The 142,985-nt window shown below is 45.3% G+C and overlaps 1 protein-coding gene across 2 annotated transcripts; it reads right to left on the bottom strand.

Moving 5' to 3' along the window:
• Positions 1 to 56,536: 56,536 nt before the first annotated feature.
• On the bottom strand, positions 56,537 to 140,804 carry PTPN5 (protein tyrosine phosphatase non-receptor type 5). Of its 2 annotated transcripts, none has more exons than XM_066582527.1 (13): positions 140,720 to 140,804; positions 96,050 to 96,092; positions 79,294 to 79,482; positions 73,807 to 73,902; positions 71,729 to 71,955; positions 69,723 to 69,909; positions 68,066 to 68,150; positions 67,028 to 67,110; positions 63,174 to 63,311; positions 62,800 to 62,910; positions 61,698 to 61,858; positions 59,800 to 59,913; positions 56,537 to 57,169 (listed from the first exon to the last, which is right to left on the bottom strand). In XM_066582527.1, the coding sequence occupies exons 3-13, from the start codon at positions 79,450 to 79,452 to the stop codon at positions 57,076 to 57,078; spliced, it is 1,455 nt and encodes a 484-aa protein (XP_066438624.1). In that variant the 5' UTR covers positions 79,453 to 79,482; positions 96,050 to 96,092; positions 140,720 to 140,804; the 3' UTR covers positions 56,537 to 57,075. The 2 variants fall into 2 exon arrangements, with proteins under 2 accessions (XP_066438624.1, XP_066438625.1); XM_066582528.1 differs by lacking the exon at positions 140,720 to 140,804 and adding an exon at positions 96,375 to 96,399.
• Between the last annotated feature and the right edge of the window lie 2,181 nt (positions 140,805 to 142,985).

Below are 142,985 nucleotides of genomic sequence, written 5' to 3'. Positions count from 1 at the left end.
TTTTATTTCTTTTCAACCTCATTATTTTTTTCTATCCATACCTTTCATAAAAAACATAAAACCCTCTCCAGGCTCCTCCCCCTTCTGGTATGTGATTGGTTTTATATCTCTGCACACAATATATACTACTGTTTATTATGGTGCAATCCTCTTTTTTTTGGTTCTTCTGTGTTCGGAGAATTATTTTTTCCTGTTTTAAGCATTTTTTAGTTGTGCTTCTGTAGATCTGTGAGTTGTATATGAAAAGACAAAAAACGCTTTAAATTGCGCGCGGCCTACGGGATTGGACGCTTATAACGTGGTTGGACTTCTGCACTAACCCGTATAGAGCTCTTATTTTATTCCTTGTGTTCGGTGCATTTTACTAATTAGAGGCACGATTCCCCTTTAAGGCCCCGACGCACGTAAACGCTGCCGAACCGCTGCGGGAAATCCGAAAATATTACAGTAAAAGTTATATGGAAGAGACTTCAGAAATCTCCGTGAGGGATCTGCGTGTCTGTTTATGCTGCAGGAATACAAGGGTTAAACTCCGCAGCATTTCCGCAATTTACAACACGGACACATCTGCGCCACTTAGAATTCCCGCGGGATTTTTGTGGGTATTCCGTCGCAGAACGCCCGCAGTAAAGTGTGAAGGGGCCAAAAAAAACTTTTGAGGTATAAGTCTACAAAAAAGTTGAATACTTTTGCAAATAATCCGTTTTATTTTTTTTAAAGAGTTTCGTCACGCGGCGAAAGTTTCCGCGTAAATTCCAAAGTCTGAGGCTTTCTACCGCGGTTTTTGTCACGGATCAACAAGCAAATTTAGCGCCGTCAGCGGGCAAAATCCATGGGCAGAATTCTTGACACAGAAACGCATTGGCATCCCGCCTACTAATTGTTCCCATTGACAAGGCTAAATTCACACCAAACATGGCGGCAGGACGCGGGGGTTTTGATGCATTTTTTTAGAGGCGGAATTTATGCGGAAAATTCTACAGTGAATTGCGCTGTCTGAACGCGCCCCGAGGGCCTTGAGTTATTTCAAGTAGTCTTCAAAATTCTGCCGGTTGCTCCAAAAAACAGACAACCGCTCAGCTCCACCCTGTTGTCAGACATGTGACCTAATTAAGGGCTGGTCCAGGATTAGAAAATAATGGCTGCTTTCTTCCGAGGAAAACCCCACCCGTCTCCGGGTTGTCTAGTAGTATGGGTCCACACAACTGAAGTGAGTAGGGCTGAGCTGCAATACCGCACACAACCTGCAGACAGGGTGGCGCTGTTTTTGAAAGAAAGCAGCCATGTATAATTCTCTTGAACACAATGCACTGCTGACTGGTCACGGGAAACCACAAAATTGGAAATGTGCTTTTGGAGTGACTGGAGAATTCAGAGTTCGGCTTTAGTATTAAGTAGAAGAGGAAAAAACGTAAGAATTTGTAGAAGACGAGCCGCGTCCACCGCGTCCGCGCGCATTTTATGTAGCTTTTACCCATGAGAAGTTTCCCATATGTCTTAACGGGATTGGCCCATAAAGCATGGAGTGAAATGGGCGGGGTTATGTAAATATGTCTGAATGTGGGCGGCCCCTGGTGGATCGGGGTGGGACTTAAAATACCCCACAGCAGGAGGTGCAGATGTTTGTAGGTGTGGAGCTTCCCCTTAATGCAATTGTCCTTTTTTTTTGTAAATAAAGTTTATTGAAACCAGCCCCCCCCCCACCCCCGGGACCGCGCACTTCACTTGGATGGCTGGATTACTCTATGCTACTTTCAATAAACTTTATTCACAAGGAAATGGACAGCACTGTTAATTAAATTCCCTGCGGGAGGGCAGGGTGCTGAGCCAAAATGATGTACGTGTTTTCTCCGACTTCCTGCGCCGTCCCACCGCTCCGTTATAAGTCATGTGTTCCATCTGGTGCTGCGATTAGTTTGTGATACGAACCTGCAAAAAATCTGATGGAATTACATATTAATCACACGGGACTGTGAAAACGCTAATTCCGTTCACGCCCTCTGACGACTTTGTAATTCATCTACTGCGCCCATGCAGAATGCTGCCGCGACCATTAGCCACGCTGATAGGATAGCGCCACACCTGTCTAATGGTTAGATGTGGTATTGCAGCTCAGCCCCATTTACTTCAGTGGAGCTGAGCAGCATTACCAGAAAATCTGCGCCAAATCTGCCCCGTGTGAACATGGCCTAACGACGGGAGGAATAATAGCATAGTGGCTGGGGATGGGAGGCTGGTGAGCGCGGTGATGTCATACTGCACATTTGTGTGATGTCACTTTATGGCGTGAGGACAAGTTATCCTTATAGCGGTAGACAGTGCGCTCCCCGGTATACACATCACACGGCGTCCCCCTGCGCTCTGGTTCGCGCCTCGGGTGGGAGATGTTCCGTAAACTGGATACTAAGGTTTCAGCGAGGTGCAGAAATAAGCTATAAAAAGCCGCTAGTAAATCCCCTGACTTAGCGAAGGAGCGCCGAGCGAAGAGACGCCGCAGCGCCGCTCTGATTAGATTTCCCCGAAGTTCTTGGATTCACTAACAGCTGAGCGACTTTACTGCAGCAGATGCGAAATTCCGCATCATCGTCCCATCACAGAGTACAACTGCCCTCATCATCCCCCATCACAGAGTACAACTGCCCTCATCATCCCCCATCACAGAGTACAACTGCCCTCATCATCCTCACATCACAGAGTACAACTGCCCTCATCATCCCCCATCACAGAGTACAACTGCCCTCATCATCCTCCCATCACCTGAGTACAACTGCCCTCATCATCCCCCATCACTGCGTACAACTGCCCTCATCATCCTCCTATCACTGCGTACAACTACCCTCATCATCCTCCTATCACTGCGTACAACTACCCTCATCATCCTCCCATCACTTAGTACAACTGCCCTCATCATCCTCCCATCACCTGAGTACAAATGCCCTCATCATCCTCCCATCACCTGCGTACAACTGCCCTCATCATCCTATCACTGCGTACAACTGCCCTCATCATCCTCCCATCACTTAGTACAACTACCCTCATCATCCTCCCATCGCAGAGTACAACTACCCTCATCATCCTCCCATCGCAGAGTACAACTGCCCTCATCATCTTCCCATCGCAGAGTACAACTGCCCTCATCATCCTCCCATCACTTAGTACAACTACCCTCATCATCCTCCCATCGCAGAGTACAACTGCCCTCATCATCCTCCCATCACTTATTACAACTGCCCTCATCATCCTCTCTGCAGACTCCACTAATCTGCTGCGGTGTGATTTGGAGCTTCGGGGCCCCAAGTACATGGCCTATAACAGGGCCCGACTGTCCGCTGCACCGTGTAGCGCTGGACTCCTCACACACGATACATTTCGGCCCCCCGAATACGACGACCGCCGCTGCGCCCCTCTAGTCGCTGCTTTATTAGGTGACAACCAACCTAGAGCGCGAATGAGAGGTTGTCAGAGCGCCGCCTCTCCCATCGCCATATAGTATTCTGCAGCGTGTTCTGACGTCGCCCCCCGCCGCCGCTCATGGACAGAAGCTTCTTTACGCTTAACAAAGTTTTTCACGTTCATTTATTTTTACGAAAAATCTAATTAATATTGAATCCGATATAGAAAAAAGTGTGAGCAGCCGCTGCCAGCAGAACAGAGAGCCGCTGCCAGCAGCACGGAGACAAAGCGGCCCTGAGAGGAACGGCTGTCACATCTGGTTGCAATGGAGATGCTGCACAACAACTGCAGTCTCTGTTTAGAGGTTGTCAGGCATCTCGCGTCTCGCAACCAGTCTGGCGCTGCCGGCCGCTGGCGCTGCCGGCCGCTGGCGCTCTCGTTGGTCTCCATTTACTTTGTTAATCAGATTATTTTAAAATAATCTGCTGCAGAACCTCTTTAGTGGGTGTGGCGTACGATGGCGCGGTGCCCCCTGTGTCCTCAGCCGTGCATGTCTCTCATTCATAACCTTCTCAGGGTCACTAATTTTTTACTCTTTATAGGGGTTTTCCCATTAAAGACATGTTTGATCTCTGAGGGTCTGACGGCTGGGACCCCCGTCATCCTGAGATTGGCGCACCCCGTATGTAACTGCCATAAAGTGACAGGAGGTTTTATCCGCTGCACAGACTTCGTCCGTATACCTAGAGGACGTCTTGAGGTGGGCAGGACAAACAGAATGAAAGGGGCGGTGTTTTTGCAAAATGAGTGATCTGGAAGTGTCATGGGGGCGGGGCTTCAATAAATATCCTGAATTTGGGGATTCAAATGTTGGTAAGAATGAGATCATGAGAGCTAAAGGTGCCCAATGTACCCGGTAAGTGGCCCCTCACACTGCCCATCGGTGTGCTGCGTTGGGCTCCACCGCCGATTCCTCCGAAATGAGGCTATTTTAATGTTACAGAGTCAGGGATGCAAGAACGTGTCATGTGACCCTATTTGGCGGTCCAGAGGGGAGGGGCTTGTGTGGCGAGTGTTTAAATATCATTTATTTTCCTATAGTGTTTGAAATAATAAAAATCCTATTCAGAGACCAGAGATGGCACCGAAAGCACGTTATACCTCACCGATGTCCCCACACTGCACCATGATTATTGGCACCACCCACAAAATGGCCGCCTCTACTGTTTCCAAACAACTAGCAAAATATGGCTGCTCTCATCCTGAAACAGCGCCACACCTGGCTGTAGGCCTTATGGGGTACTGCAGTATTTATGTGAATGAGGCTAACTGCAATCATATGTGCCAACTATAGAAAAGTGTCAGCAGGGAAATCCTGAAGTGTTGTATTACATGCTGTGCCGTATACAGACCCCAGACCAGACCCCCTACACTAAGTCAGAACCCCAGACCAAACCCTCTAAACTAAGACAGACCCCAGACCAAACCCCCTAAACTAAGACAGACCCCAGACCAGACCCCTAAACTAGGACAAAACCCCAGACCAGACCCCCTACACTAAGTCAGAACCCCAGACCAAACCCCCTAAACTAAGACAGACCCCAGACCAGACCCCCTACACTAAGTCAGAACCCCAGACCAAACCCTCTAAACTAAGTCAGAACCCAGACCAGACCCCCTACACTAAGTCAGAACCCCAGACCAAACCCCCTAAACTAAGACAGACCCCAAACCAGACCCCCTACACTAAGTCAGAACCCCAGACCAAACCCCCTAAACTAAGACAGACCCCAGACCAGACCCTTCTACACTAAGTCAGAACCCCAGACCAAACCCCCTAAACTAAGACAGACCCCAGACCAGACCACCTACACTAAGTCAGAACCCCAGACCAAACCCCCTAAACTAAGTCAGAACCCAGACCAGACCCCCTACACTAAGTCAGAACCCCAGACCAAACCCCCTAAACTAAGACCGACCCCAGACCAGACCCCCTAAACTAAGACAGAACCCAGACCAGACCCCCTAAACTAAGACAGACCCTAGACCAGACCAGCCCCCCTAAACTAGGACAGAACCCCAGACCAGACCCCCTAAACTAAGACAGACCCCAGACCAGACCCCCTAAACTAAGACAGACCCTAGACCAGACCAGCCTCCCTAAACTAAGACAGAACCCCAGACCAGACCAGACCTCCTAAACTAAGACAGACCCCAGACCTGATAGAGACCCCTGACCCTCTTTATACAGCCCCCCTAGAGGCACAGGGAGAGAGCAGCCATGTTCTTGTCATCTCGTCCCCGGTAATGACTGAGTGGTGACATTCCAGGCTATATGATACTGGTACAGACTACACCATCATTTGGGGGTACCCGTTCTATAATAGGGATTGTTTGGGGGGCATTAACCCACGCAGGGACATCCAGGGCAATACTGTATATATGGAGATAATGCAATGACAATGCAATGTTCCTGACGTGTCGCTGCGGACGAGAACCTACGAATGTGATATATAATGCAAAATAAAGATCCCTGCTTTCTCATCCGTGGAGCGCGTGCTTTATGATAACCTCACTGTCCTGGAAGCCAGAACGGCACACCTACCTGTTGGTTGTCACCCAGCTTTTCCATGGTCAGATAATGCCGGCCCCCCAACTGTCCCGGATTCGGGGGGACAGTTGTGGATGAGAGGGCTGTCCCGTAGCCCATCGCCAGACCCCACTATAGCAATGCTGTTCATAAGCCACTGCAGTGACCGCTGTCTACCGTACACCCTGGCGCCGGACACTGACCGCACACCGCGTTAAACACGGGCTGCCCCGGCTTGTGTCTATGTTCAGAGATGGGAAAGAGTCAACCTGCGTATAGAGTGACGTACTGTCAGTGTCCAGCGCAGGGTGCAAGGTAGATAGTGGTCACTGCGGCGGCTGGGGGTCAGCATCTCTGGAACGATGTCTGGAAGTGGAGAGGTGTATTTAGGGCCACAGAGGGGAGAGCACTATGGAGGCACAGAGGGGAGCACTATGGAGGCACAGAGGGGAGCACTATGGAGGCACAGAGGGGAGCACTATGGAGGCACAGAGGGGAGCACTATGGAGGCACAGAGGGGAGCACTATGGAGGCACAGGGGAGCACTATGGAGGCACAGAGGGGAGCACTATGGAGGCACAGGGGGAGCACTATGCAGGCACAGAGGGGAACACTATGGAGGCACAGAGGGGAGCACTATGCAGGCACAGAGGGGAGCACTATGGAGGCACAGGGGGAGCACTATGGAGGCACAGAGGGGAGCACTATGGAGGCACAGGGGGGAGCACTATGGAGGCACAGAGGGGAGCACTATGGAGGCACAGAGGGGAGCAGTAGGCAGGCACAGAGGGGAGTACTATGGAGGCACAGAGGGGAGCACTATGGAGGCACAGAGGGGAGCACTATGCAGGCACAGAGGGGAGCACTGGAGGCACAGGGGGGAGCACTATGGAGGCACAGAGGGGAACACTATGGAGGCACAGAGGGGAGTATTATGGAGGCACAGAGGGGAGCACTATGGAGGCACAGGGGGGAGCACTATGGAGGCACAGGGGGGGAGCACTATGGAGGCACAGAGGGGAGCACTATGCAGGCACAGAGGGGAGCACTATGGAGGCACAGGGGGAGCACTATGGAGGCACAGAGGGGAGCACTATGGAGGCACAGGGGGGAGCACTATGGAGGCACAGAGGGGAGCACTATGGAGGCACAGAGGGGAGCAGTAGGCAGGCACAGAGGGGAGTACTATGGAGGCACAGAGGGGAGCACTATGGAGGCACAGAGGGGAGCACTATGCAGGCACAGAGGGGAGCACTGGAGGCACAGGGGGGAGCACTATGGAGGCACAGAGGGGAACACTATGGAGGCACAGAGGGGAGTATTATGGAGGCACAGAGGGGAGCACTATGGAGGCACAGAGGGGAGCACTGTGGAGGCATAGAGGGGAGCACTATGGAGGCATGGGGGGAGCATTATGGAGGCACAGAGGGGAACACTATGGAGGCACAGGGGGGAGCACTATGGAGGCACAGAGGGGAGCACTATGCAGGCACAGAGGGGAACACTATGCAGGCACAGAGGGGAGCACTATGCAGGCACAGAGGGGAACACTATGGAGGCACAGAGGGGAACACTATGGAGGCACAGAGGGGAGCACTATGCAGGCACAGAGGGGAACACTATGGAGGCACAGAGGGGAACACTATGGAGGCACAGAGGGGAACACTATGCAGGCACAGAGGGGAGCACTATGGAGGCACAGAGGGGAGCACTATGCAGGCACAGAGGGAAACACTATGGAGGCACAGAGGGGAGCACTATGGAGGCACAGGGGGGAGCACTATGGAGGCACAGAGGGGAGCACTATGGAGGCACAGAGGGGAGCACTATGGAGGCACAGGGGGGGAGCACTATGGAGGCACAGAGGGGAACACTATGGAGGCACAGAGGGGAGCACTATGCAGGCACAGAGGGGAGTACTATGGAGGCACAGAGGGGAGCACTATGGAGGCACAGGGGTGAGCACTATGGAGGCACAGGGGGGAGCACTATGGAGGCACAGAGGGGAGTACTATGGAGGCACAGAGGGGAACACTGTGGAGGCACAGAGGGGAGCACTGTGGAGGCACGGGGGGAGCACTATGGAGGCACAGAGGGGAACACTATGGAGGCACAGGGGGGAGCACTATGGAGGCACAGAGGGGAGCACTATGCAGGCACAGAGGGGAACACTATGGAGGCCCAGAGGGGAGCACTATGCAGGCACAGAGGGGAACACTATGGAGGCACAGAGGGGAACACTATGGAGGCACAGAGGGGAGCACTATGCAGGCACAGAGGGGAGCACTATGGAGGCACAGAGGGGAGCACTATGGAGGCACAGAGGGGAGCACTATGCAGGCACAGAGGGGAGCACTATGGAGGCACAAAGGGGAGCACTATGCAGGCACAGAGGGGAGCACTTTTACTTAGTGGGATCTTGATGGGCACTACTGGTAAGTCGGAGCCACAAAGGCGACATTATAACCTTGTGGGGCTACAGACGGGGCACTAGTACTTGTACTATGGGGGGTACTCAGAGGTTGATTGGGGTTAGCAGCAGGATGAGGAGAGTGTGCAGAGATGAGTTGTGGCTGAAAACATCTTCTTATCAGTCTGGGCCCGGATAAAGAAGAAAAGTGGATGACATCAATCAAAGAAGATGTCACCAATGATTACTGGAGGTAACTGCACTGTAAACACTATCACTGCGTCCAGCTGATATCAGACTGCTCTTTAGAGATATATTAGTACTCTAATGGGGTTACTGTGGAGCACAGTTGCTGTGAGGAGACACAAAGGGCATTTCTTAACATAAAAGGGGCGTGGCCTATCATAACATTTTGATACTTTTCGTGCCGGTCGAGTTGTCCCTCTTTCATTGTTCACAAATTGGAAAGGTTTTGGTAACGTCTGCAAGATCACCTAGACTGCCACTCATGACATGATATTTGGCAGGCACATATGGCTACCCATCTCGCCATTCAGCTTTCCCAGGGCTCTGAATGACAAATCTGTCTAACTGAGCAGTGACCCTTCTGCTGCTCTTGCATGATTGGGTTGATCTGCCATTCAGGGGTGCAGGAAGGTTGCCTGACAGCCTCTTAGGGTTAAGGGGGGGGGGGGGGGGCACTCAGCTTTTCTAAAAACAGAAACCAGCTGCAGGATCCTCCTCACTATACCGACCGGCACACATTCACACTGTCTATGCATTCCATCACATTCCAGCTGGTGCCACTCAGCTTTCCCAGGATCCTGGTTCGCTCCCTGTATGCCTGCAGAACTGGGAAGACCTGGTGCTGGAGACGTTCAGAAAGCTGGGTGACAATGTAGAGGCCTGAAGTATATAAATATCTGGCCCCTCCATAAATGTCCATATATGTGTCCCTAAATGTCTGTCATGTCTTTAATGTGGATGCACAATTGTCTTGTCAGTGATTTGTGTGTATTGCAGAGCTGCGGCGCACAAGAGGTTAACGTCTGGGTCTGTCTGAAAATGTAAGTTTGTGTGTAGTCTATGTTGTCATGTGAGCATGAATGATATATGTCTCTGCAAGGTGTGCAAATGGGTAAGGAGAAAGTGGTGGAGTCTGAGTGGGTGAGGAGTCAAGCCTTCCAAGTCCTCCCGTGAGCAGGAGATCCCCCCACCTAGGCCGATCCAATGTGGGGGAAGCCGAGCAATATATCCATATGGTGTGAATGGAGAATGCCCAGTTTACCCCCAGTTGGCATAGAGTTTAGAAGCTGCCATGGAAGGATTGAGAAAGTGCCTTGTCAGACAACTAAACGGTGAGTGTCGTCCGGGAGAGTGATCCTACAGATAACCAGGACTGTATGCATCAAGATGCCCCAAGTTGCCTCCCTACCTCCTCGCAATTAGCAGTTGTCTCAGAACCAATCCTCCATGTCAAGGACTGTTGCATGTTAACTCTGTTGGATGTTCCAGTAAAGAAAGGCTTTACTGCCCGTTCCCGATTTAGTCTAATTAAAGTACAGCCGTGTGTGTGGACTAGTAATTGCACCATCGTCGGAGTTCACCGCAGTGGATGGAGTGCTGGCGTCACCCGTGACAAATGCAGATGTTTCACTACAGAGGTTTATACAGGTAACTGCATCACTAGCGTTGCCTGGAGAGGCCTGCCAGGGCCTTGGTAACGGGTTGTACATGTCCCTCAGGGGAGGAGATGGTAGTGCCACCATGACATCCCTATCCCGCCATCTCCTCAGCTGTGGGCCATGCACCTCGGTCACTGTAACAACACCTATAGAAACATTGGTGTCGGCCATATTGTTTGTCACCCATCTTTCCCTGAAACAACTGAACGTGAAACTAGTCCATACTGGAATTCAGCAGCGATGACACGTTGGGACATTGGGAATTGCACAATTTTGGCATCTGCCAAGACTGCATAACCCACCAGCCGCCCGGACACGGGGCTCCCGCAGCGACCCTGAGACACATTCACAATAGTTGGCAGCGGACAGTGCGTCCTTGAATCGTGGTGATAAGAATAGAATTGCGCAGTCTAGTATGGCTTCTGTTATCAGCGGGTCTTAAAGCAACACACACAAAGCACCTATTTACATATCGCAATGTTTAAAGGGTTCACCTCAGCACATAGTCGTTATTAACCCCTTAGTGACGTGGCCTATTTCGGCCCAGGGACACAACAATTTTTTTGGCACGTTTTCATCTCAACCTTTCAAAATCCATAACTTTTTTATTTTTCGCCCACATGGCGGTATGCGGCCTGGTCCCTACACTGTGAGCTGTGGTTGTTATGGGTGCCATTTTCCGGGTCCATATAATGTATTGTAGAACCTTTATTACAGAGAAAACAGCAATTCTGCATCGTTTTTTAAAACGTTAATCATAGATGATACATTTTTTCTGCGAGTCGTTCTGATTACATCAATACCAAAGCTGTATATTTTGTAGGGTTTTCCACAAAATTATGATTGTAGTGATAATTAGCGATCATGGGTCTTGGCAGATCCAGACACGATTGTATAGTGGAGGACTGCATCACAGAGGGAGCACCCTCCCTCTGTGAACCCTTTACATGCTGCGATAAACACTGATGGTGGCATGTGAGGGGTTAACAACTTATGTCCTGAGGAGGGAAGGAATTAAACATTTACTGTTTTGTGTCTGCAGCTCCTATGCTGATCTATGTGTCTCCATGGTAACAGACTACAATAAACCCTGTGTAGTCTGATCCTGCACTTTTGTTACTCTTTCATCTCCTCAGGAAGAGGACCAAGGAGGAGTAACAGGTGAGTGCAGATCAGAAGGGGGCACACCATCAGAATCTCTCAGTAGTGCCACCTTCTGCATGCCACAAGCTGCGGCCTTGAGATGTCTGTTGTTTCCCTTAAAATCCTCGACCAACGCGGGTCATCCGGCTCTCGTGTTCCAGCAACCCGTAAAGTGCCATCACATGCCAGAACCGACTCCTCATGTCCACAATACTGCCCTCATCACCCGCCCCCCATCACCTGCTTTGCATCGCCTGCCCTGCATCGCCTGCCCTGCATCGCCTGCCCTGCATCGCCCGCCCCGCATCGCCCGCCCCGCATTGCCCACCCCGCATCACCCGCCCCCCATCACCCGCCCCTCATCACCCGCCCCTCATCGCCTGCCCCTCATCGCCTGCCCCTCATCGCCTGCCCCTCATCACCTGCCCCGCATCACCCGCCCCGCATCACCCGCCCCGCATCACCCGCCCCGCATCACCTGCCCCATATCACCTGCCCCCATCACCCGCTCCGCGCTTGTGTCATTTTTTTCACATCTGATTTTGACATTGCATCAATAATTAAATCTCTATAAATTCAGGCGGCGTCTGCGGAGGGAGTCGTCGTGTTCTGTGCAGCTGTCACATGTCGGTACAAGTGGGAGTCGTGCAGATGGCGTGTGAATTGTGACTCGTTATTTTCGGGATCTGTTTTGCGCTGTCTGTTTGGAAGCAGAGTCTAATCCCTGCACCATGAAGCCCGCCCCGTCTGTACATGAATGCTGTCTAATTAAAGGGATCTGTCACCCCCCAGATAGTGGGGTACATCAGTTAATTGGAGTCTGAGGTGGTCTGACATACACCCCAACCTTGTAACAATGAAAAGGGGGTGAGGCTCTGTGCAGGAGGTAGTGTGCTAAGTTGTTAGGCTCCGCCTCTTTTACATTAAGTCACGCCCTTTGTGTTCCATCACAGTAATAGAGCCTGTTAGCCACATACCAGTTCTACACAATGCTAGTGATTACAGTGCGGTTAGCTCCAGTGACCACTGCTTATGTAACTTCTGATTGGTCATGTCCATTTTTGTTTTTGCTTTATGTTCTCTGTCTGGGCCCAGACCACCATGAAAACTTCTTCCAGCCATGATTCATCTCTGCACACTCTTTCCATCCTGCCTCTACCCCCAATGCTTTTCTTGGTAACACCCTGTAGTGCAGGTACTTCTCCCCAAGCTTCACTTGCTCATAATGCCCTCTCTCTTGTTGCAATTAGTTATAGTGCCTCGCTTGTGGTCCCCACTTGGCTATAATACTTCCTGTGTGGTTTCACTTGTAATGTCTCCTATGTGCCACCCACTTAGTTATAGTGCCCTCTCTGCAGCTCCCACTTAGTTATAGTACCCCCTCTTTAGACTCACTTAGTTATATGAGCACCCAGCTTGGTGGGTGGTAATAAATAAAATAATTACCTGAAAGCGGTCCGTAATAAGTTGGCGCTATACAAATAACAAGATTTATTTTTTTATAGTGCCCTTGCTACAGCCCCAGTTATTTATTGTGGCCCCCACTTAGTTATAGAGCCCCCTCTGTGTCCCTACTTAGTCATAGTGCCCCCTGTGGCCCCAATTAGTTATAAAGCCCCGTCTGTGGTCCCATTTAGGTATAATGTCCCTTTGTGGCTCCCACTTAGTTACAATAGCCCTTTTGTGATGCCCTTACTTAACCATAGTAACTCCTCTGTGCCCCACTAAGGCCGCTGCACACGACTGGGTGGGATTCCATATGCGAGAGCCTGTAGCAGAATCCGACCCTGTGCCCAGCTGGTGACCCTGCGTACTTGGATTTTCTTGAATTCTTCTGTACTGCGGATGGTCTGGCCGGCGAGCTGTCTGATATGCGCAGTGCAGATTTTCCTGCACCATCGCTAGGCGATGACGCGGGTCCTGTGACTTTTCCACAATGTCAATTGCAGAGGGGCCGTGACTCAAACGGCTTCCATTGACTTCAATGCGGACACCGTACAAAAATAGAGCATGCTGAGATTTTTTCCTCCGCAAGCAGAAAATCGCAATTAATTTCCGCTCGTGTGCAGAAAAAAAAGCGCTTTTCCATTGCATGCATTGGACAGTTTTTGCTGTGGAATCCGGGTGTGGACGCCAGTCTGGATACCGCAATGCAAATATGCCCATGAGCAGCCGGCCTCAGTTATAGTGCCCTCTCTGTGGCCCCAGTTAGTTATAATACCCCCTCTGTCACCCCCACTTAGGTAAAATGCTTCCTCTGTAGCCTCCCCCCACTTAGATTTAGTGCCCATTATATGGCCCTACTTGGTCATAGCGCCCCCTCTGTGGACCCCCTTAATGTCCCATGTGGTCCCACATAGTTTTAGTTCCTCTGATCCAGTGATTACATCCAGCAGCAGTAAAACCATCATCTTCGTCACACACTATTGCGGGATGCTGAGCTCTGCAAAGAGCACCACCTGAGGAGTCGGGGAGGGCAGCATCCAGCACTGGTATGTGGAGTGGAAATGCTGGGACTTTACTGCTGCTGGACTGCTGGAGTTACTGGAGCGGGTGGTGGTGGTGGTGGGGGGTGGATGGGGGGTTGAGGGAATTGGGACACTCTGCATTTACCCTGGGACAGCGAAACAGACTCCAAAATCCAAGACTGCCCTATTTGAATCTTGGATGGTTGAAAGGGCGGATATCCACTTCTTGTTCTAGAAGTGGATAGGGTTGCAGCTCTGTCCACCATTCTTTACACTGCTGCTCTGCTTGTCCTTATTAACTTCTGTACTGGAAAGGAGTGCACAGCCTGCTGATCCCACTGTAAAGTGCAGGAAACTAAACCATCAGTGTGGATGGCAGTGTGGATGACCAGGAGCTGCCACACTGAGAGGCGGGGCCTCAATAAGGGGAGGGGCTTACACTCTGGTTTCAATAAATAGTTAGGAGCCTCATGTGTTACAAGTTTAAAACTGTCCATAAGAGGCTCCTGGAAACTGCGGGAGGGGCTTACATCGTATTTATGAAAACGCCCAAGATGCTACCAGATATTGTAATATGAAAGCTATGCGGCGAGGGCGGGGCTTAGCAACATTATTCACACATCACCCCCAAGTGTCCTGCAGTGTTTATTTGGCTGATAACAGAGAATTTAGTATGGTGTGAATACAGCTCAGTACTCTGCCTCCCTCTAGTGGTCACTTTACTTATTGCAGAAAGTTTGACAAATCAACAAATAAAGATAAAGGTCACAAGATTCTACAAAGCAGATGACAAGATGAGGCGGATCAGGGCACACGCCCGGGCACTGCCATCTGTGGATCACTGACCTCATGGCTTCTCAGGGATACCGGGGCCTAGAGGTCTAGATCAATCCAACAGACTTGACTTTAGTGATAAGGTGGTTACCGCTCGATGCGGACCGTGCGAATCGTCCGGCCTTAAAAGAACAACGTGTGCCAAAAGCCTTCTGCGCTCGTAAGAGGAATACAGAACGGGCGAAACTCCACTGACTGCGCAAGGAGACGGAGCGGAACAACAACCCGCCCCAAGCCGACGTCCAGCCGCTCGGAAGAAACAGACGATGTCCAAAAGGGCGGTTTTATTTATAAGAAGTACAACATTCCGGGCTGAAGGCGACGCGTTTCGTGTTTATACCGCCATTATCTTGTACTCGTTATTAATAAAACCGCCTCGGGGACATTTTTCTTTTGTTTGCCACCCAAAAAAAACACAATAAAAAGCAATCCTAAAGTCACACAAACCTCAAGCGGGAGCCCATAAAAACTGCACCTCTCCTGCAAGACATACAGCGGCGCATCACCAGATCCGTCGTGTCGCTCCCCAGAGAACTATATACATTTTCAGGATAAAACGCAGCCCATGTCCTTCCTCAGTATACAGCCAACCCCGACAAACCATCAGAAGCGCGTCGGCAGTTTAGCCGTGAAAAGGTAACAGACAGAGTGATAGATACAGGAGATCCCCAGGTTATACCAGCATGCTCCATATCACTATATACAGGAGAGGTATAACTTATACCAGCTGTACATATATAATTATATACATGAGATCCCCAGGTTATACCAGCATGCTCCATATCACTATATACAGGAGAGGTATAACTTATACCAGCAGTACATATATAATTATATACAGGAGATCCCCAGGTTATACCAGCATGCTCCATATCACTATATACAGGATGTGTAACTTATACTAGCTGTACATATATAATTATATACAGGAGATCCCCAGGTTATACCAGCATGCTCCATATCACTATGTACAGGATGTGTAACTTATACCAGCTGTACATATATAATTATATACAGGAGATCCCCAGGTTATACCAGCATGCTCCATATCACTATGTACAGGATGTGTAACTTATACCAGCTGTACATATATAATTATATACAGGAGATACCCAGGTTATACCAGCATGCTTCATATCACTATATACAGGAGAGGTATAACTTATACCAGCTGTACATATATAATTATATACAGGAGATCCCCAGGTTATACCAACATGCTCCATATCACTATATACAGGATGTGTAACTTATACTAGCTGTACATACACTACCGTTCAAAAGTTTGGGGTCACCCAAACAATTTTGTGTTTTCCATGAAAAGTCCCACTTATTCACCACCATGCGTTGTGAAATGAATAGACAATAGAGCCAAGACATTGACAAGGTTAGAAATAATGATTTGTATCTGAAATAACATTGTTTTTACATCAAACTTTGCTTTCGTCAAAGAATCCTCCTTTTGCAGCAATTCCAGCATTGCACACCTTTGACATTCTAGCTGTTAATTGGTTGAGGTAAGCTTGTGAAATTGCACCCCACGCTTCTAGAAGCATCTCCCACAAGTTGGATTGGTTGGATGGGCACTTCTGGCGTACCATACGGTCAAGCTGCTCCCACAACAGCTCAATGGGGTTCAGATCTGGTGACTGCGCTGGCCACTCCATTACCCATAGAATACCAGCTGCCTGCTTCTGCTGTAAATAGTTCTTGCCCAATTTGGAGGTGTGTTTAGGGTCATTGTCCTGTTGTAGGATGAAATTGGTTCCAATCAAGCGCTGTCCACTGGGTATGGCATGGCGGTGCAAAATGGAGTGATAGCCTTCCTTATTCAGAATCCCTTTTACCCTGTACAAATCTCCCACCTTACCAGCACCAAAGCAACCCCAGACCATCACATTACCTCCACCATGCTTAACAGATGGCGTCAGGCATTCTTCTAGCATCTTTTCATTTGTTCTGCGTCTCACAAACGTTCTTCTTTGTGATCCAAACACCTCAAACTTGGATTCATCCGTCCACAACACTTTTTTCCAGTCTTCCTCTGTCCAATGTCTGTGTTCTTTGGCCCATCTTAATCTTTTTCTTTTATTGGCCAGTCTCAGATATGGCTTTTTCTTTGCCACTCTGCCATGAAGCCCAAAATCCCGCAGCCGCCTCTTCACTGTAGATGTTGACACTGGTGTTTTGCGGGTACTATTTAATGAAGATGCCAGTTGGGTACCTGTGAGGCGTCTGTTTCTCAAACTAGAGACTCTAATGTGCTTATCTTCTTGCTTAGTTGTGCAACGCGGCCTCCCACTTCTTTTTCTACTCGGGTTAGAGCCTGTTTGTGCTGTCCTCTGAAGGGAGTAGTACACACCGTTGTAGGAAATCTTCAATTTCTTAGCAATTTCTCGCATGGAATAGCCTTCATTTCTAAGAACAAGAATAGACTGTCGAGTTTCAGATGAAAGTTCTCTTTTTCTGGCCATTTTGAGCGTTTAATTGACCCCACAAATGTGATGCTCCAGAAACTCAATCTGCTCACAGGAAGGTCAGTTTTGTAGCTTCTGTAACGAGCTAGACTGTTTTCAGATGTGTGAACATGATTGCACAAGGGTTTTCTAATCATCAATTAGCCTTCTGAGCCAATGAGCAAACACATTGTACCATTAGAACACTGGAGTGATAGTTGCTGGAAATGGGCCTCTATTCACCTTTGTAGATATTGCACAAAAAACCAGACATTTGCAGCTAGAATACTCATTTACCACATTAGCAATGTATAGAGTGCATTTGTTTAAAGTTAGGACTAGTTTAACGTTATCTTCATTGAAAAGTACAGTGCTTTTCCTTCAAAAATAAGGACATTTCAATGTGACCCCAAACTTTTGAACGGTAGTGTATATAATTATATAGAGGAGATACCCAGGTTATACCAGCATGCTCTATATCACTATATACAGGATGTATAACTTATACCAGCTGTACAAATATAATTATATAGAGGAGATCCCCAGGTTATACCACATGCTCCATATCACTATATACAGGATGTGTAACTTATACTAGCTGTACATATATAATTATATAGAGGAGATACCCAGGTTATACCAGCATGCTCCATATCACTATATACAGGAGATGTATAACTTATACCAGCTGTACATATATAGTTATATACAGGGGATACCCAGGTTATACCAGCATGCTCCATATCACTATATACAGGAGAAGTGTAACTTATACCTACTGTACATATATAATTATATACAGTAGATACGCAGGTTATACCAGGATGCTCCATATCACTATATACAGGGAGATGTATAACTTATACTAGCTGTACATATATAATTATATACAGGAGATCCCCAGGTTATACCAGCATGCTCCATATCACTATATACAGGAGATGTATAACTTATACCAGCTGTACATATATAATTATATACAGGAGGTACCCAGGTTATACCAGCATGCTCCATATCACTATATACAGGAGACGTATAACTTATACCAGCTGTACATATATAATTATATACAGGAGATACCCAGGTTATATCAGCATGCTCCATATCACTATATACAGAAGATGTATAACTTATACCAACTGTACATATATAATTATGTACAGGAGATCCCCAGGTTATATCAGCATGCTCCATATCACTATATACAGGATGTATAACTTAGACCAGCTGTACATATATAATTATATACAGGAGATACCCAGGTTATACCAGCATGCAACATATCACTATATACAGGAGATGTATAACTTATACCAGCTGTACATATATAATTATACACATGAGATACCTAGGTTATACCAGCATGCTCCATATCACTATATACAGGAGATGTATAACTTATACCAGCTGTACATATATAATTATACACAGGAGATCCCCAGGTTATACCAGCATGCTCCATATCACTATATACAGGAGATGCATAACTTATACCAGCTGTACATATATAATTATATACAGGAGATACCCAGGTTATAACAGCATGCTCCATATCACTATATACAGGAGATGTATAACTTATACCAGCTGTACATATATAATTATACACATGAGATACCCAGGTTATACCAGCATGCTCCATATCACTATATACAGGCAGATGTATAACTTATACCAGCTGTAGATATATTATTATATACAGGAGATACCCAGGTTTTACCAGCATGCTCCATATCACTATATACAGGAGAGGTATAACTTATACAGGCTGTACATATATAATTATATACAGAAGATCCCCAGGTTATACAGCATGCTCCATATCACTATATACAGGAGATGCATAACTTATACCAGCTGTACATATATAATTATATACAGGAGATCCCCAGGTTATACAGCATGCTCCATATCACTATATACAGGAGATGTATAACTTATACCAGCTATACATATATAATTATATAAAGGAGGTACCCAGGTTATACCAGCATGCTCTATATCACTATATACAGGGGATGTATAACTTATACAAGCTGTACATATATAATTATATACAGGAGATACCCAGGTTATACCAGCATGCTCCATATCACTATATACAGGAGATGTATAACTTATACCAGCTGTACATATATAATTATATACAGGAGATACCCAGGTTATACCATCATGCTCCATATCACTATATACAGGAGATGTATAACTTATACCTACTGTACATATATAATTATGTACAGGAGATACCCAGGTTATACCAGCATGCTCCATATCACTATATACAGGAGATGTATAACTTATACCAGCTGCACATATATAATTATATACAGGACATACCCTGGTTATACCAGCATGCTCCATATCACTATATACAGGAGATGTATAACCTATACCAGCTGTACATATAATTATATACAGGAGATACCCTGGTTATACCAGCATGCTCCATATCACTATATACAGGAGATGTATAACTTATACCAGCTGTACATATATAATTATATACAGGAGATACCCAGGTTATACCAGCATGCTCCATATCACTATATACAGGATGTATAACTTATACCAGCTGTACATATATAATGATATACAGGAGATACCCAGGTTATACCAGCATGCTCCATATCACTATATACAGGATGTATAACTTATACCAGCTGTACATATATAATGATATACAGGAGATACCCAGGTTATACCAGCATGCTCCATATCACTATATACAGGATGTATAACTTATACCAGCTGTACATATATAATTATATACAGATGATACCCAGGTTATACCAGCATGCTCCATATCACTATATACAGGATGTATAACTTATACCAGCTGTACATATATAATGATATACAGGAGATACCCAGGTTATACCAGCATGCTCCATATCACTATATACAGGATGTATAACTTATACCAGCTGTGCATATATAATTATATACAGGAGATACCCAGGTTATACCAGCATTCTTACTTTTGAGCGATCATTTTGCATAAACTACTAATTGGTTCTTCTGCCTCTTGGTACCAATTAGTAGCCTGTGAACCGCTGGGAGCTGTATTCAGGGAACAGACCACCCGCTGTCCTCTGATTACATTTCTATTGATCTGCCATGGGGCTGAGAGCTAAGACAATGTAATCAGCTGTTATCAGCGGTCCCCGGACAGAACACAGCGTGTGGTCCGTCTTATCAGCTCTTCTGCGGAATGATGGATTTCATGCAGAACTGAAATTAATCATTCGGCAGAAAAGTGAAAGATGGGCACACTTACACGCAACGACTATCGCCCAAAAGATGGTTATTGAATACTGAGCGAATTTTGAGCAATAATCATTGTCCCTAAATGGGCCTTGAGGCTCTCAGCATCCCTAAGATAGATAAACCCCAAAACCAGTGTAGACGCTCCACTACAAACTAAACACAGAACTCATCTGTTAAGGTTGCTGGAAGGGGCACAGAATCCAAACTCTGGATGAGCCACTGAACACAGATGGTCTCCTACACTCCCTGAGACTGCAATAACAATGGACTAACACAGAACCAGGGCTGCGGAGGAAATAACCCCTCCCTGATGGCCCTCAGGTGCTCCAACGGTACCAACCAGAACCACCCCATCAGTGTCAGAGAGACGCCAAACCACCAGCAGAGCGCAACGCAAACCGACACAACAAATTATATACAGGGGATACCCAGGTTACACCAGCAGGGCCAAACTCTAGCTGCTTATCACCACCACTAGGGGGAGCTGTGTCTGGATTTATACTCTGTAAAACGCTATGCAGTGAGCTCCCCCTAGTGGCTGTGTCTTGTCATATGTATGTGTGTGTGTGTGTGTGTGTGTGTGTATATATATATATATATATATATATATAGATCTATTGCATTATCCATCATGCATTTTTGTTGGCCATTTAACCCTTTCCAATCCACTGTCTGACGTCTTAAGGCATTCTAATTGAAGGCTGTACAGCTCCGATGTCGGAAGACATCCAACAGGGTATTCTTTCTGTAGATTACTGGCCGCTCTGTTGTCGGAGGCCTCTCCAGCATGTCCCATACCGCAGTACTGGCTCTAGCCAGCAGATGGTGCCATTGTATTATGACAGAAAGAGAAAGCCCCCTAGGAAACCCAGAATCCAAAATTGGATTGCAAAGGGTTAAAGGTCTCATGCCCACAAGATTACTTGATTTCTCTTGCTGCGAACAATCACATTGATCTGGTAGCACTGACTGCCCTCTGGTGGTGGTTTCTTGTCATGGCATCTTGTTAGATTCTGATTCTCTAACTAGTAAAATGCGGCTGCCATCCGTGGCGTTTGCTGACCAGTATAGCGTGGTAGAAGGAAAACACAAAAAGCAGCCCTCAGGGTGGTCTACAGTGTAAAGCCTGGGGTTGGCATGAAGGGACTGCAGAGGAGGGTAAGGGCACCTGAGACAACTACCCCCTTCCAGGTCCATAAAAGACCCAGATGTCCACAAACTTCAGAAGAACTCCAAAGCGCGTGGTGGGAACAGACGCAAGAACCACCAACAACGACGCAACACGCTTCAGAGGTCACAATAATATCTCCTTCCTCAAACCCCAAAACTATGAAAGTGCAGAACACTCCTTATTGTACCGGGTGTCCCAGAAGTGTGGGAACAAACATATAGAAAGAAAACGGCTCAGCAGATGGTGGACGAGCTGCGGCGGAAGGGGAAACAGTTGGACTATGTCATCAACATGACGGCCATTTTGAATGCCGCCATCTTGGTTCCTTGGAAAGTAGATGTGTGATATATCAAACTGGCAGAGAATTTCATTAGAACTAGAGATGAGCGAACGTACTCGTCCGAGCTTGATATTCGTGCGAATATTACGGTGTTCGGGATGCTCGTTACTCGTAACGAGTACCACGCGGTGTTCCGGTTACTTTCAGTTTCCTCTCTGAGACGTTAGCGCGCTTTTCTGGCCAATTGAAAGACAGGGAAGGCATTACAACTTCCCCCTGTGACGTTCAAGCCCTATACCACCCCCCTGCTGTGAGTGGCTGGGGCGATCAGATGTCACCCGAGTATAAAAGTCGGCCCCTCCCGCGGCTCGCCTCAGATGCCTTGTGAGTTAGCTGAGGGAAAGTGCTATCGTGCTGGAGCTGCTGTAGGGAGAGTATTTGTAGTGAGTGTAGGCTTCAAGAACCCCAACGGTCCTTCTTAGGGCCACATCTACGTGTGTGCAGGCTGCTGTTAGCAGTGGAGAAATTATTTTTTTTCCTCAAAATCGGCAGTGCAGAGCATTGCACCCGGCATTAGGGACAGAAGTGGTGCTTAGGCAGGGAGAGTGTTAGGAGTGAGTGTAGCCTTCAAGAACCTCAACGGTCCTTTCTAGGGCCACATTTAACTGTGTGGAGTACTGTGCAGGCTGCTGTTAGCTGTGTTGCTTTTTTTTTTTTTCTCAAAATCGGCGGTGCAGAGCATTGCACCCTGCATTGATACTACAGGCACAGAATTGTGTAGGCAGGGCCACAACACAGTTATTAGTCATTGAATATACGCAGTGGGCCTATCCTTTTAAACAAAAGGGAAAAAAGTATATTTGCCCTTCCTCTGTCAGTCCTAAGGGCTCTGGGTACGTGTGTGCTGCGTGGAGAACGTAAAAAAATCAGACGCAACCAGCTACGGTTGAGTGCAGCCTTGCGCCAATTTCTTTCCTGCCTGGGAAATACCTGCTCTGCCACAGTTAATAACTCTGCAACAGTAAAGTTCTGTGACACTTTTGCAGGGCCGCAACACAGTTATTAAACTTATTATTCATTCACTAGAGGCAGTGGGGCCTTTCCTTTTTAAAAAAAGTTAAAAAATTATATTTGGCCTGCAGGCTTGCGCCAATTTCTTTCCTGCCTGTGAAATCAAATCACTGGTAATACAGCATGCTGAGGGGTAGGGGTAGGCCTAGAGGACGTGGCCGAGGACGCGGAGGGCCAAGTGAGGGTGTGGGCACAGGCCGAGCTCCTGATCCAGGTGTGTCGCAGCCGACTGCTGCGCGATTAGGAGAGAGGCACGTTTCTGGCGTCCCCACATTCATCGCCCAATTAATGGGTCCACGCGGGAGACCTTTATTAGAAAATGAGCAGTGTGAGCAGGTCCTGTCGTGGATGGCAGAAAGTGCTTCGAGCAACCTATCGTCCAGCCACAGTTCTGCGCCGTCCACTGCTGCAAATCCGAATCCTCTGTCTGCTGCTCCTCCTTCCTCCCAGCCTCCTCACTCCACTACAATGACACATGCTCAGGAGCGGGAAGACTCCCAGGAACTGTTCTCGGGCCCCTGCTCAGATTGGGCAGCAGTGGTTCCTCTCCCACCAGAGGAGTTTATAGTCACTGATGCACAACCATTGGAAAGTTCCCGGGGTCCGGGGGATGAGGCTGGGGACTTCCGCCAACTGTCTCAAGAACTTTCTGTGGGTGAGGAGGACGATGACGATGAGACACAGTTGTCTTGCAGTGAGGTAGTAGTAAGGGCAGTAAGTGCGAGGGAGGAGCGCACAGAGGATTCGGAGGAAGAGCAGCAGGACGATGAGGTGACTGACCCCACCTGGTTTGCAACGCCTACACAGGACAGGTCTTCAGAGGGGGAAGCACGGGCAGCAGCAGGGCAGGTTGCAAGAGGCAGTGCGGTGGCCAGGGGTAGAGGCAGGGCCAAACCGAATAATCCACCAACTGTTTCCCAAAGCGCACCCTCGTGCCATGCCACCCTGCAGAGGCCGAGGTGCTCAAAGGTCTGGCAGTTTTTCACTGAGAGAGCAGACGACCGACAAACAGTGGTTGCAACCTTTGTCGCGCCAAGATCAGCCAGGGAGCCACCACCACCAGCCTCACCACCATCAGCATGCGCAGACATATGATGGCCAAGCACCCCACAAGGTGGGACGAAGGCCGTTCACCGCCTCCGGTTTGCACCGCTGCCTCTTCCCCTGTGCCCCAACCTGCCACTGAGATCCAACCCCCCTCTCAGGACACAGGCACTACCGTCTCATGGCCTGCACCCACACCCTCACCTCCGCTGTCCTCGGCCCCATCCACCAATGTCTCGCACCGCACAGTCCAGCCATCGCTAGCGCAAGTGTTGGAGCGCAAGCGCAAGTACGCCGCCACGCACCCGCACGCTCAATCGTTAACCGTCCACATAGCCAAATTTATCAGCCTTGAGATGCTGCCGTATAGGGTTGTGGAAACAGAGGCTTTCAAAGCTATGATGGCGGCGGCGGCCCCGCGCTACTCAGTTCCCAGTCGCCACTACTTTTCCCGATGTGCCGTCCCAGCCCTGCACGACCACGTCTCCCGCAACATTGTACGCGCCCTCACCAAAGCGGTTACTGCCAAGGTCCACTTAACAACGGACACGTGGACAAGCACAGGCGGGCAGGGCCACTACATCTCCCTGACGGCACATTGGGTGAATTTAGTGGAGGCTGGGACAGAGTCAGAGCCTGGGACCGCTCACGTGCTACCCACCCCCAGAATTGCGGGCCCCAGCTCGGTGGTGGTATGTTCGGCGGTGTATGCTTCTTCCACTAAAGCACCCTCCTCCTCTTCCTCCTCCTCAACCTCTGTCTCGCAATCTAGATGTGTCAGCAGCAGCAGGACGTCGCCAGCAGTCGGTGTCGCGCGGCGTGGCAGCACAGCGGTGGGCAAGCGTCAGTAGGCCGTGCTGAAACTACTCAGCTTAGGAGATAGGAGGCACACGGCCCACGAACTGCTGCAGGGTCTGACAGAGCAGACCGACCGCTGGCTTGCGCCGCTGAGCCTCCAACCGGGCATGGTCGTGTGTGACAACGGCCGTAACCTGGTGGTGGCTCTGCAGCTCGGCAGCCTCACGCACGTGCCATGCCTGGCCCACGTCTTTAATTTGGTGGTTCAGCGCTTTCTGAAAAGCTACCCACGCTTGTCAGACCTGCTCGTAAGGCCTCATGTCCACGGGGAAAATCAGGCCCGCTACGGATTCTACATGTAGAATCCGTAGCGGGTCCCTCCTGCCCCGCGGACATGAGCGCTGAAAATAAGAATAAATGAGAATAAACTCACCTCCCATCCGCTCTGTTTCTTCTCTGCGTCGCGGCCGGATCTTCTTTCTTCGGCCGGCGGATGAATTCGTCACGCCGGCGGCACGTCGCCGACGTGCCGCGCGCATGCGCCGGGCACATCCGCCGAGCCGAAGCAAGAAAGATCCGGCCGTGAGGAAGAGAAGACCTTCCCGGTCCGCTCCGGATGGGTAAATTCTTTTAAATTCCTATTTTAGGTCTCCCGCGGATCCGGACGGCTTCCATAGGCTTCAATAGAAGCCCGCGGGAGCCGACCCCGCGGGAGACCCGCACGAAAATGGAGCATGGTCCAGATTTTTTCATGCTCCATTTTTTTTAAAATCACTTTTATTGACCATCCGCGGGTATTTATCTACCCGCGGGTGGTCAATGCATCCCTATGGGATGCGGATCCGCGTGCGGGAGATCCGCTGCGGATCTTAAATCATATTTTCCCCGTGGACATGAGGCCTAAAGGTGCGCTGGCTCTGCGCACATTTCCGCAAGTCCCACACGGACGCTGCCACCCTGCGCACCCTGCAACATCGGTTTAATCTGCCAGTGCACCGACTGCTGTGCGACGTGCCCACACGGTGGAACTCTACGCTCCACATGTTGGCCAGGCTCTATGAACAGCGTAGAGCTATAGTGGAATACCAACTCCAACATGGGCGGCACAGTGGGAGTCAGCCTCCTCAATTCTTTTCAGAAGAGTGGGCCTGGTTGGCAGACATCTGCCAGGTCCTTCGAAACTTTGAGCAGTCTACCCAGGTGGTGAGCGGCGATGCTGCAATCATTAGCGTCACCATTCCTCTGCTATGCATCTTGAGAAGTTCCCAGCAAACCATAAAGGCAGCCGCTTTGCGCTCGGAAACAGAGCCGGGGGAAGACAGTATGTCGCTGGATAGTCAGAGCACCCTCCTGTCTATATCTCAGCGCGTTCAGGAGGAGGAGGAGGAGCATGAGGAGGATGAGGAGGAGGGGGAAGAGACAGCTTGGCCCACTGCTGACGGTACCCATGCTGCTTGCCTGTCATCATTTCAGCGTGTATGGCCTGAGGAGGAGGAGGAGGAGGAGGATCCTGAAAGTGATCTTCCTAGTGCGGACAGCCATGTGTTGCGTACAGGTACCCTGGCACACATGGCTGACTTCATGTTAGGATGCCTTTCCCGTGACCCTCGCATTACACGCATTCTGGCCACTACGGATAACTGGGTGTACACACTGCTCGACCCACGCTATAAGGAGAACCTTCCCACTCTCATTCCCGAAGAGGAAAGGGGTTCGAGAGTGTTGCTATACCACCGGACCCTGGCGGACAAGCTGATGGTAAAATTCCCATCCGACAGCGGTAGTGGCAGAAGGCGCAGTTCCGAGGGCCAGGTAGCAGGGGAGGTGCGTAGATCGAGCAGCATGTACAGCCCAGGCAGTGCAACAGTCTTTAAGGGCCTGGACAGCTTTATGGCTCCCCAGCAAGACTGTGTCACCGCTCCCCAGTCAAGGCTGAGTCGGCGGGAGCACTGTAAAAGGATGGTGAGGGAGTACGTAGCCGATCGCACGACCGTCCTCCGTGACGCCTCTGCCCCCTACAACTACTGGGTGTCGAAGCTGGACACGTGGCCTGAACTAGCGCTGTATGCCCTGGAGGTGCTTGCTTGTCCTGCGGCTAGCGTCTTGTCGGAGAGGGTGTTTAGTGCGGCTGGGGGAATCATCACAGATAAGCGTACCCGCCTGTCAACCGACAGTGCCGACAGGCTTACACTCATCAAGATGAACAAAGCCTGGATTTCCCCAGACTTCTCTTCTCCACCAGCGGACAGCAGCGATACGTAAGCAATACGTAGGCTGCACCCGCGGATGGAAGCATCGTTCTCTATCACCATCCAAAACGGGGACATTTCTGCTTCATCAATCTGTGTATAATATTCCTCCTCCTCCTCCTGCTCCTCCTCCTGAAACCTCACGTAATCACGCTGAACGGGCAATTTTTCTTAGGGCCACAAGGCTCACTCATATAATTTTTCTAAACAATTTTTATATGTTTCAATGCTCTTAAAAGCGTTGAAACTTTAACTTGAACCAATTTTTCGTTAAACTGGGCTGCCTCCAGGCCTAGTTACCACTTAAGCCACATTAACCAAAGCGATTAATGGGTTTCACCTGCCCTCTTGGTTGGGCATGGCCAATTTTTACTGAGGTACATTAGTACTGTTGGTACACCAATGTTTTTGGGCCCTCACCTACAGTGTAATCATAGCAATTTGTATGTTCTTCGCCTGCACTCATGGTACAGAAAGGTGTGTGGGGTTGGCCTACACTTTAGCTACATAAATGTAACTTGGGCCTTGGCTATACTGCAGCTACTGAAATGGAACTAAGACTGCGCTCCCACTATACTGCTGCTTCGGAATTGTTCCTGGGGCCTGTGTAGGCTGCTACAATGACTTAAATGGAACTAAGACTGTGCTCCTCCTATACTGCTGCTTCGGAATTGTTCCTGGGGCCTGTGTAGGCTGCTACTATTACTGAAATGGAACGAAGACTGCGCTCCCACTATACTGCTGCTTTGGAATTGTTACTGGGGCCTGTGTAGGCTGCTACTATTACTGAAATGGAACTAAGACTGTGCTCCCCTATAATGCTGCTAGTGATATGTTAGTGGGGCCTGTCCTAATGCTACGGCTGAAATGTTACTAATTCTGGGCTCTGCCTATACCGCTGCTAATGGTATGTCTCTGGGGTGTGGAAACAGAGGCTTCCCAAAGACATGATGGCGGCGAGGCCATTTCCCACCAACGCTGTTACTGTTAAGGTGCATATAACCACGGACACGTGGAGAGGACACGTAGTGCCTCCAAAACATCCCCCGCCACGGCCCACTTAATCCTGGCCACATTCCGAAAACCAACAAAATAAAACCGCGCTACTAGGTCCGCAGTCACCACCACATTACCACCAACGCGGTTACTGTTAAGGTACATATTACCAGTCTGACTGGGGCATGCAGTGTTGGCCGGAGCCCACCTGCATTAAGCACGACATTACTACCTCAGCTGTGTTGGGCAATGCAATGGGATATTTCTATGTACCGCCGGTGGCTTCCTGGCACCCACCCATGCTGTGGGTCCACAGGGAATTATAAATGCATCTGTTTCCACTTGTAAAGAACCCCAGTCAGACTGGGGCATGCAGTGTGGGCCGAAGCCCACCTGCATTACGCACGACATTACTACCTCAGCTGTGTTGGGCAATGCAATGGGATATTTTTGTGTACCGCCGGTGGGTTCCAGGGAGCCACCCATGCTGTCGGTCGACAGGGACTTCACAATAGGGAGTTGTACCTGCCTGTGTCTATGAATTAAAAAGCCCGGTCTGACTGGGGCATGCAGAGACACCTTGACAGAATGAATAGTGTGTGGCACATAGGTTCCCCATTGCTATGCCCACGTGTGCAGCTCCTGATGGCGGTGGCACAGGATTATATTTCTCATTGCTTCTGTACAGCATTGTGGGCTATCGCCCCGCCCCTTTTAAAGAGGGTCGCTGCCTAGCCATGCCAACCTCTGCAGTGTGTGCCTGCGGTTCCTCCTCATGGCAGACGCACTTCTAAATAGACATGAGGGTGCTGTGGCATGAGGGCAGCTGAAGGCTGCGCAGGGACACTTTGGTGTGCGCTGTGGGGGGGAGGGGGGCGGTTGGGCAGCATGTAACCCAGGAGAAGTGGCAGCGGAGTGTCATGCAGGCAGTGATTGTGCTTTGTTGGAGGTAGTGTGGTGCTTAGCTAAGGTATGCATTGCTAATTAGGGCTTTTCAGAAGTAAAAGTTTTTGGGAGGGGGGGGGGGGCCCACTCTTGCCGGTATTGTGGCTTAATAGTGGGACCTGTGAACTTGAGATGCAGCCCAACATGTAGCCCCTCGCCTGCCCTATCCGTTGCTGTGTCGTTCCCATCACTTTCTTGAATTGCCCAGATTTTCACACATGGAAACCTTAGCGAGCATCGGCGAAATACAAAAATGCTCGGGTCGCCCATTGACTTCAATGGGGTTCGTTACTCGAAACGAACCCTCGAGCATCGCGAAAAGTTCGTCCCGAGTAACGAGCACCCGAGCATTTTGGTGCTCGCTCATCTCTAATTAGAACCATCCGTGTGCTTCATCTCACCAGAACTTCCATCGTTCTCATAGTAACGCAATGATTTCTCTTCATTTCTGAACAGAATCGCTTACTGATGATTGAGGTCAGAGCAGCGGGCGCCGATGCTTCATCGGTAACGTTCGTTGGGGGTCCAGACTTGGTTTATCAGTGACAATCCTCTATGATGGCCCGGGTGCTTCGATCACATGACCATCATTCACGCTGCCTGTAAGGAAATCGCTGTGCTAACATGAGAACAGATGAGGTTATGATAAAATGAACGGCGCCATTGTTTTCTGGTGGAATTGTCCATCGGCCTGATATATCACATACCGACCTTCCCGCAAAGAAAATTACAGTAGAATCCAAGATGGCGGCATTCAAGATGGCCGTCATGTTGGTGACACGGTTCAACAGGTTTCCCCCTTTCCTCGCAGCTTGTATGCAAAGTTGAATCACCGTCTGCTGAACCATTTCATTCTATATCAGAGATATCATACTTTAGAGGCAACCTGCATATTGTATAAGTGCGCCCCCCCTCATAGATGGACCCGCCATTCCCTACTGCCCCCCACAAGATGGACGGATGATGCTGGGCTGCGGGGGATGGCGGCTTCATTTTTGGAGGGGGGGGGGTGCACTTTCAGTATTTGGCGGCTTGAGCAGGGAGACATTACTGTGCTGCCTCCTTGTTGGTGGTCCTTGTAGTAAACCATGCGGCTGTCCCCCTCCCCCCCCAAAGGCTTATTCACACCGACACGCGCATATTCAGTTGCATCAATACGCTGCGTATTTACCGCCTCTTTATTGCGTATTTGTTCTATATTTGATTCATATTTGGGTTTTTCTCACACATGTAAAAAAATACACAAGAAGGGCTTAAGCAGACGGGCGCACGCGGTAATATGTTCGCTGCTACGGAGCGTATTGGCGCACGAATGTTTTTTTTTCTTTTTTGACTATTTAAATTCTGCACTAGTTCACGCCAGTCTGAAGAAAAATCCGGCAGATCGGTGCTGCCCTATAGAAAACCTACCTGCGAGAAGGATAAGGCGAGGCTTTTCTCGCACGCAGTATAAACGCGCGATCCATGGCTTCGTTACGTCCCGTTTTGTAGCCGTGATTTTCACTGTTGCAAAATAGGACTAAATCGCGCCCGTTTGTTTAAGTCGGAGGGCGCGAGAGATTTCACTTACGGAGCATAAATACGCACAAAAATAAGAGATTGTTTTTAGACCAGGGCTTAGACAGAGGGGCGTGTCTTAGACTCGTTAGGCGCCCATGAAAATCATGGCCGCTTAAAGGGACGACACAAAACCCTTGATATTAATGGTTCCGTTTTCACTCTCGAGTTCCTCGCACATAAATGCCCCGTAGGGCCTATCTTACCGCTTTATTTTTCAGACTATTGCGGTATAACACGCTCCGTATTAGCGTGTGCGCCTGTGTTTTTGCCCCGTTCAAAATACGTGTGAAAAATTTGCGCACCCCGACTGATATCAGCGGGCTTTATTCTGCATGTGAAAAATCTGCACATAATGCACAATGGGAATGCGCCGTCTGGATGAGCCCGGAGTCTTCGCAGTCCTGTGTTCGTGTTTTTTGCGCACCTGGAAGGGTTGGATGTCGCAGGTGCCGGTGCTACCACCAAGTAAGCCCCTCCTACTTACCCCACCGAGCTTTTATATTGTAGACCGCCCAGATTTTTAAAAATGTTTTTCTTCTCCCGCGTATGTACAGGTCACCTCACCTGAGGGACCGTCGGTGGGCTACGGACTGCAGCGCTCTCCCTCAGGGATGTCCCGGTGATTGGAGACATGCTGGCATCACGGTCCTGGGGTGTAACGGGGGCCCCATTTTTATGTGCTCTCTGAATTTCCAGGTGAGTTCTGTTGTTTGACCATTTCGCATCGCTGTGCCATTATTTAATCCTAGTTTTACAGCCTCCGCAGAGACGTAAAGGGAGACGGCTGAGGAGGACAATGCGGGGGGGGGCTGAAGTCTTCAAAAACCACATCTATTCACAGCAATATAAATGACAGTGGAAACACCTCGGGGGCGAGAGACCGATCACATTCATGAGCATGCCCCTACGATGCTGCGGTACTCCAGATCCTGTGATGTCACAGTTGGCGGCTTCATGGGCAGTAAAGGGCTCTGCTATATAGGAAGATATTGGAGATGATGGCGGAACAATTCTACTCTGGGGGTACTTGTACTAAAACATCCCGGTCGCTAGAAGCGGGGGGATGGGGACAGGGACACACACATACGTTAAATACAATATATCCCTACGTTTCGGTCATTTGGGTAACTTGCAATTCCATGAGATTTCTGCGACTTCCTTTCGGAAAAAAAAAAATTGCACACAGCTTAAAATTGGTGCAGTAATAATTTACATCTGGATTTCCTGCCATCATTGAGGAGTGTCATTTTGTTACCAGTCTAGAATTTCTTCATAAACAGTATTTATGAAGGGGTTAAACTGATACAGAGCTCCTGTGCAGTCATAGACATAAATGATAAAATTCTGGCTACTTGTAGTCACCACTAGAGGGAGCTCACTGCAGTGAACTCAATGGCAGCTGTATAAATGGGTATGTAGTGAGCACCACCTAGTGGTGGCTGCAAGCAGCCAGAATTTTATTATGACTACATCTGAGTAGGGGATTTGGAGCAGTGTATCAGAACACCCCTATTCATTCCTATATATTATAGAATGAATCTGCCCACAATTATTTAAATTGTGAGTAACAGCGAATTACAGGCTGAGAACATTAGGAATATAACTGTTGTGGCATAAAAGTCAGTTTTGAGACAGACCATTTTTAACCAGTTTCATAAAAAATGTTCATATCTATTCTGCCGGTGAGGGCATACGTACCATAGAAGACACCTATGTGGCTCACATGGGGCACCTAGAGACGGGGAACCTTCAGCCGTCTCCATGGCCAGTGTGAAATGTACAAGATTCCCACTTCTTACACTACATCAATGTAATTGCAGTCTTGTGTTCCTACTTATAGAACAAGACATGAATAATGGAAGACGACACAGAGGTGGAATCTTATAGTGATACCTAAACCAAGTGTCAAAGTGTAAAACACACCAGAGTGTCAGAGTCCATTTAAAAGCAAAAAGGCTTTTTTTTTGTGGATTTTTAATATTTTCTTCGAGCTTTCATACATTAATAACATGTTAATTCTTGGCTGGATATATTTGTGAGATTTGTGAAAATCCTAAACATCTTCCCACTCAAGATGGAGCAAAAATTTCCCATTCTCCTTTCTAAAACCGATGCATTTTTCTGTGCTCATTACTACAAATGGTTCATATAAAGTACTCAATATGAGCTACCTGGAGCACTAAGAGAAAGAAATGGACAACAAACAGCGACAACCCTATGAACCATAATATAACTACTAAAATACTGCCTCCTATGTACAAGAATATTACTACTATAATACTGCCCCCCTATGTACAAGAATATAACTACTATAATACTGCCCCCTATGTACAAGAATATAACTACTACAATACTACCCCCTATGTACAAGAATATAACTACTATAATACTGCCTCCTATGTACAAGAATATAACTAATATAATACTGCCCCCTATGTACAAGAATATAACTACTATAATACTGCCCCCTATGTACAAGAATATAACTACTATAATACTGCCTCCTATGTACAAGAATATAACTACTATAATACTGCCCCCTATGTACAAGAATATAGCTACTATAATACTGCCCCCACGTACAAGAATATAACTACTATAATACTGCTCCCTATGTACAAGAATATAACTACTATAATACTGCCCCCTATGTACAAGAATATAACTACTATATTACTGCCCCCTATGTACAAGAATATACCAACTATAATACTGCCCCCTATGTATAAGAATATAACTACTATAATACTGCTCCTATGTACAAGAATATAACTACTATAATACTGCCCCCTGTGTACAAGAATATAACTACTATAATACTGCCCCCTATGTACAAGAATATAACTACTATATTACTGCCCCCTATGTACAAGAATATACCAACTATAATACTGCCCCCTATGTACAAGAATATACCAACTATAATACTGCTCCTATGTACAAGAATATAACTACTATAATACTGCCTCCTATGTACAAGAATATAACTACTATAATACTGCTCCCTATGTACAAGAATATAACTACTATAATACTGCCTCCTATGTACAAGAATATAACTACTATAATACTGCTCCTATGTACAAGAATATAACTACTATAATACTACCTCCTATGTACAAGAATATAACTACTATAATACTACCTCCTATGTACAACAATATAACTACTATAATACTACCCCCTATGTACAACAATATAACTACTATAATACTACCTCCTATGTACAAGAATATAACTACTATAATACTACCTCCTATGTACAAGAATATAACTACTATAATACTACCCCCTATGTACAAGAATATAACTACTATAATACTGCTCCCTATGTACAAGAATATAACTACTATAATAAAGCCCCCTATGTACAAGAATATAACTACTATAATACTGCCCCCTATGTACAAGACTATAACTACTATAATACTGCCCCCTATGTACAAGAATATAACTACTATAATACTGCCCCCTATGGACAAGAATATAACTACTATAATACTGCCTCCTATGTACAAGAATATAACTACTATAATACTGCTCCTATGTACAAGAATATAACTACTATAATACTGCCCCCTATGTACAAGAATATAACTACTATATACTGCCTCCTAGCTGAGAGGTTGTGTGCTGGTGGTTCTCCTGATGTCTGGAGCTAGCCCAGGGAGGGGCCTCCCTGGGCGGGGAAGCTCTTTAAGCAAGGCCCAGGCTTCCAGGCCGGTGGTGCGAGACAATGCCACACTACTTTCAAGCATGGATACAAGCCCAAGCAAAGGTGTTTGAGCAAAGAGAAGGGGAGAATGGATGTACTACAAGTACAAAGAAGGAAGATGGAGAATTGGAAGTGAGTAATGTAAAAGAAACATCAGGAGCAGCTAAGAAGAGTGGAGCTACACAGTCTGCCGGCCGCGGCACACAGCTTCCGGCACAAGTAAGTGACGCAGAAATAGTTACCTTCATTGCAAATATGAAAGGTGTAAAGCAGAGCGAACAAGATGTCCCAGCAGGAAGGCCGAGTGCAGCACATGCAGCAGGTGCCCCAGCAGGAAGGCCGAGTGCAGCACATGCAGCAGGTGCCCCAGCAGGAAAACAAAGTGCAGCACATGCAGCAGGTTCCACAGTGGAAAGGCAGAGTGCAGCACATGCAGCAGGTGCCCCAGCAGGGAGGCAGAGTGCAGCACATGCAGCAGGTGCCCCAGCAGGGAGGCAGAGTGCAGCGCATGCAGCAGGTGCCCCAGCAGGGAGGCAGAGTGCAGCGCATGCAGCAGGTGCCCCAGCAGGGAGGCAGAGTGCAGCGCATGCAGCAGGTGTCCCAGCGGGAAGGCAGAGTGCAGCGCATGCAGCAGGTGTCCCAGCGGGAAGGCAGAGTGCAGCGCATGCAGCAGGTGTCCCAGCGGGAAGGCAGAGTGCAGCGCATGCAGCAGGTGTCCCAGCGGGAAGGCAGAGTGCAGCGCATGCAGCAGGTGTCCCAGCGGGAAGGCCGAGTGCAGCGCATGCAGCAGGTGTCCCAGCGGGAAGGCCGAGTGCAGCGCATGCAGCAGGTGTCCCAGCGGGAAGGCCGAGTGCAGCGCATGCAGCAGGTGTCCCAGCGGGAAGGCCGAGTGCAGCGCATGCAGCAGGTGTCCCAGCGGGAAGGCCGAGTGCAGCGCATGCAGCAGGTTCCACAGCGGGAAGGCCGAGTGCAGCGCATGCAGCTGGTGTCCCAGCAGGAAGGCCGAGCGCAGCACATGCAGCTGGTGTCCCAGCAGGAAGGCCGAGCGCAGCACATGCAGCAGGTGCCCCAGCAGGAAGGCCGAGCGCAGCACATGCAGCAGGTGCCCCAGCAGGAAGGCCGAGTGCAGCACATGCAGCTGGTGTCCCAGCAGGAAGGCCGAGCGCAGCACATGCAGCAGGTGTGCAGCTGACCCCTCCAGCCCACAGACAACGTAGAACATCCCTGGAGAGGCAAACGTTGCAGGAAAACCTGCGGCAGGATGAAGTGGTCACCAGCATGTCGTGCCCAGGCCGCACAAGATCGCAGTATGGCAGCGGGAGCAGTAAAAGTGCTGGGAAGTCTGTGGATGTGATGGAAACAAAGTCTGCAGTAAAACCCCCCATTATTCCCAAAATGGTTGGAGGGTACAATGCAAGTGCAGCACCTGACGGTCAGACTGCAGCCGGTGGAGGATCCATGAGAACAGGCATGGGAAAACAGAAGGGGTCTGCTGACAGCAAACAGCCTGAGAAGCCCCCTCAGCCAAGACAGCAAGCAAGAGAGATGGCGCCTGAGCTGCTGCTGGCAGAGGAGATCCCAGATCTGGTGAAGAAGATGGAGAAGTTACTGAAACAAAAGCATTTACTGCAGCTGGAGATAGATTGTATCTACAAGATGAAGACTGTAAATCCAGACGATGAGGCCCGCTATGTGCAGAACCTTCATGCACTCGGCCTGGACCTCGCCACCGTGGTCACAGAGATGGACTGTATCCTGCAGAGAATGGGACCAGTGGCGGAAACATACAGGAACCAAGAACGATTTATGGCGCAAGGGCGCATTTGTGAACCATCATCCAAGTCCTCAGAATCTCTGTATCAGTCACTTACCTCCACAACTGACCACCAGCAGGTGACAAGACCCATACTAAATCCAGCAAGCTTCTCATTCCAAGGAGGAGAGATATACAAGCCTGCCAAACTACAGGAGCAGCCTCAAGAGCCTACAGCTATCCCTCAGCAGGAACATGGAGCTCAGGAGTCAGCAGAAGTACCACAAGTCCCAGAAAGCATGGCCGAGCAGCAGGGCAATATGTCTGCAGCTATCCCTGAGCAGGAGCATGGGCCTCAGGAGTCAGCGGAAGTACCACAAGTCCCAGAGAGCACGGCTGAGCAGCTGGACGATAAGGTAACACAGCAGAGCTCTACTGCAGGGGAACCAACTGGGGATAGTCATCCTGATGTACCTGCTGGGAGCTCCCAGTCTGTGTGGGACATAGAGCAGTCAGGAGATGACATACAGGTGGACTGGTCTGAGGATAATGTGCAGAATAATGTCCAGAATTTCCCCCCTCTACCTACACAAGGTGTGACGGTTCCCCCATCAGCAGTCACTCACCCTGTAAACCCGGGCAGTGAAACCCAGCGGGACCCTCCCAGGAATGCCTGGAGCCGCGGTGCGCCATCTTTCACCTCTAGTGCTAATTATACAGGTCAGGCATTTAAGAGGAGGAATGTGGTGAGGTTCAAGCACGGAGGCGCTAAAGAAGACCTTCCAGATAGGAGGTTTGTGATCCGAGAACTCCTGTGCCACCAGATGGGGTTTGTGCCAGCAGACATCTTGGCAGTGATTAATCTACCAGATCGGCAGGGATATGATATAAGCTTTAAGCTCATGTCCAACCTGGATAGGTTCTGGGCCCACTTCCCCAAGTTCAGGGACACAGACGGGTGGAGTAAATTCATATTCATTCCAATTTCCAAGCCAGATACAGTAACCGTTAATGTCATCTTCTGGAATGAGTTTGTTCCCCCCCAAGACATTGTGGTGTGGCTCCGGAGGCCTTGTGACCTGGTGTCTGACCTGACCAAGAACAGGGACTCTGATGGCATCTGGACTGGTGGGTGGAAGGCTCTCGTCAAACTGCGCCAACATAACAACATTACACTGCATTTGCCCAACTCCTTCTTTATTGGCAGGGAGAGGGGTGTCTGCTTTTATCCTGGCCAGCCTCGTAAGTGTTTTAAATGTGGCAAGGTGGGTCATGTGGCGAGTATCTGCACTGTGGTAAAGTGTAATCTATGCGGTGAGGTCGGCCATGTAAGTGCAGACTGCCACAATATCCGATGCAATCTGTGTGGAAATGTCGGCCATTCTCATAGAGATTGCCCAAACGCCTGGCACAACATCTGCAAGGAGCTTCCTGAGGAGGAGCTTGTGGGGGGGGGGGGGGGGGCAGATGCTGAAGAAGAGGAGGAGGCTCTGATGTCAGGGGCAATACTTACAAGGCAAGAGGTCCAGCAGGGGTCGGGTAATGCAGCAACAGAACCGCAGCCCTCAGTGAGTAATGCAGCAACAGAACCGCAGCCCTCAGTGAGGGTTCAGGAGGATGTAGAGGTTGTCCATCAGGGCCAGCAGCAGCCACAGGCGACTTCTATGCCACCATCTGTATCTGAAGAACGTCAAAATACACAGAGCAAGAGGAAAAAAAACAAGTCCTCCCGTAAGCCTGAGAGAGACTATAACAGTGACCAAAAGGCCAAGAAAACGGGCAGTAATGACACTGGTGTTATGGTGCTATGTAATAGATATGACGTTCTATCAGAATCAGATGGTGATTATGAGCAAGAGCTTAAAAGAATAGACAAAGAGTGTGATGGGGACACGGAGGACCATCCTCCACCAAAAAGGAAACTCTGTAATGTAGAGTCTGATATGGAGACCGGCGGTGCACAGGATGGCTCAGATACAGACATGTGATGATGGCATCTATTTTTCTGCTCTTTTGGTGTTGCATTATGATGGCGGGCTTCACATTAAAAATTACATCAAGCAATGTGAATAGCATTAAAGTAAGGAGAACGAGACATGCTGTATATGACCATCTCAGATATCTAGATGCAGATGTCTACTTCTTGCAGGAGACACATCTGACCACATTAGGGCTCATACGTGAGGCTGAGAGAGAATGGCGGTCTGGTCCTTCTTTTTGGTCACTGGCTGTGGAGCCTTATGCCGGAGTAGCGATACTATTTAACACTAATAATGTGACTGTCCATAGGTTAACGGAGGTGACTATGGGAAGATGCTTGGTTCTGGAAGTCACCATCCATGGTAGAAGGCTCCGGCTCATTAATATCTATGGCCCACAGACAGTGACAGACAGAATTCAGTTGTTTGAAGAAGTGAAGCAATATCTCTTTACCTCGGTACCCGTGATAATGGCTGGGGATTTTAATGTTGCCAGGACATCAGCTGACAGATCCTCAGGGCGAACAGTGACTAGAGACTCCAAGGTCTTAAACAAAATAGTTTTGCAGGCCGGCTTGAGTGATGTGTTCACACAGGGTGGTCGGAGGCCACAGTTCACATATTCCTGTGCTGACAGAAGAAGTAGGATAGATTTTGCCTTTGTGAATCCTACTGAAACAGTTAGCGGGATAGGTGAGAAAACCGTCCCTTACTCAGACCATAGAGCCTTGTGTTTCTGCTTAGGAGTCACTGAGCGCCCTGATGTTGTTGGTCGAGGATTATGGAAAGTTAATTCTAGTCTATTGGATGATGTTCATGTTCAGAATATGGTTCACTCTCTTATTCAGAACCAACTAGAGAGAGTGGACTTTTATGACAACATAGCAGACTGGTGGGAGGACGTCAAGGAGGAGATCAGATCCCTATTACGGAGACTGTCAGTAAAGAAAGGGAAGAGTAAGTATAGCCAGTATCTCAAGCTGCGTAAAGAATTAGAGTCACTTTATTCGGCGGGTGAGGATGACCAACGAAAGATCAACCAACTGAAATCTGAGATAAGGCAGTATCAGTACAACCGGTATACATCCTTGGTTCTTGAACGGGATTATGGGTCCTTAGGGGCACCTGATCCCTTTGAGAACTGCCGGGAGCGAGTGGCAAACAAGGTGGTTGCAGGTTTCACTGACTCCCAGGGCATTCTGCAGAAATCTCGGGAGGGAATCCTGGGTGTGGTGGGATCTTACTATGCTGACTTGTTTCAGAGGAAGGTTTTGGATAAAGAGAAGATGACTCAATTCTTGGAGGCAACTCCAATCCCTGATACTGATGATCTGGACTTTTCTCCTTTGACAGCAGAATTAACGGTGGAGGAGGTTAAGGAGGCTATTAATAAGTTACATCTAAAGAAGGCACCAGGTCCTGATGGTATAACAGCAGAATTTTACAAGAAGTTTAGAGACCTCCTGGCTCCAATCCTTGTGGATGTATACAAAACTTGTCTAGAAAATCACCTGCTGCCTCCATCCATGAGAGTCTCCTCGTTGATTCTGCTGTCTAAAGGTAAGGAGCCTAGCGACATCAAGAACTGGAGGCCGATTGCCCTCTTGAATGTTGACAGGAAGATTCTGGCAAAGATTATGTTTTGTAGATTAGTCCGTTTGTCCCCGTCACTGTTGGCAGGCTGTCAGTTCGGCACAGTAAAAGGGCGGAACATCTCTGGAGCAGTTATCTCCATAAGGGAAATGTTTGAGAGATGTAAAGCTCTTGGGTGTGGGAGATACATTGTGAGTCTTGACCAGGCTAAAGCCTTCGACAGAGTAGATCATGAGTACCTATGGGCCACTTTGTCAAAGTATGGTATTCCTGGACAATTTGTTGATTGGCTGAAAACTTTATATCGTGAGGCGGAGAGCTTTCCTCTGATCAACGGTTGGCAGGGTGACACTTTTGGAGTTGAGGCGGGGGTGAGGCAAGGTTGTCCCTTGAGTCCACTGCTGTATGTTTTTGCCATCGACCCGTTCCTGAGGTCACTGCAGAGGTGTGATTTTTCGGGGGGTACCAGTCCCCCGCTGCTTGCCTCTGAGAGTTGTCGCCTATGCGGATGATGTAACAGTGGTGATATCTGGGCCTCAAGAGGTACAGATGTTATCGGTTGCAATCAGAAGTTTCTCAGAGGCCTCAGGGTCTCTGGTCAACCTTGAAAAGAGTCAAGCTCTTTGGACATTGAATAGTGATCCTGATTTTGATCTGCCACAGTTTGTGAAAGCCTCCACCTATATTAAAATCTTAGGGGTTAAGTTTGGGAGGGAGGATAGTGCCGAACTAAATTGGGAGGAGAAGTTGGAAACCGGAAATGCAAAGGTTCAGCGATGGAAAAACTGGAAGCTGACCTATAGAGAAAGGCTTAAAATGTTGAAGACTTACCTGGTGCCTGTCTTCTTGTACATTTCTGTTGTTTTTCCCTTGCCAGAATCCTTCTCGGCTAGACTCTTTAGCCTGTTTTTTCAGCTCCTTTGGGGGAACAGGTTGAATCCAATAAAAAGAGGGATAACCTACCTACGGCGGAGAGAGGGGGGGCTGGATATGTTAAATCCAAGGGTGTTCTTTGACTCCATGTTTTTAAAAGTAAATTTTGGAAACCTGGACTCAAACAATAGTTCCACGTGGGTAAACAGTATCAGGGATTGGATATTGCCTTTTGCAGAATCTTGGATGCGAGGCGGCTGTCTCAAGAGGGGGAGATGGACTCGTGACTACCTTCCCCAGTATCTAGGCTATGGACTTAGGTGTCTGAAAAAATGGGGTATAGCCAAGTCCTTTATAACGAGTAAGAGCAGGAAGGACTTATATTTCAGTGTATGCAGGTCTTTTTTTTTGCTTACATCCAATTCTAAAAGACTGTACGACTGCAACCATGCAGAAGAGTTTGAGATTTCTCAATGGAGTGAGACTCCCTGCTAAGTTTTTTGATATTGCTTGGCTGTCATTTCACGGGAAGCTCTATGTCAGAGGCAACTTAAAATGCTTGAGCGTATCAGATAGGAAGTGTCCTTTGGGTTGTCTGCAGGAGGAGACAATGGCACACTTTATATCTGAGTGCTGGGGAGGGAAACAAATATGGGGTAAAATATCCAGCAAGCTAAGATTACCCAGGCTTCAGTCTCTAAAATACCCGGATATATCTACGGAGTACCATCAAATGTAAATGGCATCAACCAAGAGACCATGTATATAATTATTACCATCATCAAATATTACCATTGGCACACCAGAACAAGAGTGTCCATCCATAATGAGTCATTTGATCACATGTCAGCAGTGAACCTTATTCTGTCCGAATTGACTTGGGTGAAAAACTTAGAAGTTTACAAAAACGCTAAAAACTCTGAATTGTGGCGAAATATACATATTAATTAATGTGGGGACAGTTGTATGTAGGCAACCTTGTGTTATGTTTGGAAACTACATTTAATTTATTCTTTCTCTATCCCCTTAACAGCAATGGACTCTAACTAAGTTAAAGTTGTTTAAAGTGTTTTTTTGTTCCGTTTCGTTTCCTTTTTTTATAGGCATGTATATTGTTAAATAATTCTTTGTGTTGATATTTCTGGAAGAAATGTATTGTTTATTTCTTGTATGTTTTTTACTAATAAAAATTGCCTCCTATGTAGAAGAATATAACTACTATAATACTGCCTCCTATGTACAAGAATATAACTACTATAATACTGCCCCCTATGTACACGAATATAACTACTATAATACTGCCTCCTATGTACAAGAATATAACTACTATAATACTGCCCCCTATGTACAAGAATATAACTACTATAATACTGCCCCCTATGTACAAGAATATACTATAATACTGCCCCTATGTACAAGAATATAACTACTAGAATACTGCCCCCTATGTACAAGAATATAACTACTATAATACTGCCCCCTATGTACAAGAATATAACTACTATAATACTGCCTCCTATGTACAAGAATATAACTACTATAATACTGCCTCCTATGTACAAGAATATAACTATTATAATACTGCCCCCTATGTACAAGAATATAACTACTATAATACTGTCCCTTATGTACAAGAATATAACTACTATAATACTGCCCCTTATGTACACGAATATAACTACTATAATACTGCTCCTATGTACAAGAATAAAACTACTATAATACTGCTCCTATGTACAAGAATAAAACTACTATAATACTGCTCCTATGTACAAGAATAAAACTACTATAATACTGCTCCTATGTACAAGAATATAACTACTATAATACTGCCCCCTATGTATAAGAATATAACTACTATAATACTGCTCCTATGCACAAGAATATAAATACTATAATACTGCCCCCTATGTATAAGAATATAACTAGTATAATACTGCCCCCTATGTATAAGAATATAACTAGTATAATACTGCCCCCTATGTACAAAAATATAACTAATATAATACTTCCCCCTATGTACAAGAATATAACTACTATAATACTGCCCCTATGTACAAGAATATAACTACTATAATGCTGCCCCCTATGTACAAGAATATAACTACTATAATACTGCTCCTATGTACAAGACTATGACTACTCTAATACTGCCTCCTATGTACAAGAATATAGCTACTATAATACTGCCCCCTATGTACAAGAATATAACTACTATATTACTGCCCCCTATGTACAAGAATATACCTACTATAATACTGCTCCTATGTACAAGACTATAATTACTATAATGCTGCCTTCTATGTAAAAGAATATAACTACTGTAATATTGCCCCCTATGTACAAGAATATATCTACTCTAATACTGTTCTTATGTAAAAGAATATAACTACTATAATACTGCTCCTATGTACAAGACTATAATTACTATAATGCTGCCTTCTATGTAAAAGAATATAACTACTGTAATATTGCCCCCTATGTACAAGAATATAACTACTCTAATACTGTTCTTATGTAAAAGAATATAACTACTATAATACTGCCCCCTATGTACAAGAATATAACTACTATAATACAGCTCCCTATGAACAAGAATATAACTACTATAATACTGCCCCCTATGTACAAAAATATAACAACTATAATACTGCCCCCTATGTACAAGAATATAACTACTATAATACTGCCTCCTATGTACAAGAATATACCTACTATAATACTGCTCCTATGTACAAGACTATAATTACTATAATGCTGCCTTCTATGTAAAAGAATATAACTACTGTAATATTGCCCCCTATGTACAAGAATATAACTACTCTAATACTGTTCTTATGTAAAAGAATATAACTACTATAATACTGCCCCCTATGTACAAGAATATAACTACTATAATACAGCTCCCTATGAACAAGAATATAACTACTATAATACTGCCTCCTATGTACAAAAATATAACAACTATAATACTGCCCCCTATGTACAAGAATATAACTACTATAATACTGCCTCCTATGAACAAGAATATAACTACTATAATATTGCTCCCTATGTACAAGAATATAACTACTATAATACTGCCCCCTATGTACAAGAATATAACTACTATAATACTGCCCCCTATGTACAAGAATATAACTACTATAATACTGCCACCTATGTACAAGAATATAACTACTATAATACTGCTCCTATGTACAAGAATATAACTACTATATTACTGCCCCCCTATGTACAAGAATATACCAACTATAATACTGCTCCTATGTACAAGACTATAACTACTATAATGCTGCCTTCTATGTAAAAGAATATAACTACTGTAATATTGCCCCCTATGTACAAGAATATAACTACTATAATACTGCCTCCTATGTACAAGAATATAACTACTATAATACTGCTCCCTATGAACAAGAATGTAACTACCATAATACTGACCCTATGTAAAAGAATACTGCCCCTATGTACAAGAATATAACTACTATAATACTGCTCCCTATGAACAAGAATATAACTACTATAATACTGCCCCCTATATGCAAGAATATAACTACTATAATACTGCCCCCCATGTAAAAGAATTTAACTACTATAATACTGCCCCTATGTACAAGAATATAACTACTATAATACTGCCCCCTATGTAAAGAATATAACTACTATAATACTGCCCCTATGTACAAGAATATAACTACTATAATACTGCCCCCTATGTACAAGAATATAACTACTATAATACTGCTCCCTATGAACAAGAATATAACTACTATAATACTGCCCCCTATGTACAAGAATATAACTACTATAATACTGCCCCCTATGTACAAGAATATAACTACTATAATACTGCCCTCTATGTACAAGACTATAACTACTATAATAATGCTCCCTATGTACAAGAATATAACTACTATAATACTGCCCTCTATGTACAAGACTATAACTACTATAATACTGCCCCTATGTACAAGAATATAACACTGCCCCCTATGTACAAGAATATAACTACTATAATACTGCCCCCTATGTACAAGAATATAACTACTATAATACTGCCCTCTATGTACAAGACTATAACTACAATAATACTGCCCCTATGTACAAGAATATAACTACTATAATACTGCCCCTATGTACAAGAATATAACTACTATAATACTGCCACTATTTACAAGAATATAGCTACTATAATACTACCTCCTATGTACAAGAATATAACTACTATAATAGTGCCCCCTATGTACAAGAATATAACTACTATAATACTGCCCCTATGTACAAGAATGTAACTACCATAGTACTGCCCCCTATGTACAAGAATATAACTACTATAATACTGCCCCCTATGTACAAGAATATAACTACTATAATACTGCTCCCTATGAACACGAATATAACAACTATAATACTGTCCCCTATGAACAAGAATATAACTACTCTAATACTGCCCCCTATGTACAAGAATATAACTACTATAATACTGCCCCCTATGTACAAGAATATAACTACTATAATACTGCTCCCTATGAACAAGAATATAACTACTGTAACACTGCTCCCTATGAACAAGAATATAACTACTGTAATACTGCCCCTATGTACAAGAATATAACTACTATAATACTGCCCCCTATGTAAAAGAATATAACTACTCTAATACTGCCCCTATGTACATGAATATAACTACTCTAATACTGCCCCTATGTACAAGAATATAAGTACTATAATACTGCTTCCTATGTTCAAGAATATAACTACTATAATACTGCCCCCTATGTACAAGAATATAACTACTATAATACTGCTCCTATGTACAAGAATATAACTACTGTAATACTGCCCCCTATTTGCAAGAATATAACTACTATAATACTGCCCCCTATGTACAAGAATATAACTACTATAATACTGCTCCCTATGCACAAGAATATAAGTACTATAATACTGCCCCTATGTAGAAGAATATAACTACTATAATACTGCCCCCTATATACAAGAATATAACTACTATAATACTGCCCCCTATGTACAAGAATATAACTACTTTAATACTGCCCCCTATGTACAAGAATATAACTACTTTAATACTGCCCCCTATGTACAAGAATATAACTACTTTAATACTGCCCCCTATGTACAAGAATATAACTACTTTAATACTGCCCCCTATGTACAAGAATATAACTACTATAATACTGCCACTATGTAAAAGAATATAACTACTATAATACTGCCCCCTATGTACAAGAATATAACTACTATAATACTGCCCCTATGTACAAGAATATAACTACTATAATACTGCGCCCTATGTACAAGAATATAACTACTATAATACTGCCCCCTATATACAAGAATATAACTACTATAATACTGCCCCCTATATACAAGAATATAACTACTATATTACTGCCTCCTACGTACAAGAATATAACTACTATAATACTGCCCTCTATGTACAAGAATATAACTACCATAGTACTGCCCCCTATGTAAAAGAATATAGCTACTATAATACTGCCCCTATGTACAAAAATATAACAACTATAATACTGCTCCCTATGAACAAGAATATAACAACTATAATACTGCCCCCTATGTACAAGAATATAACTACTATAATACTGCCCCCTATGTACAAGAATATAACTACTATATTACTGCCTCCTACGTACAAGAATATAACTACTATAATACTGCTCCTATGTACAAGAATATAACTACTATAATACTGCCCTCTATGTACAAGAATATAACTACTATAATACTGCCCTCTATGTACAAGACTATAACTACTATAATAATGCTCCCTATGTACAAGAATATAACTACTATAATACTGCCCTCTATGTACAAGACTATAACTACTATAATACTGCCCCTATGTACAAGAATATAACTACTATAATACTGCCACTATGTAAAAGAATATAACTACTATAATACTGCCTCCTATGTACATGAATATAACTACTATAATACTGCCCCCTATGTACAAGAATATAACTACTATAATACTGCCCCCTATGTACAAGAATATAACTACTATAATACTGCTTCCTATGTACAAGAATATAACTACTATAATACTGCCCCCTATGTACAAGAATATAACTACTATAATACTGCTCCTATGTACAAGAATATAACTACTATAATACTGCCCCTTATGTACAAGAATATAACTACTATAATACTGCCCCCTATGTACAAGAATATAATTACTATAATACTGCCTCCTATGTACAAGAATATAACTACTATAATACTGCCTCCTATGTACAAGAATATAACTACTATAATACTGCCTCCTATGTACAAGAATATAACTACTATAATACTGCCCCCTATGTACAAGAATATAACTACTATAATACTGCCCCCTATGTACAAGAATATAACTACTATAATACTGCCCCCTATGTACAAGAATATAACTACTATAATACTGCCCTCTATGTACAAGACTATAACTACTATAATAATGCTCCCTATGTACAAGAATATAACTACTATAATACTGCCCTCTATGTACAAGACTATAACTACTATAATACTGCCCCTATGTACAAGAATATAACTACTATAATACTGCCCCTATGTACAAGAATATAACTACTATAATACTGCCCTCTATGTACAAGACTATAACTACTATAATACTGCCCCTATGTACAAGAATATAACTACTATAATACTGCCCTCTATGTACAAGACTATAACTACTATAATACTGCCCCTATGTACAAGAATATAACTACTATAATACTGCCACTATGTAAAAGAATATAACTACTATAATACTGCCTCCTATGTACATGAATATAACTACTATAATACTGCCCCCTATTTGCAAGAATATAACTACTATAATACTGCTCCCTATGTACAAGAATATAAGTACTATAATACTGCCCCTATGTACAATAATATAACTACTATAATACTGCCCCCTATATACAAGAATATAACTACTATAATACTGCCCCTTATGTACAAGAATATAACTACTATAATACTGCCCCCTATGTACAAGAATATAACTACTATAATACTGCCCCCTATGTACAAGAATATAACTACTATAATACTGCCTCCTATGTACAAGAATATAACTACTATAATACTGCCTCCTATGTACAAGAATATAACTACTATAATACTGCCTCCTATGTACAAGAATATAACTACTATAATACTGCCCCCTATGTACAAGAATATAACTACTATAATACTGCCCCCTATGTACAAGAATATAACTACTATAATACTGCCCCCTATGTACAAGAATATAACTAATATAATACTGCCTCCTATGTACAAGAATATAACTACTATAATACTGCCTCCTATGTACAAGAATATAACTACTATAATACTGCCTCCTATGTACAAGAATATAACTACTATAATACTGCCCCCTATGTACAAGAATATAACTACTATAATACTGCCCCCTATGTACAAGAATATAACTACTATAATACTGCCCCCTATGTACAAGAATATAACTACTATAATACTGCCCTCTATGTACAAGACTATAACTACTATAATACTGCCCCCTATGTACAAGAATATAACTACTATAATACTGCCCTCTATGTACAAGACTATAACTACTATAATAATGCTCCCTATGTACAAGAATATAACTACTATAATACTGCCCTCTATGTACAAAACTATAACTACTATAATACTGCCCCTATGTACAAGAATATAACTACTATAATACTGCCCCTATGTACAAGAATATAACTACTATAATACTGCCACTATGTACAAGAATATAACTACTATAATACTGCCCCCTATGAACAAGAATATAACTACTGTAATACTGCCCCCTATGTACAAAAATATAACAACTATAATACTGACCCCTATGTACAAGAATATAACTACTGTAATACTGCTCCCTATGAACAAGAATATAACTACTATAATACTGCCCCCTATGTACAAGAATATAACTACTATAAGGCCTTAGTCAGACAGGCGTTTTCTCGCGCGATTTGCGGATCGCATGACGGATGCGCATCCGCAAATCGCGTGACCGGTGCGCGCAAGTCGCCCGCAAATCGCCCGAAAATCTGCTCCTAGCCGCGTTTCATTAGAAACGGGCCGGAGCTGTCCAGCGCATTGCATTCAATGGAGACGGCAATACAGCCGTCTCCATTGAAAGCAATGCGCTGCGGGCGAGCCCGGGATGAATTGTCGGTAAGGGCTTAAATATTTAAGCCCTTACCTGCAATGCATCCTAACGTGTAAAAATTTAAAAAAATTGTATACTCACCTTCTGCCTGCAGCCGGAGCTCCGTGCGGCCGTCCTGCAGTGGGTGTGAAGGGGGTGTGAGTCAGACCTGCCCTCTGATTGGCTCAGCGCTGAGTCAATCAGAGGCATGCCTCACTCACACCCATTCATGAATTCATTAATGGATGTGAGTCAGACCTGCCCCTGATTGGCTCAGCGCTGAGAGGCAGCAGTCACTCACCCATTCATGAATGGGTGTGTGAGTGTTTTCAGCCTCTGATTGGTCAGGGCTGTGACCAATCAGAGGCAGATCATTGAGCAGGCGGGGATTTTAAACCCCCGCCGGCTGAATAGTGCCGAGAAGCAGTTAAGGAGAACTGGCCGCGGCTGGACTCCGGCTGCAGCGGAAAGGTGAGTATACAATTTTTTTTTTATTTTAACACATTTTAGGATGAATTGCCGGGAAGGGCTTATATATTTAACCCCTTCCCGACAATTCACCCCGCGCACGCCGGCAGCCCATTGCTTTCAATGGAGCGGCTGTATTGCCGCTCCATTGAATTCAATGGGCAAACATCGTTCTTCTCTGCCACAGCTGTTACAGCTGTGGCAGAGAAGAATGATTTGTCTTCTATATGTTCTCAAAGGGGTCGGCGCTGCTGCCGACGGCCCCATTGAGCGCATATACAGAAGAGAACAGGAATCGCAGATCGCAGATAGGTGCGATCTGCGATTTTTTTTTTTTTGTTCTATAATTTATTGGATGAGCGCATAAAAAGCGCTCATGTGTCCGATACCATTGCAAAGCAATGGTTTTAAAAAATCGCCGGACGCATGCGCATGCGCAAATCGCGGCTAAAAACGCCCGTCTGACTAAGGCCTAATACTGCCCTCTATGTACAAGACTATAACTACTATAATACTGCCCCCTATGTACAAGAGTATAACTACTATAATACTGCCCCCTATGTACAAGAATATAACTACTATAATACTGCCCCCTATGTACAAGAATATAACTACTATAATACTGCCCCCTATGTACAAGAATATAACTACTATAATACTGCCCCCTATGTACGAGAATATAACTACTATAATACTGCCTCCTATGTACAAGAATAGAACTACTATAATACTGCCTCCTATGTACAAGAATATAACTACTATAATACTGCTCCCTATGAACAAGAATATAACTACTATAATACTGCTCCCTATGTACAAGAATATAACTACTATAATACTGTCCCTTTGTACAAGAATATAACTACTATAATACTGCCCCCTATGTACAAGAATATAACTACTATAATACTGCCTCCTATGTACAAGAATATAACTACTATAATACTGCCCCCTATGTACAAGAATATAACTACTATAATACTGCCCCCTATGTACAAGAATATAACTACTATAATACTGCCCCTCTATGTACAAGAATATAACTACTATAATACTGCCCCCTATGTACAAGAATATAACTACTATAATACTGCCCCCTATGTACAAGAATATAACTACTATAATACTGCCCCCTATGTACAAGAATATAACTACTATAATACTGCCTCCTATGTACAAGAATATAACTACTATAATACTGCCCTCTATGTACAAGAATATAACTACTATAATACTGCCCCCTATGTACAAGAATATAACTACTATAATACTGCCCCCTATGTACAAGAATATAACTACTATAATACTGCCTCCTATGTACAAGAATATAACTACTATAATACTGCCCTCTATGTACAAGAATATAACTACTATAATACTGCCCCCTATGTACAAGAATATAACTACTATAATACTGCCCCCTATGTACAAGAATATAACTACTATAATACTGCCTCCTATATACAAGAATATAACTACTATAATACTGCTCTCTATGTACAAGAATATAACTACTATAATACTGCCCCTATGTACAAGAATATAATTACTATAATACTGCCCCCTACGTACAAGAATATAACTACTATAATACTGCCCCCTATGTACAAGAATATAACTACTATAATACTACCCCTATGTACAAGAATATAACTACTATAATACTGCCTCCTATGTACAAGAATATAACTACTATAATACTGCCCCCTATGTACAAGAATATAACTACTATAATACTGCCCCTATGTACAAGACTATAAGGACACGTAGTACCATGAGCAGTTAGTGATGTCATCCTATATTGGAAATGAGTGAAGTGATCTACTAATATTTTTCTATGGGCCCATGTGCTCTCTAGAATCTTCTGCTGCCCCCTATGGGTAAGATTGTGGATCTGAGCAGACAGTAAAGCATCATATCCTTTGGAGTTGGTCTCGTAGTGTTCCTTTATTTAGCCTATGTGCCGCCTGTAGCGTGATGTTCGATGAAAGGGTTAATAGTAGACGGGGTGATCGGCCGCCGCTGTGTACTTGCCTGTTACATAATGCCTATAGCTGAAACCTGCAATTTCTGTACAATTGGTGTGAAGCAGCAGGAGACCCAGGAGCTTAAAGAGTGGTTATAGGAATAAACATAAAGCCTTTCACACGATCCGTTCGCTTGGCGTGTAATTAGCTGCGCACTTTACAATATGACACTGGAGCATAAGCCGATATTATCCAGTTATCATGTACTCTGTACGCTGTGCCACACTCCACGCCGATTACGTGTGTGATATTAATAATTACTATTATTTGGGGACTGCTGATGAATTTACATGAGCACGGTACAAATGAGACAAGTGGAGTTCACTGTGTCCGACTACCACGGCAGGTAGATGCAGGGTGTGAAGACTTCTGCAACCTCATTATTTCTCTGAGGCATCTAAAATACAAAGTAAAGCAAATGCCCAAATAGGTTTGATTAACAATCTCCTGTTGTTTTGTGCCTACAGCTCTTATGCAGATCTATATGTCTCCATGGTAACAGACTACAAACTATCCTCCTGTAGTCTGACCCCACAGTCCTTTCTTATGGCCCATTTATACCCAACGATTCTCGCTCAAATCCGTCTTTTCAGCGAGAATTGTAGCACTTAAATGCATGGACATCATACAGTTTCGTGCACGAGTTGTTCCTCGCTCAATTCGAGTTTTCTTGAATTGACCAATGAAGTCTTATCAGCAGTGCAGGCTATTATCACTTTCGGTAGCACTGATAAGATTCTTACAACCCATATCCCACTGGTAGTTCACAGCGGGATGAGAGCTATAATCATGGAGAACAATACAGCTGTTTGCTTATGCAAAACAGCTGTATTGTTCGTCAAGTGATAGCAGCAGTGTCCCGCTCTGTCTGCATAGCTCTTAAGTAGCTACTTAACTACTAGAGGCTATGCAAAGATGATCCCTCAAAACTGTTACTTGTGACTTTTGAGCGATCATCTGTCAGTGTAAATGGGGTCTTACACTCTTACATCCATATCTACTGTCTGCAGATTACCAAGAAGTGGCAGCAAGCAGTGGGAGTGAATTAACAAATGACTAGATCAGACTACACAGGGTTGTTTGTAGTCTGTCACCATGGTGACAGATAGTTCTGCACAGAAGCTGTAAACACAAAATATTTTTTTAACCCCTTAGTAACTTATTTGGTTCTAAGGACGCAACAATTTTGGGGGGATTTTCATCTTCAGTCTTCAAAAGACGTTACTTTTTAATTTTTCCGTCGGCTGTAGGAGGCGCGGCTTCTGCGTGTCGAACTGTAGTTTTTATTGGTACCATTTTTGATTATATATCATATATTGTAGAACTTTACATTTTTTTGGAGGTCAGGGACAAAAAATTCTGCCATGTTTTTTTTTTACAGCGTTGATCTTGCAGCATAAATGACATGGTCCGTGTCTCCTGCGGGTCGGCACGACTGTGGCCATATCAAGATTATGTATTTTTTATGCTTTTAATTTTGCACAATAAAACTCCCTTTTTGAAAATATATATATAATGTTTTTATTTTTCCACAGAGGAAGCTTTGTGAGGGCTTTTTCTTTGCATAACGAGCGGTACCTTTTATTAGCTCCATTAATAGGGTAAATTTGGCTTTTTTGATCACTTTTATTGCTTTTTTTTTGAGAGGTGAACAAAAATGAACAAAAAAAGCATTTTGACTCCATCTTTTAGCTTTTTTTTATAAAATGTTTGCCGTGCCGGATATAATGTGTGTTCAATTGTACAGGAGGTTACAGATGTGACTATACAAAAAATGTAGGTTTTTAGTTTTGTTTTTTTATAAACAGAGTAAGTGTGCAAAAATCTTTTAGATTGTTTTACTAGTTTATACGTATTATTTTTTTTTTACCATTTTTATGTCCCTGTAGGGGACTTGAACCTGCGATGCTATGATTGCTCTGAGAATACATTTCAGTACTTCTACACTGCATTATCGCTAATCGCAGCAATCGCAGACTATGGTAGACCCGGATGCCATTGTCTGGCATCAGGTTTATATGGCAACCCACCAACCCTCCGCAGTTACATGGCAGAGAGCCAATGAGATCACAGAGGGAGCGCGCTGTATATGACACAAGGTTAACAGTGGGAGGCCACTTGTTAGTCATAGCCAATTCCTGCTGTGGATGGCGCAGGCTGCTTCATCCACAGGACTTAAATATATGTCCATTCATGTCTCCGGGCGGAAAGGTGTTAAAATCATTTGCAGCATTTTTTTAATTACAGATGCATTGGTAAAATAGCAAAATTTTGTAAAAGTCTACATACCCTTGATAAGAAAGAAGTGCAGAATGAATTGTGAGATGATTTGATGTGCTTGTATGGGGCGTGAACCAGGGTGGTAGAAGAGACTCCTGGTTCGCCCCCAAGACTAGATGCAATTAGCCTTAGGCCTCGGTCAGACGGGCGTTTTTTCACGCGATTTGCGCATTCGATCTGCGCATAAATAGAACCATTGCTTTGCAATGGGATCGGTCACATGGCCGCTTTTTATGCGGATGTCCGATAAATTATAGGACACGAGGAATCGCACATCGCACCTATCTGCGATTCCTTGTGTTCTATTATATGCGCTCAATGGGGCCGGCGGCAGCAGCGCCGACCCCATTGAGAACATATACTACAATGATCATTCTCCTCTGCCACAGCTGTAACAGGTGTGGCAGAGAAGAACGATGTTCGCCCATTGAATTCAATGGAGCCGGCAATACAGCCGGCTCCATTGAAAGCAATAGGCTGCCGGCGAGCGCGGGATGAATTTTCGGGAAGGGCTTAAAAATATAAGCCCTTCCCTGAAAACCATCCTAAAATGTGTAAAAATAAAAAAAATATATACTCATCTTGTCCCCGCAGCCAGAGTTCAGCCCCGGCCGGCAGTTCTCCTGAACTGCTCTGTGTAGTATTCAGCAGCCGGGGATTTAAAATCCCTGCCTGCTGAATGGGCTGCCTCTGATTGGTCACAGCCTGACCAATCAGAGGCATCCCTCACTCACTCATTCATGAATTCATGAATACCACACAGAGCAGTTCAGGAGCACTGCCGGCCGGGCGCTGCTGAACTCCAGCTGCAGGGACAAGGTGAGTATATATATATATATATATATTTTTTACACATTTTTGGATGATTTTCAGGGAAGGGCTTATATTTTTAAGCCCTTCCTGAAAATTCATTCCGCACTCACAGCCAGCCCATTGCTTTCAATGGAGCCGGCTGTATTGCCGGCTCCATTGAATTGCAATGGGTTGGACAGCGCTCCTTTGATCGGGGCCTTTTCACCGAAAACGCTGCTAGCTGCAGATTTTTCGACCCCGGTCACGTGATTTGCGGATGCGCATCCATCATGCGATCCGCAAATCGCGGCAAAAAACACCTGTCTGACCGAGCCCTTAGGGCAAAGAAAGGACCAGAACACAATCTATCTAAAATGTAGCAAAACTGAAGCACTGCATGTATTGTGTTTTCACCAAGGTGGTGGGATAACTTTTGTAACTCCCTCTTTTCAAGCACTGAAGTGTTGGCTGATGCAGTGTTGCTATTTGGCGCCATTTTACTCCTAGGACTGGATGTACCAGTGGTGGATATGAATTTCCTACTATATCTTGTGGTGTCACCTGCCCGCTGAGCCCTCGGCCTCTCTTATCATGTGACCGGCTTACTTGATATTTGGTGCGTGGCATTGCCTCCAAACTGCTGGTACCAACCTCTATGCTTAGAGGCCATCATGAAGAAGAACAACAATAGACCCCCCACCGAAATACTTCCATTGCCTCCTCCACAACCACCGTTTCCATGTGTGACCAACCCCCCCTCACTGATGATGTACCACATGGTTACACAACCTGCGATGCTCCGGTCCTAGTGTACTACCGATAGGATGGTGCCTCCTATGGTACATGGCCCACCATCAATAGAAAAAGGATCCAGTTGGATATTTATTAGATGTGCAGAAATCTAAATCAAAATGATCCAAAGACGAGTCTGCCCCGCCTAATGACACATAACCCGGGGCGGGCTCCCCACGACAGAACAGCCCCTCGGGATTTAGGAAAGTGACAACGTGACCCCATCTGATGTTTTACTACAAGTAATCTCCGTCTCCGGTTATGTGCATTCAGATCAATGTTAACGGGGTTCTCCATATTCCGTTAGATGGGTCCTCCGATGATAAGTGGATCACTGAATCTCCAGCGATCAGCTGTGATCTGTGGGGGAACAAGTGTTCAATTCCCATGCAGCACCACCACAGGAGAAATGAAGCATTACACAGTGTCCATTAGAATCAGTGGGCAGTCTGCGCATGGGTCCTCCAGAGAGGTTATGAATGCAACTACAAATGTTTCCATCCACTGATAAGAAGCAGAGATCTTTCGAATGGTGGGATATCCTGCAGAATGCAGCGGTACCTTTATCGTCCAAGTAGTAGTTTGCGCGCAGTATGCTAATAAGCTGTGGACTGTCCGATGGGCGGCTCACCTGTGCCATCTCCCCACCTGTTCAACTAAAAAACACCTTGCTGAGTGACGCCCCCAGCGTGCGTTTCACCTTCAAAGGGCTTTTATTGCACTGAGCGATTGTGCGCATGTGTTCTGACTCCCTCTTGGGCCAGAGTGACATCATGAGCATGCGCCGTTGTCAGAGAGGCACGAGTAGGTGGACCGCATGACGTCTCCAGCGGGCAGAGCCCAGGACGTCACTCAGCAAGGAAGGAGTTGTGTTTTAGTTGAATAGGCGGAGAGAGGGGCGGGATTACTGGCAGAGGTGGAGCGCCCATCGGACGGCCCACTGCTTATTGGCATATGGCACCCATTTCTTGGGTGATATTTCGAGATAGGAGCCAGATTTATACAAAATAAAGGCAGCGCTGCAGTCCGCAGGACGCCCCACGCGTAAACGTATACTGCCTTACTAGGCAAAAAATAAGGCGGCGGCATCCTTTAAGGGTATATTCGCACAATGGAATCCATGGCAGATTTTTCGGCGCCGATTTTGCCTCTAAAACTGCGCCAGAAATCCGTGGCTGATCTGGGTATTTCTGCTGCGAATTGTGACTTCTGTATTCCGTAGATCCGCATGTAGATTTAGCGCTTATCAATGAGCAAAATCCGTGTACGGAATTTCCAACGCAAATTCGTCATGGATCCACAGTACAAAGTGAGAGGTCATTTTTTCCCTCCATGACACGGACTTGAAATCAGCGGTAGAAAAACCTGCATCGTAAAGACGGCAACGTGGATGTCCCACTCAAATGAATAGGATGCGTACTGGAAGTGGATTTTTGCGCGGATTTCACACCAAAACCTGCCATGTGAGCATACCCTTATGTATCTAAGTGTGGACAGCCCCTTTAAATGGTGACAAGGTCATTTCCTCTGTCTCTCACTTCCCCCACCCAGAGCCGTAAAAAATATTCTGTAAACAACCTAAAGTATAATATATTCTGCTTTATCACATCCCCCCTCTGGCACTTGAGGGGTTAAAGGCGCAACTCCACAGAGGAGCCATGTTACCCCCTCCCCCCCCCCCCCCCCCCCGCTATGTTTGTCTACAAGATGAGGTATCAAGCGTAATGCTGTATGAAACAACTGGAACTTTCTGTACAGAGGTTCGATGTGTTCATGAGTCATGTGACACAGTATCCGGTAGATAAAAATGTAAAAACAGTTCAGAAAAAGGCAAAAAAATCACTTGTCGGCATCAACACGTTACAGAATTCTGCGTGACGTCGTTCAACACTGCAGTCAGAAGCGATTTATTATTCGGACCCCCCAGAAAAAAGAGTAAAACTTAAAAACACAAATGTAATTATCTTCATATAATAATCCGGTTACAAACCGCGGCGACGCTTCTATGTACAATAGAAATTCTGGATGTTTTTGAATTTTTTTGTTTTTTTGGAGAGGATTGTCCCATTTTGTCAGTTTCCGTATGCTTACATCATTAGCTGCAAAATCCCATTGACATGACACAGAGAGGAAACGTCTCCCCTGAAGCCTGATGATAAGCGGCACCGCTGATCCTTCTCCTTTCAGTGAAGTGTTTTCAGTCGGGGTTCAGAGATCTCCCCCCGATATTCACCCGCTGCTTATTCCTCTACAGTGCAGGAGTTCTCTTTGACGAACAAGCTCAGTACATGGTGGACAAACTGGTACTGCTCGCTGGTCTGGATCATTCCTCCCCTACAAGAATAAATAGTCATAAACAGGAAATTTACTATTATATTAATGGAATATTTTTCAACTTTTTGATGATTTACTACAACATTTTTACATGATTATTCATTTACAAAAATCCTGAAATCTTGCAGTTTTCATATCGGCCACTGGAGCACACACAGTAGTCTAATATTGCCTGTGTTTTGCAGATCACTTATCAGCTTTGCTATGTAGAATAGGACAGGTTTGGCAAAGTCATCTCATTGTCATCAGAGGGCGGGGTCAGCTCCTTATTATTAGAGGGTTGAGTAAACATAGATTTCATTATGAAGAGGGTGGGTCATCAGCGTCACCTTATCATCATTAGAGGGGAGAGTTAAAAGTAGGGTCATCTCAGTGTCATTAAAGGACGAGGTCAGCAGAGTCAGCTCATCACTGCAGAGCATGGTAAACAGAGTCATCTCATTATCAGATGGAAGAGTTATCTCATTATCATAAGAGAATGGGGTCAATACATTATTATTAGGGGGTTCATCTAGTTATCATTAAAAGGTGGGCTCTGCAGAGTCATCTCATTACTAGAGGATGGCAGCATCACATTATCATTGGGAGGTCATTTTATTATCAGTAGAGGGTGGAGTCAGCTGTCATCTCATTAGCATTAGAGGGCGGAGTCAGCATAGTTCTCTCATTAGCATTGGGGGGGGGTTAATGACAGATGACAACTATATTGCACTACTGGAGGCGTGGATCATGTGGGATAGACACTATATACACAGAGAAGGCTCAGTACGCAGCTCTCCTGCCAGTTATTGGTCTCTGTAGTATGAAGTAGAACAGCATCACTTCCTGTATAAGTCTGTGGACTCTTCTCTGACCATCAGTTCCCACTCACTGTAGCTGCGGGGACCAGTAGCCGAAATGGGAAGTCAGCGGGAAGTTCTTCGTTGCTTCCATCTGTAGAACTTACAGGGTGTTGGTGTTTGGCTGCCACCGTGGGAGTGAATAGCGGGAATATTCGGAGACATTTGCGTGGAGAAGTATTATTTGCTGTTTCCTTGGCTGGATATTTGGCGCCCAGAAATAGCTCCGTCTGCTTCCCAGCTAGAAGTGTAACCAATGAATCATCGCCATCCCGAGCACCGAACACTGGCAACCAGTCACTAGTGGGAAGTGTATTGTGGGTATGATATACTGTGCCGACCGCCCATGGGGGGTGCAGCCAATGGTCACACTGGTGGCTATATCAGTCCTCTGGCATGGGAACTACATCATACCCAAATCACCCATCATCCTCATCATCAGCGAGTCTAACCTCCCACAGGAGAGAAGCACAAAGACCCAAACAAAAAACGGGACATCTTGGAGATAAACAGCTTTGAAGGCACCAATCCCCCCTCCTCCCCATCAGAACTGGGAACTCAGGCCCGTTCTTCAGATTTCAAGTTTGATGCTTCTGACATTGGGGAGCACTGTTCTCCTAGCCAAGTCCCAAACCAGTAAATTTCATCTCTATCTCATACTTGCCAAACTTCAGAATCTGCAGTTGAGGAGATTGAAAAAAGCATGAAGTGTACCATAAACGTTTTTCTGTGTGGGCCATGTTCCTTTTAACGGACCCCATCACCCACAGATCCTATTTTACATGCCACATTCCCTATTAACAGCCTACACCCCTTGAAACAAGGGTGCTAAAATAAAATGGGTACCTGGAGCCCGCCCCCCCCCCCCCCCCCCCCGCCATCTTACTTCTAATTCCACTTTTCCCAGAGCACATTACACAGTAATAATATCTTCTCTGTGCCCCATTTGTGCTCCTACACAGTGAAAATCCCCCTTTTGTGCACCCACAAGGTAATAATGTCTCCTTAGTGTTCCATAGTTAAAGCACCCTGACATGATAATATCCTCTTAGTTTCCCACAGTTATAGTAACTTCATTAGGTAATAGCACCTCCTTTGTGCCCCTGTTAGGTAACAGTGTTCCCTTTGTGTCAGCATTAGGTAATAGCACCTCCTTTGTGCCTCCCCCATTAGGTAACAGTGCTCCCTTTGTTCCCCCATTAAGTAACAGGTAATAGTGCCCCCATTAGGTAATAATGCCCCCATTAGGTTATAGCGCCCCTTTGTGCATCCATTAAGAGCAATTTTGTGCCCCTATTAGGTAATAGTGCTCCCTTTATGCCCCCATTAGATGATAGTGCTCCCTTAATACCCCAATTAGGTAACAGTACCCCCTTTGTACTTCTAGTAGTTAATAGTGCCCCCTTTATGCTGTCATTAGGTAATAATACCCCCTTTGTGCCTCTGTTAGGTAACAGTTCTGCTTTTATGCCACCGATAGGTAATAGTGCCCTCTTTGACCCCACTACTTGCTTCATCCCTGATTTCACTTCTGCCTTCCTTTATGCTGCCTCTTTATGTGCATCTCGATGACTCCTCCTCCTCCCGCCTCTGTCTTCTTCCTCTGGTGGAGGGTGGAGAAACTGAAGCAGCAGATACAAGAAATAGTGCTGTCCAGCACCCTGAAGACTTGGTAACTCTTTTGGAAGTCCAGGAAGTCTCCCCTTTTCCCAGAAAGGCTGACAAGTATATGACCTATCCAAATGCGGGAGATTCGGGCAGCTGATGCAAATGATTTGGCGGTACCCTTACCTGTCTAACCTCAGCTGGCAGGTTGTCCTCAGGATGTCCACTGTCCCCTCATTTGTCAGCTGCCTACACAGAATGGTGGTGGCGATGAAACAGCCGGTCCTCCCGATCCCTGCGCTACAAGACAGATGACATCGGCTAAGGCAAAGCCTCATATACAGTGCAGGATCCTTATAGGAGCAGTTATGGCGGCCATACGCATCATAAAGATGTCTGAATGTAAGGTTGGGCTGCTGCGTAAATTGTAAATAAATGTAAAGAATACAACGATCTGGAAATCCCATCTAATCATATTTTAGTCCCAACAGAAGATATCGGGGGGGGGGGGGGGGGAGCGTTCCGTTACATAAAAAAAATAAACTCATTTAGAAATTGATGGCAGCAGCACATCTCCTAACAGTTGGACGGGCCGTGTCTACCCTGGTGTAGCATCGCCTCTTCTGGGAAGTAAGGAGAGCAATTGCTGGAGTTGGTGGAGAGGCATGCTGTCCCATTCTTGTCTGATGGAGGCTTCTAGCTGCTCCACAGTTCGGGGTCGTTTTTGATGGATTTTCTGTTTCATAATGCGCTAAATGTTTCCTACTGGTGAAAGGTCTGAACTGCAGGCGACGACCTTAGCACCCGGACTCTGCTGTTGTGATTATAGATGAGCGAGTATACTCGCTAAGGGCAATTGCTCGAGCGAGCATTGCCTTTAGCGAGTATCTCCCCCGCTCGAGACAGAAGGTTCGGGTGCCGGCAGCGGGCACGGAGCTGCGGGGGAGAGCGGGGCGGAACGGAGGGGAGATCTCTCTCTCCCTCTGTTTCGCCCCCGCTCCCTCCTGCTGACAGCCGCTACTCACCGCTCCCCCGTGCCGGCAGCCGAACCTTCTGTCTTGAGCAGGGGAGATACTCGCTAAAGGCAATGCTCGCTCATCTCTAGTTGTGATGGATGCAGTAGGTGGTTTAGCATCGTCTTGCTGATATATACAAGACCTTCCCTGAAGGAGTCGTTGTCTGGATGGAGCATATGTGGTTCTACAACCTCCATATACTGTCAGCATTAATAGCGCCTGTCAGAATGTGTGTGTAAGCTGCCCGTGCCATAGGCACTAATGTAACCCCGTACCATCAGAGATGCAGGACTGTGCGCTGATACCAAGCTGGGTGGTTCCTCTCCTCTTGAGTCCGCAGGACACGGCGTCCGTGGTTTCCAGCAAGAATTTCACATTCTGATTCATGCGACCACAGAACACTTTTCCATTTTGCCTCGGTCCGTTGTAAATGAGCTTTGGCCCAGAGAAGACGCCGGCGTTCCTGGATTGTCTTGATATACGGCTTCTTCTTTGTATGATACAGCTGTAACTTGCATCTCTGGATTACACAGTGATCTGTGTTCACACACAATGATTCCTGGAAGTATTCCCGCGCCCTGCAGTGATTGACATCACAGAATCATGCCTGTTTATAATGCAGCACCGCTTGAGGGCCCGTAGATCTCAAGCATCCAATACTGACCGTCGGCCGTGTGCCTTCTGAATCTCTCCAGATCCTCTGACTCTTCTGATGGTATTATGTTCTGTAGATGGTGGAATATTCAAAGTCTTCACAATTTTACATTGAGGAACATTTTTCTAAAATTGATCCGCAATTCTTAGACACATTTTTCCACAGACTGGTGACCTCTGACCATCTCTGCTTCTAAGAGACTCGGCCTCTCTACATGCTTTTTTGTTCTATTATGTTCTATTATGAATACAATCTGGTTAGATGAGATTTCCAAATCATTGCATTCTTTTTTTTCAACATTTATTTACATTTTACACAATTTTTGGAATTGTGGTGATAATTAGAACAGAAGGCTGGAGCTCCAGCGTACTAGTTGTGGATCGCAGACCTTACCCAGCTGCCGCGCGGCTCACCTGCAGTGCACAATTATAGGTCTGTTATTATGCTCCTCCTTTTTCATGGCTTCCTCCACATCCTGGACCAGCGTTAAGAGTGCTGGAGCCTGATCCGGGGTCTTCTGGTCGGGCCACGACGTGTACCAAAAATGCTTCAGACTCCTTTGTTCCCCACCGTTCTAGAACATCAGCCAGAAATCCAATGCACATGGAAACAAGAAGGTCAACATGTAAATGGGCAGCAGGAAAATGTCATCTGGTGAGAGGTCCTACTCTAATGTGAGATAGGACCATGGAGGGTCAGAACATGAAGGGTCACTAGCGAGCTATTCATTAGGATGTTATCACGGAGAACAACTAACCAGCAGTGTGTCTGAGGAGGGGGCACAGGGGGCACACCGCCATTACTGGGCACTATGGGTGGCATTATTGTGTACTATGGGGCACTATGACCATGATTATTGGGCACTATGGATATCATTATGGGGGCTGTGTCAATGCTATTATGGGGCTATGAAGTCTATCATTATGAGGGTTCGGTGACTATCAATATGGGGAATACTTTGCCCTTATTAATTCCGGGGGCACTATGACTCTCCCCATTGGGGATGTCAGTATGACAGCAGCATGGCTGACAATGTGAGGGTGCTGTTGGCACTGTAATTATGAGAATACAAATATCATTATGGGGTCCCTGTGGATGTCACTATGAGGGTACAGTAGTTGATGCCCTTATGGAGGTACCATAGTTGTCAGTATAGAGGTACTGCAGATATTTTTTGGTGGGCACTACAGATGGGATGTCATTATGGAGGCACTATAGTTGTATCCCTTTAATGATTTAAGCATCCCTTGTCTACTTTTCCTGAAGTCCTGGATTAAGGTGGGAGTCTGTGTAGTACCTGACCCTCTACTGCGTGCGATCCATGTGTCAGCGCCATCAGTTCAGATCACGAATGATGATTTGATGTTGTGGGTAGACCATTTTATCCTATAGGTGTGGTCAGGAATTGTGGGCGTGGCCTGTGTTTGACATATCATTTGCATATACGTTCTCCTTGAAGTCAAGTATCATCTAGTGGGAGAATGGAACGGACAAGAGACGACATTCTTTTCCTACCTTTAAAGTCATAAGTCGTAATACGTAGTCGTCCTCCTGGATGATGTGATTGACAGTCACCTCGATTCCCTCGTAGACGCCATGTTTCTCCGGCCAATACTCTGTGCATTTCTGTGTAAAGATGAACAAGAAGTTACAGTACAAGGAACAATCAGGGCCCAAATGCAGGGGCATTGGGAGCATAGTTATAGGGGGCGCAGGGACAGCGGTCGCATCGGGGATGCTCGGACACAGAAGATGACACCAGTATCATCCATGGTCTGTGGCAGGTGGAGGCTCTGGTACTGATTTTGTACTGAGAAGCTTCACATTACCCTCTGCCTGTATGTACAACGTCTGACATTGGTTAGCAGTATGAAGTAGGCGCCGCTCACCTCGTTGACCTCCTCGATGTTGGTGATCATAACGATGATAGGTGAATGCTGCTGCCAGACCATCTTCCAGAAGTCCCCTACGGTGTTCACGGTGGGTCCCTGGGTTGCAATGTAAACTTTTTCCTCTTCTCCATAACCCTGCAACACAGAACACAGTGGAGATACGGGAAGGACTGTCATGGGGACTAATGGGTCCCACTGGTATATATAACGCTGCAATCACACAGTAAGGTGCCATAAAGGGACGCTCCAGATTTAATTACACACTTTTCTGGTACCACCAATACCATCGTCCTATTGGAATTACTAAAAGCCCTTTTGGAATGGCCTGGGGTTCACTAATTTATGATTGTTACCACAGCGGGGTGACCTGATCGCTCCGCCTACAGTTCGGATTAGTCAGTCATTGACTCCAGCCTGTAGCCTGTAGCCTTGGTCGGATGGAAAAGGAAGTTACTGTGAGTAGAAGAACATGATGGGAGGCGGAGGGGCAACAACTTTTATGGGGGGAGTTCGGCCGGCTGTGTGATGAGGGGACAGACGCTGTTATGGAGGTGCTGTGGCTGACACAGACGTGTCAACTCACCCAGTTTATTGAAAATCTCCCTAATTTCTGCGACATATAGTTTTCACCCTGTTGCCAAGGAGGAAGGCTAACAATGCGGTGCAGGTGAGGCAAAAATGCAGACAATGCCCTTAACCCCTTGAGTGGCAGGTTTCCTACCACCCTGTCGTGCCCACCAGGGCAGGTTTTTTAAAATGGTCTAATCATTGAATTTCAACTAGTTTTGCAGTTGCGTCTCAAGAGCCATAACTTTTTCCTTTTTCCATTGACATGGCCATATGAGGGCTTGTTTTTTGCGGGACAAGTTGTGATTTTTTAAACAGGGGGGAGGAAAAAAAGAAATGGGGAAAAAAGAAAAAAAGGGGCCATGTCATTAAGGGGTTAAATAATGCATTAACTTCCTTCTCTGGGTCATTACGACGCACGGATACCACATGTGTGATTGTAGTTTTGATTTTTTACAAAGTAAAGGGAGACAAGTGTTTTTTTTATTTTTTTAATAATTTTTTTACTTTTTTTTTAAAATTTTTTTGTCCCTTTAGGGGACTTCCACAGGGACCCATCAGGACCCCTGATCACATTCCGGGGGTCCGATGGTGACAGCCCTTTACATGCTGCAGTGACAGCCCTTTACATGCTGCAGTCACATAGACTGCAGCATGTAAAGGGTTAACACAGCAGAGATCGGAGGTTTTCTCTGATCTCTGCTGTAAGAGCAGGTACCTAGCTGTCCTCTGACAGCTAACAACCAGCTCTCCCTGCCACAGAGACCATCGGCTTGCTTCTGACAAGCCGATGGTCTCTATGGCAACTTGTAAACAAAGCAGGACATTGCCGACATATCGGCAATATCTTCTGCTGGTTTTTCAAAGCCCTTGCACTGCTCTGTGTGGGTCTGTGCAGGCAGAGCACACTGTCACAGCTTGTGGCATTGTGCTCTGCAGCTCCCATAGTGATACATAGCCCGGAAATCTTCCGGGCTATGTTGCTATGAGCAGTGGAGCTCGTCCCCGGAAATTTTCCGGGCGTGCCACTCAAGGGGTTAAAGAGTTGTCCAGTTGTAAATTATTAATGGTTAATCCTTACAGTAGGTGATCAGTAGTAGATCAGCGGGGGTCCACCACCTGAAAACTATGCTGGGTTATTGCACTTGTAGTAGACAGCTCCATTTACACTGCAGTGGCCAGGCTTGGTATTACAGGCAAAGCTCCCATTGAAGTAAATATCAAGTCTGGCCATTGCAGGGAGCGGGGACTAACAGAATGGTATTTAACAAGGAGAAATGGAAAGTTTTAAATCTGGACAAGAAAAATGAAAAAAAAAACATATGCAGAATAGAAGGAATTGGGCTAAGCAGCAGCACATGTGAAAAGACTTTATACTAATAAGTCATAGACTGAACATGAGTCAACAATGTGATGCAGCAGCCAAAAAGGCAAACACAATTCTGGGATGTATTAAGAGAAGCATAGAGTCTAGATCACATGAGGTCATTATCCCCTCTACTCTTCCTTAGTCAGACCTCATCTGGAATACTGGGTCCAGTTCTGGGGACCCCACTTTAAAAAAGACCTAGACAAACTGGAGCAAGTTCAGAGACGAGTTACCAAGATGGTGAGCGGTCTGCAAATCATGTCCTATGAGGAACAGTTAAAGGATCTGGGAATGTTTAGCAGAAGAGAAGGCTGAGAGGGGACTTAATAGGGGTCTACAAATATCTGAAGGGCTGTCACAGTGTAGAGGGATCAGCCCTATTCTCATCTGTACAAGGAAAGGCTAGAAGCAATGGGATGAAACTGAAAGGGAGGAGACACAGATTAGATATTAGACAGTGAGGAGATCAATGAGTGAGACAGGTTGCCACGGGAGGTGGGGAGTTCTCCTTCAATGGAAGTCTTGAGAGGCCAGAGAGACATCTGCCTGGAATGATTTAGTGAATCCTGCACTGAGCAGGGGGTTGGACCCGATGACCCTGGAGGACCTGATGAGCCTGGAGGTCTCGATGAACCTGGAGGTCCCTTCCAACTCTACCATTCTATGCAGAAATCATCTCAGTGCATGAAAGAATAGTTGATTGGTGGGGATCCCTAGCGACGACCCGCAGCTGATCTACTACTGATGGCCTTTTGTAAGGATAGACCATATGCAATAGAGTGCAGAACTGCAGAACTACCGGGGACAAGGAGGGGAAGTATATAGTCTGGTCGGGGGCTGAAGATTATTTCTTTATCTGGGGTCTGAAATGAATATAGGGGGTCTGGTCTGAGGTGTGAATACATTTAGGGGTTCTGGCCTGGAGTCTGAATTAAGTCAGGGGTCTGATTAACATATAGGGGGTTGGTGTTTGAATACATTTAGGTGGTCTTGGTCTGCTATTAATTATGGGTCTGGTTTGAGGCTTTAATATAGGGATGTCTGAATATATTCAGCCCCAGCTCTTTATATAAACCACACTCTTTATAAAGGACACATCCATTTTTTTGTGGTGACCTGCTGCTCAACTATTACCCTGTGATGGGTTGACATCACTGTTGCCACTGTCATTACTAGGGGGGCACTGGGGTTGGCTTTGTCATGGGGGCACTAGGGCTGTCACTGTGATTCTAGGACTTAGCGGTTATCTGTAGGGAGGCTTTGTGGCTGCAGCTTTTATAGGGTACTGGCTCTGTTATGGGGGCACTATGGCTGGCTCTGTTATGGGGGCACTATGGCTGGCTCTGTTATGGTGGCACTATGGCTGGCTCTGTTATGGTGGCACTATGGCTGGCTCTGTTATGGGGGCACTATGGCTGGCTCTGTTATGGGGGCACTATGGCTGGCTCTGTTATGGGGGCACTATGGCTGGCTCTGTTATGGAGGGTACTGAGGCTGTTACTGTGACCATTGTGGGGGTACTGAGACCAGCCCTGTTATATGGGGACACGGAGGCTGACATTGCCCCATGGCACTGAGCCTGTAACTATAGCTGTTATGGGGGCCCTGAGACTGGCTGTGTTATGTGGGCGCAGTGGCTGTTAGGCTGGGGCCCCATGGTGACTTGGCCCTGCTGCAGGTCACATCGCCAGTTATTGCAGAGTAGACCTAAATGAGCCGAATAATTCATTGGGATCGCTAATCTCTTCTGTGATAGCAACGGTTTCCTTATGGAGCCACAAACACCTCTTGCTGTTCTTTATGCCCTCCATGCCCACTAATACTAATCTTTGGTGGAACTCAACCGCCACTCACAGAGAATAGACAAGACGTGGCGCCATCTGCACAGAACATCACAATCTGCAGCTCTGCTCACCCGTATGTAATTAGCGTTTATATAGGAACTCAGAGGGTCGTCCTCCTGGTCAGGTGACGTAAGGCACACTCTGCTCTGGGGGTCTGCAAAACACAGAGATGGAAGCGGTTAGAGGCGCAACCCGTGTGTAGAAGAGATGACTGAGCCCAGACCTCCATACACTGACAGCCCCTTTATTAGACCCCGGCCGTCTCACGATTGGCGCCCCCTGTATGGTAATTCTCCCTGTGACCCCGGAGTGCGGCATAAAATCCCGTGACAAGTTTTCCACAAATCAGTTTCAGTGTGAATCCACATTAGATGGAAAATCCAGCGATCGGAGCGACTTCCAACGAGGCCGGTCATCGGTGCTAGACTAGCCGGGGTCTCACTGCCAACCACGGGGGGGTTTACTCATGTAACGGTGTGCAGAGTATACAGAGAATGACGCGATCAAGGAAAACATCCAGCGAAGGGGGATCCTGCAGACGGAAACAACTCATCATTGAAAGGGGTCGGAGGAGGATGTCAGGAATCGTTCTGACCAACAGGCTGCAGAGTCAGCTGAATACAACGCTGGAGCTCCAACTAACGTGTCCGAACGCACAACTCGCCGTTCCTCCGGATGGTATAACAGCAGACGACGAGTTCCAGCACCATTGTGAAATCTATGCAATGAATAATTACTGCCGTTCTGAAGGCCAAAGGAGTCCAACGCCACTACTAGATGGGAGGGGGGGGGGGGGGGTGTTAATAAAAGGGCCGTCATTGTACGGTATATATGATATGTAATTTTATTTAGTGCCTCAGTGTAGTTCCCCTCGCTGCTGACAGATGGCAGTGGTGAGCAGTCTTGTTTCCTTCCGCTTCAATAGATATGTTGCTGCAGGAAGTGTGGAATGTTCTGCCTATAAAGGGTCGTTATGGTCCTGCCTAATTGTGATGTCCCTTATCAATCGGGTCGGGTCAGAGGGAACATTAGATGACACATATGGATGCTGTAAATCCCATATAATGGCATGGGGCCGTATACAGGTCCCACCGTGTCGCTGGACTCACTTGGGAGGATGGTTTTGTATCGGTTTTTCCGCACTAAGCCGAGGATCTCATATTCTTTTGGATCAACAAAGTTCATTGGGATTTCCTAGAAAATAAAAACGTAAAGTGAAAAGTTACATCATCAAATGAATCATGGAACATTCTAGAAAGAGCCCGACGACTGCGGTTAGAAGGATTATAAGACCTGGTTGGCAATGTTACGGGGATCTGTATTGTGAGCCTCACCTGCCTCATCATACGGTTTTTACAGGGGCGCAGCTTGGTCGGGGGCCACGATTCCAGAACAGTTGGGCCGCCGTGTAGAATGTAAATTAATGTAAAGAAATAAAGAATACAATCATTCGGAATTCTCATCTAACCATATTGTATTCACAATAGAACACAGAACATATCAGAGGGGGAGGGGCTACATCGCTGCATTTCATTTTAAAATAACAATTTAGTAATTGATGGCAGCGGCACATCTCACAAAGGTTGGGACAGGAGCAACAAAAGCTGGAAAGGTAAGCGGTACCAATGAAAAACATAACATGACTGTATAACAAGAGCATGTAGAGAGGCCGAGTCTCTCAGAAGCAGAGATGGTCAGAGGTCACCAACCTGTGAGGAGCCGCGTCTAACAATTGTGGAACTATTTCAGAAAAAGGTTCCTCAACATAAAATTGTGAAGACTTTGAATATTCCACCATCTACAGAACATAATATCATCAGAAGAGTCAGAGGATCTGGAGAAATTCATGTGCACAAGAGACAAGGCCAACGGTCAGTACCGGATGCTAGAGATCTACGGGCCCTCAGGCGGCGCTGCATTATAAACAGGCATGATTCTGTAATGTCAATCACTGCAGGGCGCAGGAATACTTCCAGGAATCATTGTGTGTGAACGCAGATCACCGTGTAATCCACAGATGCAAGTTACAGCTGTATCATACAAAGAAGAAGCCGTATATCAACACAATCCAGGAACGCCGGCGTCTTCTCTGGGCCAAAGCTCATTTACAATTGACCGAGGCAAAATGGAAAAGTGTTCTGTGGTCGCATGAATCAAAACTGATATTCTTTTTGTAAGCCACGGACGTCGTGTCCTGCGGACTCAGAAGGAGAGGGACCATCCAGCTTGGTATGATTTTCTCCAGATCCTCTAACTCTTCTGATGATATTATGTTCTGTAGATGGCGGGATATTCAAAGTCTTCACAATTTTATGTTTCTGAAATAGTTCCACAATTGTTAGACGCGGCTCCTCACAGGTTGGTGACCTCTGACCATCTTCGCTTCTGAGAGACTCGGTCTCTCTACATGCTCTTCATATACACAGTCATGTGACTTAGTAGAAAACTGACCCTCCAGCTGTTTTTCTTTAGTACCACTTACTCTTCCAGCGTCATGTTACCCATGTCCCAACTTTTTTGAGATGTGTTGCTGCCATCAATTTCTAATTTTTTTTTCAATAAAATGGAGCACTGTCTGCCCCCCCCCCCTCATCTGTGTTCTCTTGTGACTAATATATGGTTAGATGAGATTTCCAAATCATTGTATTCTTTTTTTCTCAGCATTTATTAACAATTTACACAGTGCCCCAACTTTTTGGAACTGTGGTTTTGTACATTATATCCTATAAATGACCTTGGGTTCAGATAAAACACCCAACGACTTACAAAGAACTCTTTCTGAAGCTCAAAAGAATCCAAGGCTTTCTGGTGCAGCTCCTCAGGGGTCAGGACGTTGCTGGCAGTTTGTAGATATTCGCGAGTGGATTGTTCCCTAGGGGACATGATGTGGCCGTAGGGCTCGGTGCACCCTGGGGTACACATGTCCAGAGTCAGAGACACATTGGAGCCCCTCCTGCAGAGACAGACAGACCTTCATACGTCACACAATTTATATGACAGCAAATGTAAAGGAGATCAGGAGCTACAAGGAGCAATGGAAATGCACAAAACCAAAGGCTCAGAATTATAGCCTGTATTATACTCCAGAGCTGCGCTCATCATTCTGCTGGTTGCATTTGGAAAGAGTCAGCAGTTTCATCCACAGACAAATCCTAAAAACTTAACCAAGCCTCTAAAATATGGGGTGCAGTTAGTTTTTTCAAATCAGATGAATATACAGAACCCATTGTTGAAACTACTCTTTCCAGAAAATGCAAATCGCCATAGCAGACAGTTAGCACGCAGGGAATGCTGGGAGACTTCATCTCTGCACTCTGCAGTATTGGGAGTGCAGCTCTGGAGTATAATACAGGATGTAACTCAGGATCAGTACAGGATAAGTAATATATGTACACAGTGACTCCACCAGCAGAATAGTGAGTGCAGCTCTGGTGTATAATGCAGGATGTAACTCAGGAGCAGTACAGGATAAGTAATGTATGTACACAGTGACTCCACCAGCAGAATAGTGAGTGCAGCTCTGCAGTATAATACGGGATGTAACTGAGGATCAGCACAGGATAAGTAATGTATGTACACAGTGACTCCACCAGCAGAATAGTGAGTGCAGCTCTGGAGTATAATACAGCATGTAACTCAGGGTCGTACAGGATATGTAATGTGATGTATGTACACAGTGACTCTACCAGCAGAATAGTGAGTGCAGCTCTGGGGTATAATACAGGATGTAACTCAGGAGTAGTACAGGATAAGTAATGTATGTACACAGTGACTCCACCAGCAGAATAGTGAGTGCAGCTCTGGAGTATAATACAGGATGTAACTCAGGAGTAGTACAGGATAAGTAATGTATGTACACAGTGACTACCAGCAGAATAGTGAGTGCAGCTCTGGAGTATAATACAGGATGTAACTCAGGAGCAGTACAGGATAAGTAATGTATGTACACAGTGACTCCACCAGCAGAATAGTGAGTGCAGCTCTGGAGTATAATACAGGATGTAACTCAGGATCAGTACAGGATAAGTAATGTATGTACACAGTGACTCCACCAGCAGAATAGTGAGTGCAGCTCTGGAGTATAATACAGGATGTAACTCAGGAGTAGTACAGGATAAGTAATGTATGTACACAGTGACTACCAGCAGAATAGTGAGTGCAGCTCTGGAGTATAATACAGGATGTAACTCAGGATCAGTACAGGATAAGTAATGTATGTACACAGTGACTCCACCAGCAGAATAGTGAGTGCAGCTCTGGAGTATAATACAGGATGTAACTCAGGATCAGTACAGGATAAGTAATGTATGTACACAGTGACTTCACCAGCAGAATAGTGAGTGCAGCTCTGGAGTATAATACAGGATGTAACTCAGGATCAGTACAGGATAAGTAATGTATGTACACAGTGACTCCATCAGCAGAACAGTGAGTGCAGCTCTGGGGTATAATACAAGATGTAACTCAGGATCAGTACAGGATAAGTAATGTATGTACACAGTGACTCCACCAGCAGAATAGTGAGTGCAGCTCTGGGGTATAATACAGGATGTAACTCAGGGTCGTACAGGATAAGTAATGTGATGTATGTACACAGTGACTCCACCACCAGCAGAATAGTGAGTGCAGCTCTGGGGTATAATACAGGCTGTAACTCAGGAGCAGTACAGGATAAGTAATGTGATGCATGTACAGAGGGATTAGCCCCCGGCCCGTACATTTACACTCGTCCTGGTTTTATGTTTCCTTTAGCTGAACTTAGAACTCATCACCTTTCCTGCAGCCCCACAGGTTTCAGGGACAGCGTTCCTATGTCTGTGTCCCCTCTAATATCCATCAGACAGTCAAACACTGGGGTATCGGGCACGGGGTCCAGGTCCAGGAATTCTTCCCCTTTGTCATCCGTCCATTCGGAGTAGGTGAAGGAGGGCTGGCGACTGACGGACTGGCGTCTATCCTCCGACAGGACGGGTGCCGTGTGAGACTTCAGGTACCATATCTGGAGATGAGAGGTGGGAGAGAACAACTGATGGTTAATTCTGCCCTCTTACAGAGCCGCGCTCCTGTGTACACGCCGTCCTATTGTGCTCCCACGTTCAGCCTTGTAGGCTCTGACTTTTATTCCATTTACTGAAAGCGTTGCAGTGGAACCGTGTGGAAACAGACGGCGCTCTGGAACAACGCGGCATCGTGAAGCGCTATTGTTGAGGCAGAGAATCTACGGCGCACATCACAAACAGAGGAGGAAAAACATGCAGATGGCTCTGCAGAATGTGCCGTGTCCTTGCCTCCGTTCTTCGCAGCGCTGACCCCGCGGCGCTCTGCTGTAAACAGACGGGGGTCCTTCAGGGGGCTCATTCTTATGCAAAATCATAGGGGGGGGGGGGGCGTTTCAGGTTAATAAAGCTTAACCCCTTAGTGGTTTTGTGCCTTTTAAGGATCAGGCACTTTTCCCCGTCGCTCTGCTGGAGCCGTGGCTCGCGGACAGCCGTACGAGGACTTGTAGTTTTTAAGGGACGAGTTGGCCGCACTCTGGGGGACATATAATGTGTTGTAGAACTTTAGTTACTCTGTTTGGAAGGGGGATGGAAGCCCGACCAGAAATCCCACCATTGTTTTGTTTTTACGACGTTCGCCATTTGGTAAAAATAACCTGACAACTTTCTTATCTGATCGGCACGATTAGGGCTTATTCATAGGGCTGTTGGCGTTTTTACGTCTCTCGGCATGGGGATGAGGCGGGACGGGAGCTAGTGCACTAAACTCCCACCCCTTATCATAGTCAGCAATGGGAGGGGAGGGGCGGAGCTTGGCTCTAACCCCTCTCTGAACCCTCCTATTGCAAACAGCTGGCAAGGGGCGGAGAGTAGCTGGGAAGGGGTGGGAGTTTAGAGGTCACGCTGTTAAACTCCCTCCCACCTCCCTCCTCCGGCATCTGTCATAGGCTCCCATAGGAGTCTATGCAGCCGCCACTGGCATGAAAGCGCCCAGCCGAAATACACTAATGGGTGGAGTTACATGGCAGATATAGAGTGTAGGGACTCACAACAGGCAAGGAACCTTGAAGCGGTTTGTGAGCTGATGTATTTTAGCCAAAATCCAACTAATACCTGGCATTCATTATATATCATTCCCATGCAGTGCGGCTTTAAAACTCCAGGGGGAGCCCAGGGTGGCAGTACCAATGTGGTTCACTTAATGAGGCGCAGGGCAACCCGCCGAACTATTATGGCGTCATTAATAGGTTGCTGGTCTGCATGGTGGACTACATGTATCAGAAGGTCTACCACTTTGTATCCACTCTGTGTGGGAGTATACATCAAGCAGCCACCCCCTCTATATTAGGAGGCTGTGTGAGTGGCTGTCTCATCGGTTTCCCTTACAGGTGCAATTAGCTCCCTCATTTGGTAGTATGGCCGTCTGCATGCTGAGGGGATGCAGCTATCTGCCCTCCTGAATCAGTAAGTTTTTAAATTAAAGGGTTAAATGTTCAGAATCGGAGACAACCAGCAGATGTCAGCCGTACAAGCCCACTCCACATGCGACGTTCACATCTGTATGGCACACGTTAGAAAGGGGTTAATTAGTGTTTAGAAATACTACAACTTTCCAATGTACTTTGGATTTCAATTCCTCACCATTTTCAAAATCTCTGCTTGCTGTCAGTGAATGAGAAGACTATTCTTTACATTCAGAGGCAGTGCACCTGTACACAGGTCGTCCTGCTGAGAAGAGGCACAAAGGCCCAATTTGGGGGGTTTCTGACAAAGGATGGACTCTCTTGCAGGAGTCTGTAAATGGCCTCCTTCGCGTCACCCTGCTACTACTGTGAACCCAGGTCTCTACGTACCATGCTGCCAATTAGCGCCACGACAAAGAAAATGATCATCAGCACCGAGCCAGGCGTCTCCACCGTCCAGAATCCACTCTGCAGGGTAGTCAGATCCTAGGAGAGAAGAAGCGGAGTCATGTCTGCATTGTACAGGGAAGATCTTATGTCATGCCTTACTGCTCCCGGTCCCTTCCTTGGAGAAGCCTACTCTCGCTGTGGCCTCCAAGATCCTTGCACTGCTGCCCTGACATCATCTGTGCTGCGCCTCCCATTTTGTAACTTTCAGGCTAAATTCACGCAGGCGAGGATCTCGCGTGAGTTTTGGCGTTGTGGGACCAACAAAACCTGCACAAATATGAACTCCATTCTTTTCAATGGGCTTATTCACACGAGTGATTTGTTTTCCCATGCAGGAGGATCGCAATTTCACAGAAGTGATGCGAGGCGTTTATGAATGAAGAATGCCACTCATGGGCATTAAAAATGATTGTTGGCAAGCAAGATGATATCTGGCTCGTCCGTGTAAAGGTAGCCTCAGTCTGTGACTCTCCATAGGATCAACACAGTCATGCCCTGAAATACTCTGTACTGCTCCTTCCACTATGTAATTCTCAGTTTGTGTCCTCCCACATCCCTCTCCTGAAATACTCTGTACTGCAGTGCACCCTGCTCCTTCCACTATGCAGCTCTCATGCTGTGACTTCCCATAGGATCAGCACAGTCATCTCCTGAAATGCTCTGTGCTGCTGGATACCCTGACATGTGAAAATTTGAAAAAGCAGTTACTTAAAGGGGTTTTACCAAGTTCTCTCCACCCGCAGGATATCCACAGGATAGGGGGAGAACTTGCTGATCCGTGGGGAACTCACCGCTAAGACCCCTGCCGATCTCGAGAACTGAACTCCCGTATCCTGCTCTGCCTGTCACTACGGGGGTCGCTAGTCCCCCTGCAGTGATGTCAGCATGAAGGGAGCACTGGGCGAGTATGTGCAGTCCGTACTCCATTCATTTCAATGAGGCTGACGGGAGATACCCAAAAGGGTGCACTTGGGTAGGTCGGCAGTCCCACTGAAAGTGAATGGAGTGCTAATCTGCAATCCAGCAGTGAGGAGGACATGGGACCCCCGATCTTTAGCTCAGCCAAGGTCTTATCAGTGAGACCCCCACCAATCAGCAAATTATGCCCTATCCTGTGGATCTCTTGTGGATGGGGGAGAACTTGTAATTTTTGGACAACCTCTTTAAGCTGTACTAATGGTCTGTGGGGGGCGACTGATGCCCAGAAATCTTTTCCATCACCTATAAATCAGACACGTAGGAGTCCCAGATAGAGGAGTCCTACATGACTATTTCTGCACTGGACCCCAGAAAGAGGATTACACATGGGCACCACAATCCTGAATACCCTTGAAAGCTCTAGAGGAGGTAAGTGCTGATTATGGAGAGAACAGCCCCGTCTTGTGCCCATAAATGGTATTACATTTTTAAAGGGGTTGTCCAGTTTTTGGTAACTTTTTTGGTTGTGTCATGTGACATTCTGCATTAATTGTAAGCTCAGATCTGTATCTGCACCTCACACCTACTGCCATGTAGAGCCGATGGAAATACGTTATCCCTAAGGATCAGCTGCACCCTGGAGACGGGGTTCCCCTTTAAATCCATCTCCTAAATCATCATAAACTGAGTTGATAACGACGTCTCTGATTAATGTCATCTCTGAATACGTTTGTCTGCTTGAGTGACAGTAAGGTTTTGGGTAAATGTCTGACGGGCAGAACGTATTACCTCGGACACAAGGTGGGCGCTGCCACATCAATCCCATTAATCAGAGTCGATGACTCAGGGACTGATCATATTTGGATCCTGGGGACGGCTTGCAGGCTCCAGATGGTCTGTATGAAAATCTCATTTAGGATCCATCTGGAGGATGAGAAGGTTTGCAGTCCGTCCCCACTATTGCATTAGGGCTGCACTCTGCTGCTAGTGTACTTACACACCGCAAGCTGAGTTACTGCAGTGCAGCGGGATAATGAGCTTCTGCTTTCATCACTGTGATCTAGTCCATTTTCCTGAAGGCTGTGCAGGATTGCAGTGTGTAGTACAGTGCTGTAGTGGAAGTGGGTTGTAGTGCAGTGCTGTAATGCAGTGTTATAGTGGATGTGGGCTGAAGCACAGTTTTGTAATGGTAGTGCGCTGTCGTGCAGTGCTGTAGTCCAGTGGTAATGGGCTCTAGTGCAGTGTTGTAGTGGTAGTGGGCTATAGTGCAATGCTATCGAGCTTTAGTGTAGTTGCAGTGGGCTGTAGTGCAGTGCAGTAGTGTAGTGTTAGTGGGCTGTAGTGCAGTGGTGTAGTGGTAGCGGGCTGTAGTGCAATGCTATCGAGCTTTGGGGTAGTTGTAGTGGGCTGTGATGCAGTGCTGTAGTGCAGTGGTGTAGTGGGCTGTAGTGCAGTGGTGTAGTGGTAGCGGGCTTTGATGCAGTGCTGTAGTGGTGGTGGGCTGTCCTGCAGTGCTGTAGTATAATGGTAGTGGGTTGTATTGCAGTATTGTAGTGGTAGTGTGCTGTAGTGCAGTGCTGTAATGCAGTGTTGTAGTGGGCAATAGTACTGTGCAGTGCTGTAGTGGATTGGGAGTGCAATGCTATAGAGCAGTGGTGTAGTGATAGTGGGCTGTCTTGCAGTGCTGTATTGCAGCGTTGTAGTGGTACTGGGCTTTACTGCAGTGCTGTAGTGGTAGAGGGCTTTACAGCAGTGTTATAGTAGTGGTAGTGTAGCGTTGTGGTAGTGTAGTGCAGTAGTATAGTGGTAGTGGTCTGTAGCGCAGTGCTGTAGAGTAGTGTTGTAGTGGTAGTGGGCTGTAGTGCAGTGTTATAGTGATAGTAGGTTGTTGTAGAGTGCCGTAGTGCAGTGGTGTAGTGGTAGTGTGTTGCAGAGCAGTGCTGTAATGCTGTCCTGCAGTGCTGTAGTATAATGGTAGTGGGATGTAGTGCAGCTACACTAGAACACACAAAGTTGTGTCTGTCCCATCTGGGCACTGTATACAGTATATAGGTGCTGTATGTATTATGTCAGCACTACATACAGTATATAGGTGATGTATGTATTATGTCAGCACTGTATACAGTATATAGGTGCTGTATGTATTGTCAGCACTGTATACAGTATATAGGTGCTGTATGTATTATGTCAGCACTGTATACAGTATATAGGTGCTGTATGCATTATGTCAGCATTGTATACAGTATATAGGTGCTGTATGCATTATGTCAGCACTGTACACAGTATATAGGTGCTGTATGTATTATGTCAGCACTGTATACAGTAAATAGGTGCTGTATGTATTATGTCAGCACTGTATACAGTATATAGGTGCTGTATGCATTATGTCAGCACTGTATACAGTATATAGGTGCTGTATGCATTATGTCAGCACTACATACAGTATATAGGTGCTGTATGTATTATGTCAGCACTGTATACAGTATATAGGTGCTGTATGTATTATGTCAGCGCTACATACAGTATATAGGTGCTGTATGTATTATGTCAGCACTGTATACAGTATATAGGTGCTGTATGCATTATGTCAGCACTGTATACAGTATATAGGTGCTGTATGTATTATGTCAGCACTGCATACAGTATATAGGTGCTGTATGTATTATGTCAGCACTGTATACAGTATATAGGTGCTGTATGTATTATGTCAGCACTACATACAGTATATAGGTGCTGTATGTATTATGTCAGCACTGTATACAGTATATAGGTGCTGTATGCATTATGTCAGCACTGTATACAGTATATAGGTGCTGTATGTATTATGTCAGCACTGCATACAGTATATAGGTGCTGTATGTATTATGTCAGCACTGTATACAGTATATAGGTGCTGTATGCATTATGTCAGCACTACATACAGTATATAGGTGATGTATGTATTATGTCAGCACTGTATACAGTATATAGGTGCTGTATGTATTATGTCAGCACTGTATACAGTATATAGGTGCTGTATGTATTATGTCAGCACTGTATACAGTATATAGGTGCTGTATGTATTATGTCAGCACTGTATACAGTATATAGGTGCTGTATGTATTATGTCAGCACTGTATACAGTATATAGGTGCTGTATGCATTATGTCAGCACCGTATACAGTATATAGGTGCTGTATGTATTATGTCAGCACCGTATACAGTATATAGGTGCTGTATGTATTATGTCAGCACTGTATACAGTATATAGGTGCTGTATGTATTATGTCAGCACTGTATACAGTATATAGGTGCTGTATGTATTATGTCAGCACTGTATACAGTATATAGGTGCTGTATGTATTATGTCAGCACCGTATACAGTATATAGGTGCTGTATGTATTATGTCAGCACTACATACAGTATATAGGTGCTGTATGTATTATGTCAGCACCGTATACAGTATATAGGTGCTGTATGTATTATGTCAGCACTACATACAGTATATAGGTGCTGTATGTATTATGTCAGCACTGTATACAGTATATAGGTGCTGTATGCATTATGTCAGCACTGTATACAGTATATAGGTGCTGTATGTATTATGTCAGCACTGCATACAGTATATAGGTGCTGTATGTATTATGTCAGCACTGTATACAGTATATAGGTGCTGTATGTATTATGTCAGCACTACATACAGTATATAGGTGATGTATGTATTATGTCAGCACTGTATACAGTATATAGGTGATGTATGTATTATGTCAGCACTGTATACAGTATATAGGTGCTGTATGTATTATGTCAGCACTGTATACAGTATATAGGTGCTGTATGTATTATGTCAGCACTGTATACAGTATATAGGTGCTGTATGTATTATGTCAGCACTGTATACAGTATATAGGTGCTGTATGCATTATGTCAGCACCGTATACAGTATATAGGTGCTGTATGTATTATGTCAGCACTGTATACAGTATATAGGTGCTGTATGTATTATGTCAGCACTGTATACAGTATATAGGTGCTGTATGTATTATGTCAGCACTGTATACAGTATATAGGTGCTGTATGTATTATGTCAGCACTGTATACAGTATATAGGTGCTGTATGTATTATGTCAGCACCGTATACAGTATATAGGTGCTGTATGTATTATGTCAGCACTACATACAGTATATAGGTGCTGTATGCATTATGTCAGCACTACATACAGTATATAGGTGCTGTATGCATTATGTCAGCACTACATACAGTATATAGGTGCTGTATGTATTATGTCAGCACTGTATACAGTATATAGGTGCTGTATGTATTATGTCAGCACTGCATACAGTATATAGGTGCTGTATGCATTATGTCAGCACTGTATACAGTAAATATGTGCTGTATGTATTATGTCAGCACTGTATACAGTAAATGTGTGCTGTATGTATTATCTGCAGTAGCAGACCCTTTGTCCATGTCGTTCTGCCTCCCTGTAGAGGTATATACAGCCTCCTAGCTGCTGTATGTGACTCACCAATATCTGGGAGAGGACGAGGAGACAGATACTGCCCCCGATGGTCAGTATGTTCCACAGGGCGGCCCAGCTGTACTGCGGGTCTCTCTCCACATCCTGCGACTGATCCATCCCAAGCTGCAGATTGTGCTGCTCGTCTGCATCATCCAGGGAGCCCATGTCTGCGGAGGACGTCTGTCATGGATGGACCTGGGTGTGTAAAGAGGACAAGGATGAGCGCAGACCCTGCAGACGTGTCAGCTCCCCTACCTGCCATCATTGGAGTTTTTCACATGCAATAGGGGCTTAGATAGCGATAACCATGGGGGTCTCACAGTATAATCCACCATCAGCATCAATAGCTAACCGCTTCAACATTGATAAATGTAAGGTCCTGCACATGGGCAGGAGAAACGGAGGTCACCAATATACACTAAATGGGGTACTGCTAGGGAAAAGGGAGATGGAGAAAGACCTGGGGGTACTAGTGGGCTGTAGACTAAACTGGAGCAACCAATGCCAGTCAGCTGCTGCAAAAGCTAATAGAGTCTTGGGGTGCATTAAAAGAGGCATAGGGGCGAGAACTTTATTCTTCCACTATATAAGTCACTTATAAGACATTGCAGTACTTGAGGGGGTACAAAGAAGGGCATCTAAATTAATAAACGGAATGGGAGGACTGAAATACCCAGAGAGGCATCAAAACTCGGATTAGTCACCCTAAAAGAAAGACGGCTAAGGGGCGACCAAATAACTCTGTATAAATCCATGAGGGGACAATACAAGGATCTCTGCCAGGATCTGTTTATACCCAGGACTGCGACGGTAACGAGAGGGCATCCGCTACGTCTAGAAGAAAGCAGGTTTCATCACTAACACAGAAGGGGGTTCTTTACTGTAAGAGCAGTGAGACTGTGGAACTCTCTGCCTGAGGACGTGGTGATGGCAGGATCCATAGAGGAGTTTGAAAGGGACTAGATGTCTTTCTAGAGTGCTATGGCATTACAGGATATAGATGTTAATAATCAGTGGGGTTGTTGATCCGGGTCTTTGAGTTAGGTAGGAACTTTTCAAACGTTGATCCAGGGATTATTCTGACTGCCATTATGGAGTCGGGAAGGAATTTTTACCCCCAAAATGGGCCAAATTGGCTTCTGCCACATTGGGTGTTCTGTGCCTTCCTCGTTCAGCCTAACATACTATGTTACTATGCAAGAGGAAAGTTCTGGTTATTAGAGAACCCCTATTACCCATCTACTCTGCAGCGCCATAGGAGGCCCAGCAGCTACTGTGGAAGATACACAACTCAACACACAGTATTACACATGATAGGATTAGATACAGAGGTCATGAGACAGTATTCACGTGGTTCAAACTGGTTTTACTTTGAAGTGTAAAGAATGATCAGTTTCTGTTGGCTTATCTCTGATCATTCTTTACACTTAAAAAGTAAAACCAGTTTGAACCACGTGAATGATGCAACTGTGTTTGGCTTTGTAACACCCCTTTCAGTATCAACCTGAAATCTACCTTTTTGTCTATAAAAGCTGTGTCTTATTATAATAAATGAGAGACTCTCCTGGTAACACATCACACTGTATTCTTTAGAGTATTTTCTCAGACCTCATACCAACCACACCTAATGTGCCACCCACAGTATATCTAAGAGAGCGATTTGCGCTAACAGAAATTGGCGCCTTCAACTTTTCTGGACCTCGAGGGGACTTCTATTTAGAGATGGACAGATTATAACGAGCTCCAACAAGGTAAGAAGCTTTATTCTTATGCCGTCCGTGCTTTTCTGGAATGCTCCTCCCCAAGTCTGGGTGAGTTGAAATATTATAATTCTGTGACAATAGAATGAAGTAGATACACTGTGTGTCTTTTTTATGTTGTCTGTGAAGTAGTGAATGGATGCTCTGACTGTGTAAGTGAGGACATAGGACTAAGAAACAAAGTGGTTGTTTTTACAGATAGTACGTAGTTATCCTGTAGCCCCCCCCCCCCCTTGGCCTGTTGACCCCTAACATCAATTTAGAGACTATAAATATTCACATTTCTTGTCGCTGGACTAATTATTTACTGTTATGCTCAGCCCTCCCTGGTATTTATCTGAGTGCTATTAATCACAACATGTCTGTGCCCTCTCATGCTGTCTCTGGTATTTATCTAAGTGCAGATGAAGCTCACCATGTCTGTGCCCTCCATGTGGCCATGTGTATATGTTTTAATATAAATACGTCTTTAGATTTGTTCCATTATTCCTGAGGAAGATCCCAGAGGAGGTGGGAAAGCTCGCTGTAACATCATGTATTTTTGTTGGCTATTAAAAGGTCTCCTATCTACGAGATTACTTGGTTTCTCTTATTCAGAACAATCACAATATAATAAGCTTACATACATGACTCAAGAGACATTGTTACACATAGTAGGCTTAAAGGGGTTGCCCAGTTGAAAGCTATTGGTGGGCCTATTCCCAGGATAGACTATCCATAGTAGATTGGTGGGATTCCACTACCCAGGACCCCCACGATCAGCTGTTTTCTGGGTTGGTGTGCTCATGCTCTGAGCTGATTTCTGGAGTAAGCAGACAGCTCCATTCCCACTGCAGAGGTCAAACTTGGTAGTACAGGCAAAGCTCCTATTCAAATCAATGGCAATTTATCCTGCAATATCAAGCCAGACCACCACAGTGAGATTGGAGCTGTCTGCTTCCTGCAGAAATCAGATCAGTGTACAAGTGCAATAATCCAGCTGACAGCTAACCGATTGGGAATCCAGGCAGCTGACCCTTGATGATCTGCTATTCATCATCAGTAGTTTGCATCTGGACAACCCCTTTAGATACAGCAGCCTAGCAGATAGTACCATACATGACAGACTTAGCTACAATATCATACATGATAGGATTAGATACACGGCTCAGCAAGCCGTATTACACCTGACAGGATTAGATACACGGCTCAGCAAGCAGTATCACACAGGATAGGATTGGATACATGGCTCAGCAAAGAATATCACACTTGATAGGATTAGATACACAGTTCAGCAAGCAGTATCACACAGGATAGGATTAGATACACAGCTCAGCAGGCAGTATCACACCTGATAGGATTAGGGTCACGACTCAGCAGGCAGTATCACACATGATAGGATTAGATACGGTATCTCAGCAGCATACTGTCCTCTGAGATTATTTTCTAATGTTGCTACCTGTATGTATTTGGTCTCGTTAACCATTGCGGTGGAATGGCTGATGTGTGAGGAGATGCGGTACGTCTGGGGGTGACAGCAGAGTCTCGCTACAGGCATGAATAGATGGACTAAAATAGATGTACTTTCCCAGCCGCATCCACAATGCTGCTCACATATCTGTCTAATTGCACACACAGCGAAGACGCGGCTCCCTCCTCCCGCAAGATTCATTCTCCTGCCGCTGACTCACACGTATACATCTGAATTCTGGACATGTGTGTAGCCTGCGCCGGGAACATATACTGTGGGCTGCAAAAGGAAGAGGATGCAGAAAGATACAGGAGGCGCCGCCATCTGACATCACAGATACAGAGATATCCTCCTCCAGAGCATAATATACACAGAACGCCTCAATTAGCATCACCGATATTAACCCATTCTATAGGAATCCCTGCATTAACCATACTGGTATAACCTGGGTAACTCCGGTTTATAATTATATATGTACAGTTGCTATAAGATATACATCTCCTGTATATAGTGATATGGAGCATGCTGGTATAACCTGGGTATCTCCTGTGTATAATTATATATGTACAGCTGGTATAGGTTATACATCCTGTATATAGTGATATGGAGCATGCTGGTATAACCTGGGTATCTCTGTATATAATTATATATGTACAGCTGGTATAAGTTATACATCTCCTGTATATAGTGATATGGAGCATGCTGGTATAACCTGGGTATCTCATGTATATAATTATATATGTGCAGCTGGTATAAGTTATACATCTTCTGTATATTGTGATATGGAGCATGCTAGTATAACCTGGGTATCTCCTGTATATAATTATATATGTACAGTTGGTATAAGTTATACATCCTGTATATAGTGATATGGAGCATGCTGGTGTAACCTGGGTATCTCATGTATATAATTATATATGTACAGCTGGTATAGGTTATACATCTCCTGTATATAGTGATATGGAGCATGCTGGTATAACCTGGGTATCTCCTGTATATAATTATACATGTACAGCTGGTATAAGTTATACATCTCCTGTATATAGTGATATGGAGCATGCTGGTATAACCTGGGGATCTCCTGTATATAATTATACATGTACAGCTAGTATAAGTTATACATCTCCTGTATATAGTGATATGGAGCATGCTGGTATATCCTGGGTATCTCCTGTATATAATTATATATGTACAGCTGGTATAAGTTATATATCCTGTATATAGTGATATGAAGAATACTGATATAACCTGGGTATCTCCTTTATATAATTATATATGTACAGATGATATAAGTTATACATCCTGTATATAGTGATAGGGAGCATGCTGGTATAACCTGGGTATCTCCTGTATATAATTATATATGTACAGCTGGTATAAGTTATACATCTCCTGTATATAGTGTTATGGGGCATGCTGGCATAACCTGGGTATCTCCTGTATATAATTATATATGTACAGCTGGTATTAGTTATACATCTCCTGTATATAGTGATATGGAGCATGCTGCTATAACCTGGGTTTCTCCTGTATATAATTATATATGTACAGCTAGTATAAGTTATACATCTCCAGTATTTAATGATATGTACAATGCTGGTATAACCTGGGTATCTCCTGTATATAATTATATATGTACAGCTGGTATAAGTTATACATCCTGCATATAGTGATATGGAGCATGCTGGTATAACCTGGGGATCTCCTGTATATAGTGATATGGAGCATGCTGGTATAACCTGAGTATCTCCTGTATATAATTATATATGTACAGCTGAAATAAGTTACACATCTCCCTTTATATAGTGATATGGAGCATCCTGGTATAACCTGGGTATCTCCTTTATATAATTATATATGTACAACTGGTATGTTATACATCTACTGTATATAGTGATATGGAGCGTGCTGGTATAACCTGGGTCTCCTGTATATAACTATATATGTACAGCTGGTATAGGTTATATATCTCCCTGTATATAGTGATATGGAGCATGCTGATATTACCTGGGTATCTCCTGTATATAATTATATATGTACAGCTGATATATGTTATATATCTCCCTTTATATAGTGCTATGGAGCATGCTGGTATAACCTGGATATCTCCTGTATATAATTATATATGTACAACTGATATGTTATACATCTCCTGTATATAAGGACATGAAGCATGCTGGTATAACCTGGGTCTCCTATATATAACTATATATGTACAGCTGGTATAAGTTATACATCTCCCTGTATATAGTGATATGGAGCATGCTGGTATAACCTGGGTATTTCCTGTATATAATTATATATGTACAGCTGGTATAAGTTATACATCTCTTGCATACAGTGATATGGAGCATGGCAGTATAACCTGGGTATCTCCTGTATATAATTATATGTGTACAGCTGGTATAAGTTTATACATCTCCTGTATAAAGTGATATGGAACATGCTGGTATAACCTGGGTATCTCCTGTATATAATTATATATGTACAGCTGGTATAAGTTATACATCTCCTGTATATAGTGATATGGGGCATGCTGGTATAACCTGGGGATCTCCTGTATATAATTATATATGTAGTGCTGGTATAAGTTATACATCTCCTGTATATAGTGATATGGAGCATGCTGGTATAACCTGGGTATCTCATGTATATAATTATATATGTACAGCTGGTATAAGTTACACATCTCCCTTTATATAGCGATATGGAGCATGCTGGTATAACCTGGGTACCTCATGTATATAATTATATATGTACAGCTGGTATAAGTTACACATCTCCCTTTATATAGCGATATGGAGCATGCTGGTATAACCTGGATATCTCCTGTATATAATTATATATGTACAGTTGATATAAGTTACACATCTCCCTGTATATAGTGATATGGAGCATGCTGATATAACCTAGGGATTTTCTGTATATAATTATATATGTGCAGCTGGTACAAGGTCTTCATCCCCAGTATATAGTGATACAGAGCATGCTGGTATAACCTGTATATAGTGATATGGAGCATGCTGGTGTAACCTGGGTATCTCCTGTATATAATTATATAAGTACAGCTGGTATAAGTTATAAATCCTGCACGTAGTGATTTGGAGCATGCTGGTATAACCTGAGTATCTCCTGTATATAATTATATATGTACAGCTGGTAGAAGTTATATATCATGTACATAGTGATATGGAGCATCCTGGTTTAACCTGGGTATCTCCTATATATAATTATATATGTACAGTTGGTATAAGTTATACATCTCCTGTATATAGTGATATGGAGCATGCTGGTATAACCTGGGTATCTCCTGTATATAATTATATATGTACAGCTGGTATAAGTTATACCTCTCCTGTATATAGTGATATGTATCATGCTTTTATAACCTGGGTATCTCCTGTATATAATTATATTGTTACAATTGGTATAAGTTATATTTCTCCTGTATATAGTGATGTTGAGCTTTCTGGTATAACCTGAGTATCTCCTGTATATAATTATATATATATATACAGCTGGTATAAGTTATGCATCCTGTACATAGTGATATGCAGCATGCTGGTATAACCTGGGTATCTCCTGTATATAATTATACATGTACAGCTGGTATAAGGTATGCATCCTGTATATAGTGATATGGAGCATGCTGGTATAACCTGGGTATCTCCTGTATATAATTATATATGTACAGCTCGTATAAGTTATACATCCTGTATATAGTGATATGGAGCATGCTGGTATAACCTGGGTATCTCCTGTATATTATCATATATGTACAGCTGGTATAAGTTATACATCCTGTATATAGTGATATGGAGCATGCTTTTATAACCTGGGTATCTCCTGTATATAATTATATATGTACTACTGGTATAAGGTATGTATCTCCTGTATACAGTGATATGGAGTATGCTGGTATAACCTGGGGATCTCCTGTATATAATTATATATGTACAGCTGGTATAAGTTATACATCTCCTGTATATAGTGATATGGAGCATGCTGGTATAACCTGGGTATCTCCTGTATATAATTATATATGTACAGCTGGTATAGGTTATACATCTCCTGTATATAGTGATATGGAGCATGCTGGTATAACCTGGGTATATCGGGTATATAATTATATATGTACAGCTGGTATAGGTTATACATCTCCTATATATAGTGATATGGAGCATGCTGGTATAACCTGGGTATATCGGGTATATAATTATATATGTACAGCTGGTATAAGTTATACCTCTCCTGTATATAGTGATATGGAGCATGCTGGTATAACCTGGGTATCTCCTGTATATAATTATATATGTACAGCTGGCATAAGTTATACATCTCCTGTATATAGTGATATGGAGCATGCTGGTATAACCTGGGTATATCCTGTATATAATTATATATGTACAGCTGGCATGAGTTATACATCCTGTATATAGTGATATGCAGCATGCTGATATAACCTGGGGATCTCCTGTATATAATTATATATGTACAATAGGTATAAGTTATACATCTCCTGTATATAGTGATATGGAGCATGCTGGTATAACCTGGGTATCTTCTGTATATAATTATATATGTACAGCTGGTATAAGTTATACATCTCCCTGTCTATAGTGATATGGAACATGCTGGTATAACCTGGGTATCTCCTGTATATAATTATATATGTACAGCTGGTATAAGTTATACATCTCCCTGTATATAGTGATATGGAGCATGCTGGTATAACCTGGGTATCTCCTGTATATAACTATATATGTGGTATATGTTGAGCCCTTTGTGTCTATAGTGATATGGAACATGCTGGTATATCCTGGGTATCTCCTGTATATAATTATATATGTACAGCTGGTATAAGTTATACATCTCCCTGTATATAGTGATATGGAGCATGTGGTATAACCTGGGTATCTCCTGTATATAACTATATATGCGGTATATGTTGAGCCCTTTGTGTCTATATTGATATGTAGCACACAATCTGGAGAAAGTGTAATGTTATTATGTAAATTGTGTGGTAATAAGGTAAATCTGCGCTCTGCCCGCACGTATCCGATGTGTAATGCCACAGTCATCTGAATACTATTTAATTAGGCACAATTAGTCATTCTGCGGGTGAAGCCATGAATCATTCCATCCTTTTTCTCTTCTCCTCCTCATCCACAGCCAGTTATTTGCAATGAAGACGTTGTGTAATTTAGTAACAGATAAAGTGTAAATTGACAGACGAGGTAACAAATCTAATTGGCCTAGGCCAAACAATGGCAAGATGTGATTGGCTACTAGGAGTTGGGATGCCTGTAGTGCATAGAGTTTGAGATGACGAGGCAAGAACGAAGCCATAAGCAGCTGCCATACAATCACTCATGAGAACTTGTAGTCTGGCTTGGAAGTTTAAGAGAAGGGCATTATGGGATTCCCCACTTAATGCACAGTGTATTATGCATTACCCAGAATGCCCTACATGTATGACATATAGTGCCCACTTCCAGCTTAACAGAACCTGCATTCCTAATGTAGAGCCATATAGTGACAGCATGGTGACCACATACAGTAGGATCATCAAAGTACTAACGACTACTTGTCTGTGAGTGTGTTACATGCTCCGCCCCTAATCACATGATGGTGACATCATCACAGGTCCTAAAGCATAACACACATGCAGAGATACAACATATGCTGACAGCAGCCATGTGCTTACAGGATCTGTGATGATGTCACCGTCACGTGATCGATCATCTGTGTGGGGGGAGTCCGGGGTCACATGACCAGGGGTGATCAGTGTGTGCAGGACTCTGCTGTGTCGGTTCTCATCCCTGTTGTATGGGATGAAGAATGCATGTAGCAGAGCAGTGTGTAAGTGTGGCGTGCGAGTAGTCGAGCCATGTGTGTGACGCGCACGTAGCAGAGCTGTGTGTGGTGTGTGCGTAGCGTAGCTGTGTGTGTGTGTGTGACGCTATCACATAGCAGAGCTGTGTGTGTGTGACACGTGCACATAGCAGAGCCGTGTGTTTGTGATGCCCGCACATAGCAGAGCCGTGTGTGTGTGTGTGTGACGCACGCGTAGCAGAGCCGTGTGTGTAACGAGTGTAGCAGAGCTGTGTGACACGAGCACATAGCAGAGCCGAGTATGTGATGCACGCGCGAATCAGAGCTATGTATGTGCATGTGTGACCATGTGTGTGACACCATCACGTAGCAAAGCTGTGAGTGTGTGTGACGCACGCATGTGTGTACATATCAGATCTGTGTGTGACGCGTGCACACAGCAGGGCCGTGTGTGTGTCGTGCGTATATAGCAGAGCTGTGTGTGTCACGCGCGTGTAGTAGAGCTGCATGTGCGTGCATGTGACTCATGTGCGTAGCGGAGCCATGTGTGTGTGATGTGCGTGCATAGCAGAGCTGTGTGTGTGTAAATCACGTGCATAGCAGAGCTGTGTGTGTGTGACACGCATGCTTAGCAGAGCTGTGTGTGACGTGCACGCTTAGCACAGCTGTGTGTGTGTGACGCTATCATGTAGCAGAGCCATGTGTGTGTGTGACATGCACGTGTATCCGAGCCGTATATGTGTGTGATGCGTGCACGTAGCAGAGCCATGTGTGTGTGTGGCGCGCGACTAGCAGACTAGTAAGTGTGATGCACGTGTGTAGCAGAGTCGCGTGTGTGACACACGTGTAGCAAAGCCGTGTGTGTGACGTGCGCGTAGTAGAGCCATGTGTGTAAAAAGCACAATAGTGCTGTGTATGTGTGATGCGAGCTCGTAGGAGAGCTGTTTGTGTGCGTGACACGCGTGCGAGCAGCAGAGCTGTGTGTGACGTACGCGTGTAGCAGAGCTGTGTGTGAGACGCACGCGTGAAGCAGAGCTGTGTGTGTTTGACGTGCGTGAAGCAGAGCTGTGTGTGTTTGACGTGCGTGAAGCAGAGCTGTGTGTGTTTGACGTGCGTGAAGCAGAGCTGTGTGTGTTTGACGTGCATGAAGCAGAGCTGTGTGTGTTTCACGTGTGTGAAGCAGAGCTGTGTGTGTTTCACGTGTGTGAAGCAGAGCTGTGTGTGTGTGACATGCATGTAGCACAATTATCTATTATCTATCAAACACCCTAGAGGTGCAATGACGGTGAGGTCATCACAGGTCCTAAACCAGCAGCCGTGTGCTTACAACTCCCATCCCTTTCACTATATTATGTTAGTAAATGGCGCATTGTGTCACCAGAGATACAGGTACTGTAATTTCCTAATAATTACTAGTGTGGTACCTATGCAGTTACATATGGTGCCCACAAAGTGTTATACCGCATCCATATAAAACACACAGTGCCAAGATTGCTGATCAGTGCTCAAATAATGCCATACTATGCCCACACACTGTAAAACAGTGCCCACGTTGTGTTATTCTTCACTAACACAGAGCTATATAGGGACATCATAGAGCTAAATAGCTAATCCAAAACGGTGACCACAAAGCTCCATGTGAAGTACATACAGTGGCAAACGAGCCATACAGTGTCCACATAGTGCCAAACAATGCCAACATAATGCCATGCTATGCCATCTAAAGCAAAACCCAACACTGACGCTGCAGCATATAGTGCCCACATAGTTCCAAACTGTGGCAAGAGTGCAGACTTTGTCTATACAGTTATACAGTGGACATACTGTGCCCATACCATGCTTAGCATGTGGTATATTGCCCTCATAGTCTTACTTACCCCCCATAGTAGCTCACCATTTACAAAGATATATAGTGCCACATGCCCCATTGCAGTGACAGTCGTCACCACTTACCTCTTCCTTTTATTGCCCTCCAACTCCACTTCTTGTGAAGGCTGGATGTCTTTGGTAGGACGCATAACTGGTTCTCTAAGGACTATGAAAAATGTGTGCAGAAAGCACTGGGCATAAGCAATATGATAACCGGGGGTACATTGTTAATAGATGAGAGGCGGGACCCAAAAAGGGAGTGTGCATGCACCAGAGGTGTAACCTCAACACCCCGAGTATCCAAACACATCTATGTGACATTCCACAAAGCTCTGCCTCCCCTCTCACAGACACAATGAGGAAGAGTACCTGCAGCCTCATCCCCCTCCTCTCCCCTCCTCCCTGACTTCTGTAATACTGTAGATAGATGGGGAGGTGAGCAGGAAAAGGGGATCTCCAGGCTGCTGGAAGGCGATGAAGATGCTAAAATCCCCTAATCCCATACATTACCAGGATCTGTGTGCTCTCGTGTATCTCTGATTAAGGCATGGCTAATTCTAGGTGTTACATGTTGCATCTTTGCTCCTAGTTTTCTCTGCTTATTGTTTTCTCTTCCAAATTAATTGCAGCCACAAACACTTTGCAGCATTTCCGCCGGCACACCTCGCCCCGCGCCGCGGTCACTTCACAGGCTTTGTGTCTTGTGTTGACATTGGACGCCGTGTTTTCTTTTCCATTATCCACAGATGAAGACTCTTCACAATGAGGCGCAGATGATTAGACCAGGTGGGAGGGAAGAGGCACCGACAGCTCCCGCTCTCGTGCAGATGTGCAGAGTACAAGGACTCGCGTCACCGTTCAGGGAATGTCTGCCAAAGTGACTGTTCCGTAATATAGAAAGTTGCTATTAGCATCGCTCCTCTTAGCTGCATGTGTGGACAGAACCCAATGCAGAGCTGCCAATGGGGAAATGCATCCAGAGTTGCATCCTGTATTATACCCCAGAGCTACACTCACTATTCTGCTGGTGGAGTCACTTTGTACATACATTACTGATCCTGAGTTACATCCTGTATTATACTCCAGAGCTGCACTCACTATTCTGCTGCCGGAGTCACTGTGTACATACATTACTTATCCTGTACTGATCCTGAGTTACATCCTGTATTATACTCCAGAGCTGCACTCACTATTCTGCTGGTGGAGTCACTGTGTACATACATTACTTATCCTGTACTGATCCTGAGTTACATCCTGTATTATACTCCAGAGCTGCACTCACTATTCTGCTGCTGGAGTCACTGTGTACATACATTACTTATCCTGCACTGATCCTGAGTTACATCCTGTATTATACCCCAGAGCTGCACTCACTATTCTGCTGGTGGAGTCACTGTGTACATATATTACTTATCCTGTACTGCTCCTGAGTTACATCCGGTATTATACTCCAGAGCTGCACTCACTATTCTGCTGGTGGAGTCACTGTGTACATACATTACTTATCCTGTACTGCTCCTGAGTTACATCCGGTATTATACTCCAGAGCTGCACTCACTATTCTGCTGGTGGAGTCACTGTGTACATACATTACTTATCCTGTACTGACCCTGAGTTACATCCTGTATTATACTCCTGAGCTGCACTCACTATTCTGCTGGTGGAGTCACTGTGTACATACATTACTCATCCTGTACTGCTCCTGAGTTACATCCTGTATTATACTGCAGAGCTGCACTCACTATTCTGCTGGTGGAGTCACTGTGTACATACATTACTTATCCTGTACTAACCCTGAGTTACATCCAGTATTATACTCCAGAGCTGCACTCACTATTCTACTGGTGGTGGAGTCACTGTGTACATATATTACTTATCCTGTACTGCTCCTGAGTTACATCCTGTATTATACTCCAGAGCTGCACTCACTATTCTGCTGGTGGAGTCACTGTGTACATACATTACTTATCCTTTACTGATCCTCAGTTACTTCCAGTATTATACTTCAGAGCTGCACTCACTATTCTGCTGGTGGAGTCACTGTGTACATGCATTACTTATCCTATACTGATCCTGAGTTACATCCTGTATTATACCCCAGAGCTGCACTCACTATTCTGCTGGTGGAGTCACTGTGTACATACATTACTTATCCTGTACTGATCCTCAGTTACATCCAGTATTATACTCCAGAGCTGCACTCACTATTCTGCTGGTGGAGTCACTGTGTACATCCATTACTTATCCTGTACTAACCCTGAGTTACATCCAGTATTATACTCCAGAGCTGCACTCACTATTCTGCTGGTGGTGGAGTCACTGTGTACATATATTACTTATCCTGTACTGCTCCTGAGTTACATCCTCTATTATACTCCAGAGCTGCACTCACTATTCTGCTGGTGGTGGAGTCACTGTGTACATACATTACTTATCCTGTACTGCTCCTGAGTTACATCCTGTATTATACCCCAGAGCTGCACTCACTATTCTGCTGGTGGAGTCACTGTGTACATACATTACTTATCCTGTACTGATCCTGAGTTACATCCTCTATTATACTCCAGAGCTGCACTCACTATTCTGCTGGTGGTGGAGTCACTGTGTACATATATTACTTATCCTGTACTGCTCCTGAGTTACATCCTCTATTATACTCCAGAGCTGCACTCACTATTCTGCTGGTGCTATATAAGGAAACATCTGCAGAGTCAGTATACTGTACAGACACTGCACATGCGGGAGCCACTGATAGATTTCAGCTCATTTGCTGCAGACCCCTCTAACCTTCCTTGATTGGGTTTAGAGGAAGTGTTCCATAGGGTTTGCACACGGATCAGTGTAAGGCCTCATTCATACGGGCGCCACGATTTAACGTGTCAATGAAGCATAGCTGTGATGGAGTCCATACACACAGATGTATCGCATGAAAAATAGGCTGCAGCGTGGAATTCCGTTGAACGGCAGAAATCCTCGTAATGAACTCTAATGCTTAATTAGCGGCAGCTGTCTTTCCTGAGCGCCGGACGCAGGTAATCTCTCTCCGCCTCCATTTTTCTCAGCTCCTATACGAGTCTATGGGAGCCTCTAGCATTTTTAGTCAAGACTGATCTTTTGACGCAGCGTGAAAAAACAGCGACTGAAAACAGTCGCCGATTTGACGTTTTTATGGTGGGATTTTTCACGCGTCCAAAAAGTGCCCACGTGAATGAATGCATTGGAATCCATTGTGTCACATGGTCACGAGTTTCGGCTGACATTTCATCGTGGCTAATTAGCCACGTAAAAACGCTCGTGTGAGTACGGCCTAAGTGTGATCTAGATATCGAGGTATTTCCTGATATTACATGACTTGTATGGAATAAAGAGTAATTTCGAGTGCCGCGCCTCCATCTCTATAACTCGCGGCTCATCATTACGCACTTTGCAGTTTATCTAATAGATCACTTGTGAGGGCAGCGCTGGCGAGACAATAACAGAGCCTTGTGCCCACAAGCATGCAGTCTCTTACGGGTCTGGGTTATGGCGGTGGCACTCAGTCACAAGTCTTTACTTTGACTTAATCTGCTTCCTTTAGCAGCGCAGACGGCTCTTGTCCCCCTGGCATTCATCCGCTGACCGGATCTCTCACCCTGCTCTCCGCCTCTCTTACGGACTGGCATTCTTCGCCACCATACTTTCCGGCTGGTCTGCTACACCACTACACTCACCCGTTTTATTGCCATCTCTCACTGGAGCCTGTTACTACAAGAGGAAGCCTCCATCTCCTTCCACACGCCAAGATTATGTGCTGCTGTAGTGGCCAGAAGTCTATGTTGCTGGCCCCTCCATAAATGTCATCATGTCATGTCTTATGTTGGTGCGCTGTGCAAAGTTATCTAGTCATTTTGTTATGTGTATTGCACAGCTGCAGCAAGTGAGAAGTTAATGTCTGCATGAGACTGGGAGATGCCTGCAAATGTATCAATTTATGACCTGTCATGTGGTATGTGAGAGATTATATGTATGAGTGATTTGGGTGTGATAGGGAGTCTGAGTCTGGAGTCTAGAGAGCCACATGGGGGTACCTTCAACCCTCATGTGGTGAAGAATGGAAGAAGAAGGGAGGTTTTCCTGAGTACCCCAATGCCAGTGAGCGAGAAGAAGTAAGGGACAGAGAATGAGAGTGAGCGAAAAGAGACAGACAAGACCACCGTGCAGAGGTACTGTTCTGTGAGAGTGTCTGTGGAATGACCCTACCCCTATCTTCTTCTGGAGAGTTCCCCATCCAAGAGTGGTTCCTAGCAGTTAACTGCGACTGCAGGACCGGTGTCATCCTGAGTTTCCTCCCTGACCTCCAATCTTCTGTTTACCTACACCAGTGTATTCCTAAGTGTATCCTGATAAAGTTCTAAGTAAAGTTTTGCCAGGCCCTGACCCTTCCTAGGGACCTGAGGTACATTACACAGTTTGCGGCTTGTTTCCTTACTGCCGAGGGTCATTCCGGTGGGTAACGGAACAGTGGCGTCACTTGTGACAACCTTATCTCCTGTTCTCATGTTAATTGGCCATCCCTCTCCTAGGGGTGTCCAGAAGAGGCCCAGCGCTGCTCTAGCCGAGGCTATGCGTGTCCCTCTGGGGAGGAGTCTGGTAAGTGCCACCATGACAAGTGACCACTCTACCCTCCCAGCTCCTCAACGTGTGTCTTGCGTCCAGAATCACCCTACGGGATGCTGCACTGCCTGGTTGTTAAGAAAATTGTAGATCAATGTATCAGTTAATTGTTTTTGCTATTGGATTGTAGACCAGGAAGTTATAGCATGCTGCTGGTATAAGTAGTGAAGGGGTTAAGTGAAACCATTTCTATATACCAGAGAGTGATATGAGATAAGACAGAAGATTCCTTCTCACTGAAATCATAGGGTTTCATTGTATATTATAGTTACACCTTAAAAGGTGTAACTAATGTTAAACATTTTAGTTGTAGCCTATCATGTATTCTAATTATTCTTGGAGGTATGTACTTTTCCTGTGATGTCATTTATGGTATAAAAACTAAACTTTGAATAAATTAGAAATCATTTGATACCGCATCAGGCCAGTGTGATTTGTATTTCTCCTATGGGCCCATGCTTTCTACACGAGATCTGAGATTTTCTTCTCCTTGGTAAACAAATCAAATTAACCTTACACTGGTCACCAGCGGTCATCTTTCACTTCATGCAGCCGCAGTGTGGACTCTGCATCCAGTCCCTTGTCTCAATCACTGGTCTTCTGGTTACTAAGCCCCATCTTGCCACCAATCACTGGGTCTTTCTTGGTCCACTTTGGCCCTCTTTATCAACATCTAATGAGGCAGCCGCTGCCACAGACCTATTTGTGGCCCCCGGCCTGCACACTGGGCTCTTTTCCTAGGTTCTCTTGCTGCAATCCGGGGGCTGCAGCTGCACATGCGGCTCATTCCATTTTCTCTGCATTCACCCCCAGCAGGAGAGTGAGTGCCTGACATATGGCACAGTGTCTCTGTGGCAAGCCTCCGCCAATTCTAATGTAACACACCCCATAGCAAGATGGCACCCACCTGCACTTCTTATAACGCCCCCTCCTCTTTTTTGACATGTGGCAGCATCACTCACAGGGTGCGTAGCTTAGCCCTGGCACAATGAGGTGGCTACATTATTAGGGACATATCTGACAGAGGGGAGGAGCTAAACCAGTGTCTGCAGAATTTTAAATACAGCTCTGGATGGGATTGGAAAAATTCAAAACTGAGTACATACAAAATTACTCCACATGGTAAGTAGGTTTACATGGAAATACTGTCATCCACATGTATGTTTGTCCGACGGATGGCATTAGACGCACTCACCGTGCTCTTTGTATAAGTCAGCAGTCGTCCTCAGCTCAAGGATCTGCCAAGAAACACAACAGAACAGTCTTATTAGTGTTGACTCTTCTTCTGTTACAAAGCAAAGCGGAGAAAGACGCAGGATCTTGTATATGGTGGCACTGAGCACCACAACTCTATTAATCAAGCACGGCTGTAGTAATATGAATGTCATTGGGATAACATGGGCATAGCATTACATGTGTATAGAGCTGGTTGCAGCTGGTGTAGTATAAGGTTCCTATACAGACCCTTACTCGGCTTGTGGAAACTATCCAGATATATTGCATCGCAAATTTACACTTACCCTATCAGGTAGATCTTTACAAGTGGATCACTAGGGGCGCTATTGCATGGTTGTCTATGGAAACTATTTGTAATTGACTATGGTGAAAAGTGGAACTGCAAGTAATGGAAATGATAGATAAGGACAGTGAAATCAATCTGATAATTCAGTCTAATAACTCAGTACTTTCTGGCATTGGCTTTCGATATAAATCCATACCTTCCAACTATTGAACAATAAAAAGACAGACAATTCTTGCAGAGTGTGGAAATGTTTTTATATTAGGTCATATATCTTTTATGCTAAGCCACTCCCTTTACCTCCCCACACAGTTATAGTGCCTCTCAGTGACCTCCTAACAGTAATATTGCCCCTCAATGATCCCCTCACAGTAATAGTGCCCCTCAGTGACCTACTCACATAAATAGTGTACCTCAGTGATCCCCTCACAGTAATAGTGCCCCTCATTGACTTCCTCACAGTAATAGTGTCCCTCAGTGACCTCCTCACAGTAATAGTGCCCCTCAGTGACCACATCACAGTTATAGTGCTCCTCAGTGACCTCCCTTACAGTATTACTGCCCGTCAGTGACCCTCCTCACAGTAATAGTGCCCCTCAGTGACCTCCTCACAGTAATAGTGCCCCTCAGTGACCTCCTCACAGTAATAGTGCCCCTCAGTGACCTCCTCACATTAATAGTGTACCTCAGTGATCCCCTCACAGTAATAGTGCCCCTCAGTGAGCTCCTCAAAGTAATAGTGCCTCTCAGTGACCTCCTCACTGTAATAGTGCCTCTCTGTGACCTCCTCACAGTAATAGTGTCCCTCAGTGACCTCCTCAAGGTAATAGTGCCTCGCAGTGACCTCCTCACTGTAATAGTGCCTCTCGGTGACCTCCTCACAGTAATAGTGCTGCTGAGTGACCTACTCACAGTAATAGTGCCCCTCAGTGACCTCCTCACAGTAATAGTGCCCCTCAGTGACTTCCTCACATTAATAGTGTACCTCAGTGATCCCCTCACAGTAATAGTGCCCCTCAGTGAGCTCCTCAAAGTAATAGTGCCTCTCAGTGACCTCCTCACTGTAATAGTGCCTCTCTGTGACCTCCTCACAGTAATAGTGTCCCTCAGTGACCTCCTCAAGGTAATAGTGCCTCGCAGTGACCTCCTCACTGTAATAGTGCCTCTCGGTGACCTCCTCACTGTAATAGTGTCCCTCAGTGACCTCCTCAAGGTAATAGTGCCTCGCAGTGACCTCCTCACTGTAATAGTGCCTCTCGGTGACCTCCTCACAGTAATAGTGCTGCTGAGTGACCTACTCACAGTAATAGTGCCCCTCAGTGACCACCTCACAGTAGTAGTGCCCCTCAGTGACCTCCTCACAGTAATAGCGCCCCTCAATGACTCCCTTACAGTAATCGTGCCCCTCAATGACTTCCTCACAGTAGTAGTGCCCCTCAATGACTCCCTTACAGAAATAGTGCCCCTCAATGACTTCCTCACAGTAGTAGTGCCCCTCAATGACTCCCTTACAGTAATAGTGCCCCTCAGTGACCTCCTCACTGTAATAGTGCCTCTCGGTGACCTCCTCACTGTAATAGTGCCCCTCAGTGACCTCCTCACAGTAATAGTGCCTCTCAGTGACCTCCTCTCAGTAATAGTGCCCCTTAGTGACCTCCTCACAGTAATAGTGCCCCTCAGTGACCTCCTAGTAATAGTGCCCCTCAGTGACCTTCTCACAGTATTATTGCCCCCCAGTGACCTCCTCACAGTAATAGTGCCCCTCATTGACTTCCTCACAGTAATAGTGTCCCTCAGTTACCTCCTCACAGTAATAGTGCCCCTCAGTGACCACCTCACAGTAATAGTGCTCCTCAGTGACCTCCCTCACAGTATTACTGCCCATCAGTGACCTCCTCACAGTAATAGTGCCCCTCAGTGACCTCCTCACAGTAATAGTGCCCCTCAGTGACCTCCTCACATTAATAGTGTACCTCAGTGATCCCCTCACAGTAATAGTGCCCCTCAGTGAGCTCCTTAAAGTAATAGTGCCTCTCAGTGACCTCCTCACTGCAATAGTGCCTCTCGGTGACCTCCTCACAGTAATAGTGCTGCTGAGTGACCTACTCACAGTAATAGTGCCCCTCAGTGACCTCCGCACAGTAATAGTGCCTCTCAGTGACCTCCTCACAGTAATAGTGCCTTTCAGTGAGCTCCTCACAGTAATAGTGTCCCTCAGTGACATCCTCAAAGTAATAGTGCCTCTCAGTGACCTCCTCACTGTAATAGTGCCTCTCGGTGACCTCCTCACAGTAATAGTGCTGCTGAGTGACCTACTCACAGTAATAGTGCCCCTCAGTGACCTCCTCACAGTAGTAGTGCCCCTCAATGACTTCCTCACAGTAGTAGTGCCCCTCAATGACTCCCTTACAGTAATAGTGCCCCTCAATGACTTCCCCACAGTAGTAGTGCCCCTCAATGACTCCCTTACAGTAATAGTGCCCCTCAATGACTTCCTCACAGTAGTAGTGCCCCTTAATGACTCCCTTACAGTAATAGTGCCCCACAGTGACCTCCTCACAGTAATAGTGCCTCTCAGTGACCTCCTCACTGTAATAGTGCCTCTCGGTGACCTCCTTACAGTAATAGTGCCCCTCAGTGACCTCCTCACAGTAGTAGTGGCCCTCAATGACTTCCTCACAGTAGTAGTGCCCTTCAGTGACCTCCTCACAGTAATAGTGCCCCTCAATGACCCCAATCACAGTAATATTGCCCCTCAATGACCCCATCCTAATAGTGCCCCTCAGTGACCCCCTCACAGTAATAGTGCCTCTCATTAATCTCCTCATACTAATAGTGCCCCTCAGTGACCTCCTCACAGTAATAGTGCCCCTCAGTGACCTCCTCACAGTAATAGTGCCCCTCAGTGACCTCCTCACAGTAATAGTGCCCCTCAGTGACCTCCTCACAGTAATAGTGCCCCTCAGTGACCTCCTCTCAGTAATAGTGCCCCTCAGTGACCTCCTCACAGTAATAGTGCCCCTCAGTGACCTCCTCACAGTAATAGTGCCCATCAGTGACCTCCTCTCAGTAATAGTGTCCCCCAGTGACCTCCTCACAGTAATAGTGCCCCTCAGTGACCTCCTCACAGTAATAGTGCCCATCAGTGACCTCCTCTCAGTAATAGTGTCCCCCAGTGACCTCCTCACGGTAATAGTGCCCCTCAGTGACTTGTACTGCTGGGATCCATGATTGGCTGCAGCAATCATACATTAGATGGCATGTGATAGCGCTGCCTGGAAGTGCGAGGAGGACTGGAGCAGTGAGCAGGGGGTGGAGTGAAAGCAACGCATACAGGCTGCTTTTTATTTTACTCCATTCCAGGCCATCTTTCTATGACATGTCCTATGCCTCCTGGGATGGCAGGACAGTGCCCCAAATCCAGGGCTGTCCTCCCCTAATCCAGAATGGTTGGGAGACATGTTAGTGTAGATTGTCACAATACTGGAATTAGATGACAGTCAGTAATTCTGCAGATCTATTTATGACAACCTGATACTACAAGATGGAAAACTTTTCAATCACCTGTTACCGCTGTATAACTTGGAATACATGCTGACAGCCGACTCTTCACATAAACCATCAATGTATGATAAGCGGGGATTCGACTATATGGGACCCCTCTGGCACAGTTAGAGTTGCTACCTTTGTCACCAAAATACAGCGGACAAGGTAAAAGGGTGCGCGGCTTATCACAACAAATGTCTTTATCTCTGTTATTTCAGTGTTTGCACTACTAATGTTGCTCCCTTCTCAGTGGCCCCAATACATATAGTGCCCTCTTTAGTGACCCCAATAGTAATAGTGCCCTCTTTAGTGACCCCAATTGTAATAGTGCCCTCTTTAGTGACCCCAATAGTAATAGTGCCCTCTTAGTGACCCCAATAGTAACAGTACCCCTATAGTAATTTTGCCCTCTCTCAGTGCCCCAAAAGTAATAGTTGCCCCATTTCAGTTCTCAAATAGTAATAGTACCCTTTTTAGTATACCCTGTAATAACAGTGCCCACTTTTAGTGGCTCTAGTAATAATAGTTCTCCCTTTGGTGGCCCCAGTATTAATAGTATCTCCTCTGGGTGCCATCTCCACCCCGAAACTCCAGCCGGGCAGAAACCCTGTCCTCATCAAGCGCTGTAACTCACTGCGAAGCTCCATTCAAGATGGGATGCCACAGCAGTGCTCACAGTAGATCCTGAGTCTTCCCCCCCAGCATCTACACTGCGTACAGTATATGCAGGAACGCAGATGTCGGGGGGGAGGAGGGAGGGTCTTCTCTGAGCTGCAGCAGCGTATGGACCGGAACGTCTCAGTAGCTTAATACCAGCACCAGCCTCTAGAGTAAATGGTGGTAACCCTAGGCCAGCAGGACATTCGATACATGGGTACCCCATAAATGTGGGTTCCTGGAAATCAGTCAGTGAGTCAGTAAATGTCCATTGATTTCAGTGGCGTCTGGCGGCTTTCCACAACGGGACCCATGCGTGCCAGGGCTCTGGTTAAGGGTAGATATTAGATTTGTCCCATACATCTGATCTCCATGTATTTTCTGCCATGTACTTCTAGTGAGCACCAGCACCTCCAAGTCATTAGTGCCACCCTGGACGGGTATAGGGGCTGCCCGTAGAGTGCACCGTGACCCATGAAGCCCCTGTCTGTCCGCTTGTATTCTGCAGCCTGCCTGTTCCTGTGCTCTACATGCCCACCTGCGCCCTACATGCCCACCTGTGCGGCGACACCTGCATCCTGGTAATGTCGCCGGCTTGTGATATATTCGCGAAGCCGCTGATGACATAAGCCGGTATTTTTATCAGCGATGAGGTAAATAAAAGATGGTATCTGTTTTGTGCACAAGCAGCGCACAGCGATGGCAGCATATTCTCAGCCTACACGTCATGTGTGGGCGCCGGGTTAGTCATCTAATAGGCATGTGTGATTGACAGAGTGCATTTAGTATTTCATGTCAGCAAAGAAGACAGTCCCCAATTTAGCGTGTTTTACATACACAGCGTATAATCAGCAGCCGGCGCTGCCTGGTTTTCTTGGTTCAAGCTGTCTTTTGCAGCCTTCTGTTAGGACTCTCTTGGCAGATCCGCGCAAGCTCTTGGCGGCAGGACAGATAACAGCTCCACAACTGGCGCCCAGCATGACCCTCCGTGCCATGATGCGCTTCAAACGGGCAACTACACCCAAAAATTACCCTCTTTTTAGCTGGAAGATCCTGAAACACCCCCAACCCTGGTCCCGGCCTCTATGTGTCATTGATAAGCTGGAGTGGCTGATAACAGGGAACACTGCAGACAAATCTCATGTAAGGCGCACTATATAAAGGATGTAGGAGAGCAGAGGTGTCATGTCTAATATCGTATACACAGTTGAGGCTGGCTGCACACGTCGGATTTGCATTGCAGAATCCATGGTCAGGGACCGCAACGCGTTTCGGCAGCAAATACCACTAATGGCATGCTATGCAAAAATGCTTTTTCCTGCACACTTGCGGAAACCAATTGCGGTTTCTGCAAGCAGGAGAAAAATTGCAGCAGCCTCCATTTTCGTGTAGACTCAATGGAAGCCGTCTGACTCGCGGCCCTTCTGCATTAACATTGTGGATAGGTCGCGGGTTCCACGTCATCCCCTAGCAGTGGCGCAGGGAAAATAAACATTTGGGGAAAAAAAAACCTCCGCAATCCAGAGTTGGTGACGTTCTGTAGAGGCAGATTTGGATGCTCCAATGTGGGTGATGCCAGTTTTGCGTGGGTTGGCTGTGGCAGGTTGACGATCCGGCCATCCTTTGTGAGGACTGCCCCTCCGCACCATCATCATCGTGAACGCTACCTGGTGCGATGAATGGGAGGTTCTGTCTCAGTGATGATTATCGCCAAGCGAGGACCCGGAGGCGGCATGACAATCGGTCTGATCCTTCCATCATTTTGAACTAGTCAACGTGGAGTCGTGCCAGTCGCACTACCATATCTCCAGGGCATACCCAACGCCAGCAGGATAACACACAGCCCCACACCGCAAACATCCCGATCTGCAAGGTGTCCAGGTGACTCCTCGACCAGCACGATCTCCAGATCTCTCTCCAATCGAGATGCTTTGGGACACGACTGGGCGTGGAGGGATCGCTTGGCCACCGCCTCATAATGAAGATGAACCATGGACTATGGGCAATGCCACAAGGTCAGCGCCACCCCAGGACAGGATTCCAGCACTCACTGAACTGATGCCACACCGTATTATAGACTGCATCGCCCAACATGGTGGCGCCACTACTGACGGCTCATCCTGGTTATTGGGCCGCAGGAGACGTGGAATTGTTTGACATTAACCCCTTCAGATCACTTTTTTATTTTCCTTTTTTCACCCCGCCTTCCAAGAGCCGTAATGTTTCCATTTTCCCATTGACGCGGCCGCCGTATGAGGGCTCGTCGTTTGCAGGAAGACTTGTATTTTTTAATGGCACCATTTAATGTACAGAAATTTTTTTAAGTGGGGAGAAACGTTAAAAAAATGCATTTGCGCCATTTTTAGTGCCTTTCGTTTTTACAGCGCTTACAGTGCAATAAACGTGACCTCTGCACTGCTCTGTGGATCAGTACGACTACGGGGACACGAAATGTATCGGTTTTTCTACTTTTAAAAGTAAATAACATTTCCTCTTAAACGCGAATTGCTTTCCATCGCCGTATTCTGAGACCCGTAACGTTTTCATTCTTTTGTTGATCGGGTTGTGCATCTTTTGTCAGGTGAATAGTAGTTTATTAGTAGCATTTTGGGGGTTGAAATATCTTTTTTATCACTTTTTATTCCAATTTGTTTTTGGAGCCGGGATTAAAAAAATACACAATTCTGCCATTCCATCCTTTTTTTATGGCCTCCACCGTGCCGAATAAATATTGTGATGTTTTACTATTTTCGACTTTAAGGGTGCATTCACACGACTGTATATCGGCTGGGTATTCATGTCGGCCGATATACGGCGTCTCTCTCTGCAGGGGGAGGAGGCTGGAAGAGCCGGGAACAGTGCTCTGAGCTCCCGCCCCCTCTCTGCCTCCTCTCCACCCCTCTGCACTATTTGCAATGAGAGGACGCGGAACAGGGCGGGGCTAAGTTCCGGAAATTAGCTCCGCCCCCGTCCTGCCTCTCCTCATTGAAAATAGTGTAGGGGGGTGGAGAGGGGGCGGGAGCTCAGAGCACTGCTCCCGGCTCTTCCAGCCTCCTCCCCCTGCCGAGAGAGACGCTGTATATCGGCTGGGCGTGAAAACCCGGCTGATATACGGTCGTGTGAATGCACCGTTATGCACAGGGCGATGCCAAATATGTGGGGGGTTTTTTAATATTTTTTAAGGATAATAAAAAGAAACATTATTAGATCTTTTCCTACACTTTTTTTAGTCTCCACAGGGGACTTGAACTTATGATCATTGCAACCGCTTGCACTATATACTGTAATACTTCAGTATTGCAGTATAAAGTTCTTTTTGGTATTGCCTTTCAAGCGCTGCCACGAGAGGGGCTTGATAGGCATCAATGTGTGGCAGCCCTGGGAGCCTTCAGTAGGCTTTGGGCTGCCACCCTTTGAACGTTGATTGCGGCAGTTACCGGCAGCTGTCAGAAGCAGCTGATAGCCGCCGGGTATGGAGTGGACTCTGCTCCGTACACACGTCAGGACCGCAGGACGTTTACAGTCACCCAGCGATCCTGAAGTGGTTAAGATCGGTTGTTCTGCAGGTACTTCTCCATCCGGGTGTTTCGTCTCATTTCAGGCGTTTCTTCTGTGTTCTGAGCGCCGCGCTATTTGTATGAGAAGTCGGCAGCATTTAAAGTCACTTTTATCACCGCTCACTTTTTTTTACAGTTTTACACTTGAAGGTAATTAACGGCGTGAATATCCCAGTGTCTGTTCACACTCTGACATGAGAGGCTGTAATTAATGCTCGTCTTAAAGGGGCGGTAAGCTCTAAGAGCTTCATAATTATGTCAGAGTCTACAGTCCCGCCTGACTATATGTTATCCCTGTGAACGTCTCCATCAGTTGTGTATGTCGCCTCCGGGTATCATGATGACCGTGGCCGTAGGTACATGTGACCCATGTGGTCTCAGAGGGCGCCGTCCACCAGCTTGGATGCAGACTGTGGCGATCGTGACCCTTAGTTCTGCCCAATCAGATGATCTGCTTCCTCTATGTGACATTGCTTGTGGGGCAACATGAATCATCCTCCTCTTGACACTGTCTCCACCTCTCATGTTACAAAATGCTGCTATCAGTCCATTGGTATCCACGCAACACAATTATTTAGTTCTGCTACTGTATTTATGTTATGAGCTTGGTTCTGGTGTTACATCTATGTACTAATGTTGATTTATGCTGTATCTGTGGACTGAGGTTGGTTCTGGAGTTGTATCTATGCACTGATTTTGGTTATGGTGCTATATTTATGTTATGAGTTTGGTTCTGGTATTGTACTAATGATATGAACTTAGTTCTGGTACTGCATTTATGTACGGAACTTGGTTCTAGTGTTTTTTCTATGCCCTCAGGTTGGTTTATGCTGTATCTATGTACCAAGCTTGGTTCTGGTGTTGTATATATGTTTATATGTTATGAGTTTGGTTCTGGGGCTGTATTTATGTTCTGAACTTGGTTCTAGTGACGAATTTATGTTATGAGCTTGGTTTTGTTGCTATACCTATGAGCTTAGCTATGGTACTATATCTATGTGTTAAGCTTAGTTCTGGTGCTGTATTTATGTTATGAGCTTTTTTCTGGTATTGTGTCTGAGGTTCACTTGTGTGGCATTTATGCACTGAGCTTGGTTCTGGTGCTATATTAGTATTATGATCTTGGTTCTGGTACCGTATGTCATGATCTTATTTGGGGTTGGGTCATGCTTTATGTCATGAGCTCTTCTGGTGTGGGTGCGCTGCTATCTTGTTGCTATTTACACAAGCGGAATACAGACAGACTGTCTATCAATAAAATATATATCGGGGGGGGGGGGGGGCATTATGACAGGGAAGCGCCCCAAAAAATTCACACAGGGAACCGTCTAACCTAAAGGCAGCACTGATGATGACCTCCCTCCACTATGACCACCATCGAGTGCTGGTAGGGTCAAGAAGTTGTTGAAGACAACATTCTGATTATTGGTGCCTTCTCTGTCCTTCCTTCGCTTTTCTCTCCTCACAGTCTCATTATCCACTTAGTTTCTGCCTCCCCCCCATTATCCAGATTGCCCCACAGGACCACAGTGATCACAAAGTGCCGCTTATCTCAAAGGGCCCTTCGTTAGTTGAACCTGGGTTGTGTTTGGTTTTGCAGCCCAAGTCCACTGAGGTGAATGAAGCTGAGCTGCAATACCGCAGACAACCACTGGTGTGGCGCTGTTTTTGGAAGGCACGTTTTTGTAATGCAACCCCTTTAAGACCATGTTGCTGCCGTCTCACACTCGCGCAGCATCGTGCTCCCGCCTTGCCGCGTTTTGTAATTAACTCTAATGATCGGTGTTGTTGTTTTACAGTAAGAGTAATTCCCTCTCGGTCCTCCGGGAGATCTCCTCATCCCACAGGAGGCACCATATTGGATCGGCGCAGGAGCAGGCAATAAGTCAAATGATTATGAATTAAACATGAGGGAGCCATTATCGTAATTCACGACTACGGCCGGACCCTCAAGGACATTCATGAGCTCCGGAATCTGCAAGGCGTAACTCGACTATACGGCATGAAAGCTGGAGATGGCGGCTGCACTTAGCGCACAGCTTAGAGCACATCTATAAGATAAGAGCCCTTTAACTCCCCCCCGGACTGGACTATCGCTAGGTCATGAGGCCAGCACTATCTACGGTCAGCACAGTATGGCGGTACTATTCAGCTAGTAGATGGAGGTTTTATCTGAGCGGTCTGTGGTGGGATTACATAGGTGTTATTTGGGGCCATGGTTTGGGAATTCGAGCATGGTTCTTCTATTAGGGCACCGTAGTGGTAATATCTGAACACTGTATGGCACTATTACTTGGGCACAATGGTGAGGTTAGTTGGACAATGATGACGTTAGCGTGGGTAATTTGGCACTATGGTGGGGTTATTTGGACACGGGTGATATTATTTGGACTCTATTTTGGTCCATTATTACTTGGGCACTATGGCGGTGTTATTTGGATACTGATGATATTGGCACAGTCACTGGGGCACTATGGCAGTGTTATTTGAAGGCTGGTAATATTGACACTTGGGTGCCATGATGGTGTTATATGGATACGGATGATATTAACCCCTTAGTGATGGCCCATTCGTGTTTTTACATCCTGCAGGACGTGTATGGAGGGAGATAGCGCCGCTTTCTCCCTCCATACAGCGTGTGCGTCATCTGTTTATTACAGCTGACACCTGTATATGACGCTGTAAATCCTGACAGCGGCATTCAAATTCCCATATGGCTCCCCCCCCCGGTGAGATCGGGGGAGCCGTGCAGGTGTCATGGAAGCACGGAGCCTTCTAAAAGGCCCCAGGGCTGCCTTGGGAGTCTGCCTATCAAGCCATCCTCGTGGGGTGGCTTGATAGACTGTCAAAAAGCAGTATGATGTAATGCTATATACGTCATACTGCAGGAGCGATCAAAGCATCGCTGGTTGTGGTCCTCTAGGAGGACTAAAAGAAAGTATAAAAATAAGAACAAAAAAGTTTTACTAATTATTAAAAAAAAAAGTAATAAAAGTTCAACCCCCCCTTTTGCCATATTTGGAATAAAAAAAAAATCAAAGCATTAAAGCAAAAATATGTGTTTGGTATCGCTGCGTCCGTAAAAGTCTGATCTATCAAATTAATGCATTATTTTACCCACAAGGTGAACGTGGTCCGAAAAAAAAAAAAAAAGAACGCCAGAAATGCACTTTTTTGGTCACCCTATATCCAAGAAAAAATGTAATAAAAAGCAATCAAAAAGTCATTTGTTTGCAAAAATGGTACCAACAGAAGCGACAGGACGTACCGCACAAAATGAGCCCGACTCAACTACGTCGACGGAAAAATAAAAAAGTTATTGTGCGCAGAAAATGGACACAAAAATAATGTAAAAAAATTAAATATCTTGAAAAAAAAAATGCAAGTACTACAGCAAAAAAAAACTATACAAGTTTGGTATCGTAGTAATCGTACCGACCCATAGAATAAAGATATCAGGTCATGCTTGTTGGAGTTTGTGCGCCGTAGAAGCAGGACGCAATGAAAGATGGTGGAATGTCATTTTTTGTCATTTCTCTCCACTTAGAATTTTTTAAAGTTTTTCAGTACGTTATATGGTACAATAAATAGTGCCAATGAAAAATACAACTCGTCCCACAAAAAACAACGAGCCCTCATACAGCGACGTCAATGGATGAATAAAGGAGTTACGATTTTTTAAAAGGGAGGAGGAAAAAACGAAAATGGAAAAAAGCAAAAAAGCTCCGTCACTAAGGGGTTAACATTGCTACTTGGCACTGTGGCAGTAGTATTTAGACACTAGGGCAATATTTTTGGATGTTTATAGCACTGATATTTGGGCCAATAGTGGGATTATAATAATTACTAGTAATTATTAGGAAATTATATAGTACCAGTGTTTCTGGTGGTGCAACATGTACATCACACACAGCTCTGCTACATGCGCGTCACACACACAGCTCTGCTACAAACATTCTTCATACAACAGGGATGAGAAGCAGCAGAGCAGAGTCCTGCACACGCTGATCACCCCCTGGTCATGTGACCGCAGACTGCTCCCATATAGGTGACTGATCACATGACTGTGACATCATGACAGGTCCTGTAAGCACACGGCTGCTATAGGTGTTTGTTAGTATTTGATCCCCTACTAACCCCCTGTGGCCTCAGTTCCTATGGAATACTAACGAACATCCAGCTGGACAGCAGCCTTGTGCTTACAGGACCTTTGATGATGTCACCATCATGTTATAAGGGGGCAGAGCATGTAACTCACTCACTTACAGACAAGTGGTTGTTAGTAGTTTGACTAGTAATTATTAGGAAATTATAGTACCAGAGTTTCTGGTGGCACAATGCGCCACACAGCTCTGCTGCATACATTGTTCATGCAATACAACCAGGAACAGAATCGGCACAGCAGAGGAGATGAAGGACCTGTGATGACATCACCATCATGCTCCGCCCCTGATCACATGACAGTGACACTCATCTTGAGTGAATGGCTTACATGCTCCACCCCTGATTAAATGAGGGTGACATCAAAGGTCTGTATTCTTGTGCAGATTATGGATGGGCTACAAACTCCCTGCAGCCTCAGTTGCTACGGAATACTAACAAACACCTAGCTGGACAGCAGCCATGTGCATACAGGACCTATGATGATGTCACCATCATGTGATCAAGGGCAGAGTATGTAACTCCCTCCCTGGGGATGAAGGACCTTTTATGATGTCACCATCATGTGATCAGGGGCAGAGCAGGTAAATCACTCACAAACCCACTCACTCACAGACGGACAGGTTGTCGTTAGTAGTTTGATGTATGGTGATGCAACTTAGGCTCTCCCAGGTTTTGTTACTTGGGTCCTGTGACAAGACATGGTGTAAGTGTAGTAAGGAGATGACAGCCTAGTGAGCTGATCACATCACACCATGTACACCATGTTGGTAAATTAGCAAAATTTGCACCATTTCGACTAATTCATAAATTTAGGCTTTTGACATCACTGATAAATTCACCCGCCCCTCTGACTTCTTACACAAACTCGTTATCAGGCACAAATGTTCATCCACCGGATCCTTGGGTCGTGTAAGACGGACAGCGAGCGACCGACGATCAGGCTGATTGTTGTCTGCATGGCAGCAATGCCCAACCCACGTAAAAAGAAAAGCCAATGAATGCGATGGAGAGGTTTGTCATCGGGGCTTATTACATCAGGCCAAGAGTCGGCCGAAGAGAATCCAAAGACAAGAGGAGAAAACAGCGGGGGGCGACTGCGGAACTTCTACACGAAAAAAGAAGAAAGAAGGTGCTCCCTGCCCGCACTTCACCAACCATATCAGCGGGGCGCGACAATTTAGTATGAGAGGAAGTAAAACACGTGGGCCGGGGGCGCAAAACATGTAGCCCATAAATGATCAAACAAGGGAATTACCCGTTAATACGGCTGTGAAAGAGCTAAATATAAGTGAAGCGCGAGAGCGAAAATAGAAAAATGTACAAAAAAGAAAGGAAACAAAAATATTATATAAATACTGGGACAAAATGATGAATAATGCAGAAAATGTCAAAAATATAAATATAAACTGTCTCAAAACATAAAAAAAATAGCACAACCAGGCCAGCGTCACACGGGCGAGGGAATCATGGGAGACTTGTGCGTTGTGAGACACAGAAAGCACACAAAGATGAACCTCCATTCTATTGAATGAAGTCTTTACAAGAGCCATTTTTTCCTGCATCGCGATGCGGTAAAAAAAAAGGTTCATCGGAACGCATCGCCCATTGTTTTCAATGGGGTCAGAAAACACACGGCACGGCGTACAATGTGCACACGAGTGTGAAAACAAGGACCGCAACTACACTGTGATGGGAAGTGTGACACAAAAACGTCTCGCATCCGCAGGTACATCGCATGTGCGATATCGGAGCAAGGCTGCGTAATAATAAATCTTGTATAGCGCCAACTTATTCCGCAGAGCTTTCAGGTAATTTCACTGGCCTCAGGGGGATGGAAGGCTGAGCTGGCTACCTGAACCATGCCGGGATTGAACTTGCAACCTGCAGGTGGTGAGCGAGAGCTTAGGACTGCATTCTGCTGCCTTAACACTCTGCACCACATGAGGCTGTGTGCAGTTATATAAATAAGTGAATAAATTATGATAATTAGTGATGGGGGAGTAGTGCCTTATTCGAGTACCTGCCTGCTCGACTCTAAAGATTCGGGGTGACGGCAGGGGGCGGGGAGCGGCGGGGGAGAGCGGGGAGATCTCTCTCTCCCTCTCTCCGCCCCGCTCCCTCCTGCAACTCCCCGCTCTCCCCCGCCGGCACCCGAATCTTTAGAGACTAGCGGGCAGGTAGTCGCATGAGGCACTACTCGCTCATCTCTAGTGCGTAAGATTTTACCGAAAATACGCAGGTGTGAATGAGCCCTAAACACTTGTGCTGTCAGTCAGACCGTATGGCTGCGCTTGTCGCACCTGTCATGGCGAATCCCTTTAGCTGTACTGTTGTAGCCTGCGGGTTTTGGTGTGATTTACCACGGCTTGTGGGGCGTCCTGCGGGCTAATTCCATTTTTTTAACACTGGTGTCTTCCTACGTGGCGGAGGGTCCGCAGACAGCAGCGCCCGCCTGCCCGCTACCTCTGCGCCCCCTGTAGCTCCGCCCCTGCAGGCATCAGAAGGATTACGTATTGCCGTTTAGTTCTCGCTCCCATCAGGCTCCGACATCCACTCAGAGAACATTTCCCGCTTCAGCTGTACAGAAGGATGAACCATTGTGGTTTTGGTTTCTGGAAGCGCCGCGCTCCTCTCCTCGTAGGTGTCAGCACTAACACATGGGGCAGCTGCAATCGCCAACGTTACCTGCGCCCTCGCAAGGCAGAGAGTCACCACCCATCTGCACCACAGGTAGCAGGTATTCTTCCTTTTCTCACAGGTAACAGCAGACTACCTCAGACCCCAACAGAATATGTCCTAATGAAGCAGAGCTGTAATGTAAAGCATGGAGGAGAAGGAGGGACAGAACCGCAACCCCGGACTCTGATGAGAAAGGAGGTGGATTTCAGACTGCCTGAGACTCTAATAAACAATACAGTCACTCATCTTAGCTGCATCGTATCCGAGCAGAACTGTAATGTAAAGCATGGAGGCAAAGGAGAGATGGGAGAGTGGCCTAAAAATCTGATGACAGGAAGTAGTCTTCAGATCACCTTAGTTTTTAATGGACAATGTAGCTAAGCCGGAGTCACTCATAGAGCAGAGCTGTAATGTAAAGCATGGAGAAGGAGCAGCAGAGCCGCAGCCCCGGTCTCTGATACAGGAGGTGGATTTCAGACTCCCTCAGATCTCTGCAATCCTCCTTGAGCTGAAGACATCCGCAGCGCAAATCCTTCTCTGATGCTGAAGGCTTGCAACAATGTATCAGTGCAGGGCCCAGTTTTCATCCTCTGGATGTAAGCAGTAATGTTTTCATAAACTGACAGCCGGCAGAGATCTTGAAAATGGCAAGAGTATATTTGCAGATCTTTTCATTCCATGATGATTAACCCCTTAGTGACGGCCTGTATTGGCCATAAGAACGTAACAATTCTGGGGGGATGATCATCTCCACTTTTCAAAAGCCATAACTTGTCTACCTTTCCGTCGGCGCGGCTGTACGGGGCTCGGCTTTTGCGCGGCGAGCTGGAGTTTTTATTGGTTCCATTTCGAGGGATTTTTTGATCAGTTTTTGCTTTTTGACTACTTTTTTTGGTGTTTTTGTTTTTCCCATTTTTATGTCCCTGCAGGTATTCTACCTCATCGGTGTTCTCACTGGTCCCCACTGTTGCAGAGGGAGGCCGGCTGTCAGTCACAGATGGCTTCCACTGCGGATGATGCGGGCTCAGCTTCTGCGCCATCCATAGAGCGTAAATGTACGCCCGTTCGTGGGGATTGCTTACCACCCAGGGCATACCTTTATACCCAGGGACAGGAAGTGGTTAACTATAAGTCCCATCCAATATGGCTGCTGCTACAGTTCTTACAGGGAATGTCCCTCAACTTTCCAAGTTCTCCTTATGTAAGAACCATGAGCGAGGACTGTGTCATTATATGGACACGTATGCATATTTTTGGGAAAGCTGGGTGACAACCTGAGTGCACTGGCAGCCATCTTGGTTGTCGCCCAACTTTCCCAGATAGAGAATGATGAAGAATCAGATAAACAGGGGCGACACGAGGACTTTTATTTACCGCACTTTACAGGTAAGCAAAAAAGAACTATTAATTAGCCAATGTTTGGTGATTCGCCGATGCGGCACCGCGGCTCCGGATGCGGCGCGCAGGTTTGAGGTCTATTTCTGTGGATGCGTGTGTAGTGTGATCCAGAGCGGAGGCTGACTCAGCCGCAGACCGGGCCTATTAAAGTCATGAGTCAACGGTGTAAATTTAAAGTGACCCCACAGAGAAGAAAATCAACAGTGGATAAACGAGGTCCCTGCGTCATCCATATATGACGAGCGCTTCATGGAGGGGGACACATTTAAAGGGGGACTCCGCAATAAACCCAGAATATTAGAATCTTTACTAGTGGTGTATTGCTGCAGTAACTACTCAGGAAAGCAGGCGGCGCTGCAGCAGAGATTCAACATTTGCTCACTGCCCCTTTAAGGATACAATATATAGTACCTGTATAATAGGGTCAACCACAGAGAATCATTGGGTTTTCCCAGCTGGAGTCAGTAGCTGCCTAATATTGTCAGGCACAATGAGTTCCCCCATAACATTGTCAGAGATAGTGAGTGCCCGCAAAACCATCTGTGCTGCCATTATGTCACAGGGCATCGTCAGTGCCCCCACAACTATGCCAGCCACAGCTTGTGCCTTCATAATGATGCAGGTGAGGGCAGCCCCATAATATTGTCAGCCACAGTCAGCACCCCCATAACATTGTTACACACAGAGCAAATAACATTGTGAATCACAGTCAGTGTCCCCATAACATTGTCAATCACATTCAGTACCCCCATAACATTGTTACATACACTTAGTGCCCCATAACATTGTTACATACACTTAGTGCCCCATAACATTGTCAATCACAGTCAGTGCCCCCATAACATTGTTACATACACTTAGTGCCCCATAACATTGTCAATCACAGTCAGTGCCCCCATAACATTGTTACATACACTTAGTGCCCCATAACATTGTCAATCACATTCAGTGCCCCCATAACATTGTTACATACACTTAGTGCCCCATAACATTGTGTATAACATTCAGTGCCCCCATAACATTGTTACATACACTTAGTGCCCCCATAATATTGTGTATCACATTCAGTGCCCCCATAACATTGTTACATACACTTAGTGCCCCATAACATTGTCAATCACATTCAGTGCCCCCATAACCTTGTTACATACACTTAGTGCCCCATAACATTGTCAATCACAGTCAGTGCCCCCATAACATTGTTACATACACTTAGTGCCCCATAACATTGTCAATCACAGTCAGTGCCCCCATAACATTGTTACATACACTTAGTGCCCCATAACATTGTCAATCACATTCAGTGCCCCCATAACATTGTTACATACACTTAGTGCCCCCATAATATTGTGAATCACATTCAGTGCCCCCATAACATTGTTACATACACTTAGTGCCCCATAACATTGTCAATCACAGTCAGTGCCCCAATAATATTGTTACATACACTTAGTGCCCCCATAACATTGTGAATCACATTCAGTGCCCCATAACATTGTTACATACACTTAGTGCCCCCATAACATTGTGAATCACATTCAGTGCCCCCATAACATTGTTACATACACTTAGTGCCCCCATAACATTGTCAATCACATTCAGTGCCCCCCATAACATTGTTACATACACTTAGTGCCCCCATAACATTGTGAATCACATTCAGTGCCCCCATAACATTGTTACATACACTTAGTGCCCCCATAACCTTGTTACGTACACTTAGTGCCCCATAACATTGTAACATACACTTAGTGCCCCATAACATTGTCAATCACATTCAGTGCCCCCATAACATTGTTACATACACTTAGTGCCCCCATAACATTGTGTATCACAGTCAGTGCCCCCATAACATTGTTACATACACTTAGTGCCCCATAACATTGTCAATCACAGTCAGTGCCCCATAACATTGTTACATACACTTAGTGCCCCCATAACATTGTTACATACACTTAGTGCCCCATAACATTGTCAATCACAGTCAGTGCCCCAATAATATTGTTACATACACTTAGTGCCCCCATAATATTGTGAATCACATTCAGTGCCCCCATAACATTGTTACATACACTTAGTGCCCCATAACATTGTCAATCACAGTCAGTGCCCCAATAATATTGTTACATACACTTAGTGCCCCCATAACATTGTGAATCACATTCAGTGCCCCATAACATTGTTACATACACTTAGTGCCCCCATAACATTGTGAATCACATTCAGTGCCCCCATAACATTGTTACATACACTTAGTGCCCCATAACATTGTGTATAACATTCAGTGCCCCCATAACATTGTTACATACACTTAGTGCCCCCATAATATTGTGTATCACATTCAGTGCCCCCATAACATTGTTACATACACTTAGTGCCCCATAACATTGTCAATCACATTCAGTGCCCCCATAACCTTGTTACATACACTTAGTGCCCCATAACATTGTCAATCACAGTCAGTGCCCCCATAACATTGTTACATACACTTAGTGCCCCATAACATTGTCAATCACAGTCAGTGCCCCCATAACATTGTTACATACACTTAGTGCCCCATAACATTGTCAATCACATTCAGTGCCCCCATAACATTGTTACATACACTTAGTGCCCCCATAATATTGTGAATCACATTCAGTGCCCCCATAACATTGTTACATACACTTAGTGCCCCATAACATTGTCAATCACAGTCAGTGCCCCAATAATATTGTTACATACACTTAGTGCCCCCATAACATTGTGAATCACATTCAGTGCCCCATAACATTGTTACATACACTTAGTGCCCCCATAACATTGTGAATCACATTCAGTGCCCCCATAACATTGTTACATACACTTAGTGCCCCCATAACATTGTCAATCACATTCAGTGCCCCCCATAACATTGTTACATACACTTAGTGCCCCCATAACATTGTGAATCACATTCAGTGCCCCCATAACATTGTTACATACACTTAGTGCCCCCATAACCTTGTTACGTACACTTAGTGCCCCATAACATTGTAACATACACTTAGTGCCCCATAACATTGTCAATCACATTCAGTGCCCCCATAACATTGTTACATACACTTAGTGCCCCCATAACATTGTGTATCACAGTCAGTGCCCCCATAACATTGTTACATACACTTAGTGCCCCATAACATTGTCAATCACAGTCAGTGCCCCATAACATTGTTACATACACTTAGTGCCCCCATAACATTGTTACATACACTTAGTGCCCCATAACATTGTCAATCACAGTCAGTGCCCCAATAATATTGTTACATACACTTAGTGCCCCCATAATATTGTGAATCACATTCAGTGCCCCCATAACATTGTTACATACACTTAGTGCCCCATAACATTGTCAATCACAGTCAGTGCCCCAATAATATTGTTACATACACTTAGTGCCCCCATAACATTGTGAATCACATTCAGTGCCCCATAACATTGTTACATACACTTAGTGCCCCCATAACATTGTGAATCACATTCAGTGCCCCCATAACATTGTTACATACACTTAGTGCCCCCATAACATTGTCAATCACATTCAGTGCCCCCCATAACATTGTTACATACACTTAGTGCCCCCATAACATTGTGAATCACATTCAGTGCCCCCATAACATTGTTACATACACTTAGTGCCCCCATAACCTTGTTACGTACACTTAGTGCCCCATAACATTGTAACATACACTTAGTGCCCCATAACATTGTCAATCACATTCAGTGCCCCCATAACATTGTTACATACACTTAGTGCCCCCATAACATTGTGTATCACAGTCAGTGCCCCCATAACATTGTTACATACACTTAGTGCCCCATAACATTGTCAATCACAGTCAGTGCCCCATAACATTGTTACATACACTTAGTGCCCCCATAACATTGTGAATCACATTCAGTGCCCCCATAACATTGTCAATCACAGTCAGTGCCCCAATAATATTGTTACATACACTTAGTGCCCCATAACATTGTGTATCACAGTCAGTGCCCCAATAACATTGTTACATACACTTAGTGCCCCCATAACCTTGTTACATACACTTAGTGCCCCATAACATTGTCAATCACATTCAGTGCCCCCATAATATTATTACATACACTTAGTACCCCATAACATTGTGTATCACAGTCAGTGCCCCCATAACATTGTTACATACACTTAGTGTCCCATAACATTGTGTATCACAGTCAGTGCCCCAATAATATTGTTACATACACTTAGTGCCCCCATAACCTTGTTACATACACTTAGTGCCCCATAACATTGTCAATCACAGTCAGTGCACCCATAACATTGTTACATACACTTAGTGCCCCCATAACATTGTCAATCACATTCGGTGCCCCCATAACATTGTTACATACACTTAGTTCCCCATTACATTGTCAATCACATTCAGTGCCCCCATAACATTGTTACATACACTTAGTGCCCTATAACATTGTGAATCACAGTCAGTGCCCCCATAACATTGTTACATACACTTAGTGCCCCATAACATTGTCAATCACATTCAGTGCCCCAATAACATTGTTACATACACTTACTGCCCCAATAACATTGTCAATCACATTCAGTGCCCCCATAACATTGTTACACACACTTAGTGCCCTATAACATTTTGAATCACATTCAGTGCCCCCATAACCTTGTTACATACACTTAGTGCCCCATAACATTGTGTATCACAGTCAGTGCCCCCATAACATTGTTACATACACTTAGTGCCCCATAACATTGTGTATCACAGTCAGTGCCCCCATAACCTTGTTACATACACTTAGTGCCCCATAACATTGTGTATCACAGTCAGTGCCCCATAACATTGTGTATCACATTCAGTGCCCCCACAACATTGTTAAATACACTTAGTGCCCCCATAACATTGTGTATCACAGTCAGTGCCCCCATAACATTGTTACATACACTTAGTGCCCCAATAACATTGTTACATACACTTAGTGCCCCATAACATTATTACGTACACTTAGTGCCCCCATAACCTTGTTACATACACTTAGTGCCCCCATAACATTGTTACATACACTTAGTGCCCCATAACATTATTACGTACACTTAGTGCCCCCATAACCTTGTTACATACACTTACTGCCCCATAACATTGTGTATCACATTCAGAGCCCCCATAACATTGTTACATACACTTAGTGCCCCCATAACATTCTGTATCACATTCAGTGCCCCCATAACATTGTTACATACACTTAGTGCCCCCATAACATTGTGTATCACAGTCAGTGCCCCCATAACATTGTTACATACACTTAGTGCCCCCATAACATTCTGTATCACATTCAGTGCCCCCATAACATTGTTACATACACTTAGTGCCCCCATAACATTGTTACATACACTTAGTGCCCCCATAACATTGTCAATCACATTCAGTGCCCCCATAACATTGTTACATACACTTAGTGCCCCCATAACATTGTCAATCACATTCAGTCCCCCCATAACATTGTTACCTACACTTAGTGCCCCCATAACATTGTGTATCACATTCAGTGCCCCCATAACATTGTTACATACACTTAGTGCCCCATAACATTGTGTATCACAGTCAGTGCCCCCATAACATTGTTACATACACTTAGTGCCCCCATAATATTGTGTATCACATTCAGTGCCCCCATAACATTGTTACATACACTTAGTGCCCCCATTACATTGTCAATCACATTCAGTGCCCCCATAACATTGTTACATACACTTAGTGCCCCATAACATTGTGTATCACAGTCAGTGCCCCCATAACATTGTTACGTACACTTAATGCCCCATAACATTGTTACATACACTTAGTGTCCCATAACATTGTGTATTACAGTCAGTGCCCCCATAACATTGTTACATACACTTAGTGCCCCCATAACATTGTGTATTACAGTCAGTGCCCCCATAACATTGTTACATACACTTAGTGCCCCATAACATTGTTACATACACTTAGTGCCCCCATAACATTGTGTATTACAGTCAGTGCCCCCATAACATTGTTACATACACTTAGTGCCCCCATAACATTGTGTATTACAGTCAGTGCCCCCATAACATTGTTACGTACACTTAGTGCCCCATAACATTGTTACATACACTTAGTGCCCCATAACATTGTTCCATACACTTAGTGCCCCATAACATTGTTCCATACACTTAGTGCCCCCATAACATTGTTACATACACTTAGTGCCCCCATAACATTGTTACATACACTTAGTGCCCCATAACATTGTTACGTACACTTAGTGCCCCATAACATTGTTACATACACTTAGTGCCCCATAACATTGTTCCATACACTTAGTGCCCCATAGCATTGTTCCATACACTTAGTGCCCCATAACATTGTTACATACACTTAGTGCCCCCATAACATTGTCCATACACTTAGTGCCCCCATAACATTGTTACATACACTTAGTGTCCCATAACATTGTTACATACACTTAGTGCCCCATAACATTGTTACATACACTTAGTGTCCCATAACATTGTTACATACACTTAGTGCCCCATAACATTGTTACATACACTTAGTGCCCCCATAACATTGTTCCATACACTTAGTGCCCCATAACATTGTTCCATACACTTAGTGCCCCCATAACATTGTTACATACACTAAGTGCCCCATAACATTGTTACATACACTTAGTGCCCCCATAACATTGTTACATACACTTAGTGCCCCATAACATTGTTCCATACACTTAGTGCCCCATAACATTGTTCCATACACTTAGTGCCCCATAACATTGTTACATACACTTAGTGCCCCATAACATTGTTCCATACACTTAGTGCCCCATAACATTGTTCCATACACTTAGTGCCCCCATAACATTGTTACATACACTTAGTGCCCCATAACATTGTTACATACACTTAGTGCCCCATAACATTGTTACATACACTTAGTGCCCCCATAACATTGTTACATACACTTAGTGCCCCATAACATTGTCAATCACAGTCAGTGCCCCCATAACATTGTTACATACACTTAGTGCCCCATAACATTGTTACATACACTTAGTGCCCCATAACATTGTTCCATACACTTAGTGCCCCCATAACATTGTTACATACACTTAGTGCCCCATAACATTGTCAATCACAGTCAGTGCCCCCATAACATTGTTACATACACTTAGTGCCCCCATAATATTGTTACATACACTTAGTGCCCCATAACATTGTTACATACACTTAGTGCCCCATAACATTGTTACATACACTTAGTGCCCCATAACATTGTTACATACACTTAGTGCCCCATAACATTGTCAATCACAGTCAGTGCCCCCATAACATTGTTACATACACTTAGTGCCCCCATAACCTTGTTACATACACTTAGTGCCCCATAACATTGTGTATCACAGTCAGTGCCCCCATAACATTGTTACATACACTAGTGCCCCATAACATTGTTACATACACTTAGTGCCCCCATAACATTGTCAATCACAGTCAGTGCCCCCATAACATTGTTACATACACTTAGTGCCCCCATAATATTGTTACATACACTTAGTGCCCCATAACATTGTGTATCACATTCAGTGCCCCCATAACATTGTGTATCACATTCAGTGCCCCCATAACATTGTTACATACACTTAGTGCCCCATAACATTGTGTATCACATTCAGTGCCCCCATAACATTGTGTATCACATTCAGTGCCCCCATAACATTGTTACATACACTTAGTGCCCCATAACATTGTTACATACACTTAGTGCCCCATAACATTGTCAATCACAGTCAGTGCCCCCATAACATTGTTACATACACTTAGTGCCCCCATAATATTGTTACATACACTTAGTGCCCCATAACATTGTGTATCACATTCAGTGCCCCCATAACCTTGTTACGTACACTTAGTGTCCCATAACATTGTGTATCACATTCAGAGCCCCCATAACATTGTTACATACACTTAGTGCCCCCATAACATTCTGTATCACATTCAGTGCCCCCATAACATTGTTACATACACTTAGTGCCCCCATAACATTGTGTATCACAGTCAGTGCCCCCATAACATTGTTACATACACTTAGTGCCCCCATAACATTCTGTATCACATTCAGTGCCCCCATAACATTGTTACATACACTTAGTGCCCCCATAACATTGTTACATACACTTAGTGCCCCCATAACATTGTGTATCACAGTCAGTGCCCCCATAACATTGTTACATACACTTAGTGCCCCCATAATATTGTGTATCACATTCAGTGCCCCCATAACATTGTTACATACACTTAGTGCCCCCATTACATTGTCAATCACATTCAGTGCCCCCATAACATTGTTACATACACTTAGTGCCCCATAACATTGTGTATCACAGTCAGTGCCCCCATAACATTGTTACGTACACTTAGTGCCCCATAACATTGTTACATACACTTAGTGTCCCATAACATTGTGTATTACAGTCAGTGCCCCCATAACATTGTTACATACACTTAGTGCCCCCATAACATTGTGTATTACAGTCAGTGCCCCCATAACATTGTTACATACACTTAGTGCCCCCATAACATTGTGTATTACAGTCAGTGCCCCCATAACATTGTTACGTACACTTAGTGCCCCCATAACATTGTTACATACACTTAGTGCCCCATAACATTGTTACATACACTTAGTGCCCCCATAACATTGTGTATTACAGTCAGTGCCCCCATAACATTGTTACATACACTTAGTGCCCCATAACATTGTCCATACACTTAGTGCCCCCATAACATTGTTACATACACTTAGTGTCCCATAACATTGTTACATACACTTAGTGCCCCATAACATTGTTACATACACTTAGTGTCCCATAACATTGTTACATACACTTAGTGCCCCATAACATTGTTCCATACACTTAGTGCCCCCATAACATTGTTACATACACTTAGTGCCCCATAACATTGTTACATACACTTAGTGCCCCCATAACATTGTTACATACACTTAGTGCCCCATAACATTGTTACATACACTTAGTGCCCCATAACATTGTTCCATACACTTAGTGCCCCCATAACATTGTTACATACACTTAGTGCCCCATAACATTGTTCCATACACTTAGTGCCCCATAACATTGTTACATACACTTAGTGCCCCATAACATTGTTCCATACACTTAGTGCCCCAAAACATTGTTACATACACTTAGTGCCCCCATAACATTGTTACATACACTTAGTGCCCCATAACATTGTTACATACACTTAGTGCCCCATAACATTGTTACATACACTTAGTGCCCCCATAACATTGTTACATACACTTAGTGCCCCATAACATTGTCAATCACAGTCAGTGCCCCCATAACATTGTTACATACACTTAGTGCCCCATAACATTGTTACATACACTTAGTGCCCCATAACATTGTTCCATACACTTAGTGCCCCCATAACATTGTTACATACACTTAGTGCCCCATAACATTGTCAATCACAGTCAGTGCCCCCATAACATTGTTACATACACTTAGTGCCCCCATAATATTGTTACATACACTTAGTGCCCCATAACATTGTTACATACACTTAGTGCCCCATAACATTGTTACATACACTTAGTGCCCCATAACATTGTCAATCACAGTCAGTGCCCCCATAACATTGTTACATACACTTAGTGCCCCCATAACCTTGTTACATACACTTAGTGCCCCATAACATTGTGTATCACAGTCAGTGCCCCCATAACATTGTTACATACACTAGTGCCCCATAACATTGTTACATACACTTAGTGCCCCCATAACATTGTCAATCACAGTCAGTGCCCCCATAACATTGTTACATACACTTAGTGCCCCCATAATATTTTTACATACACTAGTGCCCCATAACATTGTTACATACACTTAGTGCCCCCATAACATTGTCAATCACAGTCAGTGCCCCCATAACATTGTTACATACACTTAGTGCCCCATAACATTGTTACATACACTTAGTGCCCCATAACATTGTCAATCACAGTCAGTGCCCCCATAATATTGTTACATACACTTAGTGCCCCATAACATTGTGTATCACATTCAGTGCCCCCATAACATTGTTACATACACTTAGTGCCCCCATAACATTGTGTATCACAGTCAGTGCCCCCATAACATTGTTAGATACACTTAGTGCCCCCATAACATTGTGTATCACATTCAGTGCCCCCATAACATTGTTACATACACTTAGTGCCCCATAACATTGTTACATACACTTAGTGCCCCATAACATTGTCAATCACAGTCAGTGCCCCCATAACATTGTTACATACACTTAGTGCCCCATAACATTGTGTATCACATTCAGTGCCCCCATAACATTGTTACATACACTTAGTGCCCCATAACATTGTGTATCACAGTCAGTGCCCTCATAACCTTGTTACATACACTTAGTGCCCCATAACATTGTTACATACAATTAGTGCCCCATAACATTGTTACGTACACTTAGTGCCCCATAACATTGTTCCATACACTTAGTGCCCCCATAACATTGTCAATCACAGTCAGTGCCCCCATAACATTGTTACATACACTTAGTGCCCCCATAATATTGTTACATACACTTAGTGCCCCATAACATTGTTACATACACTTAGTGCCCCATAACATTGTTACATACACTTAGTGCCCCATAACATTGTTACATACACTTAGTGCCCCATAACATTGTCAATCACAGTCAGTGCCCCCATAACATTGTTACATACACTTAGTGCCCCCATAACCTTGTTACATACACTTAGTGCCCCATAACATTGTGTATCACAGTCAGTGCCCCCATAACATTGTTACATACACTAGTGCCCCATAACATTGTTACATACACTTAGTGCCCCCATAACATTGTCAATCACAGTCAGTGCCCCCATAACATTGTTACATACACTTAGTGCCCCCATAATATTGTTACATACACTTAGTGCCCCATAACATTGTGTATCACATTCAGTGCCCCCATAACATTGTTACATACACTTAGTGCCCCCATAACATTGTGTATCACAGTCAGTGCCCCCATAAGATTGTTACATACACTTAGTGCCCCCATAACATTGTGTATCACAGTCAGTGCCCCATAACATTGTTACATACACTTAGTGCCCCCATAACATTGTGTATCACAGTCAGTGCCCCCATAAGATTGTTACATACACTTAGTGCCCCCATAACATTGTGTATCACAGTCAGTGCCCCCATAACATTGTTATATACACTTAGTGCCCCCATAACATTGTGTATCACAGTCAGTGCCCCCATAACATTGTTACATACACTTAGTGCCCCATAACATTGTTACATACACTTAGTGCCCCATAACATTGTCAATCACAGTCAGTGCCCCCATAACATTGTTACATACACTTAGTGCCCCATAACATTGTCAATCACAGTCAGTGCCCCCATAACCTTGTTACATACACTTAGTGCCCCATAACATTGTGTATCACAGTCAGTGCCCTATAACATTGTTACATACACTTAGTGCCCCATAACATTGTGTATTACAGTCAGTGCCCCCATAACATTGTTACATACACTTAGTGCCCCATAACATTGTTACATACACTTAGTGCCCCATAACATTGTCAATCACAGTCAGTGCCCCCATAACATTGTTACATACACTTAGTGCCCCATAACATTGTCAATCACAGTCAGTGCCCCCATAACCTTGTTACATACACTTAGTGCCCCATAACATTGTGTATCACAGTCAGTGCCCTATAACATTGTTACATACACTTAGTGCCCCATAACATTGTGTATCACAGTCAGTGCCCCCATAACATTGTTACATACACTTAGTGCCCCATAACATTGTTACATACACTTAGTGCCCCCATAACATTGTTACATACACTTAGTGCCCCCATAACATTGTTACATACACTTAGTGCCCCATAACATTGTTACATACACTTAGTGCCCCATAACATTGTTACATACACTTAGTGCCCCATAACATTGTTACATACACTTAGTGCCCCCATAACATTGTTACATACACTTAGTGCCCCTTAACATTGTGTATCACAGTCAGTGCCCCCATAACATTGTTACATACACTTAGTGCCCCATAACATTGTGTATCACAGTCAGTGCCCCCATAACATTGTTACATACACTTAGTGCCCCATAACATTGTGTATCACATTCAGTGCCCCCACAACATTGTTACATACACTTAGTGCCCCATAACATTGTTACATACACTTAGTGCCCCCATAACATTGTTACATACACTTAGTGCCCCCATAACATTGTTACATACACTTAGTGCCCCATAACATTGTTACATACACTTAGTGCCCCCATAACATTGTTACATACACTTAGTGCCCCCATAACATTGTGTATCACAGTCAGTGCCCCCATAACATTGTTACATACACTTAGTGCCCCATAACATTGTGTATCACATTCAGTGCCCCCATAACATTGTTACATACACTTAGTGCCCCCATAACCTTGTTACATACACTTAGTGCCCCATAACATTGTGTATCACAGTCAGTGCCCCCATAACATTGTTACATACACTTAGTGCCCCATAACATTGTGTATCACAGTCAGTGCCCCCATAACATTGTTACATACACTAGTGCCCCATAACATTGTTACATACACTTAGTGCCCCCATAACATTGTCAATCACAGTCAGTGCCCCCATAACATTGTTACATACACTTAGTGCCCCCATAATATTGTTACATACACTTAGTGCCCCATAACATTGTGTATCACATTCAGTGCCCCCATAACATTGTTACATACACTTAGTGCCCCCATAACATTGTGTATCACAGTCAGTGCCCCCATAAGATTGTTACATACACTTAGTGCCCCCATAACATTGTGTATCACAGTCAGTGCCCCCATAACATTGTTACATACACTTAGTGCCCCATAACATTGTTACATACACTTAGTGCCCCATAACATTGTCAATCACAGTCAGTGCCCCCATAACATTGTTACATACACTTAGTGCCCCCATAACATTGTTACATACACTTAGTGCCCCATAACATTGTCAATCACAGTCAGTGCCCCCATAACATTGTTACATACACTTAGTGCCCCCATAACATTGTTACATACACTTAGTGCCCCATAACATTGTGTATCACAGTCAGTGCCCCCATAACCTTGTTACATACACTTAGTGCCCCATAACATTGTGTATCACAGTCAGTGCCCTATAACATTGTTACATACACTTAGTGCCCCATAACATTGTGTATTACAGTCAGTGCCCCCATAACATTGTTACATACACTTAGTGCCCCATAACATTGTTACATACACTTAGTGTCCCATAACATTGTGTATCACAGTCAGTGCCCCCATAACCTTGTTACATACACTTAGTGCCCCATAACATTGTCAATCACAGTCAGTGCCCCCATAACATTGTTACATACACTTAGTGCCCCATAACATTGTCAATCACAGTCAGTGCCCCCATAACCTTGTTACATACACTTAGTGCCCCATAACATTGTGTATCACAGTCAGTGCCCTATAACATTGTTACATACACTTAGTGCCCCATAACATTGTGTATCACAGTCAGTGCCCCCATAACATTGTTACATACACTTAGTGCCCCATAACATTGTTACATACACTTAGTGCCCCCATAACATTGTTACATACACTTAGTGCCCCTTAACATTGTGAATCACATTCAGTGCCCCCATAACATTGTTACATACACTTAGTGCCCCATAACATTGTGTATCACAGTCAGTGCCCCCATAACATTGTTACATACACTTAGTGCCCCATAACATTGTGTATCACAGTCAGTGCCCCCATAACATTGTTACATACACTTAGTGCCCTATAACATTGTGTATCACATTCAGTGCCCCCACAACATTGTTACATACACTTAGTGCCCCATAACACTGTTACATACACTTAGTGCCCCATAACATTGTTACATACACTTAGTGCCCCCATAACATTCTGTATCACAGTCAGTGCCCCCATAACATTGTTACATACACTTAGTGCCCCATAACATTGTGTATCACAGTCAGTGCCCCCATAACATTGTTACATACACTTAGTGCCCCATAACATTGTGTATCACAGTCAGTGCCCCCATAACATTGTTACATACACTTAGTGCCCCATAACATTGTGTATCACAGTCAGTGCCCCCATAACATTGTTACATACACTTAGTGCCCCATAACATTGTGTATCACATTCAGTGCCCCCACAACATTGTTACATACACTTAGTGCCCCATAACATTGTTAAATACACTTAGTGCCCCCATAACATTGTTACATACACTTAGTGCCCCATAACATTGTTACATACACTTAGTGCCCCCATAACATTGTTACATACACTTAGTGCCCCCATAACATTGTGTATCACAGTCAGTGCCCCCATAACATTGTTAGATACACTTAGTGCCCCCATAACATTGTGTATCACATTCAGTGCCCCCATAAGATTGTTACATACACTTAGTGCCCCATAACATTGTTAGATACACTTAGTGCCCCCATAACATTGTGTATCACAGTCAGTGCCCCCATAACATTGTTACATACACTTAGTGCCCCATAACATTGTGTATCACAGTCAGTGCCCCCATAACATTGTTACATACACTTAGTGCCCCATAACATTGTGTATCACAGTCAGTGCCCCCATAACATTGTTAATGTAGTCAGCTCTGTATTGTCATCTGTAGGGCATTGTTCCTCTGCCCAAAATCCGCCCCCCAAAAAACCTTACATGAGAGGACATCCATATCCCAAACCTGCAGAACACGGGACTGCTGAGGTGATAAATATGTCTGTATGAGGGCAGCTGCACAGGGCGGGCGTGATATGTGTCCACAAACCGTGGACCGTTATTGCCCTCTTAAGCGTGCGATCTATGGTGTGTGATGCCATTGTCTTAGAAGATAACGGGGCTCCTTGCGAGGAATCGCCCCCAGATCGGAGCGGCAGAGAATGTTCAGTCTCGTAGCATCGCTGGTGAAGAATCACTGACACCCATGTGTTATTGTCACCCGCGAGATCCGTCCGTATCGCTGCCGGACGCCCGTGTGAACGCAGCCATATCCATGCAGGAGATATAACATCACATATTGCAGGCAGACATGAAGTTGCCAGCACCGGTCCCTGGAGGGGAGCAGCCAATAATTGGGGCCGTTTAGGAAACAACATGGCGGCTCCCTTCCAGCGCGCTCACTGCGAACACGTCTAACATGGTTTGTATCCTCATCAGCAATGAAATGTCACATTTGTAAGCGTCTCCTGCAGCGCGGCCCTCAGGGGCCGAGACCGCTTCATCATGGAGGCAACCAAACTGCTTCAGACAGGAGATAAGCAGCGCCGTTTAGGAGGACGAGCCGAGACCCCCAGGTGACAACATGAAGGAGAGAGGGGGTCAGTGTGAGGGCGGCCGCCGACAGACATGGTGGGGGTCTGCAGGTCCGACCATCTACAGGGGCCACAGAAAACTATGTCTTACCCTGTGGAGGGAACATGAAAGCTGCGCTGTGATTGGTTGTTATATATTATACTGCTGAGGTAACATGAAAGCTGTGCTGTGATTGGTTGTTATATATTATACTGAGGTAACATGAAAGCTGCGCTGTGATTGGTTGTTATATATTATACTGAGGTAACATGAAAGCTGCGCTGTGATTGGTTGTTATATATTATACTGAGGTAACATGAAAGCTGCGCTGTGATTGGTTGTTATATATTATACCACTGAGGTAACATGAAAGCTGCTCTGTGATTGGTTGTTATATATTATACTGCTGAGGTAACATGAAAGCTGCGCTGTGATTGGTTGTTATATATTATACTGAGGTAACATGAAAGCTGCGCTGTGATTGGTTGTTATATATTATAAAGCTGAGGTAACATGAAAGCTGCGCTGTGATTGGTTGTTATATATTATACTGCTGAGGTAACATGAAAGCTGCGCTGTGATTGGTTGTTATATATTATACTGAGGTAACATGAAAGCTGCGTAGTGATTGGTTGCTATATATTATATTGCTGAGGTAACATGAAAGCTGCGCTGTGATTGGTTGTTATATATTATACTGCTGAGGTAACATGAAAGCTGCGCTGTGATTGGTTGTTATATATTATACTGAGGTAACATGAAAGCTGCACTGTGATTGGTTGTTATATATTATACTGCTGAGGTAACATGAAAGCTGCTCTGTGATTGGTTGTTATATATTATACTGAGGTAACATGAAAGCTGTGCTATGATTGGTTGTTATATATTATACTGAGGTAACATGAAAGCTGCGCTGTGATTGGTTGTTATATATTATACTGAGGTAACATGAAAGCTGCGCTGTGATTGGTTGTTATATATTATACTGAGGTAACATGAAAGCTGCGCTGTGATTGGTTGTTATATATTATACTGCTGAGGAAACATGAAAGCTGCGCTGTGATTGGTTGTTATATATTATACTGCTGAGGTAACATGAAAGCTGTGCAGTGATTGGTTGCTATATATTATACTGCTGAGGTAACATGAAAGCTGCGCTGTGATTGGTTGTTATATATGACACTGAGGTAACATGAAAGCTGCACAGTGATTGGTTGTTATATATTATACCGCTGAGGTAACATGAAAGCTGCGCTGTGATTGGTTGCTCTATATTATACTGCTGAGGTAACATGAAAGCTGCACAGTGATTGGTTGTTATATATTATACCGCTGAGGTAACATGAAAGCTGTGCTGTGATTAGTTGTTATATAATACTACTGGGACCACTATGGGGGCATTATGGTGGTCAGTATTATTAAACGGAACACTATTGCGACTGGGGCCATTAAGGGAGTTACTTACTCTGAGGGGGTACTCACTGAGGGGCACTATTACCGTTAGGGGGTCAGTGAGGGGCACTATTACCACGAGCGGGTCAGTCAGGGGCACTATTACTATGAGGAGGTCACTGAGGGGCACTATTACTGTGAGGAGGTCACTAAGGGACACTATTACTGTGAGGGGGTCACTGAGGGGCACTATTACTGTGAGGGGGTCACTGAGGAGCACTATTACTGTGAGGAGGTCACTGAGGGGCACTATTACTGCGAGGAGGTCCCTGAGGGGCACTATTACTGTGAGGAGGTCACTGAGGGGCACTATTACTGTGAGGAGGTCACTGAGGGGCACTATTACTGTGAGGAGGTCACTGAGGGGCACTATTACTGTGAGGAGGTCACTGAGGGACACTATTACTGTGAGGGGGTCACTGAGGGGCACAATTACTGTGAGGAGGTCACTGAGGGACACTATTACTGTGAGGAGTCACTGAGGGGCACTATTACTGTGAGGAGGTCACTAAGGGACACTATTACTGTGAGGGGGTCACTGAGGGGCACAATTACTGTGAGGAGGTCACTGAGGGACACTATTACTGTGAGGAGGTCACTGAGGGGCACTATTACTGTGAGGTGGTCACTGAGGGGCACTATTACTGTGAGGGGGTCACTGAGAGGCACTATTACAGTGAGGAGGTCACTGAGGGGCACTATTACTGTGAGGAGGTCACTGAGAGGCACTATTACAGTGAGGAGGTCACTGAGGGGCACTATTACTGTGAGGTGGTCACTGAGGGGCACTATTACTGTGAGGAGGTCACTGAGAGGCACTATTACAGTGAGGAGGTCACTGAGGGACACTATTACTGTGAGGGAGTCACTGAGGGGCACTATTACTGTGAGGAGGTCACTAAGGGACACTATTACTGTGAGGAGGTCACTGAGGGGCACTGTTACTGTGAGGTTGTCACTGAGGGACACTATTACTGTGAGGAGTCACTGAGGGGCACTATTACTGTGAGGAGGTCACTAAGGGACACTATTACTGTGAGGAGGTCACTAAGGGACACTGTTACTGTGAGGTGGTCACTGAGGGGCACTATTACTATGAGGAGGTCACTGAGGGGAACTATTACTGTGAGGAGGTCACTGAGGGGCACTATTACTGTGAGGAGGTCACTGAGGGACACTATTACTGTGAGGAGGTCACTGAGGGACACTATTACTGTGAGGTGGTCACTGAGGGGCACTATTACTGTGAGGAGTCACTGAGGGGCACTATTACTGTGAGGAGGTCACTAAGGGACACTATTACTGTGAGGGGGTCACTGAGGGGCACTATTACTGTGAGGAGGTCACAGAGGGACACTTTTACTGTGAGGAGGTCACTGAAGGGCACTATTACTGTGAGGTGGTCACTGAGGGGCACTATTACTGTGAGGAGGTCACTGAGAGGCACTATTACAGTGAGGAGGTCACTGAGGGGCACTATTACTGTGAGGAGGTCACTGAGAGGCACTATTACAGTGAGGAGGTCACTGAGGGGCACTATTACTGTGAGGTGGTCACTGAGGGGCACTATTACTGTGAGGAGGTCACTGAGAGGCACTATTACAGTGAGGAGGTCACTGAGGGACACTATTACTGTGAGGAGTCACTGAGGGGCACTATTACTGTGAGGAGGTCACTAAGGGACACTATTACTGTGAGGAGGTCACTGAGGGGCACTGTTACTGTGAGGTGGTAACTGAGGGACACTATTACTGTGAGGAGTCACTGAGGGGCACTATTACTGTGAGGAGGTCACTAAGGGACACTATTACTGTGAGGTGGTCACTGAGGGGCACTGTTACTGTGAGGGGGTCACTGAGGGGCACTATTACTGTGAGGAGGTCACTGAGGGACACTATTACTGTGAGGAGGTCACTGAGGGGCACTATTACTGTGAGGTGGTCACTGAGGGGCACTATTACTGTGAGGAGGTCACTGAGAGGCACTATTACAGTGAGGAGGTCACTGAGGGGCACTATTACTGTGAGGTGGTCACTGAGGGGCACTATTACTGTGAGGAGGTCACTGAGAGGCACTATTACAGTGAGGAGGTCACTGAGGAGCACTATTACTGTGAGGGGGTCACTGAGGGGCACTATTACTGTGAGGGGGTCACTGAGAGGCACTATTACTGTGAGGAAGTCACTGAGGGACACTATTACTGTGTGGGGGTCACTGAGGGGCACTATTACTAGGAGGAGGTCACTGAGGGGCACTATTACTGTGAGGGGGTCACTGAGGGACACTATTACTGTGAGGAGGTCACTGAGAGGCACTATTACTGTGAGGGGGGTCACTGAGGGGCACTATTACTGTGAGGGGGGTCACTGAGGGGCACTATTACTGTGAGGAGGTCACTGAGGGGCACTATTACTGTGAGGGGGGTCACTAAGGGACACTATTACTGTGAGGTGGTTACTGAGGGGCACTGTTACTGTGAGGGGGTCACTGAGGGACACTATTACTGTGAGGAGGTCACTGAGGGGCACTATTACTGTGAGGTGGTCACTGAGGGGCACCATTACTGTGAGGAGGTCACTGAGAGGCACTATTACAGTGAGGAAGTCACTGAGGGGCACTATTACTGTGAGGTGGTCACTGAGGGGCACTATTACTGTGAGGAGATCACTGAGGGGCACTATTACTGTGAGGAGGTCACTGAGAGGCACTATTACAGTGAGGAGGTCACTGAGGAGCACTATTACTGTGAGGGGGTCACTGAGGGGCACTATTACTGTGAGGGGGTCACTGAGGGACACTATTACTGTGTGGGGGTCACTGAGGGGCACTATTACTGGGAGGAGGTCACTGAGGGGCACTATTACTGTGAGGGGGTCACTGAGGGACACTATTACTGTGTGGGGGTCACTGAGGGGCACTATTACTGGGAGGAGGTCACTGAGGGGCACTATTACTGTGAGGAGGTCACTGAGGGACACTATTACTGTGAGGAGGTCACTGAGAGGCACTATTACTGTGAGGGGGCCACTGAGGGGCACTATTACTGTGAGGAGGTCACTAAGAGGCACTATTACTGTGAGGGGGGTCACTGAGGGGCACTATTTCTGTGAGGAGCTCACTGAGGGGCACTATTACTGTGAGGGGTCACTAAGGGGCACTATTACTGTGAGGAGGTCACCGAGGGGCACTATTATTGTAAGGAGGTCACTGAGGGGCACTATTACTGTGAGGAGGTCACTGAGAGGCACTATTACTGTGAGGAGGTCACTGAGGGGCACTATTACTGTGAGAAGGTCATTGAGGGGCGCTATTACTGTGAGGGGGTCACTGAAGGTTACTATTATGGGACACAGAGAGCGTGGCTTTGCATAAAAGGGGCCTGGCCTGTTGTAAAGACTTGCTGCTTGCACATACTTAACCAATCACACCTCAGCTTTCATTTCTCATAGTTCTTTTGAAAAATCAAAGCTGTGATGGGATTGGCTGCCACGGGCAACAAAGACAGTTTATTTTAGACAGTTTCATAAATCTGCTCCTTTATATGAGGAAGAGAGACCTTATGGCCTCCCAAAGCTCCAGCAACTGCACCCACTCTTATTACGCCCCTACAGAAGAGATAATAGCGGGGTCCTAGCAGACCCTATGTACTATGTTCCTGGGCCCACAGGACGGGGCTGCTTGATTTAGGGTAGTCCTCCCGGTTCCATCGCCGTTGGCCTGTAGACCCGGCACTTGGCGCATCGAGCGGACTCCTCGCCCATAATGAAAGGTTGTCCGCAGGAGAGGCCATAGAAGCCTGATAGACGCCGGTGCCACCACCCGCACCTCCAGATCTGATCTCTACCAACTCTGCCCCGCTTGTATACAGTGACTGGCGGTGGTCGGAAGTTACGGAAACAGTCAAGCAGACTTCTGTATGCTGTTTCGGTAACTCCTGTAGAAGTCAGTGGTAGCTATGGCAGCAGCGTAGCACCACCCGCTTGTCTGTTTCTGTACTTCTGGTCACCCTGGCCACAGTGTACAGAGGGGTATTCTGACCTCGACCATGACGGGAATGCCCCTTTAATTAGGACTAGTGTAGTAATACTGTGCAATCTGATGATACCTGACTCTAGATTGCCGCGTGTGAACTCTCCCATAGATCTGCGGTGCGTAGACGTTAGCTGGTGGCAGCGCCGGAACAGGAGAGCGGGCGAGTATAAACAATCCATCCCTCGCCACCTCCCCTGACAACACCATCACTTAGTTTATGGCACTGTAGGGAGGTGTCAGGTTCCCTTTAATGACTTGCTGTAAGTTTTAGGTCTTCTGTATCTTCTCCCCCTTTGCTCATATCGGTCTTTTTATCTCTTTGTAAGCGCTGCACAGTTTTGTATTAAAGCTTAGAACATTATCAGGCTTAGTCTTTGTTCTGAAGGTATAGTCTCCATAGGGTTTACTGCTGGACAGCAATCTGTACTTGGGACGTCTGGCCTTACCAGTAAGTGGTGGCAGCGATGTATGGACTAATTCCTTCACAACCACGTCACATACTGGGAGAGCTTGTACATGCAGCAATGGATTATATGGACTGTGGAAGTGATACTGAGCACCTATAGACAATGGGTTATATATAGTAGACTACCAGTGATACTAAGTAGTAACTTATATACAACAAATGATATAAATTGTGGGAGTCATACTGAGCAGTCACTCATATATAACGGAGTATATAGACAGTGGAAACGATACTGAGCAGTCACTCATATATAACGGAGTATATAGACAGGGGGAGTAATACTGAGCAGTCACTCATATATAACGGAGTATATAGACAGTGCAAACGATACTGAGCTGTCACTCATATATAACGGAGCATATAGACAGGGGGAGTAATACTGAGCAGTCACCTATATATAACGGAGTATATAGACAGTGGGAGTGATACTGAGCAGTCACCTATATATAACGGAGTATATAGACAGTGGAAACGATACTGAGCAGTCACTCATATATAACGGAGTATATAGACAGTGCAAACGATACTGAGCTGTCACTCATATATAACGGAGCATATAGACAGGGGGAGTAATACTGAGCAGTCACTCATATATAACGGAGTATATAGACAGGGGGAGTAATACTGAGCAGTCACCTATATATAACAGAGTATATAGACAGTGGGAGTCATACTGAGCAGTCACTGATATATAACGGAGTATATAGACAGTGGAAACGATACTGAGCAGTCACCTATATAATGGATTATATCGTTTGGAAGTGATGTTAAGAAGTCACCTACAATTGTTGTTAGCAGTTTGGTCATTCATGACCCTCGGGGCTTGAGAAAGGCTTCAGGCGAAGCCGAAACGTCGCCAGTCTCTTTTTAATATGGAGGAATAATAAGTTTTTCTACTTATTGTTATACATCAGCTGCTGCCTGGCTTCACCTTATATATTGGTCTATTTGTTGGGTCTTGATCCGGACCTCGCTGGGCTATTGCACCATTCACTTCTTACTGAAGTCCAACTTAGGTTGGTGAATCCTGCATAGAGTGCTGCGTTGTTATACGTTTATTCATGACCCTCGGTGACCTACAGGCTCCCTCCATGGTTTTCGGTTTCGCTTCTTTCAGTTGTGTGATATCCATGCCAGTATCAGCTCTGACGGTATCCGCCATTGTGTCCTTTGGCGGTCGGGTCTCCTTTTGCCACTGATCTGTCCAAGCATTATAGATTTTTCTAGCGACTCTGCCCACACTACATGGCCAAAATCCGTGAGTCTGAGTCCAGTCATCTTGCCCTCCAGTAATGTATATAATAGTAGATTGTATAGACTGTAGAAGGGATACTGAGCAGTCACCTATACAACTGATTATATAGACTGTGTAAATGATACAAAGCAGTCATCTATATGTGATAGATTATGTAGACTATGGAAGATATGCTGAGCAGTCAACTATAGATAGTAGATTATATAGACTGTGGAAGTGATACTGAGTAGTCACCTATATATGGTAGATTATTGACTCGAGGGGACACTGAGTAGTCACCTACAAGCATAGTATATTATATAGACTATGGAGGCTATATATAACTATGGCTATATATTGCTATAGGGGACATTGTGGCTATATATTACTATAGGGGACAGTATAGTTATATATTAGTATAGGGGAACATTATGGCTATATAACACTACAGGGTCACAATATGGCTATAAAACCCTACAGGGAGACAGTATGGCTGTATATTATTACAGGGGGACATTATGGCTATATATTATTATAGAGGGACAGTATGGCTATATATTACTACAGGAGGAAACTATGGCTATATATTACTACAGGGAGACAGTTGGCTACATATTACTACAGGAGGAAATTATGGCTATATATTACTACAGGGGGCAGTATGGCTATTTATTACTACAGGGGGGCAATATAGCTCCTTATTTACAACCAGGGCCCAGTGTGGCTTGTTATTCATTACTCGGGGTGCTGGCAGTTGCATTGTTATACACTATTAGTCCTTTATCTTAACATAGGGATCATGGATATGAAGAAGAAAAGAACCAAAAACATCTGTGTGGAAACCTCTAAAGAAACAGGTTTTGTACGAGAGAAGCTATCATGTCGATTTGGACTGGATGGAGAAGAAAACCACAATGCTACTTAGAGATGACCTCATGTGTGAGTCACAATGTCATTGTTTACTGGTCCTGCAGTGACTGTGTGGTCTGTAAAGCCATGATGGAAGGGGTATTCCTGGTGGTCTGACAACTCCCATCATATTAGGAAGCACAAGCCTGAATAGTAGGCCGGACCTGACTTTACAATGTATCCCCTATTGATCTTGGTTCTGGGGCCGCATTTATGTAATGAGCTGTTCTACCACCAATGATTACAATAATGTATATTTTGAGTATTTAGTCTCATTTTCTTAGTGATAATCCCCTGCGGTGGCTACATCCTCAGCATGTCACTTGTATCATTTAATCATCAGGTAGTGACGGTGCTGTTAAAATTTTGAGTTCCACTCCTAAAAGCACATCCTGCTGATAGAGGCATGGACAAAGATAGAGACTAGGTTCATGACCCTCGGTGACCCTAAAGGCATCAGGGTCACCGAGGGTGTGGTCAGGGGTGGGGACTGGCTGGGGGCAGGGCCTAGAAAAAGGTCCACAGCACGTTCCACACGCCTTACATTCCGAATTTCTTTTCCACAGAAGTTGAGAGGTATACATATAGTCTGTGGAGGTGACACTGACCAGTCACCTATAGATAGTAGCTTATATAAATTGTGGATGGGACACTGACCAGTCACCTAAGGATAGTAGATAGTATAGACGTGGAGGTGACACTGAGCAGTCACCTATGAATAGTAGATTGTATAGAATGTGGAGGGGACACTGAGCAGTCACCTATAGGTAGTAGATGGTATAGACTGTGGAGGTGGCACTGAACAGTTACCCATGGATAGTAGATAGTATAGACTGTGGAGGGGACACTGAGTAGTCACCCATGGATAGTAGATAGTATAGACTGTGGAGGGGACACTGGGCAGTCACCTATAGATAGTATAGACTGTGGAGGTGACACCGAGCAGTCACCTATAGATAGTGTAGATGTGGATGGGACACTGAGCAGTCACCAAAAGATAGTAGATAGTATAGACTGTGGAGGGGACACTGGGCAGTCACCTATAGAAAGTAGATTGTATAGAACATGGAGGTGTCACTGAGCAGTCACCCATAGATAGTAGAAGATTTAGACTCTGGGGGTGACACTGAGCAGTCACCTATAGATAGTAGATGGTTTTATTGTGGAGGGGACATTGAGCAGTCACCTAAAGATAGAAGATAGTATAGACTGTGAAGGTGACACTGAGCAGTCAATTATAGATAGTATAAACTGTGGAGGGGACACTGAGCAGTCACCTATGGATAGTAGTTAGTATAGACTGTGGAGGGGACACTGCGTAGTCACCTATAGATAGTATAGATGTGGAGGGGGCAATGAGCAGTTACCCATAGATAGTACAGACTGCAAAGGGGACACTGAGCAGTCGCCTATAGATAGTATAGACTATGGAGGTGACCCTGAGCAGTCACCCATAGATAGTAGATAGTATAGACTGTGGAGGGGACACTGAGTAGTCACCAATGGATAGTAGATAGTATAGACTGTGGAGGGGACACTGGGCAGTCACCTATAGATAGTATAGACTGTGGAGGTGACACCGAGCAGTCACCTATAGATAGCGTAGATGTGGATGGGACACTGAGCAGTCACCAAAAGATAGTAGATAGTATAGACTGTGGAGGGGACACTGGGCAGTCACCTATAGAAAGTAGATTGTATAGAACATGGAGGTGACACTGAGCAGTCACCCGTAGATAGTAGATGATATAGACTCTGGGGGTGACACTGAGCAGTCACCTATAGATAGTAGATGGTTTTATTGTGGAGGGGACATTGAGCAGTCACCTAAAGATAGTAGATAGTATAGACTGTGAAGGTGACACTGAGCAGTCAATTATAGATAGTATAAACTGTGGAGGGGACACTGAGCAGTCACCTATAGATAGTAGTTAGTATAGACTGTGGAGGGGACACTGAGTAGTCACCTATAGATAGTATAGATGTGGAGGGGGCAATGAGCAGTTACCCATAGATAGTACAGACGGCAAAGGGGACACTGAGCAGTCGCCTATAGATAGTATAGACTATGGAGGTGACCCTGAGCAGTCACCCATAGATAGTAGATAGTATAGACTGTGAAGGGGACACAGAGTAGTCGCCTACAGATAGTATAGACTGTGTGGGTGACACTAAGCAGTCACTTATAGATAATATAGAAGGGGGAGGGGACACCAAGCAGTCACCTATAGACAGTATAGATGGCAGAGGGGACACTGAACAGTCACCTATAGATAGTATACAGTGTAGACTGTGGACATGACACTGAGCAGTCACCTATAGATAGTATAGACTGCGGATGAGATATTGAACAGTCACCTATAGATAGTACAGACTGTGGGGGGTGACACTGAGCAGTCGCCTACAGATAGTATAGACTGTGAAGGTGACACTAAGCACTCACCTATAGATAGTAGATATTGTAGACGGTGGAGGGGACACTAAGCAGTCACCTGTAGAAAGTATAGACTGCAAAGGGGGCACTGAACAGTCACCTATAGATAGTATAGACTGTGAAGGTGACCCTGAGCACTCACCTATAGATAGTAGATAGTATAGACTGTGGACCTGACACTGAGCAGTCACCAATAGATAGTATAGGCTGTTGATGACATATTAAACAGTCACCTATAGATAGTAGATAGTATAGACGTATAGACGGTGGACATGACACTGAGCAGTTACCTATAGATAGTATAGACTGCGGATGAGATATTGAACAGTCACCTATAGATAGTATAGACTGTGGGGGTGACACTGAGTAGTCACCTACAGATAGTATAGACTGTGGAAGGGACACTAAGCACTCACCTATAGATAGTAGATATTATAGACAGTGGAGGGGACACTGAACAGTTACCCATAGATAGTATAGACTGCAGAGGGGACACTAAGCAGTCACCTATAGATAGTAGATAGTATAGACTGCGGACGTGACACTGAGCAATCACCTATATATAGTATAGACGGTGGGCATGACACTAAGGAATCACCTATAGATAGTATAGACTGTGGAGAGGACATTGAGTAGTCACCTACAGATAGTATAGACTGTGGGTGTGACTCTAAGCAGTCACCTATAGATAGTATACAGTATAGGCTGCAGAGGGGGACACTGAGCAGTCACCTATATATAGTATAGGCAGTGGAGGGGAGACTGAGCAGTCACCTATAGATATCAGATAGTATAGACTGCGAAGGGGACACTGAGCAGTCACCTATAGATAGTGTAGGCAGTGGAGGGGACACTGAACAGTCACCTATAGATAGTAGATAGTATAGATGGTGGAGGGGGCACTGAGCAGTCACCTACAGATAATAGAATAGATGGTGGATGGGGCACTGATCAGTCGCGTATAGATAGTATAGACTGTGGAGGTAACACTAAGCAGTCACCTATAGATAGTAGGTAGTATAGATGCGAGGGGACACTGACCAGTCACCTATAGATAGTAGATAGTATAGACTGTTGAGGGGACACTGACCAGTCACCTATAGATAGTAGATAGTATAGACTGTTGAGGGGACACTAAGCAGTCACCTATAGATAGTAGATAGTATAGACTGTGGAGGGGACACTGAACATCTGTCTCTTTATACACCATCGGATCAGACATTTAGAATTATTGCAGATCTCCAGGACTCGTCCATTAGTAACTGTGTGGGGCAGAGGATGCTGGTGGTTGTAGTACTGCAAGTCACATCTGGAGGAGAAGGCTACCTCTAATGTGTCATTACTATGTGACAGGCAGAATACGGTGAGCTGCTGCCCTTCTGTGCATTGGGACCCTCATCATATATATCGCAGTATGGGGATACGTTATAACCTTTACCTATGTTGTATAAGTAACCCCCACCTTACAACCTAGGCACAACGCAAAGCCTTCACTGAAAATGTATTCCATGAGCCCCCCGCATTGATTACAGCTGCAGATTATTGATCTCCCCATTTATCTGTGTCCTCCCTCATTTACATTGAGATCTCACTCCTCAACCTGAGAAAGACCAACAGCACTGCTCATCCCGAGCCTCCTGCTTCATGAATGGAATACCAGAGCTGCAGTAAACACTGACACAGAGTAGAAAACAGGAGTGAGGGAACACAGGGACCTACCTCTACATATCAATGCAGATTTGTCTGTTATTCAGGGTCTGTGGAAAGCTGGGTCACTTATTGAGACCTATATGTCATATATACCCTATATAAAGCAATCATATCCATAGGTACCAGATAGAACAAGAGATCTGCTACAGGATAAACTGCACCATATTCTCATGGCGAGAAGAGCCGTGTACCCGCAGAAGACAACACTGCGGAGGAGCTTCTGTGGAAGGAATACTCAATGAGCTCCCGGAGATGTATACAGGCTGCTCCCCTATAGGAAACAGCAGATAAACAGCCGGCACCTATACACCGTGCAACAGCATCCCTACAGATCAATAATCCCCTCCGGTAGAGGAGAAGCAACAGCCTCATCGCCAGTGACCTTAATATTAATCAGTGCAACGATGGAGATGGCATCTCCAGTGCCACAGGTAATACCGGACTGGCAGGGCAGTGGGCATCACCTATAGCTTCCAGACTGTATCCCTACTGAATGCAATGCTATATCTGAATGAATGGATGCATTCCGTTCAGCCATTCCCCATGCATGCTATATAATTGCCTGCGGACACAGAGATGGCAGCGAGGGTGCAGAATGGGCATCAGATGGCACGGTTACCTTGTGGGAAGTTTCCGCTGTGTTCTCCTCATATGCCGGGATTCAGGACTGCAGTCTGTGCTCGGAGAAGGATGCTGGATCCTATACTACACCCTCCGAGTGCCTACCGCCTGCCCTCCCTACCATCATCATCCCCCCACCACCACCATCACACACCCACCTCTCTGCTATCTTCCCCCTCTGTTTCTTCCCTTCTATCCCCCTGCTTCTTCTCAGATCAGTGACTTGATTGATAGGAAAGGCTGGCAGAGCCCACCCACACCGCTTTTTTTACTGAATAGGAAAAAAAAAGCCATAGGGAGCGAACGGGAGGGGGCGAGAGATGGAGAAGCATGAATGAAAACTGTAGCTGCAGACAGGGTGACATCCGCCACGCTATTCCCTGCATATCATCCATAGGATGCCCGTGCAGATGCCAGCTCTGTGCCCGCCGCTGAGCCGTGCAGGAAGCGCTCTCTGCTCTTTTACAGCCATGAATGTTTGATGCATCGATTATTGCCAGGTAGCCATCAATCCCATCCCGCTCCAAGGGCACGGCGCAGGCCCGCTCGTCCATCCTGGGGGCTTTATCAATGGAGGGTCGGTGAGCGAGGCCTCAGCTACAGCGCAACCTGCAGAGGGGTCTGTGGAGGAGGCAGCAAAACCGCAGCATCGAATGGTCATATTGGAATGACTGTTCACTTAGCGCCCGTTATCTGCTGCTGGGGATGTGCGGTGCGGCCGTGCTGCTGAAGTCATCAGGTGTAGCAGAGCTGAGGTTGTCATTGCCTGATATATTATCAGTGGTCTTCCATCGATCACAAAAGAGACATTGAAACACGTTCGGCTCTGCTACATCTGTGCATATGGTGCCCTGCATGATCTGCACCGGATATTGTTCTGCGGTTCACGTTTCTGAACATCATAGTTTGATGTATCTTCTCTCTCCAAAGTCCCACCGGCTCCGACTCCGTGTATTACCATTGCACCATATGTAACATCTCATTGAGACTATTAAGTGCCCTCAGCGATGGTAGGGTACAGGTGGTTGAGCAGCAAGCGGGCACAGCTGGCCCTACCTAGGTGAGCAGCCAGAGCAGGCGGGATTGGCTGTGGAGTAGCGGTTTAGCTGGCGGCACCTTATCTTAGTGCTTCGCTGGTCTTTGCTCCATCTTCTGGTCTTCACAAATATCACATTTCTTTACTCTTCTATGATGAGACGTCACCTGGATTACCAGACGTTCTGGATTATCAGGGCCTGATCATGACCCCCTAATGTGCAGCCTTGCTGTTTGGGCTCCGGAGCTTTTCTGCCCCCCAGTGGCCAGGATACAAGCTATCTGTCTGACTGTGACCATCACATACCTTGCAATAAAAAGAAGTGCACCATGGCCTCCACCCGCCCCATCCTCTTTGTGCCCCCTTACATGCCCTTCTTTATGTAACTGTAATGGTGCCTCCTTAGTACGTGATACACTTTCATAGTGCCGGCTTTGAGTGGCACACAATGATGGTGCCTTAGTGCCTCAATTACCGTATGATGCCGCTTAGAGCTTCTTTATAGTAGTGTTGCCCTCATTCAGTAAAAGATGCCCCCACACAGAAAAAGTGCTCCTAATGATGCCCCTTTAGTGCCCACACACAGTATAATGCCTACTTAGTGCTCCTCACAGTAGTGAAGCTCCTCCCTCCAATAGTGGACCCCAAAGGACACCTGCACCCCATTATTGCCCTCCTCACACAGGATGATGCCCCCTTAGTACCTCCTCACAATAGTGCTGCCCTCACTCAGTAAAAATGCCTCCTTAATGCCCCCACACAGAGAAAATGTTTTTAGTGATACCTACTTAGTGCCTACCACACAGTGTGATGCCTCCACTTGGTGAAAATGCCCCCTTAATGCCACCACACAGAAAAAGCACCTCTAATGACACCTCCTTATTGCTCGCCACACAGTAAAGATGCCCCCTTAGTGCCCCCACACACAAAGTAACCCTAGTGGTACCCACTAAGAGTGCGCTCACACACTGGGATCCACATCACAGGATTCCTTCTCTAAAACCGTGGCAGAAATCCGTGTCTAAGCTGCAGATGTCTGCCACGGATTTTGTCGCACGTCCGCACACAGATTTAATCCTTTCCAGTGCAGGTTCCTCGCGGATCGGCGTTAATTAGTAACGTCACCTCTGTTTATTATCCCACATTGTGAAGAGATTGGCACAGCGTCCCATATCATAAGTACATTTTGGCGTGGATTCTATGCCAATAGCTGCTGGGTCTCTGCACC

Source organism: Eleutherodactylus coqui, chromosome 11 (genome assembly GCF_035609145.1).
Source record: "Eleutherodactylus coqui strain aEleCoq1 chromosome 11, aEleCoq1.hap1, whole genome shotgun sequence".
Lineage (NCBI taxonomy): Eukaryota > Metazoa > Chordata > Amphibia > Anura > Eleutherodactylidae > Eleutherodactylus > Eleutherodactylus coqui.
This window is presented reverse-complemented; position numbering and strand designations above follow the sequence as displayed.

What these genes read in the sequence shown, in the direction of transcription:
- PTPN5 (XM_066582527.1), bottom strand. Translation starts at nt 79,452, where the DNA reads ATGGGCTCCCTGGATGATGCAGACGAGCAGCACAATCTGCAGCTTGGG. An exon ending in CCTGTGGGGCTGCAGGAAAG is followed by an intron (nt 69,910 to 71,728) that starts GTGATGAGTTCT and finishes CTGTCTCTGCAG; the next exon opens with GAGGGGCTCCAATGTGTCTC. An exon ending in ACATCGAGGAGGTCAACGAG is followed by an intron (nt 62,911 to 63,173) that starts GTGAGCGGCGCC and finishes ATCTTTACACAG; the next exon opens with AAATGCACAGAGTATTGGCC.